General features: G+C 42.6%; 3 protein-coding genes and 1 pseudogene across 4 annotated transcripts in view; 2 read left to right on the top strand and 2 right to left on the bottom strand.

Moving 5' to 3' along the window:
* The first annotated feature begins 1,854 nt into the window (after positions 1 to 1,854).
* RELL1 (RELT like 1) lies at positions 1,855 to 60,758 on the top strand. The gene is made up of 7 exons (XM_029234835.1): positions 1,855 to 2,026; positions 30,193 to 30,414; positions 34,249 to 34,320; positions 41,597 to 41,654; positions 44,067 to 44,303; positions 47,552 to 47,690; positions 59,685 to 60,758. The coding sequence occupies exons 1-6, from the start codon at positions 1,939 to 1,941 to the stop codon at positions 47,685 to 47,687; spliced, it is 813 nt and encodes a 270-aa protein (XP_029090668.1). The 5' UTR covers positions 1,855 to 1,938; the 3' UTR covers positions 47,688 to 47,690; positions 59,685 to 60,758.
* Positions 60,759 to 62,882: 2,124 nt separating this feature from the next.
* Positions 62,883 to 65,143, top strand: LOC114902423 (annotated as a pseudogene).
* Positions 65,144 to 76,092: 10,949 nt separating this feature from the next.
* Positions 76,093 to 144,179, bottom strand: part of CUNH4orf19 (chromosome unknown C4orf19 homolog) — an 83,579-nt gene continuing 15,492 nt past the window's right edge. The window contains exons 2-5 of one of the 2 annotated variants that reach the window (XM_029234833.1): positions 106,664 to 106,732; positions 94,461 to 94,510; positions 78,872 to 78,925; positions 76,093 to 77,835 (exon numbers count right to left, since the gene is read on the bottom strand). In XM_029234833.1, the coding sequence (XP_029090666.1) occupies positions 76,902 to 77,835; positions 78,872 to 78,903 (966 nt within the window). In that variant the 5' untranslated portion in view covers positions 78,904 to 78,925; positions 94,461 to 94,510; positions 106,664 to 106,732 and the 3' untranslated portion in view covers positions 76,093 to 76,901. The remainder of the gene's footprint in view (positions 77,836 to 78,871; positions 78,926 to 94,460; positions 94,511 to 106,663; positions 106,733 to 144,179) is intronic. The other variant, XM_029234834.1, reaches the window with a different exon arrangement.
* On the bottom strand, positions 79,211 to 79,795 carry LOC114902424 (CDGSH iron-sulfur domain-containing protein 2 homolog; the record flags this gene model as incomplete). The annotated part of the gene is made up of 1 exon (XM_029234711.1): positions 79,211 to 79,795. A coding segment is annotated over one exon (585 nt), but the record flags the coding sequence as incomplete, so codon positions are not given.

Raw genomic sequence — 144,179 nt, forward strand, 5'->3', positions numbered from 1 at the left:
TGTCTTTTTTTTTTTTTTTTTTTTTTTTTTTTGCGGTACGCGGGCCTCTCACTGTTGTGGCCTCTCGCGTTGTGGAGCACAGGCTCCGGACGCACAGGCTCAGCGGCCATGGCTCACGGGCCCAGCCGCTCCGTGGCATGTGGGATCTTCCCGGACCGGGGCACGAACCCGTGTCCCCTGCATCGGCAGGCGGACTCTCAACCACTGCGCCACCAGCGAAGCTCGGCTCTGTCTTTTTAATAGTAAGTTCAATCTGTGAGAAAGAGTGAAACACTATTCATTTCTAAAATGATATTTACATTTTGAATAGATATCTTGGTCCAATCATTTGGCTACATTATAAGTTCCAAAACCAGGACTGGCTTTATAGGTGTGTGTTTAATTTCTAGGCCCAGGACTCTTTCATTTTTTTTTAGTTAGAATCCCACACGGACCTCTTTCCCCTGCAGCCACTCTGTATTTGTGTTGGTATAAAACTGCTTCACCTGCCAGACTGAGGATGTGCAGACAACTGTGCAAAGGAAACAGAGTGCCCTCCTTTGGCTTCAAAGGGCAGAGGCTCCATCCTTCGGCTCCAGCCGTCTGTAGTGGCCTGAGCTTCTGGGAATTCCCACATCAGTGCAAATGTGTGTAAGAGTCTAGTGGACTGTGTAGAGAACTCAGCGAGGAGATGAAAGAGTACTCCTTTGAAAATCTGAGGCTGACAGGCCAAGGAAAAGCCTGGTTCTGTGAAAACCTCCAATGCCCACTCCCTCCTCTTGCTGGTGTTCTTGAACATTTGTTCAAGGCCTGACCGCCTTATTTCAGAAGGAGTCTCTAAAGAGCAGTAAAGAGGGAACTATGCATAGAAAGACCCTGACTCCAATTGCTGCTCGTCATGATGATTCAACTTCAAAAACCACTTCTGATCTCCTACTTAGTGTATGCCGTCATTGAGCTAGGCGGGGAGGGCACAGTGGTGAGCAAACACAATGAAGAGCTAATCCCAATTTATCACGGTGGCCTGGCCATCGGGGGTTTACTCCCTAGCCTGTGAAATAAGGATACTACTTACCTCACAGAGCTGGCAGGACGGTACAAGGAGATAATAAGTGACCAGGCACTTGAAGAGTTACTTCGTAGAAGTATTTGCAAGGTGCAATGTGGGCACAGCATTTTTTTTAAATAGGCAATTTGTTCCTGGAGGTATGTAGAGGTTTTTTTCCCCCAATAGGAACAGCTTAAATGGAAGTGGAGATAGGAAGAAATTCAAATGATTTGGCTTTTCTCATTTTCAAACATTGGAACTTGACATCCCGCGCAGCGCCCCTCCCCGGACCAGTCACCTAGGGGAATGCCAGCTGAATAGATAACGCCAACAGAGGAAGAAGATCGTGCCCATTCCAATGCTGGCCATGTCCACCCGTCCAGAGCTTCCTGACCTGCTCTTTTTCCTCTTCCCACACCCGCCTAGTCCCAGCGCCCTGGAGGTCAAGCCCCGGCGACCCTGCCCCGACCCCGGGCTCCCGCACTATGTGGGCGGCTGCTGTACAGAGGGTCTGGGAAAGAGAACGAACGAGCGGACAGGAGGGGCCTCGCCCAGTGGGCGGGGTACGGGGCGGGGCCATGGCCTAATCCGGGAGGCGGGAGCTGCGGACGGGTTTGGAAAGGAAGCCGGGGCGAAGCGGAGAGGCTGGACCAGGCTGAGGTGGGCGGGTCCGGGGGCGGGGTCACTGGATGTGCCTCCTGCCAGTGTGGGCGGAGCCGGGGGCTAAACTGGGAGAGGCAGGGCCGAGAGGAGGTGGGTGGGGCCTGAGGGGAGGGTCCCTGGTGGGGCGGGGTGCACAGCGCGCGGGGGCTGAGCCCAGACAGTCTGTCAGCGCGCGGGCTCCAGAGCTGCTCTTCGTGCCGGAGCCCGGGACGGGGCGCCCCGGGGAAGGAGGGCGAAGGGCCGCGGCGATGGCTCCGCCGGGACTCCTGGAGTCCGCTGTCCTCGCCGCAGCTGTCTTCGTGGGAGGCGCCGTGAGTTCGCCGCTCGTGGCCCCGGGTGAGTGCCCTGTAGCAGCCGGGGCGCGCAGGAGGAGGCGAGGGATCGGGACTGTAGTCCCGCTGCTCCTCGAGCTGCCCTGGTGCTGGCACAGCCGTAGGATCCCGGCGCTGAACATCTGGCTGTCTCGGGGTGGCCCGGGCCGGGCGCGGCGCGTGGAGATGGCTCCCGTCCCTCCCAGCCTGCTCGGCTCCCGCCTTCCCTCCTCGGAGGACCTGTTCCCCCCCGGCCCCACCTCTGAGCTGTCTGGCGTGTAGGGACCCGGCCGGCTCTTGCCTTCCTCGGGAGCCCTTCCGCCCGGGCCCAGCAACCTGGAGCCCTGCGGACCCCTTTCCTGCCCTTGTCCTCAAAGGTGTCCTCAAAGGCCCCGCGAACGGAAGGAAGATCGTGACACCGGGCACCGGGTGCGCTGTCGCCGCCTTCCCCCCCCCTTTTTTTTTTTAAATCTTAAAACCTCGAGGAGTTACAATTTCTTTCCTTTCCAAGTTTTAATTTATTTTCGTGGTTGATGGATTCTTGTAACAGGTTGGGGATTTCTGGTTTCCTCCCACATATCCTGGATAAGTCAGGCTTGGAAAAACGGAAGGCGCGTTTGTAAACTTACCTTTTTGTTTTTCTTCTTTGAGTTGATTCCTGTCACCACAAAAGGAATCTTCTGTGGTCAGAGCAGGAAGCCACCAGCAGAGATGATAAAATGCTGTCCCCAGTGATGAACTTGGAGCAGTTTTTAATTGAAATCTAAGAGGAGGTGTAACTTTTACGGAAGTCCTTTCTCACACTCTTGCTTTTATAATTATAGACACAAGGGATTCCTTACCACCGAGCCCCCTCTTAACTGCTACCTTACAGCAGTAGTTAAAAAAAAAAAACGTATAGCTTCTTGTCCAGCTGGGGTTACTAGAGCCTGGAATCTTACGTCAGCAAGCTCTTCCAAGCTTGAGCAGCTCCTCTTCAGTCCAAATAATAAGCAATAACTGGAAGCCTTCCAACCATAACTATCTCCTCCATAAAAACACATATACTGCTCTTCACTCCTAAGAAGAATCCACTTGCTTACAGCTTTTAAACTGGCTTATCACTCTGGCCTTCACTTTTTCGTAGAAATCAGAATACATTAGGAAGGGAACATATGTCTCCTGAGTCTTTATTAGCAGATCTGTATTTCCTTCAGCCATCCACCCTGAGGAAATGGCCACTAGTGACATGTATTATTGGATGGGAGATTTTGGTTTTCACCCTGCATTTCATTGCTGAGACAGGTAGATGCATCACCGGGTTCCAATTGGACCCCAGGTTGTAGACAGTACTTAGAGGGCTAGAGTCAGTTGCTCCAGAATTTGAAGAGCTTGACCTGGGAGGGAAACTGTTAATAATTCAGCACATGATGCATGTAATCAGTCATAGCAGGAGAAATCATCTGTAGAGTGAGTTTGTGTTTTGATGGACCTTTGAGCAACACACAGCTTTCAGGACTGGAGTGTGATGACAAAACTCTTAATTACACAGTATAACACTTTAGAAGAATGAGGTATCTAAAAAGGAAAGGGTACAGAGTACAAATGTGCCAGTGTGACTTGAGACCTGTTTTGTGATGAAAAGATGCCCTGACCAGCCAACATCTGGTCCCCCGTGGAATCTAAGACGGTGTTAATGTTTGTAGGGAATGTTTTAGGGAAGTAGGGAGAAAGATGGGGAGTAGTGTTGAGTGCCTGCTATGTGTCAAGCTTTGAGTTGGGCACTTTATATTCATTTTTATACTTATTTCTCAATTCTGTGAAGTTATTTCCAGTGAGGCACCTGAGGCCCAGAGAGATTAAACAATTGGCCCAACATCACATAGCTAGTGTATCCGTCAGCATTCAGTCCAAGAAGCAGAATCACTAGGAGGGGAGTGTGTGTGTATGTGTGTCTATGTGTATCTTTATCTTTGATAACCCAGCCTGCTTGATTCCAAAGTTCATTCTCTTTGCACTATACTGCACTGCTCCCCAGAGAGAAAATAGAAAAGAAATCACCTTCAGCCGTCTTGTTGAGATTCTAAGATAGGGAGTTTAGGACATCATAATATTGTAAACATGGGGTTATCAGAAGATGGGAAGTAGAGAAAAGAAGGACAGTTAAGTGCACAGTGGGTAGTGGCAAAGTCTCTGACTTCCTGCCTAGTAGAAGAATCTCATTAAGCTTAAGAATCTCATTAAGCTTCTCATTAAGCAGCATTCGAAACTATATACCACCAGCACCAGAAGGGATGGTTTTCCACATCTTGGCTTATTTATGTCTTTTAACTTCTCTGGTTACTTAGGGCTTAGTTTCTCTGCAGACAGTGGGCATGGCCTTTGAGTAAGGAGTGGGCTGAAAAGGACCAGGGGCTGGTGAATGAGAGGTGCCCTCTCCTGGGGCTCTGTGGGCTTCCATCCAGCCTCCTGATTCCTCATTTAGATGCTAACGATAAGCTTTATTAAATTTTGGGTTCTCCTTTGGCCAGGTAGCTGCCTAGCTGTATATTTACATTAATCTTAGTCAGTGGACAGAATGTTTTGAGAAGGCACTCCTTGGAGCTTGGGCTTCCCTGCCCAAATTTCATTTAAAGAGAAAATGCAAAATTCCAGGCGTGCCTGTCCTTCCCTATCTCCCCATCCCCACCCCATCCCCGCCCCCAAATAAATCAAACTATTTGGGAGTTTCAGTAGTCGCATTTGAATGAGAGAGACCAAAGCCCCAGGTGATAGAGAAAAAAGTTTTCATTGTTACTTTTTAAAAAATTGTCTCTGATGTTCAAGTTTAATTACACATTGGGACAAAAGAGTTGTTATTTGACACCGAAAAAAACATGATTTAAATTGTCATTGGTTAAAACTATTATGTTGAGTTGTTTCTGAGAATTTTAGGGCAGTTACTTCGGAAATTCTAAAGATTTGGTGGGCTGCTGAAAGCAGGGAAAACAGAGTCTGGCTAAAATTGGAATCTGCAGTTAGTACACTGTGGGCCCTTTTCAGAGGAAGGAATGCAGTGTTTATTATACCTGTTTTGTGGCAGGCTCTGGTCTAAGTACTCAGATCATTTAATTCTTACAACATCCTGTCAGCTGTATAGTTTTATTCCTCCATGTATAGATGAGGAATTTGAATTCTGAGAAGTTAACTTGAAAAAGTCACTTACCTGTGTAAGTTGGATTTTGACGTGGACTCACATGTATTCAATTCTGAGGCCTATTATTGTTACCAAATCATTTTGTTTTTCTTTAGAGTGAGGAATTTCTTTTTACTGTAAGATATTTATAAAGAATCATTAATAGGGTAATGGCATGATAGAGTAGAAAGAGCACCAAGCTCTAAGTCAGAACCCTGGACGTGAAGTGCGCCTGCCTCTTTCTGGAGTGTGGCTCTCTCTGCCTCCATTTTCTTGCCTGGAAAATGGGTGTGTGCCAACCCCTATCTTTTTCTGCCTTACTGGCTGCTAGTGAGGAGCAAATGAGCTGGTGTCTCTGAAAGGTCTTGGCAAATGGCAGAGTGATATATATCTTCTATCCTGTGTATCTTTTTTCCTGTATTTCTTACCCAAAGTGCCCATTAGACTAGACTTATAATGTCAACCAAACAACTGTCTATAAATGTAGACCACACATGTTTTCATTCTGGAAGTGGTGATGGTTTTGCAGTCATAGGTTCATTGTAAGTATATAAAGTCTGGAGTGACACCTCAGATTCAAGAGTTTGCTGCCATTGACTGGGAGTTAAGAAGCCAAACCTTTTTTTCCCATTTCTCCTCAGCTAAAATACAGTGCTCCTGGTATTTCTGGATAATTCCCCAAAAGATCTAAAGTTTTGGGGGAAAGGGAGAGAATAACGCATGATCTCATTACTCCAAGACACTTGTCACTGTCAGCCTATTTCATTCTGGTCTTCTTTGTATGAATTTTCTACTTGGAGGGGATCATAATGCAAAGATACTTTTTTACCTGGCATTTTTTACCTAATGTTATACTTAAAGGTTTCTCCATTTCCCTACACACTCACAAAGTGGCTGCATAATATTCCATTACATGGTTCTCTGTCTTCTACCTCACTGTGCTTCCATTTTAGATTCTAGTTTTTGCTAATTTTTTTCCGCTCTGCGGCATGTGGGATCTTCCCTGACCGGGGCACGAACCCGTGTCCCCTGCATCGGCAGGTGGACTCTCAACCACTGCGCCACCAGGGAAGCCCCGCTAATTATTTTTAAATGAATTTTAAAAGTCATTGTTTAGTGAACATCTATGCAAAACTTTGTCTGGATATCGATGACTTCCATAGAAAATGGGTTCCTGAAAAGGCAATGTTGGGGTCAAAGGTATTCATGTTTGAGGCCATTGATGCCACCAACCTTAGTGACCTGAAGGTTGTTCCAGTTTACATTCTCACAGCACTGGTCAAAAGACTGACTTTTCATACCATTGGCATTTTCTCTGAAAAACATATTTGCTAAATTGTAAGGCAAAAATTTATACCTTGATTGTTTAAATGTGTATGTCTTTGATTACTAATAGGTTGACTATTTTCTTCTAGTATAATATTTGAGCCATTTGCACATGCCTGTAATCCTTTACGGACAATTCTGAAATCTGAAAAACTCCGAAAACCAGAAGATTTTTGAGGCTTTTTGCATACTTCGTTGGTGGGTGAAACCTAACCTGAACCAGTGTGAATATTGCTAAGTTTTGGCTGCAGTAATATTAATGAGTTTGATTTCTGAGTGTTACATAATGTGTGCTAAATGCATTGTTACCTTTCTAGAATTACAAAGTCTGAATTTCGAGGCACATCTGACCTCCAGGTTTTCAGATAAGGGATTATGGTCCTGCATTTCCTCTTTTGTGACTCATCTGCTCTTGTTTGCGGGCAGCCAAGTGTAAAACTGCTCAAAATAGTAAAATACCCTATGGAGAAAAAGAACTCCTCAAATGAGTGGCACTTCGTGAAAAGAAGCACTGCTTTGGTATTTTAGTGGGGAATCTAATAAAGCAAAGATACTTTGGCAAAGCTGAGGTTTCGTCTGTTCTAGGTGGGTTTAGTGATGGGTGCCCATTATAATGGAAACTCTGCTTTCCTCTGCCAGTTATTGACACAGCTTTCTTTGTAAGGGAGAAAAGAAACGGAATCCGCCCAAGGGACTTTTTGGGGAGGGAAGGTTGGTAGAGGGTGGTGGATACCCCAGGCAAACTGAATTCCCGTGCCCAGTCATCTCACCTTGAGGATCCTTGTGCCAAACTTGTTGAACTCAGGGATTTTTCTATCCCCCCTTTGCCGTGCCCCAAGTTTCCTGCCTTCTTGTCTTTGTTCATCTCAGGATCCCAAACAGCTTCCAGTTCTTCCCGACTCTCCCCTGCCCCCATTTTGTTTGCACACCCCTGGGTATAACTGCATTCCAACTACTAAGAAAGTGCCTATTGTACAGAGGGCAAAGAAATCTTTGAGCCACTTTCCTCATCTGTGTTGTGGAGAAAATATGGCAGAGTTGCCTCATTGGCATCGTTGTGACAATTACATGAGATAAAAATATAAGGATGCCTTGCACAGTGTTCGGCATGTAGTAAATGCTAAAAAAATTTATTATTATTACTTTGTCCTTAACCAAATACTACCTGTCATAGCTCTCAGATGGGACAAAGTTGCTGGCCACTCCAGAATTTTCCTTTCGGGCTCTCTGCCATTGCCTGAGGTGTCCCCTCATATGGCTCCCGAGCCCAGGCTGCTGAGGCTGCGGTGTCATGGGCACGAGGCTGAGGAAGCAAGTTGGGCAGCGCCAAGGTGCCAGGGGAGGAGTAGGGACCAGTGAGCCTGGCAGGGAGCTCTCTCGGGGTGCAGGGGATATGTGGGGCTGAGCCATTAGCTACCAAAATTAGGCAACAAATGAAAAAAGGAAAAAAAGAAAGAAACCGTTAATCTTTATAAGGGTAGGTAGAATGTGGCAGTTTCTTTGGGAAGAATTTTGAAAAATTCACCAACTGGTTTTTCTTTAGCCGGTGGATCTGTAGCTACAGTCACAAAGTTTTGACAGTTTTCCCCTAGGACTGGTGCAATCATCCCATTGACATCCTGTTTGATTATCCAGGGTTGAACTGGTCACCGTTCATCTTCTCATTGTTCACCGGGGAATGTTATGTTGAAGTAGAATATAATTAGAAATATATATAATATAAATAATAATATATAATATACGATATGTATAATATATGTGTAATAAGAAATATATCTAGTCTCTGTCCTCAGTTCGTGATGCAAAATTCCTCAGACCCTTGGGATTTCCTAAATGATAGGAGTGCCTTTTCTTTGTGAGGAGCCCCCTTTGAGCGAATGCTAATGAGGGGACTTAGGGTGGTACCCCTGATACCCTCAGGATGGGGCTGGTCAACTGAAGGAGGGTGGGAGTAGAGGGTTGAAACTTTCAGCCTCACCCAGCTACCTCTTCCCAGAGGGAAGGGGAGGAGGCAGGAGGAGGGCCACAGATTAAGTGCTTTAAAAATTTGAATAACAAGACTTGATGAGTTTCTGGGTTGGTGACCGTAAAGAGATGTGTGGAGAGTAGCGCACCCAGAGGGCACGGAAACCCCACCCCTTTCCCCATCCCTTACCCTGTGCACCTCTCCCCTCTGTCTGTTCCCGAGTTGTGTCCTTTTATAATCAACTGGTGATCTAGTAAGCAGAATGTTTCCCTGAGTTCTGTGAGCTACTCTAGCAAATTAATTGAACGCAAGGAGGGGATCATTGGAACCTTCAATCTATAGCCAGTTGATCAGAAGTACAGGTGACAACCTGGACTTAGCATTGGCGTCTGACGGATGGGGGGCTGGGGAGTGCGGTGGGGAGTCTTTGGGTCTGAGCCCTTAACTTGTGGGGTCGGATGCTCTCTCCAGGTAGTGTAGGAAATTGAGTTAGTTGCTTGGTGGTGTAGGGGAAACACATGCTGGAATGAGGAGGTAGAACCCTGTAGCATTAAGGCTGACGATCTCCTCAAAGCTTATTTAGCAGACAGATACTGAGTCAGACTAGCCAGGTCTTAAGGGGGTTCTTTACTCTGTCTAGGACGCTTCCCACTGTGTGAAAGCTGTCTCTCCACCTCAGTGGACCCCGCTTTGCTGCTTCTGGCAAGGTCTACACTTGCACTTGGTCCTCACGCTCCGGGGCCCGGTTTCTCAGCTCGCTGGATCTGGGGTGAGCAGGCCCTGAGGAGAATGACTTTGGCTAACTGACTCCTGTGAGTAATTGTGTTGTTCTTAGTCACGTAATGTTAGCGTCAGAGGGGACTCAGTGTTCCTCTTGTAATTCAGCCCTCCCTTTGCAGATGGGGAAGCTTCAGGTTCAGGAGCCGGCTGAATGAAGGAAGGAAGGAAGGAAAGAAGCCAGGGGTGGAATCCAGGTGTTTTGACTCAGCCCAAGGCGTTTTCTTTATACTAAAGTGAAGACTTACGCTTTCCAAAATCATCCCTAAGTCTTAGCTGTAAGTCTTCTCCCCCCTCTCCCCTCCCGAAATGGAAAGAGGCTGCTTTGTCTGTCATCCTCTATATTGCTCCGAAAGCCTGAGGCAGAGACTCTGGTCAAGGAGAAAAAAAGAATGACAGTAAAAAAGTAAGCAAGTACTGCCTTATCAGGTGAATATGCTGGAACATCAACACATTTGAAAGTGTTAGTGAAAATTTTCAGTGCAAAGGTTTTCAAAACTCAAATCCATTCGTGAAGTTCTTTTCAATGACAAACTGAATTCAGTTGTGTTGCTATACCAGTACTTTAAATGCACCTATTAGTTTTATGTATATATATATATCATATTCCCAATTTTATAATACTTTATACCTTTCCTTTATACCTTCGTTTCACAGGTTAATTCTTTAAATTATTTACTCATTCAGCAAATATTAGCCAAGTGCTTTACTGGGGTGCAAGACACTAGGATGAAGTGATGCGAACAGAATAGACACCGTCCGTGCCTTTACGGAGCCAGCGCAGGTTATCAGGGAGGATGATTAAACAAGCAATAATGATAAAATGTCATTACTACCTCGATAAGGAAAGTATGGCACAGGGTCAGAGTACCTGACCTGGGGCTGGGGGTGGGACGAGAGTTGAATACAGGTTGAGCAAGACTTTCTGAAGGAAATGAAGTTTGAATTTATAGTTGTAAAAGTGTCGGAATTAGTCAGGTGAAGGGGACACGTGGTTGTGGAACAGAGGAGGTGAGAACGAGCAAAGCCATAGCATTGGTCCCTAAACTTGAGCATGCATCAGAATTAACTAGAATGCTGGTCAAAACACAGATAGATCGCTCTCCCCCTCCTCCAGTGTCTGTAGGTCTGGGAAGGAACTGGAGAATTTGCATTTCTAACTGCTTCCCAAATGATGCTGTCTAAGTATCTTAACCTGGAAATCCATCCCCTCTTCATGGGCTAGTCGTCCTGTTTTCCTGCCCATCCTTGAAGCTGAGATATAGGATAACACTTCCAGGAAACCCTTCCTAGGCATTCTCAGTGATTTTATCTCCTGTGAATGTACATCTCGAGTCCATGAATATATGTTGGATCTATTGTATGTTATTTAACACAGAATCATAGGCAGTTGTTTCCACTGTGTTTTGTGTTAACTAGACAGCAAAGCACATAAGACACACTCAAATATTTGATTACTTGATCAGGTTTATTTCTTGCAACCTCTATGAGGAGCAGGTTGCTCTATTCTGTTTTGTAGAGATGAGGAAACAGATGTACAGAGGGATAACCAAGATGAAGAGAAGTGAAATGTCTCATTCAAGTCCTAGATGAGGGGAAGCCAAAGCTATATATATGTTCATTGTTCTCAAATGTTCTTTGTTGTTATATGAAATTGCATGTACTCCATGCTCAGCGCTACTGGTGGAAGGATGGCCTTATATTTATTTACTATTATTATTTTTTTACTTTTTCATTGTAGGTCCATCTACTGAAAGAGAAAACTAAGGCAGTTTATTATTTGAATGTAGATTTTGTTCTTAGTGGAAAATGAGTGATTATCCAAGGAATTCTTCAGGAATTGTCTATTTACTTTTAGAGTAAATATTTGAAGGGACTAATTCAATTTACATGTCATTAGATTTTGAAATGATTTTTATAAAGTTTTGGTATGAGGGAGATATTTTAAAAAATCTATTTCAGTTTCCTGAAAAGACACAGATTAAACAATTATGCCATTACCCTTCTTAAGTGGCCAGCTAAGTTTAGCTGAGTAGTCGGAGATTTATAAAGAACCTGTACATAAAATGTCACGTGATAGGTAAGGGTCACAAACAAACAACAAATTCTTTTCAATATCAGTAACATGACAATCCTTCCTCCCCCATGCATATACGAACATAATGCGGTTCTCTGAGATTCCTGTAATGGGTAGAAGTTGGAAGAATTCACTGGGTTTTCTGTCTCACAATATAACTCGGGAACACTAATTTTCAAATATTCCAATGGCTCTCCATAGCTGGAAGTCTCCAACACAATCATGTGAATTATTCACGTTATAAGAAACGGCAGCCCGGAATTTCCTGGCATTGGTGAAGTGGCAGATGGCTAATGAACAGGCATTCCTTCATTTTTCTTTGCATGTTTGTGCTATATAGTTGTATGGCCTGAATGCTTCTGAGGCTTCCTCAATTCTTTACAACCTCCTCCTCCACTATTAAAGCAAAACACAAAACAACCACCCACAGGAAAAAAAAAAGAGGCATGGGCTATCGCTTAAAGCCAGATGATAGGGCCAAGGAAGCTGGGTTTTGAAGGTAAAACTCATTTCCCATGCATGATTGCCAAGTCAGTGTCTTAATAGTCTTTGCAGGTAAAACATGTAGATATTCCATACAAACAGCATGCAATTCATTTAAAAATGAGGGCCTTCTTTGAGGTACTGTTAGGTGTTGTGTAGGTACATAAAATGAACAACAAATGTGGTTTCCGTTCTCTACTAACTTGTGATTGAGAAGGGAGAGGAGAGAAGCTATGAATACAAATTGTTATAGAATAAGGGAGGATGTATTTGGTATCATCAGAGACCTACAGACGAAGTGCCACGTGGGATCACAGAGGAGAGAGACTTTCCTTCTGATAGAAGGGATGGAAAAGCCTTGAGAGCCTAAAACTTGGCATTTTAAGCAGACCTTAAAGGGGAGTGTGGGGATGGCAGCCCAGCAAAAGGAACAGTTTGTGCAGAGGTGTGGAGATAGGTCAGGAGAGGTCAGTGCAGACCCGGTGAGACTGCAGAGGGCGGGTCGAGGCTAGGCTCTGGGGCTCCTGAAACTAGGTGCTTGACTGTGCAGGGAGTTGGGGGCTAAGGATGGGGTGCAGTGGAGGATAGGGGACCAGAAGGGCCCTCAGGCATTGCAGTGTGATGGAAGAGCTCCAGATGCTGAGCTGAGTAAGACCTGAGTACCAGACATGGCCCCAGTACTTTCAACAAGGCCATTGAGATTGCTGTGCTGTTTCCTCATCTGGAGAAAAGGGGGAGGGTTGGGGGTGGGCAGGGGGAGGGGGAGGGGAAGGAGAGGGAGAGAGAATGAATATACCTGTTCTTTATACATCTCAAAGTCGTTTGGAGGATCAAACGAATAATGTAGTCCTTTGTAAGTAATACAAATATGACCTATATAGTGTATAGGTTTAATATAATGCATATGATATATAGATAGAAACAAGTTTTCAAAGTTTGCTGGGAAATTAGAATCATGAAGTAAGTGCAGTGAATCGTCTTGGTGGTGTGAAGGCCAGAAAGTGCTCATGAATGGTAAAGGCTAGAGTAAGTCCTCTGAAATTGTATAAATCATCTTGCCTCTTGAATTCTTCATTGCTTAACATTTATTTTTAGAGGACTGTTGTGCATGTCCAGCTGTTGCGCTAGCTATTGTTGTTCAAGTTCTCATTGTTTTCTTCTCTCTCCGGGCGAGCCCAGGTCAGGAGGGCAGTGCTGGCCATCAGTGTTTAGGGTCGTGTCTTTAAATAAAACATGCAGATCAACACTGCGTTGATTTATAAAACCCTGCTTGGCTAAGGGCTCTATCTCTCTGTCACTTCTGGCAAGTCCGTTTTCTTAGTCCCTTGATTTCTTACAACGTGACCGAATAGATTTGGGGGAGGAAAAATAACTCACTTGAAAGCAATTTAGTGTACATTAGGTGCCTTCATATTATGGACATAGTGCTTACAGAGACAGAGGACTTGGTGTGTCTTAGTGCCTGGGAGCCGGTGGGATAGGAAGCGGGGAGTCTTCAGGGAAGGAAGGAGAATTCTTTTGCTTGAACCATATGATAAAGTAGTTGATATTTTCCATGTCATTCAGTGATGCACCTTGATATATAAATAAGACTATTGACTTTGAGTCAATGTGGTATAATAAAGGCTATATATATGTGTGTGTGTATATATATATATGTGTGTGTGTGAATATATATATGTGTGTGTGTATATATATATATTTGGTTTTTGTCCCATGTTCCTAGCACAAAACTCATAAACCCTTGGAATTTTCTGAGTGATAGGAGTGTCTTTTGTTATTCTTAATGAGGCCTTTAGACTATACCTGAGTTCACCCTAATGAATGACTCTTGGTGGGCACTTAGATAGCTTCAGGATGAGGGCAGGTTGTCAGAGGAAGCAACTTCATGATTATAGTGGGTTGGAACTTTTAGCTGTATCCCCTGAACTCAGGGAGGGGTGGGGTTTTGACAATTGTGTTAATTACCAACGGCCAGTGACTTAATTAATCATGCCTATGTAGTGAAATTTCTTAAAACTTCGATACAAACTCGAAACAAGGAGGCTAAAGGAGCTGCTGGGTTGGTGAACCCATGGATGTGCTGGGAGGGTGGTGGGTCTGGAGAGAGCATGGAAGCTCTGCGCTACCTCCCCTCCCCACCCCCAATTCTTTGCCCTACGCATCTCTTCCATTTGGCTGTTCCTGAGTTGTATCCTTTATAATAAAATGATAATAATAAGTATAGCGCTTTCCTGAGTTCTCTGAGCCATCATAGCAAAGTGTCGAACCTGAGGGAGATGATGGGAAGCCCTGACTTTGTAGTGGGTTAGCCTGGTTAGGTGGTTAGATGCCATTTGCAGCCCGTGTCTAACGTGGGGTTTGCACTAACTCCAGGCAATTGGTGTCAGAAATGAATTGCATTGCAGGACACCCAGTTGGTGATGGAGAATTAGTTGTTGGAAAATGAAGCAGTCAAGTCTTTCTTATTGTGAAATATCAATGCATAATATTAAAACATTGTGGCTGTAATATTCTCTGAAATTATGGTAGTTTACTATTTAAAGACTGAAAAGTCCTTTAAGAAAAAATTATAGTGGGAAAGAAAAAAAGTTATCAGGCCAGTGCCTTATTATTTATGTATTTACATTGTGTTTTATAGTGTAATAAAGTAGAAGTTACACCACTCTGTGGTTTCCATTGACCCGTCTCTCCTAAGGTGTAGACCAAAGATTTCATAGCCTTTTCTCTGCCTTCAGTCAGTGGAAATATCTAGTACGTAAGTATTATGGGTTGCAGTTATAGGTAGTCTCCTCACTAAAGGATTTTCAGTGCTTTGGTTTACCTCCACAGCATTAATATTACTATTAGGATAAACCACAGGAAATTACCAATGTTCTATTGTTTTTGACCTACAGTGACAACAGTTTCATATGGTTCAAACTTAATAGGAATTAAGTTCTTATTGACTTTCTATCTGCAGTTTAGAAAAAAAAACAACTGTCGTGACTGCCATCAAGACATTTAAGGGACTTCCCTGGTGGTCCAGTGGCTAAGACTCCGTGCTCCCAACGCAGGCAGCCCGAGGTTCGATCCCTGGTCAGGGAACTAGATCTCACATGCCACAACTAAGAGTTAGCATGCCAGCAACTAAGATATCCTGCATTCCATAAGGAAGATCCTGCACACGGTGACGAAGATCCCATGTGCCGCAACTAGGACCTGGCGCAGCCAAATAAATAAATATTAAAAAAAAAAAAGGCATTTGAGAAAATACTCAAAGGCAAAAAAGAAAAAAAATATATACTCCCAAGTTCCACCAACAAAAGATACAAAATACTAAAAAGAAAATAAAAATAACTTGTAATCTCACTACTCAGAGATAACAGGCAATAGAGCATAGAGTATGGGGCTCTGGAGCCAGGCTGCCTGGATTAAAATTTCACCTCTGCTATTTGCTAGCTGTGTGACCTGGTATAAGTTACTTGACCTCTCTGTGCCGTAGTTTTGTGTAAACATTTTGGTACTTTTTCTTTCAAAAAACTGAGATGGGACTTCCCTGGTGGCACGGTGGTTAAGAATCTGCCTGCCAATGCAGGGGACGCGGGTTCGAGCTCTGGTCTGGGAAGATCCCACATGCCGCAGAGCAACTAAGCCCATGCGCCACAACTTCTGAGCCTGCACTTTAGAGCCCATGAGCCACAACTACTGAGCCTGCGAGCCACAACTACTGAAGCCCTCGCACCTAGAGCTGCAAGCAAGAGAAGCCACTGCAATGAGAAGCCCAAGCACCGCAACGAAGAGTAGGCCCTGCTCGCCGCAACTAGAGAAAGCCCATGTGCAGCAACGAAGACCCAATGCAGCCAAATAAATAAATTAAAAAAAAATTTGTCTCAATAAAACTGAGATCATGTTAGCTCAAAATACTGCTTTGTGTTTATTTCTTCACTTAACATTTTTTATTAACAATTTCGATCATTTTGGCAAAGGGATATGGCAAATCCGATCCCTTCATACAAATAGTTTCTATTGTTTTAAAACAAAGGGAAGTTTAGGATTTTCAATAAGTAATCAGCAATTTCAACAGTGTGGAGTGTAGATCAGATGGCTTTTTGATTTTGTTTCTTATAATGGTAGCAGGATTTTTTCTTTTGAAATAGGTATTTAATGCCAAAAAAAAAAATAGATAAATTGACGTGGAGAGACTATAACTTAAATGCACCTTCTCTTCCCAATAGTTGACTCACTAGGGAAAACCATTCTCTCATTCTAGGTTTCTTATTGAAATAGATGAGTAACGATTACTCATAGATTATTCTACTCAAAACACTACCTCAACATAGAGATGAGCTATGGATAATCCCATTTTGTGGAACTTTACTGAATATCAAAACTGGTAACTCTCACAGGCAATTGAGCACAGAGTATGGGGCTCTGGAGTCAGGCTGCCCGGATTAAAATCTCACCTCTGCTACTTGGCTAGCTGTGTGACCTGGTATAAGTTACTTGACCTCTCTGTGCTGTAGTTTTCCTATCTGTAAGATGGGGTTGAAAACAATAGTGCCTACCTCATAGGGTTATTGTAAAGGTTGAACAAGTTCATACCTGTAAAGTGCTTGGAATAGTAATTATTACAAAGTATGCATCAGTACGTGACTAATATTAATAGTATTTTTCTAGGTGTCTTACCCTTGCTACTGGTTTTCAGAGTTCTTATTTGAGTTTCAGGCTACTGACGTTCATTTATTCCCCTAAATCAGGTTCTCTATATCTAGGGTTTTCCTAATTACTTCTGTTTAATCTTGCCTTTGTTTGCCTTTTCCGAAATGGTCTTTATTTTCTATCTTAGTTCCTGTTCCTTTGCTCTCCCTAACAGCCCCAGGGGAGAATTCCCGGCAGGCAGAGGACTTCATGACTTCCCCAGGACAGGACCGTGGCCCTCCACATATACCGTCTCTGCTCGCCAGTTTCCATATTCGCACGAGGCTGGCCACGTGCCTGTCTAGAAGGAACACTGCCTGACTTAACCTGTGACTAATTGGAAAACCCTGCATTTAGGACTTTTGTAGTTTTCTGTTTAATTGTTACCCCTTCCTGTTCCTGGAAGGAAGAGAAACTGGACTGATGTCAGCGTTGTGGGAGCTGCAGACTGGCCCCCGCAGTGCCGCCTTGGGCAGCTGCTCCCTCACCTCCAGGGTTTAAGGTATTTCTCTGTCCCCCACATTTAACTCTGTCCCTCCAGTTGGGCTCACGTGCTTCAGTGTCTATTCCTGTCTGTTGGCTTTGTATTCCCAGCTGAGCTGGAAGCTTTGTGAGGATAGCAGTGTTTACACTTATTACCACTGATAACGAGCATCACAGCAATGCTAGCTAATGTTTATTGAGCACTTACTCTGTGCTAGGACCTCGGCTAAACCCGAGTTCATATCATTACTGCTCAGAAACCATTCTATTATTATCTGTATTTTACTTATTTATTTATTTTTATTTATTTTTTGTTTATCTGTATTTTAGAGATGAGGAAACTGGGGCACTGGGAAGTTAATGGACTTGCCTGGGGTCTCACAGGCAGGAAGCAAGAAAAAGCTAGCTTCTGCTTTTTGCCTTCTTTCTTTCTAGGGAGCAGCTTTGGTTGAGAGCTTGAGCCCTGCCTGCAACAGACCTTGGTTCAAATCCTGGCCATTCCCCAGATGAGTGACCTTGACCTCAATACTTTGTTCTTTAATGTCTCCATTTCTAAGATGGGACCTATCTAAGAGTCCTGAAGATTAAAAAAAATAATAATAAAAAGATAACGGGAGTAAAGACGCCCAGCTCAGAAATAAGCACTCGGTAGAGGTTTGCTGCTCTTAGTGATTGGTGGTAGAGTGGTTGAACTCCCAGAGGCCCTGGATGTGGGATGGTGAACCCCCAACACACCCCTGGAGAATCAGTCACTAAATCCCTCTCTCCCTCTGTAGGGCCGGTCACCCAGCAGTTTTCCCTTTTGAAGCCCACCCGGCTCGGTACCACACCTAGTTTTCCCACGTGGGTAGTTTATGTTGTCTTCTGCATGGTAGAAATTACTTGGCTGTACTCCCACCCTGGCAGGCGCAGGTCGTAGCCAGAAACCGGGGACCTAGCTCCTGGTGGCCTGGTCCTCTGAGTCAGCGCCCTCTCTGTGGAGCTCCAGGGCAGTCACTGGTTCGTAAGGGAACCCCCTCCTCCCTGGGCCCCCCTCTTGCAGTTTCTGCCAGAAACAGACTATCTGGGCCTGTCCTCTCCCCATTTGGTGGTTTTGTCCTGGCACTTGCTGGTTAGCGTCCTCCCGTAGTTTAAATAATTTCTAACCTGGTCCCTGCTTGGCCTCTTGTGAGGAATGTTCAGGAACAGATCAGTTAGGGATTGCATCCCTGTGGAAAGAGGGCAGCGCCTTTGGTGAGGGTATGTCAGCTTCGCTCCTTGACGGACGCGGCAGTGTGGAATATGATGGAGTCCTGTGAAAATCCAGTGGAGGGCCAGTTCCCAAAGCTGGGCTTGGGAACATGCTGCCATTCGTGGCCTTCCTTTGAATCTTTGTTAACTGGAAACTTCTGTTGATTTTGATGAATACAGGGGTTTGCTGGTATATTCACATCTTTTGGAAAGGGCCTACCCAACAAGTGGGTAAAGCTATGGGGTGGATCACTCGTCCAGCTCTGAAAAGAACTTATTTATATAAGTTTTTAAAAACTGTCAGCATTTGGCAAATGAAGGTACAAGTGCATTGGACATTCTGTCCCACCAAATAGCATCTTAACAAAACTGCTGATCCAGTTGTAGTGAAAGTGGACACTTGATCAGTAATCGAGGAATCCTTCTGGAAGGATGGAATCTGCTTTCACAATTCACAGGTTGCATGTGGCAAAAGTTTAAGGTGCTCCTACCATGTTCCAGGAACTGTGACAGGGGTTCAGGGTACAATGATAGGACATTCTCCTTGCTACTTGGGGAAACAGGAGTGTTTGGCTTAAATCAGGCTTTTCCTGCAAGTTCTGTCACCCACATTGGGTTTCCTAACGTTGACCACAGTATGCCCGAGAGATGTGCTTGTAGTGAAGTGTGTGTGGGGGGGGCTGTCAGTGGCTCTTGAGTGTTGGTTCTTCTGCCTGGCTCATTTCTGTATCTCCCCAGTGAAGTCATGTTAGACCACTGATTTATTTGCAAAATGAGGATCTCATCCACCCTCTTGTCTACTTCCTTGGGATTAGACGTTTCAGATAAGACAATGACAGTGTCAAGTGTCATCTGAGTGGAAACTTTTATATCTTATATGATGTCTCTAGCTAATAATGTATGTGATTGAAGATTTTCTTTTTCCTTTTCCATTCTTTCTTTCCCTCCCTCCCTTCCTTCCTTCCTTCCTTCTTCCTTTCTGAAATATTTTTAGATGCCATGCAACTAACATTGTTAGCACGAATGATGTTTGTGACAACTATTGAATGGCTTCCAAGTATAATAGTTTGTGAGTCATAATGTGAAAACATACCTGTGAACAAGATGCTTTTCAATAGATAGAAAAAAGTCTTCCTTTCACTTTCATAATAGTTATGGAGTAAAATAGAGTTCTACGTTAGAGTGATCTTTTGCTTTTTGTAGTAGAAATTAATATTGGGAAATTTTATGCTGCTGAGAATATTTTTAAAAATGACGTCAATACAAATTTATCTTGCTGTGGCTGACTTTAACACTTTTTCATGAAGATGATTCTTACATTTAACAAGATGCATGCAGATTCCAATGTTTATCACACATGATAGGGTCATTGGTGAGAGGCACCTTTTTAGTGTTTAAGGGCATTCGAGGGGGTGGATGCAGACCTGGGCTCCAGCCCAACTCTGTGGTCAGCTGGTGATGGTTTAACCCACCTGTTTACTGTGAGGCATGTGTCACTTACTAGGTAAAACTGAAAACCAATCTCCACTCTTACAGACGCTGCTAAACAATGTGGATAAGTGTGCAGGGCTCTGGGGTCTCAAGGCTTGGCTTGAATCCTGTCCCACTATATGTTAGGACTTGTCGTTGAACCTCCATGGGCCTTATTTTCCTCATCTGCACATGGGGATAACGAGACAACCTACCTTAGGATGTGGAAATGAAATGGAATTGTGCATGAAGCGCTGCGAACACTCGATAAATGCTGCCCAACAGTTACCTTAATGTAGCAACTCATTCTTTATAACACACCACCTTTAGAAAAGAATCTGAAGTGATTATTAAATTTCTGAAGTCCATTGCTTTGCAGTCATATCAAGCAAATGTCTTTTAAAAAATTCTAATTTTTCTTGAGTTGATGTAATTTACAATTTGCAAGGCGAGGAAGGGTCTACAGTCAAAGTCTCACTCCACTCCTGTCCTCCAGCCACCCACCCACCCCATCTCCAGGAGACTGACAGTGCTACAGTAACTAAAGACAAAAAAATCCCCAAATGGACAACACTGAAAATAGCAAGAGAAAGAGGAGAGGCAGAGGAAGGGGTAGGAGAATAGGAAAAGAGGAGGCGGGGAGGTTCAGCTGGGGTCCAAACTGCTGAGCTCTCCCGGTCCCTGCAGCCCCTTGGGCATCGCCCTCGCTTATACCCCTCTCTGAGGACCCCGTGATGTGGGGTTCTTCTCCCTTTGGGACTCCTCAGCCTTTTCTGTCTTAGAGGCATGCTGGGTGACTTCCTGGCCTGTGTCCCAGTGCAGACGCTGGCAAGCTGACCTTGCCCCATGTGGGGTGAGCTCAGGTCAGATAAGCCTTCTGTGTCATCTGAATGCAAACCACTGTTTGAGGTATTCTGGAAGATTCAGGAAGAGTCCAGAAGTTGAGATCCTTGACTTCTCAAAGCACTGGTGTCCTAAACTGAATCCCTTCCCAAGGAGTAGCTGTGGGGCTGTAGCTCTTTTCTGTTTTTTTCAATCTTTTGGTGCTCTTGAAGAATTGGTAAATCCAAGACAGTTGTGGAGAAAGCTAGGGATTTTCTCTTACTCTGCAAAGTTAGTTTTCCCCTTCTAGTCTAAATGGAAACCTGAGATGGTAAATATGTATAGTTTCCATCATAATTTTTGTGTCTTTATTTCTTTATATTGACATCACCCCAGTTTCAGTTCTCTGTTCTGGTAGCTACCTGGGGTTCAGGAGTAATTCAGTTTTGTCCCACAACCTCCTGCCCGTCAAGAATGTTTGTTCTCTTTTTGTCCAGCCAAATTAAGTTTTTCTTTTGAAACCTAATATAAAGTCCTTTTTCTTCCTGGATCCACACTAATTACTTCCCTTCTCAACTCCTATGGTACTTATACAAAGGAACTGCAGCTTAGGGAAGGGTTGTGCTCCAGACATTCCTTTTTGAGTAATTGGGTTGTAAATTGAAATGCATTTTCCCATTAAAAATAATAATCAGGCTCCCATAAAGGGTATTTAAAAAATGATAAAATGGGACTTAGTGAACTTTTATTACAGAAGAGTTGAAAGAATAGTAAAGTGGACTGCTGTACACTAACCACTTGGTTTCAATATTTTGCCATATTCACTTGCTCACCCTATCTATCTATCTGCCCATCCACCCATCCACATACCTCTATCTACCTACTTTTTTTGCTGAATTATTTGAAATCAAGTTGCAGACAGTGTTACATTTCACCCTAAATCCCTCTGCCATCACCTTGTAGGATTAAGGACTTCCTTCAACATAACTGTAATACCATGATCATAGCTTAAAAAAATAAACAATAAATTTGTACTACTGTCTACGCCATTTTCCTGTTGACCTCAAAATATCCTTTATTACTGTTTTAAAATTTTTATTATTGTTTAGAATTTGGAATCAGGCTCCAATCAAGGTTTACTAACCGGATTTTGTCCTATTAGTTTCTAACAAAAGCTATTTGAAGCCACGTTTAGCCAAGTACTGGGGGAGGGAAGGAACTTTCTTGGGCATAGGTAGTATGTTGAAATCTTTGTGTACTCGCCCTCTTTTTTCCTCCCTGTTTTCCTCTCCCATGCTTAATGCCTGTCTCTGGATCCTGGGGTGCTCCTGCTGCCCTGAGCTCTCCATTTTGGCCAGATCCCCAGCCCCAGGGTACAGGGACCTCTTAGCCAAATGCATCTGTAAATCAGGGGTTCATAGTCGGACATTGCTGATTTATGCATGTTTTGCTGGGGAAGCTTTCTGGGCCTCCATCTGTTCCCCTAGTGGTTTTTGCTGTCCAGTATGAAGAGTTTTCCAGCATCAGGGGAGCATTTCAAGGAATCTGACAAGATAGAGGTAACTGAGTAGCTGTATACTTTGGGAGGGACTTTGTATCATGGGTGAGTAGACTCTGGGCAGGTGGGTCCTGTCTGGGTGTCCCTCCCTGCCTAGTCACAGCTGTGGAGTTGGGGAGGGTGGGACAATAGCGGCTGCTTATCTGGGAGTCATTTGGAAGTTGGCAGCTGCCTGAAGTTCCACTACAAAGCTTAGCACTTATTTATATACTGACTTCCATTGTTTTCCAGTTTCCATATAAGCTCGTTTGTTCTCTTCATACATTTTAAGTTTTTAAAATTTGGGCAAATGCTGTGTCTCAATCACTGGCGCTGGGGGAATATTTTAAAAGCTCTATGGTTTCCGTTATCCCCACAGCTAAAACCAGAAACAGTTTGGGGATGATTTTGTTTTGTGGAGTTTGCTTTGCATTCTCCCCTTTCGTTAGTGTTCATAATTGATTTAAAACGTGTTTAAACAATTAGCTTAATAAAGGGGGTTGTTTTTCAGGAGCTAGTAGATCTTAGCTCTGCCAGAGTAGGATTGAGAGGCTCTGTTCTGAAACAGTATCTGCCTGGGTTTTCCTCCAGGCTCTTACCAGTTTTCAACCATGTGACCCTGGGCAAGTGACATACCCTCCCTAACCTCCAGCTTCTCTCTCTAAAATAATATTACCCACCTCATAAGGTTGTGACTGTCAGAAACCCTTGGGGCCCATGGCCTAAACTCTAAATATGTAAGTCCCCCTTGAGAGATCTAATCAAATATATTAATGATTTTGCAGCAGACTCAGCGGAATAGGGGTTGTAAATAGCCTCACGTCAGATCAGAGCAGGTTTTGCTACCAATGAATTTGTCAGATTTGGTTTTGCTATGAAATGAGGTATAAAATTTTTGTTTCAGAGTTTTTTGGGTTTTGCCTTGTGGACACGGGAGGGTGGGCTTGCGTTTTCCTCTCCAGTAGCATCAACCCAGAGTGAATGTGGATAGGGCTGGAAAAGGTTGGGGAGTATGGAATTTTGAGAACCGGGAAGGACATTGGTTTTAGCACATAATATTTTTTTAAATGGTTAATAATTTTCTTTTCTTTTTTCAATATTTATTTATTTATTTGGTTGAGCTGGGTGTTAGTTGTGGCTCGAGGACTCTGTAGTTGCGGCATGCGAACTCTTAGTTGCAGCATGCATGAGGGATCTAGTTTCCTGACCAGGGATCAAACCCAAGCCCCCTGCATTGGGAGCACGGAATCTCTTCCACTGCGCCACCAGGGAAGTCCAGCACATAATTTTTCAGCTGAGCAAACCAAGGTGCAGAGGGGTGAAGGGACTTGTTTAGTATCACAGAGGTAGCTGGGGACAAAGCTGGAGGAATGAAAACCCCTTTAGAGAAATGCATATCTAGCTATCTTAGTCGGTAATCTAAATCAAAAATAGACTACTTTTGGGTACTGTGATTTGAATGTTTGCTGAAAAAAAATAGGGTGTGTATCTGTGTGTTTAAAAGCAAGGTTCCAGCCAAGCTTAGTGGGTTATCTACTTACCAGCCAAGTCCTTTTCCCATCACAGAGTTGTTGGGTCACTGCTGGGAAACCCTAGCTTCTGAGAATGTACACCCTTTCCTGATAGGAGAGGAAGAATTGCTATCAGAACCATCAAAATGCTCTTGGCCCTGGTTGGAACAAAGCTGCTTGGGAGAAGTCACAAGGGCCTCCTTATCTGGAGTCTCAGGTTATTACCGTCATCCCCATTATGTGTATTTTAGCAACCCTCGAGCTATGCCCACTGGGTTTGAGGAATGCCATTTCTGCGCCATTTCTTCTCAGCTCCTCTGACCATTGGGGTCAGTTGGAAATGTAAGTATTACTTGGAATCCAAGCTAGAAAACTGCTTTTGATTTTTTGGGTTGACTTCGAGCCATTCCTCATACCTCTTCCTCAGTTTCTTGCTGTCTTAATGTTTTTTATATAACATCTTCTTTTGTGACTTTTTCAATGGGATCTTGGCAAAACACAGTACATAGTGGGTCTTCAAAATACGGTGAATTAACCAAACCTGGCTGGGTCTAAGAAAAACGCTAAGGATTTTGATAACCGCTGGCTTTTGCTGGACCTGTTTTACTTGTAATGTGGAGGGGAATCACTCAGCTCTCAGTAAGAGCTGAGAACTCTCTGTTTCTATGGCTCTTGCTGTGTGCAGAGGATACTGGAGACGAGGTGATGGGCTTGTTTTGAAGAGGCTGAGGGACCCGAGGTTGTGGTCTGCGTAAGGTGGGCTGTGATTTGGGAGTTGGAAGGGAGGTCAGAGAGGGGGGACAGATAGAGTTTTGCAGTTGTTCATCGGGTAAGCTGCTCTGAGGTCTGGTGGTGGGCATTTTCAAAACATCCTCCTTCCTGCTGTGCTAATTGGAATCCATAGTTTTGCCATGTGGGGAGCCTTTAATCTAAGTTGTGAAGTATAAGAGCAAACCAACATTTAGCATTTTCACAGAAGAGTTGGTAAATGATGACCTCAGCTCAGGTAAGAGGAAGCAGCGTCCAAGCAGGCAGGATCCAGACTGCCTGGTTTGAATCCAGCCACTGACAGGTAGTAGCTCTGTGACCTTGGGAAGGCTCCTTGACCTTTCTGTGCTTCCTTTCCACATCCGTGATGTGGGGAGAATACCAGTAACTATGTCATAAGTTTGTTGTGAAGATTCAGTGCTTGGCTCACTGCTGGATTGCAAATGCTCCATAAATGTGGTGTTGCTTATTGTTAGTAGTTACAGAGGTATAACAAATTAGTCTGAGCCAGATTTCCATCACTTCTGGAACACTCCCACCTGAAACCATCCCCTTCCTGCCTCTGGTTCAGCCTACTTTCCATTCTGACCCTGATCCCTCGTGTCTGAGTCCCTTGGGTCTCCTATTCTCTTTCCTGCTCGGTGGCCCACCCTGCATGAGTTAACCCAGTTACAGGTTTGGGGTGCACATGTCAGCTGTGCCCCAAATGGCCTTGCAGTCCTTTCACTGGCCTCTCACATTCCTTCTGTTTCTCCACTAAGCCTCACTGTCTCCGTCAGCCCCTCTTCTGCCCTGGCCCCTCTAGTTCTCAAGAGATGCCATCTCTCATCTTCAGGCATCTGTTCGCTCACCTTCCCTCCATCCACGTAAAGAACAAACTCATGGACACCCTGCCTCAGGACGAAGTATCTTTTTTCCTATTCAAGTTTTTAATCCGTCTCCTTTTTGCTCCTTGGCTTCTGCATGTAAATAAACACTTTGGTTTCAGCCACTTTAAAAAAATTCAAAACTCCAAATAAAAATTTCTTCCCTTCATGCTGAAAGTGAACTCCCTTACCCGTAATGCCCATAGTGGGCTTCTAGAAAGAGCAAACTGAGCTGTTTCTGCTCTTCAACGCAGGGAATCTAGCCTCACCTTCTGGTCTATGAAAAACTGGTCCCTCCAAGGCCACAAAGATCTCCTGCCAACCGTTTTTTCCTTCCTATTTTATTTATTTTTTCACTTTATGTATGATGTATGTATGTATTTTAGGATTTTAAAGATTATTTTAGGATTTTAAGTTACTTCAAGAAACTATGGGGAAACAGAAAGGGAGCAAAGTGCAACAAGGGGAAAGTTAAAAAAATTTCAAGTTACTTCCTGATTCAGCAACTAAAGGCTTTCCGTGTGTTCTTTGAAACTTCTATGTGGCCCAGTTTGTCTGAGTTTTTCTCAATAATCTTTCTAAAGATTCTTCTTAGGGTGTTTCTCTCTTTATTTTTTTTTAATTGTGATAAGAACACTTAACATGAGAATTACCCTCTTAACAAATTTTTAAGTGCACAATACGGTATTGTTAACCGAGGGCACAATGCTGTACAGCAAATATCTGGAACTTATTCATCTTGCATAACTGAAACTTTATCTCCGTTGAATAGCAACTACCCCCCCCCCCCCGGCCCCCGCCAAAGCTGGCTCCTGGCAACCACCATTCTACTCTCTTTCTATGAACTTGACTACTTTAGATGCCTCATGTAATTGGAATCATGTCGTATTTGTCTTTCTGTGACTGGCTCATTTCACCTGGCATAATGTCTTCCAGGTCCATCTTTGTTGTCCTTTACGGCAGGATTTCCTCCTTTTTGAAAGCTGAATGGGATTCGATTATATGTATATGTCACATTTCTTTATCCTCTGAACCATCAGCGAACATTTATGTTGTTCCCAAGTCTTGGCTATTGTAAATAACGCTGCGGAGAACATGGGAGCGCAGCTATCTCTTCAAGATCCTGATTTCATTCCTTTTGGATAGATACCCAGAAATGGAATTCCTGCATCATTTGGTAGTTCTATTTTTAGTTTTTCTGAGGACGCTCTATACTGTTTTCCATGGTGGATGTACCATTTTATGTTTCCTTCCTATTTTAGCTCCTCCTTCTTGAAGCATCTGACCTAGCTGACTGCTGATTCCTCCTGGAAACTTCTTCTCTGTTCTAAGGTAGAACCCTGGCTTCTCTTCCTCAGGTCCTCATGGAGTAGATCCAGTTGCTCAATGGATATTTCCACCTGGATGTCTCCGTGCTTACCTTTACCACTACATGTTCAAAACTGAACATGTGCTATTGTCTTCTCCATGCAAGTATATGAGCTAGGGCCCCTGAAACAAAGTACCACAAACTGGGTGACTTAAAAAGGAGAGATTTATTGACTCACTGTTCTGTAGGCTAGAAGTCCAAGATCAGGGTCAGCAGGGTTTCTTCTCCTGAGGGCTGTGAGAAAGAATCTGTTCAGTGCTTCTCTTCTAGATTCTGGCGGTTTGCTGGCAATTTTTGATGTTCCTTGGCTTCTATAAAGCATCATCCTGACCTCTGCCTTTACCTTCACATGGTGTTTTTACTTTGTGCTTGTCTATCTCCAAATTTCCCTTTTTTTAAAGGACAGCAGCCATATGGGATTAGGGCCCACCCTAATGACTTCATTTTATACCTTTGTAAAGACCCTATGTCCTAATATAGTCACTTGGGGTTAGGACTTCAACATATGAATTGGGGGTGAGGCAAAATTCAACCCACAGCACCATGCAGACTTGATTTTTTTTCAGGTATTTCTCATCTCAATGAATGGCACCAATGTCCACCATGTTACTCAAGCAGAAACTTGGGAATCATCCTTATCAAATCACGTGCCTTTATATTAACCTAGCATCTAGAGCTTGTAGAACTTGGAGGCACAATTTTGGTCATCATAGTCATCATAGAAAGGTACAATCATTTTGATTCTGTTTTACAGATGAGGAAACTGAGCACCTAGCAGTTAAAAAACTTGCCCAAGGTGACATGCCTAGTAATTGGCCAAGCTGTTATTTATGCCAGGCAGTCTGACATTTTTTTTTTTTTTTGCTGTACGCGGGCCTCTCACTGTTGTGGCCTCTCCCGTTGCGGAGCACAGGCTCCGGACGCGCAGGCCCAGCAGCCATGGCTCACGGGCCTAGCTGCTCCGCGGCATGTGGGATCTTCCCGGACCGGGGCATGAACTCGTGTCCCCTGCATCGGCAGTTGGACTCTCAACCACTGCGCCATCAGGGAAGCCCTGACCTTTTTTTAACTACAGTGCATCTCTGTAATTCATGTTTCACTAATTTAGATTCATATCTTCTTCAGTTTTTTCCATGGTGCAATAATTATGAAATTAAATGACTGCTAATATGTTTGTAAATCACAAACTGTAAATACATAGTATTTGCAAGGGTTTGCTAGATGTCAAATTAATGATGAACACACATTCTCAACCACCTGATTCAGGAGGAGCTGTTTGGCTCCAATTTAGAGCCCCTCTGCTTTCATCTCTGTTTCTACTGCTTCCCAAAGAGAATTTATTATCACCTCCAGATTGAAACAGACCACAATTCTGAGTAAAACTCTTTCAGTCTTAGCATGTTGTCTGCTTTACCTATTCCTGTTGCATGGCATATGTGTTTTTAAAAAGGAATTAATAAATAACACACTTAGAATTATAAAAGGAGTTGAATATTCTGGTTTTTACTGAAAGTAAGTCTTGAGGTTAAACCCTAATTTAGATGATATATTTGCATATGTTTAGGGAAGTGTGTGTGTGTATGTGTCTTCTCTTATTTATTTATTCATTCATTTATTAATTATATTGATTCTTGGAAGAGAAATCAGAAAAAATATATAGATTATGCCAAATTCTAGAGGTTGCATGATAAAATAATGAATGCAACCTTTTACAAACCTGAGAAACCAGCAATTTCCTTTCATGTTCAAAGATAATGGATAGTTCCATGCGAAAGAGAGAGAGCCTTTTGTCCTGTGGCTTCTGTTTGATACTATTTGCTGCAGTAAAGAAATGTGGTCACTTTACACCTAGTCTCTGTCCCCATGTAATCATTACAACACAGGGGTATTTTCTGGTTTTTTTTTTTCATCAAAATACTCTTGAGAGAGTTTATAGTTAAATGCATCTAGCTTTCCGGTTTCTGGGTTTCTCAAGCAATATGTGTGAATCTCCATGATGTAGAAAAGCTTATTTTATTACTTCAGAATCTGAGTATCCCAAATAATGAGACTTCACTTCAGTGAAATCCCACATTTTTCTTTAGTGCACATCCTACCTGACCCACTCTTTTGTTTTTGTTTTTTAAAAAAATATTTATTTATTTATTTATTGGGTTGTGCTGGGTCTTAGTTGCGGCAGGCAGGCTCCTTAGTTGTGGCATGCATGTGGGATCTAGTTCCCTGACCAGGGATTGAACCTGGGTCCCCTGCATTGGGAGCGTGGAGTCTTACCCACTGTGCCACCAGGGAAGTCCCTTCTCCTTTGTCTGATAACTTCCTTCTCATTTTATGTGTGTGAACTGGTATTTTGTTGATTTTCCACACAGTCGGCTCTTTCTCTGTTATCTTAACTGGCCGTATCTTATGATTGTACGAGCCGGGCTCACTGTTTTTCCCTCTCACTCCTTCATAGATGTGACTCAGTTCCCCATATATGGGAACTTCTTGGGAGCCTACGTAGCATGCTCTTGGGCCCAGATATCCGGCTGCCTCTGGCTTAAGTCCGTGTGGCATTTTGACTTGTCCAAAAGCAAATGTCTCCTTCTGTCCCAAAGATGACCCCCTTCCCAGCTGCCCCATTTTTGAAGTCATAAAATAGGTCCCCACCATTACCGTTTCTTTTAACGCCCCATGCATACCTTCCTTGGCCTTTCTCCCAATCTCTCATGCCTGCCCAGGTGTTCACTTGTTTAGTGCCTCTTTCCGATACTACCCTACAAGCTTCAAGATGGCGTTGGTCATGCTGTGTTATTTTCCACTCTCTCTCCAGCTTCCAGCTGGTGCTTTTCACATAATGGTCATGCCATAAATGCTAATTTGGGTTAGTAAACAAACAAACAAATGCATGTGCTTCCATTTTTATGTTTGTATCCCTGGGCCAAAACTTGATGCCGTCGTGGATTTTTCTCTCTTTTTTCATACACTAGATCTGTCAGTTTACTAAATCTTTCTGGGACATACACTCCATGAGGACAGGGATCTTTGTTTTGCTCAGTGGTATGTCCCAGATGCCTGGAATGGTGCCTGGCATGTAGTTGAGCCAAGCTGAACATTTACTATGTTGTAGAAATGGTTCTGGATGTTTTACATGTATTAATTTATTTAATCTTCATAACAAGCCTAGAAGGGTGGGTAGCTACCATTAGTGTGCCTATTTTACAAGAAACCAAGGCATGGAGATTAAGTCATCATCCAGCGTCACACAGCTGCTAAGTGGTAGAGCCAGGATGTGACCACACGTCTCCTGAGTCTGTGCTCTTAACCACTAAGTAGTCTGCTGTGAAACCACCTAGTGATGGTGTGTTTGCTCTGTGTGGACCCTTCACTGAAACTCTGTACATTCACTCCACGCTGTGTAGGTACCCTTTTAGAGGAAGAAGCAGAGGCTGGTTTGGAGAGGATTAAAAAAAAATTACCCGGGGTGTGACCCAGGTGCTGAGTAGCAGGGACAGGATGGGAACTCAAGACTGTTTCAGCACAAGCCTGTGTGCCTGTCCTGCCAGACCTGTCAGTCTCTGCGTGGCCCGTGGTTTTGGAAGCAGACTGACATTTAACAGGAACATTTCCCAAGGTTGTCAGAGTTTTCTTGTCCCCAGTAGACGTCTGATGCAGCTGTGCATGTTTCTTCCTCAGACAATGATGGCAGCCGCCCGTTACACTCCAGAACTGAGACGACGCCCTCGCCCACGAACAATGGAAATGGACACCCAGAATACATTGCGTACGTGCTTGTCCCTGTGTTCTTCATCATGGGTCTCTTCGGCGTCCTCATCTGCCACCTGCTTAAGAAGAAAGGCTATCGTTGTACAACAGAAGCTGAGCAAGACGTGGAAGAAGAAAAGGTTGAAAAGATAGGTAAATCACCTGGATTCTTTTTATGGGAATGTGAGTGCAGACGATTTTTAAATCAGAAACCAGTAACGTGTATCTTCCATCTCTATAAGGCAAATGATCCATCTTTTTTTATATATTGACATTATGTAAATTTAAAGTGTACAACACGTCAATCGGATACATTTGTATATTGTAATATGATTGCCATTGTAGCGATATTTAGCACCTCTATCACAGTACGTAATTGTCATTTCTTTTTAGTGGCGGAAATCATTAAGTTCTAGTCTCTTAGCAGGTTTGATGATTATAATACAATATTGTTGCCTATATTCACTATACTGTGCATTCGATCTCTAAGGCTTATTTACTATTTGTTCTAAGTTTGTGCCCTTAAGCAACATCTGCCCTATTGTAACCGAAGGTGGTGTCTGGCTGCTCGCTGCTCAAAAGGCAGCGATTGGTGCTTAAAAAGGCCACGTTGGTGGTTTATTTTGGGTGCTGGCAACCGGGGGGGGGGCGGGGTGGAGGGGAGGGTGAATGGACTCCTGTCCAAAGGCTGACTACCCCCTGCCCCCGACAATCGGGGGGCAAAAGAGCTTTTATAGACAAAGGGAGGGAGCTACATGAAGAAACAGCACAGTCAGCTCTGACAGCCATCTTGAAATTGGTCATGTGGTGGTCTGACCAGTGTCATCTTGATTGTTTTTTTGTTTTGTTTTTTATAAATTTATTTATTTTATTCATGTATTTCTGGCTTCCTTGGGTCTTCGTTGCTGTGTGCGGGCTTTCTCTAGTTGCAGCAAGAGGGGGCTACTCTTCGTTGTGGTGCGCAGGCTTCTCATTGCGGTGGCTTCTCTTGTTGCGGAGTACGGGATCTAGAGCGCAGGCTCAGTAGCTGCTCAGCAGTTGTGGTGCACTGGCTTAGTTGCTCCGCGGCATGTGGGATTTTCCCGGACCGGGGCACGAACCCGTGTCCCCTGCATTGGCAGGCGGACTCTAAACCACTGCGCCACCAGGGAAGCCCTTGATTGTTTTAAGTGCAGTTAATCTTTCCAGGGTCAGTTTTTTCCCATTTCCTTGAGGCCAATTCTCAGAATTGTGGCAGCTTATGTCGTGGTTACAGCCTGGTCATCATGTAGTTAACTTCTTCCACCTGGTGGGGCTTTCAGTATCTACAAGACAGCTCGCAGGATACGGCTCAGAATATTATCTACAGCCCTTGAGAAGGAACTAGAGGTCCTTGCTTTAGCTTGACTTTGCTTAGTGACAATTATTGTCTTGTTCTGCTTGACTGCTTTTCTCTGCTTCTGCATTTTCTCACTTCTCTGATTAAACTTATTCTTTGGCTAAAGTTTTTCCACAGGCAAAAGGCAGGCAGAGGACGTGGGCGTATAGACCACAGGGCCCTGCTCCATTTCACTCTCTCCCCATCCCTTATGCCTTGGTAACCACTCTCTATTTTTACAACTTTGGCTTTTTTAGTTTCCACATACAAGTGATAACATACAGTACTTGTCTTTTTCTGTGTGTGATTTATTTCACTAAGCATAATGTGTTTAAAGTCCATCTGTGTTGTCAGAAACGGCAGGATGTCCTCCTTTCTCATGGCTGAATACTATTCCATTATATATATATCACACCTTCTTTACCCATTCATTCCTTGATGGGCAGTTAGGTTGTTTCCATATCTTGGCTATTGTGAATAATTCTGCAATAAACATGGGAGTGCATATAAATCTTCGAGGTCCTGTTTTCATTTCCTTTGGGAATGGAATGACTGGATCATAGGGCACTTCTATTTTTAATTTTTTGAGAAACCTCCATATTGTTTTCCACAATGGCTGCACCAGTTTACACTCCCACCAGCTGTGCAGAAGTGTTCCCTTTTCTCCGCATCCTCGCCAACACTTTTACAAAATGATCCATCTTAAAGGCAGATGGTGTGGTGTAGTGTCACTGTAGATTTCACAGGAAGCACACCTAGAGTTATAAACCTTGCTTTCATTTATTATATACCTACTAAATCATTTACTCTTATTTGCCTTGTGGCCTTGGGCAAGTTATATATGTTATATATGCTGCTATGTATAATTTAACTTAAATTTAATACTAATTTAATTAAAATTTTAATTTAAGTGAGAACAGTAATCTCCACCTTGTAAGATTATTGTGAAATTTATAGAGAATATATATTTGGTCTTTGTCACACATGGCCACTCAGTAAATATTAACCCTTACTATTATTGAATTAGATTCCAATAAGAATAATGGGAAAATTGAATACGTCTCACCATTTTTGTGCTGTTACTTTTGCTGCGGGAGTTCTATCTTAAATCTACGAGGTTAGAGTCTATGTTTATTAAGTAAGAGGTTGTGTGAACATTGCAGTGAAAATATGGCAAGAGCTGGTGCTTTCGTATTGACTTCAGACCGTCTCAGCTTTTCCTCTTAAAGTGGAGTTGCTGGATTGTGTTTGGAAAACGCTGAGAGATGAAATCCTGTTTTCTCCACAGATGTACTTTCCAACCACCCTTTAGGGCCTTGGGGAGTAGTAGGTAACTCTCCTTATCCCTTTCAGCCTGTCAAAGGACAGTTTTTGCAGAAAGGTGACAGTTGGAGTAGGTCAGCCTTCAAGCCGGCCCCAAGGGCAGAGTGCGGGAGCTTCTTCATTCCTTGCCAGCTTGCCGCCCTGTTGGTTTTTCCCACCCCCACTGACCTTTGAGCCAGAGAGAGAGCACGGTCGCAGGATGAGTCATGTTTGAGCTTATGAGCAAACCAAGGCTGAGTGTTTGTCAACAGAAGGTGGGGCCTCCCCCTCCTCCTTCCTAGATGCTCTGTAGGTCGGCTTAGCCATTAGCATGTGCACTGTGCAACCAAACATGCGTATTCACGAGAGGAAGCAGCTTGGATGGAGAAGACCATTTTCCAGATACACGGGTAGGACACCGCACACCTTGATTCATTCTTTGCGAGCTAGATCAACCCTCCCTCTTCCTTCCTGTGTTATGGAAGCAAATTATAAGGATCAGTTTCAGAGTGGAGATTTGATTCTTTTTTTTCAAGGACTATCCCATGTGCAGAGTCTCTCAAAGTAAACTGAGTCTGTAGGCAATTAACTGCGACCAACATTTAGATCATTTGGAAGTACATTTAAAAGAAGAGCCTTGTAAAAACACAGACGAATAATTACCCAATTTTTTTTTTTTTTTTTTTGCGGTACGCGGGCCTCTCACTGTTGTGGCCTCTCCCGTTGCGGAGCACAGGCTCCGGACGCGCAGGCTCAGCGGCCATGGCTCACGGGCCTAGGCGTTCCGCGGCACGTGGGATCTTCCCGGACCGGGGCACGAACCCGCGTCCCCTGCATCGGCAGGCGGACTCTCAACCACTACGCCACCAGGGAAGCCCAATAATTACCCAATTTAAGAAATGAATTAATTTTCTAAATTTATATAGTACATCTGCAATTAAAATAAATCCAAGAAGTTTTTCTTTTAACTGTCTTTTTTCTTTCCATTTCCCTTAAGGGTTTAACAAAACGATGAGAGAGAAATAATAGTTGTAAGGACTGATGTAGATACATGGAATTGTTGTCTTGGAAACTGAGTGTGTGTTTGGACTTGAGATCGATGGACAACTCTGATACTTTTTATGCCTCTTATGCCAGGGAAGTCACTGTGTGCTTTCAGTCAGGCAGCTTGGGGATGAAGGAAGAAAGCAGAGCTCTTAGCACCATGGGGATCAGCTGAACTTTCCTGACACTGTTCAGAGAGGTCTTGGGCTCTAAGCCTGCACGTCTCGTTGACCTGATGCAAGTGACCAATTGTAACCTGTCCTCCCCTCCCGTTTCTCTTTCAGAGTTGAACGACAGTGTAAATGAAAATAGTGACACCGTTGGGCAAATTGTCCACTACATCATGAAAAACGAAGGTATGGTTGTTTTAGTGTCCAGAACAATTCAGTATTCATATGTTTTATTAAAAACCTGCTTCAAAGAGTCATGATTTGTATGGATTGTCCTGTTTCTGAAGTTATTGACACCTTTTACCTAAGCTCACAAATACCTCAGCTTCCAGCATTATCTGACCAGGAGAGTTTCACAGAAGTGTTTTCTAAGAGTCAGTCATTGTAGAGTCAGCCCCGGAGGCTTACCTTTTATTCCTGCCCTCACCTCGATTTGGGGAAAGTCATATTACATCATGGAGCCTCACTTTCCTCCTCTAAAATAATATTTACCGCATAGCATTGTTGTGACATATTGCACATAAAGTGCTTGTATAATAAGCACTCAAATATTATCTATTCCTTTTTTTGTGCTTTTAAACATATTGTGGTAAAATACACATAACGTAAAATGTACCGTTATACCCATTTTAAAATGGACAATTCATTGGCCTTAAGTACGCTCACAATAATGTACAGCCATCACCACTATCTAGCTCCAGAACTTTTTCATCATCCCAAACTCTGTACCCACTAAGCAGTCACTCCCCATTCTCCATCCCCTTTCCCTCCATCCTCTGACAACCCCTCCTCTGCTTTCTGTCTCCATGGATTTGCCCATTCTTAAGAGTTAATACTTTTAAAAAGTCTAACCTTTATGGCTTTAAGCACTTTTTTCCCCTCTGGAATGTATTCTAAACCCCCATCTTCCTAATCTTCCCCATCTTCCTAAACTAATCAGGATTAGTTTAATCTTGATTAGATAAATCAGGGTCATTGTTTTGAAGGTGATTGTCTCCATAAGATTCCACACCCCGAGTGACTTTTGAGGTGTGTGGTACTCCTACCCACATACCTGTGAACTAAAAATGTCACCTGTCATGTCAGTAAACAAAGGATGTTGCAGCCATCAAGCCATCACATCTGCCCCAGCGGTGCACCCTGAGGAGACTCAGGGTGCACAGGATACTGGCCCCAGAGAGCTGAGGTGCATATCAAAGGAATGACTTCAGTGAACCCAGACTCTTGCATCTTCCCATACATAGAAAAGAACTACATTCCTTCACTCGAGATGTCTGGTTTTCTTTAGTTAATAGTCATCTTTTGATGTTCCGACTACCTGGTCTTTGTTGCAAAACCCCTGTATATCCTGGGGTTGCCTCTCCAGAGCACTCCCTCAGAGCTGTCTGAGACGCTGTGTCCCGGCCTTAGGTCCTCAGATTTGTCCACTGAATAAAACATAACCTCTCAACTTTTAGGTCGTGCATTATTTTCAGTCGACATATCCAGTATCCGCAGATCTCCATACTTTGAATTCTCATGAGAATTTAAAAGAAAATGTTTTCCTTGGGCTCTGTCTGTGCCCTGCTCAGTGCTGACACATGCAGCATGCACTGCTACACCTGAGCCATTTGTCCAAAAGGAGAAATACCTCCGTGCTGCTCAGTAAATACATGCTCTTCCATCCCCAGCCGCTCCCCGGGGATCCTCTGCCCCCATATCCTCACTATCAACTGGAGCACCTGCCTGGCCCGGGCTGCTGGTCAGTTTTTCTGACTAAGAGAAGCAGCAATTTCACATGGTTGAGCATAATTTTCATCGTTCTTTACAGAGTGGACTTTACGTATTTGGCATAGATCTAGGTGCATTATGTGCATAATCCAATCCTCAAAATATTCCTCTGGAGTTGATATTATTATACCCATTTTACAGATGAAGAAAGGAATACTCCAAGTGGTTGGTCACGTGGTTAAGGAGCAGCCTGGCCCTACCTGGGTCTCCTTCATCTATACAACATTGCCTCGACTCTCTTCTACTTTGTAGCTTTCAGTTTCTATGGGATGGAAAACCAGATAGCCAAACTTAATAATATGGTGTTTAAAATAACAAGACAGCAATCACTTGGATTTGATGTCTGTTTTCTAAAGACCTTCGTTCAGGGAACAGTATTTGGTGATGCTATCCTTGAGGACTCAGTGGTGCATATTTCTTTCACATAAAAAAAGTGGATTTTAATTTGCATAAGAAATACACAAATACGTTCTTGGCATAGAAGCTCCAGCCATGACAAAAGTTCACAGGGTAAGGTTGCTCCTGTACCTTGTGCTTTCGAAACTGCCTTCAGGGCTTTGGGGAGCTTGGAGGCATTTGGGACCTGGGCTTCTGAGAGCTGGAGCGGTTGCTGAGTTAGTGAGTGCTGCATGAGGGGGTTACTGACAGGTGAACTGGTTGAAATAAGTCAGCTGTGAAAACTTTGCCGGGGGCTGCAGTTCTCGTGTATAACTTCATAGTAGACACTGAGTGCTTGCTATGCGCCAGGCTCGTTCTAGGGTCTTTCTGGGAACCCTGTGATTCAGATACTTCGTTCCCAATTTACAGTTGAGAAACTGAGGCCCACAGCACTTAACTAGCTTGCCAATGTCACCCTGCTGCAAGTAGCAGACCTGAGATTTGAACTCTAGCATCTGATGTCAGAGTCTATACTTACCCACGTGCTGTCACTGCCTCTTTCCTGGTAGCAGGAAAGACGTATGATAAACTTCCTCCTTTCAAAGAGACAACGTATAGAGCTGGGGTGTTTTATAGAACTCTTAAACATTAACTCATTAAATTCTCCAAACTACCTTATGAGGTAGATCCTGTTATCACCCCATTTTGCAGATGAAGAAACAGAGGCCCAGAGGGTAAGAAAATTACCCAAGGTCACACAGCCAGCTTGTGGCAGGATGGTGCCAGCAGTGGGCCCCTTCTAATTACAGCAGACGAGAAGCCTTTGGGTCCTTGGAGCAAGCAGACTATATAATTTCCTCACCTTCCACACTCATAGACTATAGGGCTGTTCTTTTCTTTTTTAATTATGTCCTTTTCCTTTCAGAAAGTAGCCTTTTGGTTTCTGCTGCCTTGATTACCAGTAGGTATGTTGGAATAATACCAAGGCACTGATTTCATTCTTTCTCCTCTGCTCCCCAGTTCTTTCCCTTCTGTCTTTCTTATTCTTTACCCTCTTCCCTGTCAGGGCCTTCAGCTGTCTGCCTGTGATTTCTCCAGTGACCTGTGAGGAAGGCTGGGGGCTCTGATCCTTTATGTGGCCTTGGTTCTCCCTGGCCACCAGGAGACATCTGATCTCACTGGACACCCCTCTTCCAGCCGTGGCCCTCTCTAGCTTCCAGCCTGTGCCAAAACAGCAGCTGGGGGATTAGATACATACTTGGGTCTCTTACCAGTTGATAACCTAGCTTTTTTAGTTTGCCTCTGAGACGTAAATTCTCTATAGAACAAAATGTATTTTTCTTTTCTTTGTCATTAAAAGACCCTGAACTTAATATCAATTAAGACCTCCCTGTTGAGGTTAATTTAACTATTAAAAAAAATTATCAGCACACTATAACATAATTTTTCTTTAAACATTGAAGAAAAAAGGAATAAAATTGAGTACAAACCATTACCATTTTTCCATGTTTATTTATGTTTTCTTTGCCTATATTTACATATTTTAAAACATTTGCAGTCATGATATATGACTCGTCTTCTGCTTTGCATTTTTAATTTGGCTAATGGGATAATATTTCACCTGTACTCATGGTGACATTCTTGTTTATGGTTTAAACCTATCATGTCTTGAATGTTGCAAATCAAGTCTTGTTTAGATAAATATCTCTTGAAGGATGAATTTATTGGCTGGCCTGCAGACTGATTATTTTCCCCCTAATTCCTAATCCTTTCTAAATAGAGCTGAATTGAAGAGCGTTTGGGTCTTCAATTCAGTGGCCTCTGTATGGAAGTTTGGAAAGTACCTGCAACTCCACTGTATGGAAGTTTGGAAAGTACCTGCAACTCCTAGCTGAGCTTCTCTGCCAGGCCCTGACACTGTGTGAAAATAGCAACAATTCAGAGCATTGTGATTACTCTCCAAGCGCCCTGGTTATGGTTATTCACACTAGGCAGAGAGAGGGATCCCTTGGTGAAATTCTTACCTTGGGGCTCAATTTGTGTGGTGGCAAAAAGGATTCCTTCATAAACTACCATCATTACTGAGTAGATCTCTGAAACTTGCTATAATGGTTATGCAGCATCCTGTGAACTGTTAAACTACTCATCATTTAGATAGAGACTTGGACATTGAAGGAGTAGGTCGGGGTGAAAAGCACCCACCCCAGAGTCAGATAGACCAGGGTTTGAATCTAGGTCTGTTTCTAGCTCTGTTTCTAGCTGTGGGACTCTGGCCAGTCAGTTACAGTCTTTAGGCCTCAGTGTCTGTCTTTAAAATGGGGATGATAACTCTGCCCGCTCTTGGGGAGAATCAAACATGATGGGGTCTGTAAAGCTTTTAGCCAGTGACTGGTACATACCAGGATCTTGCCTTGAATGTAAGGGAAAACTTTGAAAAGAGTAATAGTGGGAGAGAAGACAAGGCATTTTTCTTGTCTGATTTTGACTGGTCTATGCATATTATCAGGCAGAAATTCAGGAAAGAAGAGAGGAAGCAGTTTCTGGAAATTACTGCCCACTGGAAAATTTCCCCTGTTCTTGACCGGCTTTGCTTGCCCTATGATTGACTCCTGCCATCCTTTGGATGCCCATGAAGGGAAGAATAGTTGGACAGAATGTTGACAACTGTAGGGGAAACCATCTTTTGCAGCGTTTTGGAGTTATGAGTAATCACAAGGAGGAGAAATATATTCATTAGAACTTAATTGGATTATTGCTCTTTTACAGCCAAATTAAAGCATGTGTTTATGTGCTCATGGTGGTGTTCTGTTAGAGTTTTCTCATCACAGGAAACCAAAAATGTTCCCAAGGGTTAGTTTACTGAGATTTACTCCCTGGTATAGATTGCAGGGTAGACTAGAGACAAGGACGTATGTGCGTGTGTATGTGTGTGTTGGTCTCACACACCCACCCTCAGTGGGTATGAATGATCAAAACTTGAGTCTACTCTTAAAGCATCACTCATAGCAAACAAAGGGGTTGTTTACTATTGTTTCTAAGAAATAAGGGCAAGATACAGGAATACATGAATACATGAGAAACAACACAAGCCCATAGAAACAAGTTTTAGTAATGATTTTAATACATTTTCATAATCTCTCTGGCAGCATTTCATCATCTGATGTTCCTAACAGAGGTCATCGTTTTGATTAATTTTCTCAGGTGACTATTTAAACCTCTGTGTCTGAAAAGCTCATTCTTATAAGTGAATGCTATTAGTGTTATCTTTGTTTTCATACCTTTTTTGTTGTTGTTATTTTTCCCTCTTTTCTGTTTATAGTTTTGAAGTTTAGTAAATGATGGCAGAATATAAATCTCCACTGGCAAATTATTGTGTATTCCCTAAACTCTTTATCTGAAAGAAAATTATTGTCCCGAATTCTTAGTATTAGTTAAAGGGAAAATGATGAGACTGTACTTAAATTTGTCTTACAGAGGGTAATGTGCCTTTTTTGTCACGTGGGAAAAGATACTGCTGATCCATTTCAGCACTTTTTTTGTAATGATAAGAGTCTTATTTAGATCAAAACTTGTGTTTGGATATGCATTTGTGCATCTTCACAGATAGTCAAGAAAGGCAAAGAAAATATTTCTTTTTGAAAAGGATGGTATGCTCCATCAATATGTCTTCAGAAACCCCATACATTTGCAAGGGTTGTGAAGGGGAGAAAATTAGATTGTAGGGGGCAAAACCCCCTTACTATTTTATATGTAAAACACAGATATGTGTATAGTACATAAATGTGTATATCTGCAGTATTATAGTTTCATGGAAGGGTGATTAGGAAAACAATGTCAAAAAAAGGCTTCTGGGTGGAGCAATAATGAAAAAAAGTTGAAACACTGGATACATCCTTAGCTATTAGCACTTAAAAGCAGCAGTGTTGAAAATAGGATTAATTCTCCTCCTCTCGGATGTCATCTGAGATGATAAATGTTGGTGTTAGCTCACATGATAAATAGTGATTTTTTAATTGTTTCATTGGCTCTGGGGAATTTGTTGTGGTTAGTCCTGAGGACAGTGCTTTAAAAATCAATGGGAATGGGTCAGGAGTCAGTCATAACATCTGGCCTTGCCAGGAAATACCCAAGAGAAACTTGACCTTTCACTTCAGTCTTTTATCCTTAAGACTTTTCACCCTACAAAAGATGAAAAGAACATGTGTGTCTGTGCATGGCGGTGGGGTAGGCACCCAAGAAGCTTAGATTCAATTTGCTTTAGTGGACAGCCTAGGCACCCCCTACAAATTTGGATTTTTTTAAAAAAAAGTTAACATTAGAAGTCTAATTTAACTGATGGGTGTGACCAACATTTGAAATTTAAAGCTATCTGGCTAGAGTTAAGGTTTTGTATGGTCTGAATGGCCCACCTAGAAAATTAATCCTTTCTCATCCCTGATTCTATGTGGGATAGACTTGATACTACATGGGTATCCAGAATTTAGGGCTAATTCGTTGAGCATGTATAAGTTATTAAAATACAGGTCTCTTGAGACATACATTTTATGACATATTTAGCAAAGTGAGTTAAATTCAGTTTCCTTTTGGTTTGAGAAGGGGAGAAAGATATGGCTTCTATGTTATATTGCTAATGACGTGTAGGAAACAAAGCTCTGTAGTAGGTCTACTTTCCTTTGCATAGATTCTCTGTCGCTCTCCCTAAATTCCTGCGTGGTGAAAAGTATCGGCAGATGGTGCCACATCTGGGTTTTTCTTGGGAAAGACCCTCCCTTCTCCAGGGCCCCAGGGCCTCATTTGTGAACTGAAGGAAATCAATTAGGTGTTTTCCAAACAGTTTTTCTGATATGATAATTCTATGATCACTCATATGATTGATTCCATTTTAATTCTTTTTTTAAATTAATTAATTAATTAGTTTTTTGCTGTGTTAGGTCTTCGTTGCTGCAAGCGGGCTTTCTCTAGTTGCGGTGAGCAGAGGCTATTCTTTGTTGTGGTGCGTGGGCTTCTCATTGCAGTGGCTTCTCTTGTTGTGGGGCACGGGCTCTAGGCATGCGAGGTTCAGTAGTTGTGGCACGCGGGCTTCAGTAGTTGTGGCTTGCGGGCTCTAGAGCGCAGGCTCAGTAGTTGTGGCGCACGGGATCTAGAGCGCAGGCTCAGTAGTTGTGGCTCACGGGCTTAGCTGCTCCGTGGCATGTGGGATCTTCCCGGACCAGGGCTCGAACCCATGTCCCCTGCATTGGCAGGCGGATTCTTAACCACTGCGCAACCAGGGAAGTCCCCCATTTTAATTCTTGACCTTCTTTTTCTTCCTTAGCAAATGCTGATGTTTTAAAGGCAATGGTAGCAGATAACAACCTGTGTGATCCTGAAAGGTGAGTGCTTTTCCCTTGATTTTATGGGGCTTTCGTTTTCAGTTATCTGCTAGAGCAGGTTTCTGTACTTTGGCACTATTGACATTTGGGCCAGGGAATTCTTTGCTGTGAGGAACTGTCCTGTGCATTGTAGGACATTTAACAGCATTCCTGGCCTCCACTTACTGGATGCCATTGTCCCTTTCTTCTGCTGTGTGACATCCCAGAACCAACGCCTCCACACATTGTCAATGTACCCTGGGGGCGAAGTCTCCCCTGGCTGAGAACAGCTGCGTTTACGAGAGGGAAGAGTAGCCCTGGAGCTGGGGACCTGGGTGAGTCTTACCTCCACCACTTCTGGATCCCCTCTTCTCGGGCAAGTTAACCGACCGCCCTGAGCTCAAGTTCCATCATCTATAAACTGGAGATAACCACTGTACCAACTTAATTGGAATATTATGAGGAATACCGAATACCTCGGGCATTGAAAGACCTCTATGAACAATGATGATTAAATGAAAAACCAGGCTGGTTTGGGGGCACCTGCTAAGTTCTGTTCTTGTATTACCAGTTTTAGGTTACGGTGGTTGAGTATCATAGTCCTTCCTGATTAATTACAGGTAACTGTATTTCTATGTAAGTTTTCATGCTTCATGGAGCATTTATTGAGTGCCTGCTGTGTGCTGGGCATGATGCTGGAGCCGGGCCTTCACAGATCCTTGCCATGGAGGACGAAGTCTAGTGGGGAGGGGAGACAAGAAGCAGGGGCTGCTTGTAGGCAGAGAAAGTCCAGGACAAAAGGCCCGGGAGAGTGAAAGTGTGGGATGCCTCTGGTAAGGTTCAGTCTGGGGTGGCCCGAGTTCATGCTATGGACAGAAGCAAGAAAGGCCAGGAAGGCAAGTTGGGTTTGAGTGACATGGCAAGGAGTTTGGACCTTTTCCTGCTTACTCTGTGGGTGGTACACCCAGCGCATCTTAGTTATTTCATACATGTTTGTCAAACTGGCCACGTTAGATCTGCCTTTTAGCGAGGTGACTTAGTGCCAGAAGGCCAGTGAAAGGAGCTCTGGTGGTGTAGTTTATAGAGACATGCGAGCTGTGGTTTCCGCCACACTCCAGCCCTGACCACAGACTCCTTGTGTTAGGACCATGTCACCTCATCGAATCTTTGCCTCAGTCATCTTAGGGCATCCTATAGTCCCTGTCATTGGGTTTTGTGTGCGGCGTGTACTAGATAAACGTTTGTTGAATGAATGTTGTTAAATTTTTTTGTCTACTTTTGAAGTGGGCAAGTGGGCTGGTTACCAGCAGCATAAAGGCTGGCTTATGCTGTCATGAGACTTCTATATGCCTTTTGGGCTCTCAGCCCAGTCTCAGGAGTCAGGCTCTGCTGTTATGTGCTGCCCTGCCCACCCCACCTACACCAGGTCAGAGGGCTGATTCCTGGTTGGGCTGGCCCTGTCCTGTCTTATTTCCTCCTTTCCTAGTGGACCAGAGCCTTGACACGTGCCTTTTGAAAGCAGCCAGCATCTGACCTATATATACTTCTGCTTTTTATATTTTGGATGGTGCGGCTGGGTTTCTTCCAGGTTATCAGAGTGATCTCCCCTGTTTCTGAAGCACTGTAGCATGATGGTTAAGATCATGGTTTCTAGATTTAGTCTTTCTAGATTTGGATCTCAGCTGTCGCTTACTAGCTGTGTGACCTTGGGTAAGTTACTTAACTGCTCTGAGGCTCAGTGTCCTAGTTTCTAAAATGAGGAAACTAATAATACCTACCTCAAGGTTTTGTAAAGATCAGTGGAATTAATATATATCAAGTGCGTAGACTGCTAAGTGTTAGCTATTTTTGTTATTACTATGATCAACATCTGTCTTGAGCATCACTTTTGATGTCTTGACCTAAAAGCGTCCTTCCTTTGACACAGTGGTCAGATTGGATCAAATATTCTATCTTAAGTCATCCGATAATTTGATTGGAATTTAAGTTTTTCTCTCCTCCAGGGCACATATATTCGGGGCATCTCTTAGCTTAGAGATCTAGGAGGAACTTGGGTATGTGTGAGAAATTAGTTTACTTGAAATTAGACTGCATGCAAAGGGAGATCAGCCATTTGGAAAGAGACCTAATACTTGAAAGACAAACAGTGCATCATCATTAGAAGCAGTGGTTTATTTCCGGCCAGTTAATTCCACACTGGAAGTGATAAATCACATTGTTACTGTTTAAAACGAACTGTCATCGTATAGTCATAAGAGCTGAGTACCTGCTGCCGGAGATCAGTTCACAAAGCCCATTTGTATAATTGGAAGAGGCATTTTTTTTCTTTTGATGTAAACCTGCTTCTTATATTGCAGGGGGAGAGAATGCCTTAGCTGGTATTTCTTTTAATAACCAGTTCGACCTTTTCCTTTTTTTTTTTTCCTACCTTAGCCTGGCGACCCCTAGCACTCCTGGGAGCCCGCCTGTGAGCCCCGGGCCCTTGTCGCCAGGTGGCACCCCAGGGAAGCACATCTGCGGCCACCATCTGCACACGGTGGGTGGTGCTGTCGAGCGGGACGTGTGTCATCGATGTAGGCACAAGCGATGGCACTTCATAAAACCCACCAACAAGGCCAAAGAGGGCCGCTCAAGGCGCCAAGGAGAAGTTACTGTCCTCTCTGTGGGCAGGTGAGTCCTGGGGGTGCTTTGGGTTTGTGTAACACAGTTGCTGCGCTGTGTGGATTTGCACACCCGTTAAATGTAGAGCGTGTTCTCCTGAGCCTGGCTCAGGTCCTATCTCTGGGCTTCTTTGATGTTTTCTGGTCTGAGTCCTGTATTTTTCCAACAGCAGAAGAATTCTAAGAGGTGGCTATTGCAAGATCAGGTGTGACTTGTATTAATTAAGGTAACAAATTAATTACTTGCTGTATTAGGGTTCTACAGAGAAGCAGACTCAATAAGATATATATATACACACAGACACACATGTAAGAGATTTATTATGGGAATTAACTCACACGATTATGGAGGCCAAGAAGACAGGAAAGCTGGTGGTAATTCAGTCCAAGTCCAAAGGCCTGAGAACCAGGGGAGCCGGTGGTATTAGTCCTGGTCCCAGTCTGAAGGCCTAGAAACCAGGAATGCTCATGTCTTATGGCAAAAGAAGAGGGTTGTGTCAGCTCAAGTAAAAAGAGCAAATTCAGTCTCCCTTTGCCTTTTAGTTCTGTTCAGGCCCTCAAGGGATTGGATGATGCCCATTCTCATTGGTGAGGGTGATCTTTACTCAATCTACCAATTCAAAGGCTAATCTCTTCTGCAAACGTCCTCACAGACACACCCAGAAATAATGTTTTACCAACTCTCTGGGCAGTCCTTAGCCTGGTCAAGTTGACTCATAAAATTAACCATCACACTTGCTCTAATAGATAAAGCCCAAATCTCAACTGTTAGAGAATGTAAATTTGTATTTCACTTGTGGAAATCGAAAGATCAGTGGGTGGCTCTTCAAGCAGTCACCCAGAGCCCTGGGTCCTTTCCATCTTGTGCCTCTGCTGGATTTGCTAGCAGGAGAAAGTACACAGAGCATTGTTCACAAGAGGTTTTTCAGGAGATGGGCCTGAAGTGGCACATTTCAGTCTTGCTCACATTCCTCTGTCTGGAACTCAATCACCTGGCCACACCTAATGACCAGGGAGGTAGGTAACATCGGCCAGGAAGAAGGGAAGAGATGGAGCCTGGTCCACAGCTCTCCAGCCTCTGCCGTGTAAGATCCACGTGGACCCCTGGGACTGCTCGCTTTTACTTCACCTCCTCCTTTCCCAGTCCTAAAGTTCCATTTACCTGTGACCCATACGTGATGTGGAGATCTTGCAGTTCAAGCGATAAACAATTTGACGATACTGTATGCAGAGCATTTTTGGTTGATTTTGAGCCTCCTGCAGGAACTGCAAGGCTAATGCTGCACGTGCAAAGGCAGTAGAGAGTAATGGTCGAGAGCATGCCTGCTGGCACCAGACTGGGGAAGCCCTGAGCAAAAGCTGACAGTGTTGCCTACATGATCCTTCTCTCCTTACTGACAAACTCTGGGAAGAGTAGCCTGGACTCACCGAATCACCCTCATTTGACTCCTGACACCACTACTTACAAACTGTTACTTCTCTCTGTGCCCCAGTTTTCCCCTCTATAAAATTGGGATGACAGTAGCACTCACCTTATCGGGTTGCTGTGAAGACTAAGTAAGGTGACTCAGGTATAGGTCTCAGACCAGTCTTTGGTGCTTATTATATACTCAAGATTTGTTGGCTATTATTATTACTGTTATTTGAATTCCATTGAGTTTCATCATGTGTTGCACAAGCAACAAGGAGAAGGCTCCTTGGCTCTTTGCCACTTATAACAAAACAGTGCAACTCATGACCACACTGTTTTATTCAGAGCAGAGTCATGGGAACTTATGAATGTGGAATGCGGTGAGAACCTGTAACTTGTTTGGACAAAGTGTATTTTGTTTGCTTTAAAAAAAAATCTGCTGAAACTTTCAACTCAGATTCAACATGGCTTTTTTAAACGCCCCCAATCCAACTCTCCGTCTTGGAGACAGAATAAATACTATGACTGCTGAGTGATTACAGGCTGCTTTTCAGCAAGTGTTGCTTAAAGAGAGTCTTAAAGTTTGACCGAATAGGTTTGTGGTGACAACTTTTTTCCTGATCCTCCGTTCACTCCTTCAGAGTCTCCTTCCTCCTTCTGGTGGGTGAGCTCATTTTGGACAAAGAAGGAGAATTTATTTTAGTTGGTTTTGAGGGAAATGAAGACCAAGACTAGAGAGAAACTGCTGTGAAAGATTTTAGGGTTTTGATGGTGATGGACGAGAAAAGCAGTCCAACTGAGTACATTTCTTTAACTTCTCTCTTAATTCTTAAGGAAAATCTCTTCCTTAACCCTTAATGAAAACCCAAATTTGCTTCAAAAACAGAAACAAAAAAACCCAGACAAAACTCATGCAGACACAAAAACTCTGCCACCCGACTGATGCTGATAAATGTGTGTCTGGGGCCCTGTTTATAGAGGTAGACCCTCTGCTGGGTGAAATTTGAGAAGACAGTTTCCTAGTGAACATCAGATTTGCAAACTGGTCGGGCTTTTGTCCAGCCTTCTGTTGTTAAAACAGCTGATGTTTAAGCCAAGGTCCTTGTTAGAAACCACAGCTCTGAGGCTGTTTCATATTTGAGTACCCGTGTTTCTTAGTGCATTTCCCATGCTCTGTAAACTGCAGCAGAGTCTGTGATGTGTTGAGTGAACATCAGCTGAAAGTTTGGCAGGACAGTTCCTCCTGTTGAATATGGTGGTTTTCTTTTCCTTTTTTTTTTTTTTTTTTTTTTTTTTTTGCGGTACGCGGGCCTCTCACTGTTGTGGCCTCTGACGCGCAGGCCCAGCGGCCATGGCTCACGGGCCCAGCCGCTCCGCGGCATGTGGGATCTTCCCGGACCCGGGCACGAACCCATGTCCCCTGCATCGGCAGGCGGACTCTCAACCACTGCGCCACCAGGGAAGCCCTTCTTTTCCTTTTAAAAAAGTTTTTATTGAAGTATAGTTGATTTACAATGTCGTGTTAAGTTCAGGTGTACAGCACAGTGATTCAGCTATATATGTATTAATATAATATGTATATATTAATATATTCTTTTTCAGATTCTTTTCCCTTATAGGTTGTTACAAAATATTGAGTATAGTTCCCTGTGCTATATAGTAGGTTCTTGTTGGTTATCTATTTTATATATAGTTGTGTGTGTATGTGAATATGGTGATTTTCATTGCTGTCCTAACTTTTGGCTGAGTTTGTTTGGGATCCTCCAGGTGGATGATTTTTACTTCATTCATGATTCTTGTTCAGTGGAAAAGCAAAACCCGTCACATCTCCTCTTTCCCCCGCTCAGGTTTAGAGTTACGAAAGTGGAACAAAAGTCAAATCAGAAGGAGCGGAGAAGTTTAATGTCAGTTAGTGGGACCGACAGCGTCAATGGGGAGGTGTCTATGACACCCCTGAAGAGAGAGCGAAGTGGCACAGAGTAGCAGGTAAGTTGAAGTTGTGGCGACATTGGGGGTGGGTGGTACATGGCAGGGAGAAGGTGCCCAGAGCCTCCCTGGAGTCTGTGGTAATACGGGAGTGACTTGGCAGGGAAATGAGAAGTACTTTCCTGGAGCTGGTAAGGCTGTAGGGGTCGGAACACCATTACTTGTCTGCCCAGAGCTTTTTGTGAAGAGCCCATCAACACAGGTGCCTCCAGGGACCTGGCCTGTATGATAATGAGTGGGGAGGATTACTTAGGGGGCAATGTGGAGTGGTGGGGACTGGAGCAAACTAGAAATCACATAACCCATCTGCTAGGGTTTGCATTACCACAAGGCAGGAAGCACTTAGTGTGGCTAGATCTTAGGCAAAAAAAGGTGGAAATCTAGACTTTTTTTTTTTTTTTTTTTTTTTTTGCGGTATGCGGGCCTCTCACTGTTGTGGCCTCTCCCGTTGTGGAGCACAGGCTCCGGATGCGCAGGCTCAGCGGCCATGGCTCACGGGCCGAGCTGCTCAACAGCATGTGGGATCTTCCCGGACCGGGGCATGAACCTGCGTCCCCTGCATCGGCAGGCGGACTCTCAACCACTGCGCCACCAGGGAAGCCCCCACAGGTGAAATCAACAGGTTTTTAAATGTTGGCGACTTGTTAAAAATCCTTTAAACGACCACGCAGGCCAAATGAAATATAATTTTGTCGCCATTTCTAGGTAAACCGTGATTTGAAAAAGGCTTGAGCAAGCAAAGCAATGCTTTTTTCCTTTGAGTTGGAAACCAGTTTTCTTTGATGTGTCACATTCTAAAATACCCCCAGTAGAAGTATTACTCTTTCCACCAAATATTTTGAAGCAATTTAAAAGCAAACGTGAATGCTTCTTAGCTTGGCAGTTTTAACTTTGGGAGATATTACTTAAAAAAAAAAAAAGCCTGTGATAATTTGATATTGGCTTAGCCTTCATCTTCTTTGCTCTCTGTTCTGGCTTGAGTCCCATTCATCCCTTTCATGTTACTTATTATATGTAAAAGGATGAGTGTGAGGACTCAGGAGTGACCAGCTCCAAAGTCTCCAATGGAATGGTCAGAGCCTGAATGTTAAGGCAGAAGAGGTTCCACTTCCAAAGGGAGGGGGAGGCGGGGTAAGGGGGAGGGGACTAGCCAGGTCCTAGAAGGTACAGGGAAATGGCAAGGTTGAACCTGAACCTCAGAATCAGGCTGCCTGGTTCAGGTCCCCATTCCCCACTCACTAGCCCTGGGACCTGGACAAGGTGCTTGGGCTTTTTTATGCCTCACTTTCCTCACTGGGAAATAAAAATGATGCTGCCTGCCTTGAGGGATGGCAATGAGATATCAGGGAAATAACATGGGAAGCCCAGGGCCTGGCAGATAGGAAATGCCCAGTCAGTGCTACTAATTATTTTAAGTGGCCAGTTTGGCGGAGAAGGGGCTTTTGAGTGAAGCTTCTGATAACCTGCCCGGGCTCAGAGGGGTTGAGGATGATCCAGAAGTCATCTGGGGGCTTCCCTAGTGGCGCAGTGGTTGAGAGTCTGCCTGCCGATGTAGGGGACGTGGGTTCGTGCCCCGGTCTGGGAAGATCCCACATGCCGCGGAGCGGCTGGGCCCGTGAGCCATGGCCGCTGAGCCTGCGCGTCCGGAGCCTGTGCTCCGCAACGGGAGGGGCCACAACAGTGAGAGGCCCGCGTACCACAAAAACAAAAAAACGAAACAAAAAAAAACAAAACGGAAGAGTTGTGCTCCTGAATTCTGTAAGATGTAGGGGCTCTGATAGATTTCCAGCACTGGTTCTTGCCATTTCGCCCTTGGGAAGATCTGGCCGCTTCTCCTGAGTTGAGGAACCCAACAGAGGCTTTCTTTAAAGAAGAGACATGGAGGAGAAAAGTCTGTCTTTGGCTTCTCAGCCAGTTACTGGTGCCTTGGGAAGGGAACCAAGAGGAATTTAGGAAAACGAAGAGGATGATGAAGATCATAAAAGCAGCTAACGTCAATTCAGTATTGTAGTCTTCTGGGTGTGGTACTGAGATGTATCTCACATGTCACCATTATAAACATCTCCTCATGGGATGGATACTATTACCCCAGCTTTATAGATGAGGAAACCAGTGCACGGAAAGGGTAAATTACATGTTATGGGTCACATAACTGGAAAGGGGAGCTGATTTGAACTGAGGTCTGTGACTGTAAGACCAGCTGCACTCTTCTGCCGTCCTGGGGTGCTCATGAAGGGGCAGCCCTAGATCCATGAATGAGGAACATCTCCACCAATGATCTGGAACCTGGTGGTCTAATATGGTAGCCACTAGTCACCTGTGGCTACTTAAATTTAAATTAATTAAAATTAAAAGTTTCATTCTGCAATTGCACTAGTCACATTTCAAGTGTTCAGTAGCCATAGATGACTAGGGTCTGCCAGATACTGTATCTGCACTGGACAGTACAGATACAGACATTTTCCATCATTGCAGAAAGTGTTACCAACAGAGTAGATGGTACCTTAGATGTCAGAATTGGAATCCTGAGTGACTTTGGTAAATTAGAGAAACATTCTGATTGAAGTCGCGAGGACTTGGCTTCTGGGACGAGAAGTATGTGGCTATTCAAGTCTAAGGTGAGGAAGGCCCAGCCAGTTTAGCTGCAAAGAAAGAGAAAGCATGAGTTGTAATGACAGTTCTGCATATGAGTCATCAACCTGGCAGTGTGTTGAGAGACAGAGCAGAGGTGGGTAAGAAGACACTGCTTGCCCTCGGGCAGGAAGCACAAGGTGATCCTGGGTTAGGCTCAGCCAGATTCCAGCCTTGCTAAAGTGCCGTGCCCGGAGGGAGGCACTCAAGGTCTGGGAAGGTTAAAAGAATTAGGATTGCTCAGGTAGTTTTCTTGGTCCAAATTCTGTCCGTATCTGGATTTGATCCAGTCATCTGAAAATCCTGACCACATCTAACTGGTTTACAACTTGATACTCTCTGCAAAGCACACAATCTTCTTACCGTGATTTTGTGAAAGAGCATTGGATTTGATTAGAAGACCTGGGCTCTCATCATAGCTTCGCCGCTTGGAAATTGTCCTTAACTGCCCTTACTCCAGGTTTCCTTGAATGTGAAATAGGATATTTAACCCATCGATTGAAGGTGAGTGCCAGGAGAGCACCTGGCATGTCATTGGCTCTCAGTGGTGCTGTGCCGTCCAAAGGTGCAACGAGCACATGAGTGACCTTAGAAAGAGGATGTGTTTTCCGAGCCTTCAACATAATTGTAATTAATTTTGGAATTAAAAAAAATAATTTTTATTATGGAAAATTTCAAACAGGCTCAAAAGTAGAGAGAATAATGTCACAAATGCCGATGAACTAATTTAATTATAATACGTACTGCGTATTGAGTATCTACTATGTACCGGGCATGCTTTAGAAGGCATATTCCATGTATTAACTGATTTAATCCTCACAACAGCAATAAGTAGGTGCCAGTTTAAGCAGAGAGAGTTGAGGCAACTTGTTTAGAGTTACCAGCAAGAATGTGGTAGAGTTTAGAGCCTAAGCCAGGCAGTCTGGCTCCTGGAGTCCCAGACTTCACCACTCAGCCGGGTCCAAGGAAAAACAGGTCCTGTGGTTAGAGCCTGCTGAGGTTGGGACCTGCTGAGTGACGATGTCTGATGAGCCCAACAGAGAATGGACTCTGAGAAAGGAGGGAAAGGACTATTCACTGACACTCAAAAATATGTATGTACTTATGAAAATTTTTCTTGCTTGGTTTCTTAATATTTCGCATCCTCCAAAAGAGTATGTTTGGGCGATTTAATGTGACTTGATTTTCCAACAAGAGAGATCCTGAAGTTTTTCCTTCTAGGCCCAGAAGATCTCTGGTTCTGAGCTGAATAGAAAGATCTGCACTGGGATGTAACTAATACAATAAGACAGGAGTGTTATATACCTTTTGTACTGTCTAATACAGGTTTTAGAGTTGTGTTTTTTTCCTGAAAAATATTTTTGTTTCAATTTGGATTTTTGGCCAAGCTATTTTACTGGAATGCCTTGTTTTAATATAGAACTGATTCAAATATTCAAATGCAAATGCATATCTACTCATTGGTTAGGTTTCCTTCTTTAAAAAAAAAAATTCAGTGGCTCATACCACCAACTAGACTTAGGATTTCTCTCTCTTTCTCCTTCTCTTTTGAAAAAACAAAATCTGCTGTTTGGCATTTCTTCCCCCCTTTATTATTTCCCCCCTGTTTCCTTTGCCTGAGTTCTTTTTTGTAGCTAGATCTGACTTGCACTCTGCCTGATTTATTTTGGCAATGCAGTTAAAATGGTTTCTTTTTTCCACAGAAAATGTGTTTTGATTTCTTCTTAGAAGAATAAGCTTTTGTTCTTCAAAGTTAAATAAATCAAATTGCTTTCAGCCTCCAAATGCCACTGCCTTGTCTTCATTATCATTGGGCTTTTGCTTTTTAAAAATGATGCCATCGTAAGCATTCTCTCACACATGTTTCTGAAGTATCTACCCCCGTTTCCAGTTTATGGTAGTATCTTATTGAAAACGTTGATTTGGTAAGTTTACAGAAAATATTTTTTTATCAAAACAGAAATTCATCATATTAGATATCTCTATTTTAAATCATTTTATTATTGAAGCTATTCTATTAATTCTTATTTCGGTCATTTAGTTTAGTGATTAAGAGCTGAGTTTTAAACTGCTTAGGTTTAATTTTAACTGTGCCACTAACTACCGGTTGTTTTCAGCAAGTTACTTAACCTCTCCAAGCCTCAGGTTCTTCATCTTTAAAGTGGTGTAGGGTGTAGTGGTGGATGTAAATGACATAACACATGTGTACAGTTCTTAAATCAGGCTTTGGCACAGAGTTAGTACTCAGTAACTCACTATTCACTATTCTCAATAATTTCCATCCCATTCTCAGGGGTCCTAGTTAGTTATTAGCCCATTCCTCAAGCATCACTTTTAGATACTGTAACTCCCTTTTTACTTCTTAAGAACATTAGAGCTTTGGAGTCTGATGACATCTCAGAAATAGATATTTGGCAAGTCCCTTAGGAATTTGGGCCATTTTCTTGTGTGTGTTAAGAGGACCTTAGAAATACCATGTCCCTCTTACTGGAAGTGGAATCAGAATTAGTAACAAGGCAATTGAAAAGTGTTGCAACTTAAGTTCTTTTTATTATACAGATCAGAGGAGGGGTTATATTAAGAGCTAGTGTGGACTGACTTTTCTTCACCTCACCGTGCTACTGCTGGGCTGGGGCTTTGCTCTGGGATAAAAGTCTCCTTTTCGCCAAGACTCATGGATCACACTCCCTCCCTCCTCAGGACCACTGCCGGGCACAAGGTCAGCTCTCCAGATCTTCGGGGCCTTTTCATTTCCTCCTCTAACAGTGAGGAAAGGCAAGCTTTTCTCCTTTTTGCTTTTGAACTCTGGTGACAGGCAGTGCAGTGATGGTCCGGTGGTGGCCTCCCCTGATGATGTGTTGCTTTATTCGCAGTCCTCTGCATGGCTCATTCTTTTGTTAACTCTCCATGGAAGGAGAGGATGGTGAGAAACTTTAGGTATCACGAGTTAATTTTTCTCCATAGCTTATATTTTTTTCAGGGCAAAACACACATATATATATATATTTAAGAAAAAGGATCACAAATTTGATGGAAGCCCCTTAATGTGATTCATTGGCCTTTATAAACAGAAGCTGCACCTCAAATAGGCATGGATGGGACCACCTGGCTTGATTTAGAAATGGCTGAATACATTTCTAAAGAGTAAAAGCAGTACTTTGATACTTGTGTTGTTCCTACATGGAAGACCAGTCCCTTTGAGTCCATCTTAAATATGGAAGTGGAGGGAAGTTAATGCCTGTCCTTGACCATTCACTGTCTGTGCAAAGCGTAGGCAGTAGAACCAGGCAGATGAGAAGAGCTGAGTGGGGGACAGAAATTTAAATGCAAACTGATGGATCATGGGTGATCATCTCATCTCATCTCTCCAGTTTACAGTGGAAGAGCCAGGCTCAGAAGGATGAAGTTTTCCTAGATCCCTGGGCTGGGGAGGGAGAGGGCTTGGGTGGGAAGAAATCCATACTTTGGGGCCGATATGCTCAGTGGCTTTGAAGTTCAAGGGAGCTTTGCTTCAACAAAGAAAAAAATCTGCATTCAGTTTAGCCCGGTAACTCACAGCAGTGATCATTTCAACATTATCAACCTTCCCCAGGCTTGGTCTCCTATGGGGACCACCTGATGTCTTTTGGCTGTTAGAGCTGTGCCTGGATCAGTCCAGGTTTGTGAGCTATTCTGTTTTCTAACAAGTCGACTAAGATTATAGACTTCGAGATCTCAGAGGAGCTGTGATGGTTAGTTCAGGTCAACTCAAGTACAATTAACGTCTTTTAAAAGTATTTGTTGAGCCCCTACTTTGTGCCAGGCCTTAGGGATGCAGCAGTGTGGAAAAGGGACAGACAAGGGCCATGCTTTCATGGAGCTTCTGTTCTAGTTTTTGTAGTAATTTTTCTCCCCATGCCCCCTTGGTCCCCTAGTTTTAGAGCAAGGAGGCCCTAGGACATTATGTATGTTGTTCAAGGTCATGCGGATGGTTTATTCCAGAGCCTGGACTTGGGCTTCCTGATAGTTCAGTCCCTTCACTGTCTCTGAGGTCCTGGATATTGCAAGTGTTTGAAATTGAATCATTTTTAAAATGGAAAAATAAGGCATGAACACGATACAATATTTAAGCACCATAAAAGGCTGCAGGATGAAAAAAAAATGTCTTCACCCTGTCTACGCCCCTTCTACCCACCACACACGTCATCTCTCAGTCCCCTTCCCAACAGGGGACCACGGTTGTCCGTGTCCTCTATATCCTTTCAGGATTATTCTATGCATATACCTACTTAAACAACATATATACGTGTCTACAGCCCCCTCCTTTGCCCTTCCATGAATGAGAGCTTAGATACTTGTCTGCACCTTGCTTTTTATTGAAATTGATGACTGAGAAGGTCTGTGGACTATTTTTCATGCTCCCACATTGCTTGAGCCATGAGGAGTGAAAATGCTGGACACGTTTAAAATGTTGTGTGTCCTGTTTGTTCTTTGTTGTTGGGAATAGCCCCGAAACATTTACAGACATAATCTGAGAGTTTTGGGTGGACCTAAAAACGTATTTTGCTGTCATCAACACTGATGTTCTAAGTTATTCTTCCACAGCCTCGTTCTGTGTACAGAAGAGACTGAAACATATTTGTGAGTATTCCCAGAATTTAGATAACATGAGGGCCCAGAGGGTTTTGTTTTGTTTTGTTTTGAATTGCCACCAAAGCTGTCTCCTCTCCTCAGTTATCTCCCTCCGCAGAGTCTGCTCCAGGGCACCTCCCTAGTGCTGACCAGAAGGTGACCCCTCAGGGAGCTTATCTGTCCTCCCCGGTGGCCCTGCCAGCCCTCTGACAAGGCTTAGGAAAGAGGGCTGCAACATCTGCATTTTTGCCACAGAAACTGCAGCACTGGAGGCTCACGGAGACTTCGGAGGACGAAAAGGCAGACCTAAGGGGCTCGAGGGAGGCAGAAAGCGAAATGCCTTTGGCGACATTTTGGCCCAGAATGAGATAGAAGAGGGAATTAACAGTTATAATCAGGATTTTAATTTTTCTTCATTTGTAACTCGAGACTTTGAATCTACTAACATTAAATAGCTAAGGAAATAGTAGTCCCTGTTTTCTGTAAGCTGTCTATTTTCTGCAAGGATGTACGATGCTATATTAGCTCCACAGTATAGATTCTGGAACCAGACTCCTTGTACCCAAGTCCTGGCCGGGCACTTTTTAGCTGTGTAATCTTGGGCAAGTTCCTTAGCCTCTGATGCCTCAACTTCTCCATCTGTAAAGTGGGTTTAAAATAGCACCTACCTCATAGGGATGTTGTTCTTTGGTGCTTAGCAAGTGCTAAATAGCCAAATACTTGATGTCATTATTATAATATTATGTCAGGTGAGACCTATTTAAACACTTAGCAAATAAAAGTGTGAAAAATTAATGGTTTTTGATATTTCTTAATTTTCCTGAGGCTCAGAGAGGCAGGTTAGACATAACCTATGAGATGCTGTAGTTTTGTTTGACATTCGGGTAGAGGCTTACTAAATGCAGGTAGCTGGACTCTTGCTCACAAGGCAATCAAGAGGCAACGTTTAACTTGTTTTGTTTTCCTTATTAGAAAGAGGTGGGACCATTCAGAGTCTTAAATTATTCTACCTGTAGCTAGCGTAGATGTTGAATCAGAGGTTTATTGAGACTAAGAGGGAACTGCTGAATTGCATTTAAATCCTTCCCAGGAGAACCCTTGTGTTTCCAGATACAGAATAACTTTTGATGTCAATTACATTTTACTTGGAATAAAGTGCTCTGATTCTCACCATCCCAAGGGTTGGTAAATCACAAACGTTCAGCTATTGTCACTTGGGAAGCCCATTATTGCTAAATATATGAACACATTTAAATTGTTGTGAAGCTATAACTCAGGAAAGAGCAACCTTCAGACTTCCCAGTAAGATCTAAATCTCATGTGAGAAAATTCAAAACTACAAGGAGTGCACAGTTTCCCATTGGCGTTATTCAGGAAAGAGCAGAGGACAGGCCGCAGAAGACCTCATGGCTCGGTGGATATCTCCGCGTGATTGGTGTGGCGGCGACTGTGGTTTCCAGGTGGGACTGCCTGGGCTGGAATCACTGCTTTCTTATTATTAATTGCGTGGCCTTGGGCAAGCTATTGAACCTGCAAGCCTCAGTGTCTACTTATGAAAATGAGAATCGTCATTGACTCATGGAGTCATTGAAAAGATTGAGTTACTGAATCTGGAGCGCTTAGCACTGCAGTGCCTGGTGCATAGACAGCACTCCGTAAATGTCAGCCACTATTGTTATTAATCAGATAGCCTTCCTTCCTTAATCCCCTGTCCTTTGAGGTCTTAGTGTTCGCTGTCCGTTAATCTGTTTAGGCTTCTAGTTTCTTAAGACATGGTTCTCATTTTTAAAGGGACCAGATCCTTTTTTCTAGAGAATCCTTTTTTAACAAGGCACATATGCATCCTAATAAAAGCTCTGTTGTGGCTCCTGTGGAACCTTAACACTGTAATGGAATTCTAGCTTTATCTAATTAGAATTGTGTAAAAAGCAATAAACTCTAGAGAAAAAGATGACCTTTTCTTTCCAGATAAATTTTTTCTGAGGTTCTTAATTTCTCTCTATCAGTCTTGTTATTATGGTGGATGTGGTCACACTTGGGATTTCTGAATCGTCTTTTCAATGTAAGGAAGTTTTGCTTCATTTCTCCCAGCTTGAGCACTCACTTGTGTAAGACAGTAATCACCAAATTTCCCCACCCTATCCCACTCAGAAAAGATAGATCAGTCTTGTTAAATATGGTGGGGTCCCCTGGTGATGCGACCTGAGAACAACAGGTGGGTGGAGTGTTTTCTCTCCCTCTGGTCCACGCTGCTAGCCTTCCCTAGCATTCATGCCAGCCTGCTCCTAGTTTCTGACTGCTGTGTGCCTGTAGAGGAGGCACCTTTTAATATTAATGTGTTGTGGTAAAGAAATACTATTTTAAAGTATGTGTTTATCAATACGGTCATATTCACAGCTGTAGAATGAAATGAGAAGAAATTTAACATTGTCAAATGCACCATGACACAGTCCCAGAAATAAGGCTGCAGTTGGAAATTTACAAGCTGTGCAAAATGTGGTATCTTCTTTCCTCTAGATTATCACTCAGATAAGACAGGTATTTATCTGGAAATTGAGAGCTGCTGTGCTGGTCAAAGCTTCCCTTTTGTTAAGTGTGTGTGAAGACAGAGAGCCCAGAACTGTGAATCAGTGCTGGGTAGTTTTCAATAGAGCCTGAAAAGGTTAACTTTCCTTTTTTCTGCCTTGTTTCTGGTATTAGTAATGAAGAATTTTAAGCAACATTTTGTATTTTTCACATTCTCTTTCAAAGATATTGTGTGCAGTGCAGTTTTAACCAGCTGCAGAAAGCCATTGTGGAAGAGAGCCACTGTGCTGGGATGCTGGTAATGGTCACGATAGCTAACTTTTAGGAGGGTACTGACTGCTTGGCCCTGTATTAAGCATTGTACATATATCATCTTATGTAAAACCCCCAACAGCCCTACGTGGGATGCTGCAGAGAGGCCAAGGTTCAACAGCTAGTCACAGGGGTCTGCGTCTGGGGACAGGCCACTGGCTCCAGACCCCTCCTTCGTAGCCCAGCCTTGGTCTTACATGCCCACTCCTTAAAGTTGGTCAAACCTGTGCAAAGAACTCTAAATGGGAAGTTCTACTATGTTGGGATGAAAACTCTTACTGTGATGAAACATTTCATTCTGACATCCCTTGCTCTTGACCTTCTTGTTTTCCTTGGTGCAAAACAGTCCAGGTCTAAGAGAGCCGCTGATAAAAAGAGGAGACATAAAAGTAGTTGAACACCTTTTTTCTAGATAATGGCCTAGTTTGAAGTTTTACTGGGAAAATTCTCTCCTATCTTTTAGCTTTTTTTTTTTTTTCCTCTTAGGACAATTTTTCTATTTTTCCATCTCTGGCTTTTCTACTTTTTTCCCTGCTAGTGTCTTCCACATTAATCGACTCTCAAATGACAGTATTCCCAGACTTGACTTTGTTCAGTTTTATTGTACAAATCTGTAGTTTAGCCATGCTCAGTTGTAGCAATGCAGAGCAGGGAATTACTTATTCATTTCTAATTAAGAACTTGGTTCTTGCTGTTTTAGAGGACAATGCTTTATTTCCTTTTCAGCTAAGGGGGTAAGGGTCCTTTCCCCAACCCATTTAGTTTGGGAGATCCCTCTCTGTCTCTCTCTCCTTCATGTATACACACACACACACACACACACACACACACACACACACACACTATGATTATTATAAATGACATAGTGACAGAAAAGGATAATATGGATAATATTAGGCTACATGTGAAGGATGAGCTATAAAATAAGTACAAAGTAATACTTCAGTGAAGACAACCTATTGACTTTTTGCTATTTCTTCATATTTCTGTAAGCTGGTTTCATCTCTGTTTTTGTTTAACATTTATAGGAAACACAATTTGGGGAGACAAGAGAATGTTTTGTTCCTTAACCTGGTGTAGGTTTGCCTGCATTGTATGTTTCAATATACACAGTCAAGTGTAGAATTTTAATCCTATCCTGCGTCTTCAAAACAGGAAAGTAAAGGGGTACATAACTGTCACGTAGATGAGGCCACTGTAAAAAAACAAAAAACAAACACAAAACTTTGAAAAATAAAAAATTATTTTGCAGGTTTATAGGGGGCTTCATTTGTAATGTAAACACAGATGTTGACATGGGCCAATTGTTAGAAGAACTTAAAAATATAATACAGAGCCTTCCAAGGTACAATGAAGACTGAAGATTGAGCATTTTATCATTGTGTTCTTACTTGCCCAGTGAAGTCCCAGCCAAGCTGCACCCTTTGCTCAATGGAGATGCAAAGTTAACTCAATTTGGTGTGGCCTGGGAAAGTCACATTACCTGACACATACAGGGTTCCTTGTGACTGACCACGTTCACCCTGTTGCTCATTACTTGACAGAATGTAGCTGAAGAGTTAAGGAACAGGTTCCTGAGAACAAGTGCTAAAGAACTCACAGGGAGAATGCCCACCAGTCACCCCAGAAACTTGTATTAAACCAGACTGATGCCGTCAGTCTACTGTGGTTCTCAAGTTCTGTTCTTTCTTGGTTTATAAAACCTCAATAAAGAGGTCCTTTGGAAATTTTCGTGCTTAAATTTCCTTAGACTGATTTCAAAGAAGAAATGTGTAGTGGGGGAAGGAATGCAGTGGGATGGGGTGGGACGGGGTGAGGGTGGATTACAATTCCTCTGTGTTCTTAAATATTTAGGCCAGATTAACATGTGATATGATGCTTGCCAAGCTTTACCTTTTTTGTTTTCTCTTGCAGGAGTGACTTTATTTGAAGAGTTCTAAGAGACTGAAAACTTATGACATATAAAGTTGCCTAGGGAATTATTTTTTTATCTTTTATACAATTTCTATGGTGGAGTCTGCAGGCATGTGGATGAAAGCTAAAAGGGAATACTGTTGCTATGCTGGACACAGAATTCAGTTTGCTTTGAAACAAGTTTTGGTTTAAAAATGTCTGATGAAACATTTATTATATTTCCAGGGAGGAAAAGAGCTCATGTTTTTGTCTTCCCAACCACCACCCCTCCCAGTCCCCCATCTGTGGCCTTGGTGTACACACTGCAATTTTTCCAGTATGATAACTATGTACAGTGGGATTATATGTGTGTAGTCTGAGCTAATGCTCAGGGTGTGTGTGTCTGTGTGTGCGTGTGTGTGTATGTACACACATGTCTGTGTGCCTGTGCTTCTGTTCCCCCAACCCTTAGATCTCATTTTGCTACTGGTTGTAAGACGATCCTCTTACAGTTTAACTGTTACAAAAGATAAAAGATGAATCTTTGGTGGTGAAGGCTCCTTGAAGATATAGTCTAACCCTGGGCAGTTGATCCCCCAAGAGATCATGGAGTCAGAGGGAACCAGATGCTAGACTTTGGATTCAGAGACGAGAAATCAGCACTGACCTGCTACCAGCATGCCGCTCCTAGGTCACTTATAAAATATTGAGAGTTTTGGTTGTTTTTTTGTTTGTTTGTTTTAACTCAAGCTAAGCAAATCTTATTTAGCCATTGAATAAAGGGGGAAATGGTTTAAAGTCACTAAAAAAAAAGTCTTGTTTTGACAACTCAAGGCTAAAACAAAACAAGACAATCTCCACTTCTGGTGCAAGATGGACCCACACCTTCCTCTGGTATGTTTTCCTTGGTGTTCTTCCTGTTCTCCATCTTGTAGCTAGTGTCTGTTATTTAAAGGATTCTTGAGGGTTACTTTCCCCTGTAGGTGTGGAATACCCCACTTAAAAAAAAAAAAAAGCTTTACAGTTTACAAAACACCTCAAAGAACCGAGAGGTGAAGGTAGTAGTACATTTATGGGAGGTCTGGGCCAAGAGGTTGGGGAGTCCAGGTACAGGGAAATCTTCAAGACCTGCCTCCATGTTGGTATGGTGCCTTGGCACTTCCTTTATTTCAGAAAGAAAGCACAATTCTCATTTGACTCCCAAAATATGATTCCCATGAAAATGTACTTTTTTTTTTTTTTTTTTTTGCGGTACGCAGGCCTCTCACTATTGCGGCCTCTTCCATTGCAGAGCACAGGCTCGGGATGCACAGGCTCAGCGGCCATGGCTCACGGGCCCAGCCGCTCCGTGGCATGTGGGATCTTCCCGGACCGGGGCACGAACCCGTGTCCCCTGCATCGGGCAGGCAGACTCTCAACCACTGTGCCACCAGGGAAGCCCGAAAATGTACTTTAAAGTATCCATTCTTTTTCTGGCACCAGACTAAAAATTTCTAACCTTTTAAATGAATGGTAGGTTCAATTTCATGTGAACTTTTGCTGACAACTAATTGAAAGCTGTACATGTGTACGTGCATACACGCAGTAGACCCGAGGAAGGCAATATGGAAATAAATTTCACGGTGGTCCAGAAAGTAGCAATATAAGAATTTTGGGGGTGTGTATTAGTGTAAATAATATGCGTGCAGTCTTAGACCAATAGTTTTAGTTTTATAAAGAGGAATCATTTTTTGTTTTAAAAATATTATGCCCCCCGGAATGGTGAGGGATAAAGTGTAAGATATTCTTCAGCTTTAATTATTTTATAATTTTATTCAGGTCAGATCGCTTTTTTTTTTAATAGCAATACAACAGGCAAGAGGATACTCAAGATATTTAAATTGTATTTATACCAAGAGTACGTTTTAACTATTTTCTAATACTTGAGCAGTTGTTGTCTGACTGGCTTCCAAATATGCCAAAAGTTAAGCATTCAATATTTTCAACATGTATGCTTTTTACAGGTTTATTGCAATCTTTAAGTGTCCCCAAAGCAACAGATGTTTACAGGCCTTTTGTGTTTTTCCTCCTTTAGAAGGCTTGGAGACCCACAACAAAGTTACTGTATAAAACACTAATGATGGACTAACTTCTGATGTAATAAATGAGTTGGCTACAACCTCAATGTAAAAATTTGTAAAGGAAATTTTTCACCGAGTGTCAAATGTATTTTTAACTGTCTGGTTTGTACTTCTATGACTTTTGTACTACCAAAGCAGAGTTAAAAATAAAAACGTTAAACACAGTGAGTTGTTTTTGAATGATCCAATTGTTGGTGCCTTGGGTACTGAAAGTACAGTTGTGGTTGGTATAATTTATCGAGCTTAATATCACAAGTGATCATTTGGCTGACTTTCCCCATTGGATTCCTCCTTCCCCCCATAGTAATGCCATCCTCACCCTCGACTAGTATTTTTAAAATTTGGAGATAACTTTGGATGTAAGGAACAGTTGCAAAAGCAGTACAAAGAGTTCTTGTATACTCTTCACCCCACATTCCCTTATGGTATCATCTTACATAACCACGGAACAATGATCAAAACTAAGAAATTAGGGCTTCCCTGGTGGCGAAGTGATTAAGAATCTGCCTGCCAATGCAGGGGATTCGAACCAGGGTTCGAGCCCTGGTCCAGGAAAATCCCACATGCCGCGGAGCAACTAAGCCTGTGTGCCACAACGACTGAGCCTGCGCGCCACAACTACTGAAGCCTGTGCGCCTAGAGCCCATGCTCCACAACGAAAGAAGCCACTGCTCGCCGCAACTAGAGACAGCCTGCACGCAGCAACAAAGACACAACACAACCAAAAATGAAAATAAATAAAATAAATAAATTTATTTTAAAAAAAACTAAGAAATTAACATCAGCATAATACTACGAATTAAGTCACAGCGTTATTCCGGTCTCACCAATTATCCCACTACCATCCTTGTTCTGTTCCAGATTTCCCACTGCATTTAGTTTCGGCCTCCTAAATCTCCTGTGACCTGTGATTTTCCCTCCGTCTTTTCTTATTTTTCATGATCTTGACATGTTAATAGCATGTACTGGTCAGTCATGTTGTAGAGTGCCCTTCAATCTCAGTGTGCCAGCTGTTTCTCCTGACTAGGCTGAGGGTTTGCATTATGCAAAGGACGCCCGTCCCATTGCTCCGTATCAGGGGCTGGTGGGGGAGGCCACGATGTCGGTGTGTATCGCTAGTGATGTCAACCTCCACCATTTAGTCAAGGTAGTGGCCACCAGCTTTCATTTTGGTAAAGTCACTATTTTTCCCTTTGTAATTAATAAGTATTTGAGGGGAGATATTTTGAGATTAGGCACATACCCTATTTCTGCTTCACCCTTTAATTTTACCACCTGTATTATTTTCTTTGGGCTCCTGTAAAAAACAAACTGGGTGGCCTAAGACGATAGAAATTTATTCTTTCACAGTTCAGGAGGCCACAAGTCTGAAATCAAGGTGTCTGCAGGGTTGGTTCCTTCTGAGTCCCAAGGGAGAACCTGTCCCATGCTCCCTCCTGCCTCCTGGTGGTTGCTGGCAGTCCTGGCGTTCCATGCTGTGTAGCTGCTTCCCTCCAATCGTCTGCCTCCGTCTTCACATGACCGTCTTCCCTGGGTGTGGGCCTCTGTCCTCTCGTCTTCTCATGGGGACACTAGTCATTGGATATAGGACCCACTGTAATCTAGGATGACTTCATCTTAACTTGATCACATTTGCAAAGACCCTAATTCCAAATACAATCACCTTCACAGGAACCTGGGGTTAGGACTTCAACATACTTTTTTAGGGGACACAGTTCAACCCACTACACCATCCATTGGTGGATCTTGCCTGCAGCTGTTTTTACTGTAGGAGGGGCTCTTTCAGGTTGGTGCCTGTGTCCTTTCGATATGGCTCCTTCTCTTTATTTCTTTCTCCCTTCCTCTTTATCCCTTTTGCCCTTTCTCACTTTCTAGAACCACGAGATGCTCCAGGCTCATCTTCTCATGTTGTTTTCCTTGTCTTAGCCTTGGAATCCACCACTAACTAATCAAGGAGCCCCGGTTCCTTTTATTGGAGAATGGTGTTTAGAAATAGAGATCAGAGCACTAGGTGTGCTCATTGATACTGGGGTGTTACTGCTTCTGGGCACACATATACATACACACACACACACTACTAACCCATTCATATACACACATCTTTATTTATGTAACTATATTTAGAACAAAAGCACGAGTCATGACTGCTGCCTCTGACCCCAGTTTAGCTCCACAGGGTTCCCTTTAACCTTCCCACTTTCCTTCTTTGTGACTTTTCTCCAACAGTAGAGAAACCTGGCTCTTACAATCTATAATATGTTTATACAATGTCTCAGCCCTAGCAGACATGTAAAGTAGTTTGAACACATACCCCTGTGAGAAATAGGTTTCCAACTAGAGCAGTGTGCTGCGTACTTATTCTTCTAGTTGTGAGCCTTAGAGAATCCAGCCAGAAGCCTGTTTGCCACATTTACTTAGGTCAGCGCCTTTGTTCCCCACACCTTGGGCGTGCTTGTGTGATTCAGTTTTAACAGAGTCATTTGTCACCATCTGCGTTCCATCTTTCCTTCATGTCCTGGTTAAATTTCTTAAAATTTATATGCAGCAGTGTCGTGGCGGCAGTCATGCGGCTCTGTCGGGTTCAGGGCGCCTGCCTCGCTGCATGGGTTGCCGGCTGCGAGGCACAGCGCCCCTCTGATCTTCCTGCACAGCTCAGGTGATTCTGGACAAGGATTGAGAACGTGGATCAAGCAAGTTTTAAATCAAGATTTAACATTCCAACACATAAAAGTTATCTAACAGCTCCTCCCAGGCCATATACTTCTTTGAAAGGAGGACTCTCCAATGTATGGTTTGACAGATTTAAAATATCTAATGACTACCCAGAGCACCTTGAATCAATTGATGTAATGTGTCAGGTGCTTACAGATTTGATTGACGGTGAAGTAAAAAGTGTTATCAAGAAGAACAGAATATCAGTAGGAGGATTTTCTATGGGAGGGTGTGTGGCGATGCATTTAGCATACAGAAATCATCAAGATGTGGCAGGAGTACTTGCTCTTTCTAGTTTTCTGAATAAGACATCTGCTGTTTACTAGCGTCTTCAGAAAAGTGATGGTGTTTCTCCTGAATTATTTCAGTGTCATGGTGCTGCAGATGAGTTAGTTCTTCATTCTTGGGGTGAAGAGACAAACTCAGTGTTAAAATCTCTAGGAGTGAGCACAAAGTTTCATAGTTTCCCAAGTGTTTACCATGAGTTAAGTGAAGCTGAGCTAGAAAAACTGAAGTCATGGATTCTTACAAAGCTACCAGACTGAATGAATCGATTGATTTGTTAATATATAAGTAATGTCTTTATGAAAAGTGATGTTTACTGCCAAATTCTAATTTGATAAACAATAATTAAAATAGTAAAAAAAAATTTATATACAGCAAACTTCACTCTTTGGGGTGCCTCATTGGATTCTGATTTTGAATTTTCCTGTATGTGTGTGTGTGTGTGTGTGTGTGCCTTGAAAACAAGATGATCAATAACAGCTTATGCTAAGGAAGTGGAAAAGCTGATTTTACAGTTTTCAGCTCTTGAAAACCAGGAAACCCAGAATATATGCACCAGGGAGGATGTTAGGAATTCCCCCAAATCTCATTTTATAGTAGAAAGGGGTCATTTGGGGTTACAGGTTTTGTTCTTAATCAATCAGCCTTTTTTTTTTTTTTTTTTTTTGCGGTACGCGGGCCTTTCACTGTTGTGGCCTCTCCCGTTGCGGAGCACAGGCTCCGCACACACAGGCTCAGCAGCCATGGCTCATGGGACCAGCCGCTCCGCGGCATGTGGGATCTTCCCGGACCGGGGCACGAACCTGTGTCCCCTGCATCGGCGGGCGGACTCTCAACCACTGCGCTACCAGGGAAGCCCTAGGGAAGCCCTAGGGAAGCCCTCAATCAGCCTTTTGATATCCTCTCTAAGATCCTCCCTAGGATTCAGCTCTCTCACCGGCAGGTCCAGGATGAACTTGCCAAGGGGACTGACGGTCCATGGCCTTGTATGCTCCTGCACTTCCTTTTCAAATCCAGATATCGAGCCTTCCTCCACCCTGATGATCTGATATAGTGGAAGTGTGGAGGAACACTTCCTTCCCTCCCACTAAGGACAGCAGGATGTTGGTGCTTTGGAAGTGGGGTCCCACCATTCAGGGCTTGGCTGTGGTCAAAGGAGACTCCGTTTTTCACCCGAGGTCCTTACCAGTTCTTAAATCCTCTGAACCCTTTTGTCTGCAGGGCAGGTTCTATCCAGGGCTTCCTTTGTTCATTCCTCATCCTCCCAGGACCATTCTTCAGGACTGTTCTCAGATCTTCCTGGAGATCCCTCATGGTAGCTCCAAACACCCGAAAGGGCACCTGGGACTCTGTCCCCGGCATTCTGTGGCCGCCCAGCTGGTGTCGCTGCCCACCCGCTTCAGCTGCTGCCCAGGCGGGCGGTTGTCCGCCTCGCACAGAGCTGGCACTTGCCCCCTCTGCCGGCCGAATGCGAGAAGTGCAGGAAGCTTAGCTCCTGGGCCATTTATTGGTGGTGGTGTGTCGTTCAGGGCGGGGCGCTCAGAAAGTACATAGGCATGATTTCACGATGAATGAATAAATAAACAAAAGTCTACCTTTAAAAATGAAAGATTATCATCAGCTATTTTATGGGAGTAAAAATTGAAGTTTGGATTTTTCCTAATTCATTTTCTGACCCTACTAGCTGGTCTCTATTGTCTTTCTCATAGGAAATCCCAGTTTCTCACCTGGGAACTTATTTCCCTGCACGTGTGGATGCTGGTAGAAATAATTGAGTTCTAATTTGGAGGAGACCCCATGCCCTGAATCCTGCCATGCAAGTGGTGTGGCTGTGAGAAGCAGTGCGGTCTCAGAGCAGTGGCCCCGGCCTTTGCTGTTGGCTCTGAGTTCTGGCTCTGACACTCACTGCCTGTGCAATGTTGGGGAAATTACTTTACCCTCTTTTCTTCTTTTTTTAAAAAAAATTTATTTATTTATTTGGCTGCACTGGGTCTTAGTTGAGGCTTTCAGGATCCTTGTTGCAGCATGCAGGATCTTTAGTTGCAGAATGCACACTCTTAGTTGCGGCATGTGGGGATCTAGTTCCCTGACCTGGGATCGAACCCCGGGCCGCCTGCATTGGGAGCGCGGAGTCTTAGGCCACTGGACCACCAGGGAAGTCCCTTACCTTACCTTCTGAGATGCAATTTCCTCAGCTGTAAAATGACCTATCTCTCAGGACATTTAAGGACTAGGAAAATGCAGGCAAAGTCATGGTGCCTGCCGTGGTCTCCATGGCAACCCTGATGGAGTGCACTGTCATCGTCAACAACCAAGCTTGGTAGCTTGGTAAAGGGTCTGTGTGTATCTGTCCCACCACAGCTGATCAAGGTGGCTTGTGAAGAGGCCAAGCACACACAGCTCTGTCCAAGTGTGGAGCTGAGCCAGGACACTTTTTGCTGAACCACAGTTAGAGTTCAGAAGCCTCGTGGAAGAACCACAGAGTAGAGGAGAGTCCAAATTTTGGGGAGGCAGAAGCACAGAGATAGAAAAAAGAGTTGAGGATGAAGAGGTAGTGTGAGCAGGGGGCAGCTGAAACTCCATCAGCCCAGCGCCTCTTCCTTCTGGGATGATGCCCCCTCCTTTGGAGAACTCTTCTCCTCCCTCTTAGAACCCAGCCAGGCGCCCCGCTGCCCTGACCGCAGCTGGATGTGACCGAGGCCGTGCCAAGGAAGCTGGTCTGAAGAAAGGAAGGGAACATGCAGAGGGAAGAGAGGCAGTCCTGGTTTGTTGTCAAGGCCTAGATTCATTTGACCCTGAGGCCCAGCTGCCCTTCCGAGCTTTATGAACATTCCAAGGACATCCCTCTTTTGTCTTACCGCCTTTGGGTTGAGTTTCTATCACTTCTGACAACAATCACAAAACCCCACAGTCGGTGCAATTATTCTCAGAAAAGTAGATACACAAGGAGTATCAGACATCCAGCCCTACAGCTGCGGCTGCCCAGCGCTGCCTCAGATCCATAGCCAGGGGCCCCGGCCCTGGTGTGGCATCTGCTCTGAAATGCTCTTGCAAACCCTCTCCGAACTTCGTTGCCTTAGGATAACCTCCATTCCACCATCTTTCCTCGATTTGCCATAGGGCTTGAGACTGTAGCTCCTGTCAGAGCACAACTTTGGCATTCAGATGACTCTGGCCATCTGTGACCTTAAGGTTTTCAGATCCCAATCTTCTAACTGAAGATAATAGACTAGACTGAAGATAATATGTGCCTTTTAGGGAGGCCGTCAGGATTATAAGAGCGTGGGCAGGTAGTGCATGTAGCATGGGGCCGGACACAGCCAGCGCTGACTCAGTGAGCTGCCTTGGAGTTGCCAAACTCAGCCCCTCTTTAGTGAAATAAATGATAGAGTGATGAGTATTTGGCCATTTGAGTGTGGGTTCTTGATGTTTTTGCCACATTAAAATTGCTTCACATTGAAGATGGATCCGGGGTGGGGATGGGGGCGATTGGAGAGTAGGAGGGATCAGGTAGAAGAGGCAACTTCTAAGATTCTGTCTGGGCCTGAGATTCTTCTGGAACCAGGTCAAATACCTTAAGTGAGAGGATGATCTCATTGCTCCAATGTTAAATGGAGCCGGATCTACAAGACAAGGGGTGTGTTCTTTCTCTGCATGTACAGGCTCTCATTTTATCTTATCACTCTTAGGATAAGACATGAATGTGGTATAGTCTTAAAAAGAACTTGACTTCTTTTTATTTGCAAGTCATTCTAACTGAGAAATTATAGAGAAAATGCTCTTGGAATCATAACATGAAACCTAAATTACAAAATTTCTGGGTTTGATTATAGATGAATATCTTAATGTTGGCCAAATAAAAAAAACACCTAACAAAACAATTCCTCTGAAATAACTAACCAACCCTACCAAACCCAAGATTTCTGTCTTGCATTAAAAATGCATTTTATTTAATAAAAATGTATTTGTGGCAAGGGAGGATTAAAGAAATAGGTTAGTTTTAATGCCTCAAATATTTCAAACATAGCATGACAAAATTGTGACTAGGCATAAATTACTGTGTATCCTCCAATGGTTAAATGATGAAAATAAATAATAATGATGAGAATACAAAAATAATAATAATAATGATGAGAATACAAAAATAATAATGATGAAAATACAAAATATTAAATTTGAAGTGTCCCCAAGATGCATGTTTACCTTGAGATGATTGTTAATAATGTAGGTAGAAAAGGACTTATCTAGCTTAGAAATAATTCAACATGATTAGAAGTGGTGCAGAAAGCTTTGGTGGTCATAGAAATCAAACTTTAGTTATTAAAAAAAAGTGTAAATGCTACTCATAAAAAAGTGGTCCAGTGTGAGATGACCTTCACTGGGTAATAGAATCACATCTAATGTTTATTATTTACCCGGTGCTGGGTATGTGCTAAGCACTTTATATTCTGTATCTCCTGTAAGTTGCATTACAGCTTGGGGGAGGCATAGCCACCACTTCCATTTTACAGGTGACAATACTGAGGAAAGGAATTTCAAGATACTTTGCACTGGCCGTTCATGTGATCACTGTAAAAACACAAATATCATTGGTCGTAGAAAATCTCAGAGATTTTACAGATAAGGCCTTGACTAACGTTTCACTTCTTTATTAAAATCTTCCTCAGAACCAGAAAAAGAAAAAAACAAAACAAAAACCAAAAACCTTTCTTTCCTAATTGACAATACATGTAAGTTTACTTTTCCAATATTGGATTTTTTTTTTTTTTCCTGTGGTACGCGGGCCTCTCACTGCTGCGGCCTCTCCCGTTGCGGAGCACAGGCTCCAGACGCGCAGGCTCAGCGGCCATGGCTCACGGGCCGAGCTGCTCCGCGGCATGTGGGATCTTCCCGGACCGGGGCACGAACCCGTGTCCGCTGCATCGGCAGGCGGACTCTCAACCACTGCGCCACCAGGGAAGCCCTGGATTGTTCTTAGCTCCACCACCTTGGTTTAAAGTTCCCCCAACTTTCAGATCTCAGAATTCACTTGATTGTTGTGATTGCTGCATTCCCTGCAATAATGGAGACCAAAGGCTATTTTTTCTTAGAAATTTCACATTTTGATTCAGCCCTTTTTTTCTGATGGCAACATGGCTGTCTCCACAGAGAGGCTGTATTACCTATTCCTTAAAAGGAAGCTTGTTGTTCAAACTGAGTTCAGTTGAGATTCTGCCACTGACTGTCTGTATGATGATGGATGAATTAGATAGCTTTTTGAGCCTCCATTTCCTCATCTGTGAAATAGGGATAATCATACCTACAACTTATAGGGTCATGGTGGACTTAAGGAAGATGATGCATATGCAGAACTGAAACTGTACTAAATGCTTAACAAACGGTAGTTTTAAAAAAAGTTAAGCTATATTTGCACCTATAAAAAAAAAACAACGGGGCTTCCCTGATGGCTCAGTGGTTGAGAGTCCGCCTGTGGATGAAGGGGACACGGGTTCGTGCCCCGGTCCAGGAAGATCCCACATGCCGCAAAGCGGCTGGGCCCGTGAACTATGGCCACTGAGCCTGCGCGTCCGGAGCCTGTGCTCCGCAACGGGAGAGGCCACAACAGTGAAAGGCCCGCATACCGCAAACAAACAAACAAAACGTAATTGCTGTCTCTCAGAAGTTATTACTGAATAAAATTTCTATATCAATAACTGTATTATTTGGCAAATTATTTTGAAAGTGTCTTCAGATATGTTTTTCTTGTTATAAAATTTTTCTCTATAAACTTAAAAAAATAATTTTAGTCCATTTCTTTTTAAAAAATTAATTAATTTTATTTATTTATTTCTGGCTGCATTGGGTCTTCGTTGCTGCGCGTGGGCTTTCTCTAGCTGTGGCGAGCAGGGGTTACTCTTCGTTGCGGTGTGCGGGCTTCTCATTGTGGTGGCTTCTCTTGTTGCAGAGAATGGGCTCTAGGTGTGTGGGCTTCAGTAGTTGTGGCTCACGGGCTCTAGAACGCAGGCTCAGTAGTTGTGGCACACGGGCTTAATTGCTCCTTGGCATGTGGGCTTTTCCCAGACCAGGGCTCGAACCCGTGTCCCCTGCATTGGCAGGTGGATTCTTAACCACTGAGCCACCAGGGAAATCCATCTTTATAAACTTTTAATTTAAACACTGTACAGTTCTTGGTTTGTCTCCTGGACAATGGCTGACATCATGAAAATCTTAGAGCCTATGATCATATGGCTTCATAAATGGGTAATTCAAAACTTTTGATTCTGTTCTAGGCATGAACATTTAAGACAGGGAGAGTACATTAGTTCATGAGAAGAGACCAGCAACTCTCCTTGGCCTGTAAAAATCTTCCCTTGTTTATATGAGAACCAGAGTTTATATGTACCAATCTTGATAGCTTTGGAGCTACTTTGGAGAATGAAAAAGGATGAGTAGAACCTGCAAATGAAATTATTTTTGTGGGGTTTTCTTCTAAGGTTGGTAATGGATGTCAAGAGAAAACTTTATGGCTTTGTTTTCAAAACAGCAAGAGCCCCACTAAACAAATATTCTAATCAGCCTGTCCTCCAACTGTCTCACTTATGTAAATTGGGAATGTGTAGATTTGATAAGGGAAATGAGTAAAATTCTTTGTCTACCTTCTGGTCTCTGGGTCATGTTTTACCCTTGTTTTGTATTAACTATTCCAAAACGCTTAAAAGCCGAAAATACAGAAGTCTCCTAAAAAATCAAGCTCAAAGGGTGAGATGAGGGTGAACAGTAGCGACGAGTGGCATTGGGGAGGTATTTTCACGTTTGCTTGTATTCTAAGTGTATGGCTCACATGCATATATATAGGCCATGTATCTTGTCGAAAATCTTAGTCTGGTTTTGTCTATTTAGAGTGCTTTTATAGATAGTTCATTTGAGCTTCTAAATCGGTGGTTTTCAAAGTAGGTTTCACATAACCCAGGGGTATGGGAAGAAAATATTAAAACCCAGACTGATATCTGTTATGTTAATACTGCTCTACAAAGTATATGACATAGTACAAGAGGACCGGTACATTTACTTGTAAACATACTTCTATTAGGGGTAGGAGTGTGACAATTTTTACTGATAACTGGTGCAAGATCGAAAAGGTGTGGCAAGTCCTGCTCTAGTCTCAGAGTTTCTCCAAGTGTGGCTGGAGAGACACCCACAACAACTATGCAGATGCTGGAGCCTCACCCAAGACCTGCTGAATCCAAGTCTCTAAGAGCTGAGACCCAGAAACCTGCTTTTATAAAACAACCACCCTGAAATTTGAGAATGTCTGCCTTCCACTTGGGATGTAGGAAGGATCCCCATTTTACAGTTGAGGAAACTCAGGCTCAGGAAAGTTAAGAAACTTAAACCCAAGGTCATACAATGAGCAAGAGGCACAGGCTGATTCCACCCCAGGTTGATTAGGGTTGAAGAGGGGCACGAGTGTGAGTGCCCGGCCCATGCTGTGTGGTCAGAATCTCCGAAGACCTGGAGGTCGCCACGCATGGCTGCAGGGGGTTAATCGCGGAGCCAACCCCCATGTATTTTTCTACCACGAGGCACCAAGAGAAAAGTGACATCTGAGTCTCATGTCACAAATACACACCCTTTCCTTCTTTCCCCTCCAGGATTTGAAAGATTGAGTTCAAGATGACTGAAAAATGTGGTGAGCCAAGTTTCCCACTGCTTGGCCCCAAACATTGGTTTTCTTAAGGTTGTTGTCTCAGTTTGGGAGTAAGCTCCTCAGGGTAACATGACCTCGTGATGGAGACCAAACCTCCACTGGCTACTCAATTCCACTCTGTGCCCATCTTTCCACAGACCACCAGGCAGCCTCCTTATTCAAACGGAGCAGGGCCGCCGGAGTGAAACGCGTGACTAATACATGTAATTTCTTCTCTCTCATATTCATCTAGACTGTGCTTCCACAGCCCTGCATTTATACCTTTATCACAACATATCCCAATCTCACAGTTAGCATTCGGAATTTTAATCCGCTGCATGATGTCTCCTCCACTACATGTGAAAAGCTTTTAGTCTTTCATTCAACAAACAATGTACTGAGTCTCACCTGTGCCGCACACCATCCTAGATCTAGGCAAAAGGTGCTTGTTTATTATAGTCACTTTAGTTGAAAAAAAAATTGCTAATGGTCAACTCCATATTTAATAGAGTTGCCTAGCATGTTGTTTCTTAGAGTGGCTAAGAGTGCTTAAAAAGTCAGCCTGTTATATGTCTACTATAACCTAATACATTGGAGGAACTTATAAATTTAGTACCTAAATAAATGAGCAACTTATTTCCGTAAGCTAACAGAGAAAGCGTTTACCATGAAAAATAAATGTCAGCTTGTCTCTGTTTAATTATCACCAGCTCTAAAATGGCAGGTTTTAAAAAGAATGAGGTTTACTCTAGAAGAAAAAATAAATAAACAGAAAGCAAGAATTTCCACATTTTCATCGAAAGACTCATTGTACAAATAGGAGTCCCCTTGATGAAGAATAAAGTCCAAGTTCAAGAGCAGAGGCCACATTCCTGTGACTGCACACAGAGGACAAAACTAAGGAAGTCAGATCTGCACTCATGTACTTGCATTTGGTGCTTCCTTCCGTCTTCCTAAGGCCTCCTGCTGGGAGATACTGATGAAGAGTTAAGATGAGAATGGGTGGGGGACAGGCGGGCAAGGTAGGCCTTGGGGATCAAGAGATACAGACTACTACGTATGAAATAAATAAGCTACAAGGAGGTAATGCACAACACAGGGAACACAGCCAATATCTTATAATAACTATAAATGGAGTATAACCTTTAAAAATCACTATGCTGTACAAATGAAACATATAATACTGTACATCAACTATACCTCAATTTAAAGAAAAAAAAAAAGAAAAGAGATAATCTTGCCCTTAGGGTCAGGGCAGAGGAAGACAGAAAGAGGAAAACGGTGACTGGCTAAAAGTTACTGAACATGGACAAATGGGTGTGTGCTAAGAACCTGAAATCCTCTTTAATCCCTTGCAGATCTGCTTTGACAGTTATAACAATATGCTACCATCTGCCTTGGAAACCAGGGAAAAACATCTAATTTCATATTTATACGATAGTTCAACTATCAGTAAAAAGTGAAATATAACTTCCTAGCTCAAGAAAACTACATGTACTATAGAAATAATCTTATATCAAAATCAAGATTTAACATGGTAAATATCCATGCAATGCAGTTTGCTAAGATCAAGGAGACTGTGATGTCCACTTCTTAATATATATCTATCTCTCTCTCTATATATATATCTATTTAATTGGAGTATCGTTGGTGTACGATATTGTGTTAGTTTATACGGTACAGCAAAATGAATCAGCTCTACATATGCATATATCTCCTCCTTTCTGGATTGTGATGTCCACTTCTAATCACAGCCAGTGCCTTACATTCAGAGTGCATCTATGCTGTCAGACTGTCCAGAATGTCTGAAAAGCATCACTAGCATCAGCACCACTTTTGATAAGGGGTGGGACCAGGCTGCAGAAAGAAGACATTGCACAGAGCAGGATTCTCAGCTGCTAGACGAGCTGCGGGGAAAAAGCTAAAATCTGGAGTTTCTTCTCAACCTAAAGATTCTGACATTTGCCCTGATGTCCTTTGGTGGAGCCTGGATATTGGGGCCAGGGCTGCTTTTAACAAAACACATGAAATTCTGTTAACCTTTTTGAAGCAGTTATTCACATATAAAGAATATAAAGAATCTTTATATTCTTTATATAAAGAATTTTCTAAATATATATAAAGAATCTTTAAAAGTTGAGAGTTTTTAATCATGGTGAACTCTCTGTAGCCGCCCTAAAATGTAAAATTAGGTAAACATGGAAATGCAGAAGTGTGTTTCTGTGCCAGGGAAAGAGACTTGTCTGCAGGAATACCTCACTTTCCCCTTTCCTTGTCCGATTTTTCTTCTTTCATCCTTCTGTTTTGGAGATACCCATGGGAAACTGGGAAGGCTGTAGCTGTCCAGTCCTCCTTGGACCAAAGTTTCAGACTCCTCCTGTGTCACACTAAATGTAAATATCTTTCAATCTCTTTCAAATCAGCTCTATCCCGGGCTTTTGTGTTTTGAGGACCTGGTGTGGCAGATTGTAAGCAGACCATCTCATAACTCAACGTCCATTTTCCCCTTCTCCGTAACTGAATCCTGAATTTAGTTGGGAAAGCCATGCTCATAGCTAGAAAGGTAAGTCTTCCTAGCCTTTCTGGCAGCTGGATATGACCAAGTAACCAGATGTTGACCAATGAGAAACAAGTGGGAAGGTTGAATTACACTTCTAGAAGGTCCCTTAATAGAGAGGGAGTGAGATCTTCTGACCCGTTATTCTTTTTCCTGCATGGAAAGCAAATGAGTGACTGGAGCCCCAGCAGCCATTGTGGACCACGCAGTAATCTTGAGACGGAAGCCAAATGATAGAAGGAACGTAAGTCGCTGATACCATGGCATCCTCTACCAGCCTGGACTGCTACCTCCAGACTTCTTTTACATAAAAGGTAAATAAATCTCTATTTTTATAAGACATTTATCACAGGCAGCTGGGCCTGATCCCAACAGGTACACTTAGGAAATTGTTGAAGGAACCACTTTGAAATATTAAGCATCTGGTATACTAAATAGGACAGTAAACCAACAATGCAATTAGCAATGCCAACAGTTTAGCCTTTAAAAGCTCTGAGTGACCTTGTATGTAGAGGTGGCTTGTCATCAAGCAAACCCAGGGAAATGTCTGCTTTTTAGGCTCAGAAATCATGTTTATGTTAAATAATTACCAAAATGGAGCGATGACATTATGACAATCTCTAGAAATACATATTATTATTCTCAATTAATGGGCAAATAGAAGGGATGCATTCCTTGCCCAAGGTCACATGCAAAGCTGGAAATCCAACCAAGGTCAGATTTCAGAGCCTGTGTTATGAAACACCATAATAAAGCATCCTCCATGTTGGTATTTTTCTAAATACTCTTGACCATCCTCTAAAGTCCCCATCAAGCCATGTCTAAATGGCTGTCCTTGTTTATAAATTAGAAGGCTGAAACCCAGCGAGGGCTATTCATCCCAAAGGTCAGATCTGCACAGGTAATCATGGTGTCAAGAGTTTGAACTACAGGGACAGAGAGTCAAAGCCATTCTTGGCAAACCAACCTAGTCTCCTCTTCATCTGTAATTTAATAGTCTAGCTGTTTACATTGAAAGAAACATCAAGGGTCACTAATGCTCAGTCTGGGAAAATTAGAAGCACTTTTGAGTTAAGACACACAGACACATATGTTGCTGTATTTTAATCACAATCAGACATTAACATGGCACAAAACACTCCATCTATCTCTTTGCTGTTCCAAATCTCATGAAAACCTGAATTTGACACAAGCAGTTTAAATAATTATTTTGACCAGACTCCCCAATCCCACAGGAGATTAAAAAGTAATAATGTAAAAAAATTAAGGTCAAGGTGTCCTGATATCACAGCTAATGACTAACCATGTGTTTACGGGCAGCTTGTGCTCCACCCTGAAAGCTGCTGAGCTTCACCCCCGGTCCAACAAGTGGTTAGTTATTAGTTCCCTGGGTGATTGTCCCTGAAGGTAAACCATACATTAGGCACTTTAAGTGGGGGTAGTTACCTTTCTCGGGTTGGGTATAACGTTTGGCTCTCAAAAGCAAGATAGAGAATTTAGAGTCAAACAGAATGTTCTGTGAATCTGTGCCCTTGGGATTAAGCGCTGGGACGTCAGTGCATCCTCAGGGACATCTGCACCAGATGTTCTGGGGGAGTCGTGCAGGGTGCCAAGCAGGCTGTTTTATGTCTGCATGCGCTGTGGACACGAGCACTGTGGCCCACTCTGACTTTTATTCTCGTGTCTCGAGTTTTAGCCCATCTAGACTGTGGTACTCTCCATGTTTAACAAGCGGTGTGGCCCAGGCGTTCACAGCCATCAGAACAGCTGCTGGGTGTCAACCACCGGTAAGGCTGCACCCATCTGCGCTGCGGTCATCAGCTCTGTGTCTAAGGAGCAAACCCAGCCCCATACGCCCAGCACAACGCTGGCTTCCTTGCCGGCGCAAAGCCGCTCCCCTACTCTGCCTCGTCCACATCTTCTCCCGCAGTAGCTGCCTCTAAAGCGGCCAGGGCTTCGGCCACCTCTGCGTCCTCATCCACCGTCTCCCCACTCGCATCTCCAGGGGAGCCCTGGGTCTCCTCCCACCCGTTTCTCGAATCGACCACAGGTACGTCCTGTGCAGGATCCTCTTCTTTAAGGTATACACTTAGAGCTTCAGTTGCCACGGCCTTGTTTAACGAATCCCGGCTTCTCTTCACCGAGAAGGGCATATTCAAACCACGCTCCCCCGCCCCGGGGGGAGCGCCCTGCCCGGGCTCCTCCTCTGTGTGGCTCTTGAAAAGGCAGTCCTTTTCTTCGCGATCAACGTGATCTGCGTCGTCGTCGGCTGAGCCCCACAGCTGAGGGTAATCGGGGGCGGGTATCTGGAGGACGTGATCTGGGATTTCCCAGGCGGGATGCCCTGCCGCGCCAGACGCGCTGGAGTCGCCGTTTCCCATGACACGGGTCTCTCCTGAAGCCAGCAGCACGCAGTCCGGTTGCCTGGCACTTCCTCCTCCAAGGAAGGGCCGAGTCGTGTAACCCTTGTTTGTGGCACTGGCCCAGGAGCCCCTGTCCCCCTGGGGGCACCCGGGATCGCCAGCGAGCTGCAGGGCAGCAGCGGGGCCGAGGCCATTGACGGCCCCGCCAGTCTTCTCAGCGCAGGGTCCCCCGGCCGTGTCCCCCGGGAGAAGCGGTCCTTGGGGCGGCCCGCAGGGCTCCTGCAGAGCAGCCGTTTGGTTCCTGCTCGTGGTCCTCTTGGAGCTCTCGCTCGGAGGGTCATCCTTGTGTACCAGCACTTCGCGGCTCTGTTTGCCTTTTAACTTAACGCCATCGTCTTCATCTAACTTGCAGCTGTTTACTTCGTTGACATAACCAGGGGAGGGCACTTGAACTGGATCCAAGAGATAGCTGGGGTGAGAAGAAGGGAGACCAGTTGGGTTAAGTATTAACTTCATTAATAACTAACTTTCATTATTAATATATCTACTACAGGCTCTGCTGTTTTCTACGATTCCTGTAAATTTCCATGATTACTCTTTTAAGTCTATATGTGTGCCTCATTAAATATATATAGTTGGTATAAAAATGTTCTACCAACTGGAAATAGATCTTAAGAAGGGATTCAAAAAAGGGCAGGAAGAAATTACAGAACAAAGTGGGTCATGAAATTGAAAAACAAACAAAAAATGTAAATAAATAAAACAAATATCCAACAACAGGAAAATAACTGGTTAAGAACTGATGGTTCAACCCCTCAATGGAATATTATGTAGTAATTAAAATATGAAGTCTGGACTAGCATGAAAGATACTTACAATAAATATTTTTTTGAATAGAGCCTAACATCAGATTATAATTATAGTGGAATAAAACTTATATATGTATGTAGGTGTGTGTGTGTGTATATACCTATATCTATCTATATATAGATCTATATATAGATAGATATAGATACGGAACAGAACTAACATAATAAAGATAGTTTTGTTAAGGAAGCAAAATCATCAGTTAATTTTTCCCCTTTATTTTATACAGAATTATATTCATGTTGCCCAAATTTTTATGAAATAGAATCTGGACAAAATTAAAAGCACCTATGTGACTGGGGTGTTTTCAGTGATGCCATTTCAGGCATCTTCAAAAACTCGAACTTTTCTTTGCATTGAAGCTCTCTGGAGAAATGTAAATTCAACCCAAACCAAATTCAGCCTCAGAGAAAGACAGCGTTCCCAACACACTCTGAGTATTGTGCAAAAAATATTTAAAAATCCAGGCCTCGTGTTCTTTTAAATGACATTAAAGTGGTTCCAAACTCTTAATTTCCTGGCAATGGTGGTCAGGCCCCAAGCTGGGTGAATGCATTGAACCCATGCAGGGTGTTTAAAGTGCCTGCATGGTAATCACAAATTCCTCCATTAGGATGGGACATTTTGTTCAATGTTACCTTTGTAGCATTTTACAGCACCTGCACCCCATCTGGATTATTTTTTGTTATCATCTGGAAAAAAAGGCATAAAAAGGAGAGAACAGAGTGAAGGACATTTTATTTTATTTTATTTTAAAAATAAAAAGTGTTCGTTTTATTGTAGGAAGATACATTAATTCTTTGAAATCAGAGTGAAAGGGCTGCACGATTTAATTCTATATAAATGACTCAATATACAAAGTGTCAAATATAAACAGTAGTGTAAAATAAATTAGCAGAAATAATTATTCAACCAGTAGCAATACTTAAGACTACCATTTGAAAGATCTTCTATAAACAAAGGATGGAAAAATACTGTTATAAGATTTTACAGCACAGAATTGAATTCCATCCTAATTCATTACTATTATACTTCTTCAGTATTAGTGGACCCACGTTATCTCCAGTCAATTTGTTGTGCTTATCGTGTGAACCATCACAGGCAGGAAACGTCTTAGAACGCCAACACCTACAATTAGCTGCTTTAGTAAGACACAAATCTTCAATGGTTATTTCATTCACCACTTTGGGATTTTCCTTTTGTATTTTAAGATTAATCAAGTTATCCTTCTGCTGCTTTTTCTTCGGGAGGAATGGACGAGCCGCAAGGTAGTGCAAGTACACCGAGGAAAGGCAATAACCAAAGCCATTCTGAAACTGTGAGCCAGGCGATCCCGGTAATGCTCTCGGGGACTGGGAGCTGCTTAAGATAACGCGGAGAGCTGCACCTTCAACATGCGGACCGCAGCCTCCAGCACCTTCCCGGCCAGCGGCGCCCGCTCCCTTCCCGGCCCCGCCGGCGGCCCCGCAGCTCTCCGCGGAGCTTCGGGCGCTTGCGCGGAGAGCGGAAGCAGCAGGCGGGCGCTCTCGGCCTGGACTGGGCCGGGGAGGCTGAATGACATTTTAATAGGAATTAAGTTTGCTTTTTCTTTCCTAGATACACTCAAAGTTAGTAGAGTTACAATTTTTGGCAAAAGGATAACGCGATTCAGGGAGGGCACTGGTTACCCGGAATACCTTCACGTATCTAAAATCACCGATTCAGAGTTCTCAAACATTTATTTACACTTGTCTCTTGTGCCAGACCCTTCCCCAGACCTGGGAGTTATGCCATCTCCACTTTCCAAATGAGGAAAAAACAGGTTGATGAATGTTAGGGAGAGAAAGGTGGGACTGAAAAGGACCTGTGCGTTTTCTCTTCCATTGCCTTCCGCAGGGGACATGGACTTAACCGGGGTGCAGCCCACGTGCAGCAGCAGATGGTTTAAGAGTGGAGAGGTTTCCGCGCCAGGGGATTAGCTACTCAGCATTAAAAGATGTCAGGATACTGCAGCTGATCTCTACGTTCCATGTTACAGACCTGAGTAGATTAGAGCTGGAGGGATCATCACAAGCTTTACTTGGACTAAACTGCTTCTGTTTTGCTTTTCCCACCACGAGTCCCATCCCGGCTACGATCCATGGACTCCACTCTCTGGCAGTTCAAGGACACGCCCCTTCGGGCTTGCTGGTGGCAGATGGACCCATATCTTTGCTTCTTTCATTTCCCACCTGCCCTCCGTCCCCTGGCCTCTCCCAAGTTGCATTTTTTCCTCATGATTGCCCTCTGAATAAAACCTTCTCTTCATGTAAAACTGACCACACTGTTCTGGTCTTTTCTGAAAATCCTAAAAATTAGTATGGAAGAAACTTTAAGTCATCTTCCATCTCTAACAGCTACAACCTTTAAGAAGACAAGCCAGTGACAGAATCTAAAGCCCTAGTCCCTTTGTCTCCATGAGATGCATATGCTAGGGAGAGAGAGGGATCGCTCATCGTCAGCTGTGTCACTGCTTCCTCTGTTCTCTCTCCTTCCTTTCAATCATGCATGAATTTCCCAGGATGCTACTTCATAAGCCTTTAACCACAGAGAAAATTACTGGTGTCTTTTAAGAAGTATAGACTAGTTGGCTGGTTAGAGGAAACTAGATTTACACCCCACCCACACACAAAGATATCCAACATCCACATTCTAATCTCTGGAACTTGTGACTGTTACCTCGTGTGATCAAGAAAGAAAGTCTTTGCAGATGTGATTACGGATTTGAGATGGGGAGATTGCCTGGATTATTTGGTTCAGGTCCCAGCTCTGCCGTGTAACTTTGGGCCTCAGCTATTTCATCTGTAAATGGGGATAATGACGCATCTACCACATAGCATTGTTGGAGATTATATGAGTTAATATTCATAATAAGCATATACTTATTACTCAGCTTTGTCTAGATACAGCATGTTTTAAAAAAAAGACGGAAGCTTTGCACCTAAGAAAGAAAGAATCTAGTTGTCATGACGTACATACACATACAAACAAGAGCATTAACAATACCAAGTAATACTTGTTTCCAGAATAAGGGCCAAATGGTATATTTCTATCAACTGTGGCACCAACTGAAAGACGCACACCCCAAGTGCAACAAGAATTCCACAGAGAGAGAAATCAGTGGTGGCTTAGCCAGCAATATGTGTACAACCTTTTCCTTTTTCAATGCACTCTCAATGAAATTACCCCATTTTCCAAGCCCAGGATTTTGTTTCCAGCCTCTGCTCCCCACTTATGTCCATTTGCTGCAAATAATTTATATATCAGCTGGATAACAGGTTCAAGAGCCCCCTGTGTGCTTCCTCCCCACCATCAGCCCCTCCCCTCCCCACTTGCGCCCTCAAAATCTGGCGTTTCCATGCTTGCAGTACCTTTGTTTATCTTGGAATCTGTTTTTAAAAAGTCAGGAGGATAGGAGGCAAGAAAAAAAGTCAAAGAAAAGAAAAAAAGGGCTTTGGAGTGTTTGAGAGAGGGGCAGACTACAGGTCTTAATAATGTAATTGAAGCAATCGTGAGATGTGAATTACTGAAAAATGTCAGGCAGGTGGGTTCCAGAGTCGTAGGTAGGGAAGGTTTTCTTCTGGAAAGAAGAAAGAACGAAAGAGGCTTGTCTTGAGCGACACCTGGCTTTCCCAGCGTCTCCGAGGCTGACCAAGGTCATCCTGACCCTGAGGCACCCTCACCAGGCTGGCTGGCTGTCCCCACCCTCTGCTGCTGGCGCTGTGGCCACACAAGCAACGTGCCCGGAAGTGAGATTACTGCCGAGATTTAAGAGCCCAACTCCAGAGCCTCTGCTTCCCTGTTTCTAGGAGAACCGACATGTCATCTGTGGCTTTCACCACCCACCCCTTTCCCTGGAAAACCACAGGATCTGTATTTTTCTTCAAAGCCATGTAGTTATAAAAGGTGTTTTGATGACTCTCCCCTTTCAGGTCAGGTTTACAGTCCCCCCCAACCCCCGCTGCCTCCCTTTAGGGTGCACCCCCTGGGGTTCCTACAGACCTGGTCCCGTACCCAGGGCCACGCTCTGTGCCTCTCTCTCCCCAGCCCAGTGGAGGCAGCCTCTTCCTGGTTAGAGGTCCTGCCCTCTCTCACCACCCTGTGTTTTCCTTCCCCAGCGACATTCCTTCTCTCAGTGAGATAGGCTCCAACGTCCAAGGTTGAGAGACCGCTGACGAAAAGGGTGGAGACTAATGCATTTACACCCAACCCCTGCCCGCCTGTGTCTACAGTGATTCTTGTTTCTATGATGATTCCTAACATCAAACCTGATCTGTTTCTCTTTTCATGTGTCCCTGCCACACCACATCTTGCTTTTAGCGAGGAGGTCTCCCATCTCCAGGTGCAAAAAGGAAATACTCCAGGTCCAGCGTGGCACACGGACATGGGGAAAAAAGTATATGCTTTTCTGAAGTAAAACCAAATTCAAAACGGGCAGTCTGTCTCTTTCTCTCCCCCCTCACTTTGACAACATCTGGCTTAAAGGTGAGAACTCAGTTGTCTGGGGCCCTTTATTATGGAGCAGAATCAGAATTTGCTCTCTCTTTGGAGTGGAAAAGAGCAACAGAGAAGCAAAAGGCAAAGCCTTCGCAACCATCGTCTGGTTTGCACAGGAGAAAAGCAAACACCGTTAGGATCGTGTGTCCACCCACTGCTGGCGCCTGCCTGCTCCTGGACTCCTGTGTTGGAGGTTGACGCTTGTCCTGTGTTCTGTGTTGAAATGACACAGTCCTGTGTTTGAAGACGGGCACGCTAAAGCCCCATCAGTTACTAGTCAAGTCCCCTTGCGAGAAAATCTGGTTTCACAAGGGAGTTAGTGATGAAGGTGGGGAGAAACGGGGAGACTGGGGGGGAGGCAGGAGTTTTGCAGCCAGACAGAGAAATTGACTGAGTATCCATCAGGAAGTCAAGGAATATAGAAAAAGGCTCAACCCAGCCGGAAAGGGCTACCTCTGATTGTGATGATCTTAAAGAATGACAGGGACAGGTCAAATGGACACAGGACCAGCTGGCAGGGGTTCTACTGGCCAAATACAGAACAACATGAACATGAGAATAAATATTAACATAAAGGATTACAATCCATTGAATAACACAAGGGTCTATGAATCCTTAGGATATAAATCTAAAACGGGGCTAAGCTCTGACTTACAAGTAGACAGTCAGCTAACAAACATACAAGGAATAATGGAACTAGAGAAATCACCATTTGACAACCATCACAGGAACAGCTGAGGTAAGCAAGGATCATCAACAGACGCTGAGACCAGCGGGTGAAAACTTGAGGAGAATGGGATATTTAGTCTCGAAGTAGCTCCCCACCACATGCTTAGGGGTGAAACAGTATCCTTACAGTGGAGAAACCTGGTTCACAGCACCTAAATCAAATAATCAAGGGTAACATCGTGAGTAACGAGACTAGTCAGCAGCCTCGGATGTGATGCACTGAGAACTTGGAGTCACTTCTGTGGCTTTTCTACCAAAAGAGTATAATCTGGATTGAAGCAGGAGGCAAGGTCAAACCCAAATTATGGGCTATTCTGCAAAACAACTGGTCTGTACTCTTTAAAGAAATGTAACTTTATGAAAAACAAAGACAGACTAAAGAACTATTCCAGATTAAAGGAGACGGACGAGACACGACAACCAAATGCAATCATGATCTTTTTTAAGAGGTCATTATTGACACAACTGGTGAAATGTGAATAAGGTCTGTAGATTAGGTAGTAGTATTAAACCAATGTAAATGTCCTGATCTTGATTATTGGTCTGGAGTTATATAAAAGCATGCCCTTGTTCTTAGGAAATTCAGAGTGAAGTATTTAAGAGTAGAAGGGCATGGCACCTGTAACTTATTAAAATGATTCAGGAAAAAGATTGTGTGTGTATGTGTAGAGAAAGAGAGAAAAATAAAGCAAATGCTAACATTTGGGGACTGTGACTTTATGAGGGTCCTTTGTACTTTTCTTGCAACTTTTTAGTAAGTCTGATATGATGTCAAAACCAAAAGTTAAAAGGAAAAAAAATGGGAAGTTTAAAAAAAAAAAGCACTAATCTTATGTCTGTTCTTCTTCTGCTTGTCTCTGGGCTAGGACCCATTACCTACAGGAAACCATTGTTATTAAGCTATTCCCTATAAAGAAGCACATGGAGAAAAGTCTTGGAAAGGAGCTCATCAAAAGCCCACGGGCCTTTCTGGATTTAGCTCTCATTCTGAGTATGTACAAAAGACCTTTCCTCAATATCCAGCCCCAGGCACTAGAACACTGAAGGCACTGGAACACTTCCTGTCCTTGGGCTGCCCCGTCTCAGAAGGGGACTTACAGTCCAGGGCATTGCTGTTCATCAGCTGTCGGCCTCCCTTACTGAACACAAGCCCCTCGCAGGCAATGCCTAATCCAGGGCAGCATCCAGCTTGCCTGGAGCACGTCACACCTGTTATTCAAATAAAGGAATGATTGGTGAGTGACAGGTGTGAATGAATGAATGGTGAGTATGAGCTTTTTTTTTTTTTTTTTTTGCGGTACACGGGCCTCTCACTGTCGTGGCCTCCCCCGTTGTGGAGCACAGGCTCTGGACTCGCAGGCTCAGCGGCCATGGCTCACGGGCCCAGCCGCTCCGCGGCATGTGGGATCTTCCCGGACCGGGGCACGAACCCATATCCCCTGCATCGGCAGGCGGACTCTCAACCACTGCGCCACCAGGGAAGCCTGAGTATGAGCTTTTATAAATTACTCCAGTAGAAGGTCTACCTTTTCCATGATCAAATCTCACTCCACCCAGTGGTCCAAAACCAAAAGCCAAGTGCATGACACGAACTGAGAGAGATGGGAGGAACCGTGGGTCCTCTTCCCAGCTTGGGAATTACAGTTATGTAATTCCAAGGGTCAAGGACAACCTGCTTCGAGGGCTCTAGTCAACGAATGAGCTTTCAGAGCAGCTGCTGGCAAGTGGTTTGAGTTGATAGAAGTTGGAGTGTTTGGAAGAGACATAATAAAATTAAACACTTAAATTTCAACTCTGTTTTGAAAAACCAACTTGCCAGTGTTTAGAAAACAGTCCAGGATTTCACCTTAATCTGGCCAGCAGGTAGAGTTGAAAAATATGTAGTGAGTCACTTATGGGTACTGACCTCTTAGACTCAAGAGGATTGGATAAAAATAACTACCACACACAGAAGAAACCACCAGGTGCTCTATAAAAGAAATTAAAGACTGCCTGCCCAACTCCATAGGCAGTATCGAATCTATAGTGGAAAAAGGAGAAGAAGATAATTCTTGACTACTACCCAATCTCTTTCCTCAGCAGAATCATATCCTCCTTTCCAGGAAGGCTTTGAAACCTCTCTGGGACAAAATTTTCTGGTGTGTTCCCTTTTCTCCTAAAGAGGTTGAACTTTAGTGATTTTGGAGAACTGGAAAGACTATAAGAAGACGGTTATTATCGTTCATTTGATGCACTCCCAACAGTCAATGTGCTACCATATATGTATCAGCATCACTTAGGACTGGGTTTGATGGAATATTTGTGCAGAGGTGTGTTCAAACCCCCGCCAAAGGGTTCCCTGGTCAAACAGGTTTGGAAACAGCAGAGATGAAAGATGAACACATTCATAGTTATGAAAAAGCACGATTTCACCTTGTTTAACTCAGTATTTTCCAAAATTATTTGACCACAGAGCCTTTTTTTTTCCCCATAAAAGATATTAACAACCAACAGAACTTGTGTTTTGTGGAACTTTGGGAAAAACAACTGTCATGACAGTCTAATTATCAGGAGGGGTTTTACGCCCCAAACTAATTATTGCCAGGTGGTGGCTGGTGTTTTGGTGAACTCAGCCAGGCAAAGTCTGTGCCAGGTGTGAGAAATCCACCTTCCAGCAGTGGCTTCATCATCAACCATGTGGATGTGGGAAAGCTGTGTAACCTCCTGCTTCCTCAGTTTCTTTATCTGCCCAACGAGTCCATGACATCAAAGCTCTCTTCCAAATCTAACAATTGAAATGGTGAATCAGCGAAGGAAGGTTCCTCCCCTCGACCCTCTCTCTGACTTGGCTCACACACCGTTATCATTGAACACCGAGACAAGGCAGGCACCAATATCACCGTTTTGCAGGTGGGGAGCTCTGCTCAGTGGTGTGTGAACTACCCCATCCCAATACTGATGGGCTGCGTTTGGGTCCCAAGTCCACAGTCACCCCAACCCATGATCCTGACTGAATGCACAGAGCTTCTCCTCCTGTTTCCTTCCTTCAGGCCCCAAGTTCTCATCTCATTCCCTTAGGTCTGCAGCTCTTTGAAAATGTCTCCTTGGTTTCTTTGCTATAGGGTCCTGCTGACCCCTGGAGGCTTGAGATGGGGAGAGCGTGTGTAACAGCAACTTCCCTGGGAGGGGCGAGGACTCAGGTCAGGGGGACTCTGAGGGAGGAGGAGGTACACCTGCTGGACCTCCTTCACTGGGGTGTGCTGGGGAAGTGTGTGTGTGTGTGTGTGTGTGTGTGTGTGTGTGTGGCAGGGCTGGGGTATGTGCATGAGGCGGGATGTATAAGCATCTGAGAAGATTTATCACACCAGCAAGTCAGCACAGCGGTTAAATGAATAATTTAGGGCCAGAGTTGTGGGTTCCAATTCTACCTCCACCATTTATTAGCTTTGTGACCTCTAGGCAAATTTCTTAGCCTCTGTGACCTTTAGCTGTCTAATCTGCAAAATGGGAATGATAACAGTTCCTGCTTATCAGGATTGTTTTGAAATTTAAATGAGATAAAAGTGTGTATGGCATTTACTGTAATGTTTGGCATCCTGCCGTACTTATTAATGATTACAAGTAGTTAACATTTGAGTGTTTAATATGCATCAAGTACTGTTTTAAGAAATTTCATTTCTCAAATGAAATTTAAGATTGAATGAATTGAATTGAATGAATCTTAGATTATTACTTTACAATAATCTTTTAAGGTGGAAACCAGTAATTATTATTATTATTATTATTTTGGCCGAACTGCATGGCCTGTGGGATCTTAGTTCCCTGACCAGGGATTGAACCCGGGACACGGCAGTGAAAGCGCTGAGTCCCAACCACTGGACCACTAGGGAATTCCCTATTAGTTTTTTAATTGAAGAGTAGTTGATTTGCAATATTACATTAGCTTCAGGTGTACAGTATAGTGATTCAATATTTTATAGATTGTACTCCATTTAAAGTTATCACAAAATAATGGTTATATTTCCCTGTGCTGTACAATAGATCCTCATTGCTTATCTATTTTATACATAGTAGTTTTAATCCCATACCATTGTCTTGCCCCTCCCCCCTTCCTTCTCCCCACTGGTAACCACTAGTTTGTTTTCTGTATCTGTGAGTCTGCTTCTGTTTTGCTATATTCGTTTGTTTTATTTTTTAGATTCCACATATATATGATATCATATATATCACATTTGTCATATGATATGTCATATGATATCATATTTATATATCAGTATTTGTCTTTCTCTGACTTCTTTCACTAAGCATCATACTCTCTACATCCATCCATGTTGTTGTAAATGAGTAAATGTAAATTTCATTCTTTTTATGGCTGAATAATATTCCATTATATATATCACACCTTCTTTATCCATTCTTCTGTTGATGGACACTTAGGTTGTTTCCATATCTTGGCTATTGTAAACAGTGCCGCTGTGAACATTGGGATGCATAGATCTTTTCGAATTAGTGTTTTATTTTCTTTTTTGGATATACACCCTGGAGTGGAATTGCTGGGTCATATGGTAGCTCTATTTTTAATTTTTTGAGGATCTTCCATACTGTTTTCCATAGTGGCTGCACCAATTTACATTCCCACCAACACTGCACAAAGGTTGGGAGCCAGTATTTTATAGATAAGTAAATGGACATAAAAGTTGAAAGTGGTACAGTGTGGCTATTATTAATGCTGTTTTTATTGTTTTCATTATTATGAATACTTCCTGATTATATATTAATTATATAATATTTATATATTTCATATTATATTAATATAACACCTCTTGTAGGTTTTGTTGTTTTCTGAGTCCACTGCTTTACACAATAAGCAGCAGCTTGTGATCCATTAGCTTTTGCAAAAGGGAACTGGATCCTCTTGATTTGGGCTCTGATAGAATTTCAGAGGTGTGGTTTCATCTATTGGCCACCAGATGGCAGTATATAGTGGTTATTTAATTTAATTTCAAGGGAAGGACTTGGTATGGGAAAGGCCTCAAACACAGAATTAAAGGCACCAATAGTGTAGGTGCTTTGCCATGGGGTGAAGTTAGGGAGTAGGTGATGTGGTAAATATTCAGACAATTATTGTGTTAAGTCCTGGTGGCCATGGCACCACCTTATGGCAGGGCTTCCTCCAGCTCTGGCTGGGCATGGGATTTATTCTGTAGTCTGGCCAGACCATGGCGGGGTCAAAAAACTCTGGCAATTCTATAGACGCCTCTTTTCACACAAATGGGATCTGTCTTTCTGGACAATAATTCTGTGGAAGAGGCTTTAGGAGGAAGGAGCTGTGGAGGGGTTCAGTTTCTCCCGTGTTAGCTCTGATGCTGCTGGTCCTGCCTGTTTCACTGCTCCTTCCCTATGGCCATTCTTGTGCTGCCCCAGGTCCCGTGGGCTGCCCAAGGTGTGAGCTGGTCTTGGGGCCCCATCTTCTGGATGAGGGTAAGTGGCCATGAATTAGGAGGTAAAGATAAGCTATAAAATAAATATGGCCCAATTTGAAAGTTTTTGTGGAGAAGCTCATTATTTTTGATTTAAAATAAATTCAGAATATTGTGTTTGAAAAGGCAAAATTTGCATGAATTATTAGAATTAAACAGAAGGCTTTTTATTTTTTTTTTTAAGAGAGGAAAATGAATGTAAAGAAGGGAAAAAAACCTGATATAAGCACGTGACAGTAGCTATAACAGAAGAAGATAGGGAATAAGACAGAAATTCTGTGAGGGTTGTTGAATAGAGTTATCATTCATCTTTTTGTTGTTGTTTACTTTAAAAAACTATTGATAGCAATTATGCCTGCATAGTTTATTTAAATTTTGTGGGTTTTTTACACTTATCTGCAGTAATATTTGTGTAAAAAGTCAAGTATCCATTTATACTTAGTGCTGATACTAAGCTCTCTATTCTGGGTCATTGATCTACTTTTGCCAAAACCACTGTTCTTATTACCCTAGGTTTGCAATAACAGAGAAAGTTCTTCTATCTTGTTTTCTTAAAAGATGTTTTTGGATATTTTTAGCTCTTTGCAATTTCATATAAATTTATTTTTTTAATTTAATTTTATTTATTTTTTTATACAGCAGGTTCTTATTAGTCCTCCATTTTATACACATCAGTGTATACATGTCAATCCCAGTCTCCCAGTTCATCCCACCCCCACCTCCTGCTGCTTTCTCCCCTTGGTGTCCATACGTTTTTTCTCTATTTCTGTGTCTCAATTTCTGCTCTGCAGAAAATTTCAAATTCTGTTGGTAGCTTATGGTCAGCCCTCTAGACCAGTTCCTTCTTCCTGTACTCTTGGTGGGAACAGTTCTAGGGAAAGTTTGAGAAGCTATGCCCCTATTCTCTGGACTGTAAACTCCTGGGAGTAGGCTCCTGTCTGGATCAGATGAGATGCAGCTCATTATTGAATAAAGACTAGGGTGTATGGGTGACAGGGGCGGGGATCCTGGTGAGCACTTTGAGAGGCAGAGGGCACGGGGTCCATAAGACATCCTCCTGGGTCTGTGCAGGCAATAACTCTCATTTCTAACAAGCTCCCAGGGTGCTAATGCTGCCCTCTGGGGACCACACTTCGAGAGTTCCTGCTTTACGGCTTTATGGAAATGAAGGCAGGCAGGCCTCTTTGTTTTGCTATGTTGCTGGTTGGTCTAGGTGAGCTCTACTTAAAGGGGAAGGACTAACCCCCTAAGAACGCTTGTGGCTTGGGAAGTTCCTGGCAACAGTGAGGTGACTACAATTACCACTGGCCCCTTTTGGTGGCTGATGATATGGCCCAAACCAAGTTGGCCAAAACTAATACCTGCAGTCATTACTGCCAATTGCACTCCCAACTGGTGCAGTTTACAATCCTGTTAAGTTTCTAAAAATTCTGTTTTTCAGAATTTGCTTTTTAACAGTTTTTAATTTATGTTATTTTATCCTTCTCTATGGGCGTTATAACAGGAAAAAGTTAAAATAAACCACGTGTCCAATAATAGGGGATCAATCTGGACAACCTAAATGTTTACTAACTGAGGAATAGATGAAACAAACCCAAGACATTGGGCTGGTCCGCTGCCTGTCTGCTCTTGGACTGGTCCCTGCCCCTTGCCCACTCAGTTTCTCAAGGCACTGTAATGCTGACGAACCCTTGCCCTCTGGATCGGGGTAGTCCCACCAGTGGAAGGTGCTGGGGGACTAGAGGGGGAGGATGGGGGATGTCAAGGTATGTTTCCCTTTCTCTCTACTTAGGACAGTATGCTGTTCATCCTGGTAGTGGCCAGATCTCCTCCACAGCAATAGATACCCAAGAGCCCTACCCTCCATGGTGCCAGATAGAACCATGGTGCCTCACCATGGCTCCAGCCATTACCCCAGCATCTGGTTCTATGTCTCATCCTGGGGTGGTAATGTCTCTCTGCCTCGACCATCTCTGTGTTGCCTCACCATCTCATTTGGTTTCCCAGCTCTTCCAATACCCACATAGCCCACTGATTATAACGTCCCTCTGTCTGAAAGGAAGAGTTCCCATTCCTGGCTGGACCTTGCCTAATACAAATAATATCCTGGTCAAAGGCTTTCTAGCTAAGTTATTAAGTAATATACAATAACAGTATTGGACTCTGCAAAAATTGGTATTATCTATTGTATAGATTGCTGCTTGTTGCATACCTGACATGGGAGGGGGTGTCCACAGTGGCTGGGGAAGGGACTTTAGCCCCTCCATCAACTCCATCAAGTTCTCTTCCCTTTCCCACCCAAAATCAGTTTGTTTGCTGTGTAATGTAACTTCCAGACAAGTCTCCTATCTTCCCTTCCAAGCTCTTAAACTCTTCCTATATATATTCTAAAACTGCCACTGGAGAAAGTATAGGGGACACGTGGACCTTCGCATTTAGTAATCTCGTGAAAGTACTCAACATCATTCACGCGTGTGGGTGACGGCGGTTAATATATGTTTCGATGTTCCTCATGTCTACTAAAATACGAAGGGTATCTCCTATTATTCACATGGGCACCTGGCCGTATTAACCCATTCCCCATTATCAATGTAGTGGCAGGAAGTTTATTTTTAATATGCCCCTAAATCCTTCAGTGAGTCTCTAATTCAACAGTTTAAGACAGAGTTGGTAATCCAGATATCACCATGTGCTTAACAATTGCTTTTGAAGTATGCCTTGAGGAAGTCATGCAGATTATCACAGACAGCTCTGAAGTGAACGAGACATTATAGAGAGTTCAACTAATCACGTACGCAATCTCACTTAAAATGACAATTTATCATCAATGATACGGGCTTAGGTATTTACCCTGAATTCGACTACTTGGGTAGAATCTTGTTCACTGATGAACCAATATACCATATCACTGAACACCAAACCAAACCAGATCATTATCGGGGATAAATGACCACAGCACCAAGATTCAGACCCAACTGAAGATGGGGGCAGGCCATGACCTTCTGGGTGTTTTTTAGTTTCAGGGAGTATGAACAAGTACACTTTGGAGAATCTTCAGATGGTACAAACAGAGTGTATTTGAGAAGATGATGTAAAAAATTTGAAGTGAAGATGACGTGTTTTCACTTAACACATGCAGTTCTATGTCTTTTTCATGTGGGATTCAGTGGCCCCCTTCCTTCATACTCTTGACCACCATAGTAACCGTATCATCTGACAAAACTCATATCAACTCAGCCTGGGGCTGATCTTGACTCTGGCTGATTGGAAGCTCAGCATCACCAATCTTTAGAAGGGAATCTGCTTAAAAGCATCCGAGACACTCTTGCATTAGTGCATGATTGATTTCATTTTTACGGCCACGTTAACAGAAGGACTGGTCAAAGTACACGTATAAAATCATATATGGGTTCAGAAGAAGAGGAGGAAGAATTTTAAGACCCAGGACACAGAAGACAGTCTATTGTAATTAAGGGAGTGGGCTCTGGAATCAAAATCTGGACTGGCCTGTTCTAAGCTGGATGACCTTGAGTAAAGCTGCTTAACTTCTCTGAATCTCAGCTTTGCCAACCATTAGACAGGGGAAACAGTAACATCTAATTGTGCAGGGTTCCTATGAGAATCACATGGCTTACACACGTGATGGGCTTGGCAAAGTAGGACTGGCAAGTAGTAGGTTCTTAGTAAATGTGGGCTGCTCTCATCTTCACGGCCATTGTCCATGAGAATATTATGTAACCACTGGCTTAATGACTTTTAGACACTGTGAATAGAAATGGGTGATGTTCTGACCAAATTCTCCCTGAAACCGCATGGGAATTAGGCGTCTCCAACACACAGTATGTCTCCAACACTGACAAGCAGCCTTATCTGGGAGGTGGGAGAAGTCTGGAAGAAACCTGAAGCATTTAGAAAAAGTTAGGTTCTGGAAATGATGAGGAAGTTGCAGAGGAGGCGACGTGGAGAGACGTTTATATAATACAGTCTTGTAAAGCTATAAATAATGATAGCTTTAAAAGCAAGCACAGCTCAGGGCTGGATGCTTGCAGTGAAGTAGTTCTGGGTAATTCCCAGTATCCTAGATGCCCAAACCTCAGCGAACCTTAGAGAACATCCTACCACCCAACCACCTTATTTTATAAATGTGCTTCTGGACTCAAGGCTGAAAGCATGGACTGGTCAGAGGACAAGAAAAAACAGATTGTCCCATGTTTGCAGAAAACCCTATATGTGCAGAATTGGGTCACCAATGTTTCTTTGAAGTACAGTAAAAATAGTTTTTGCACTTGAAAAGACTGAGCATGGTTCTGAGGTCTCAAATATCCCTGAGCACTTAACAGAGGACAAGACACTCTGCTAGTAACTAGGACATGAAGAGGGAGAGATCTCTGCAGTCTGTTAAAGGGCTCACCACCCATCATTCATGCACCAAATGTTTCCTGAGCACCTATTATGTACAGGTACTGAACTCGATTCCAGGGAGCTGAAAAGAGTTCACAGTCTAGCAAGGAAGGCAGACATACAAATACATGACTAATAGAGTATTAAAAGTATGAGATTAAACTATGTCATGTAACATGTTACATAAGGCAAGGAGCACCTGAGTAATCTTGGGAAAAGACTGGAGAAGACTTGTGGCCACAGGTGAGCAGATAATGGGGCTGGTGGGGTTCCGGACCACATTCCAGGGGACGCTACCACTTACACTCTCTTTCTTAGTAAGCCCACTCTTTTCTCTACGTGTGCACTACCCTTGCCTTGTCCTAAAACATTATCACTTTTTTCTTACCTGAATTTACTGCAAAATCCTCTTGTCTCCTGCATCCACCTGTGTCTTCTAAAATAATACATTTGCCACATGGAAGTCACATGATCTAAGACATAAATCTGAATCTTATCATTTCCCCGGGCCTAAAACTTTTCAAAGGTGTCTAAGAGCCTCAGGATATTTAATAACATAGAATAATGAAGATGATGATAAAAACAGCAAACTTACACAGAGCTTCCTATGTACCAGGTGTTAATCCACATGCTTTATGTGTACAATTGGTCCTCATTATTTGTGGATTCCATAGTTGTGAATTTATCTACTGGCTAAAATTTAATTGTAAGTCCCAGATGAATAATTGCTGTGTTTTGGGGGTCATTTTTGGGCATGTGCAGAATGGTGAAAAATTGGAGTGGCCTGAGGTGCACGTTTCTAGCTGAGCTCAAACAAGGTAACATTCAGCCTTCTTGAGTCAGCCCCATATTGTAAACCTTTCAGTGTGAAGACTTGTATGGGTCATACCATTTGTCCCATTTTAGAACTGTATCCCCTAAACAACAAAAGTAAAAAGGAAATAACAGAATTCTACTCAAACCTGAATGAGTCAGAAAGAATAGACTTTGGGGATTGCTCTGTCTACTGGCTTTAATGTTTCAGGTAATAAGAACTGTAGTGGAAGACCGAATAATATAAAATGTAATGGAAAGTGGAAAGAATAGACTTTCTTCCCAAAGCACAAAAAAAAGAACAGCTTACCTGTTGTGGAGATTGTCCATTAGGTTTCTCTAGAAGTTTAACTTCTCTTCCTGCAACCAAAAAAAAAAAAAAGAAAGTTGAAAACTGAGGTCTACAAGTTGCCTCCTTTTCACAGCCAAGTTGCATCTTGAAAGCCACAGCAGAAAGCATTTCCTGAGAGGCCCAGGCAGTGATGTGCGGGAACAGAGTTCCTGGCCTAGAACATTTAGCCCAGGCAGCCAAGGGCTTTGAAATTTGCCAGCCCGAGTTTGCAGCCCAGCTTCTGATACTCAATTAATGATCAATTAACAATTTACCCAAATGTCAGTGTTGCATCTATAACATATTATAGTGAGATGTAAATGGCACAACAGGAAAGCTGCTTATCACATGCTAGGCATGTTGGAATTGTTCAATGACCAGAAGCTATTGTTAGTTGTTGCTGTTGATAAACATTACATGACAATACACCTCTTCTCTGATGGGTAAAGTTTCAACTAAGCAGAAAAATAATTCAAGGAATTTACTTCTTGGAGACATATCAAACAATCAAAGTTTCAATGAATATATGCATAATATTTCAATAAAATTATTAGAATAATTCACTATACATAGACAAAACTTTTCAGAGAAATGCTCTTAGCCCACTCCCAAGTAAACTACCTTTTGGGATAATGAATTCTGCCTTAAATGTATCATATAACATTAGAATGGTTATATCCTTTTGGAAATTCAATTTCATTTTCTGTCAGCAATGTCTTTTCCCTCAGTATTACTTCTTACTGTTTCATAATCCCTTAAAATCTAATACATTGCTCAAATGTCACATGAATGTTATTCTTAATTTTTACCAAGTACTTATAATTCAACTCAAATATTATTTGAAAAGGAAGACACAAGAAAGACAAAATCCAGGCCTTCAGAGAGCTAGCCATCTGTTGGGAAGGGCAAGGAGACAAGAAAAGGTTAGGTTACAAATCACTAAAATATTAGGCAGGGTGCACATAAGGCCACCAAAGGAACACAAGAGCTGAGGGGGTTCAGGATTGGGAGGTTGTGTAACTGGGCTGACAGCACCTGAACTATGCATTCATAGAAAGATGGGAAGAACTGTGGCAGATAGAAAAATGATGATGGTGAAGTGTGGAGGGAGGGCCTTCTAGGCAGAGGGAATGTGACAAAGAGAAGTCAGGAAAGGATGGGGTATTATTTAGTCACCAGATAATTCAACCCCTACTGTGTGTCAGGCACCACTAAACTGCAGTGAATGGGACACCATGCTGTGTGCCCTACAGAATGACAGCCCTCTGTGCGGGAGAGTGAATACTCTGGATTGGCTTGTGTTTAAAGAACTTGGAACTTGCCACGCGGTTGCTAGACAGATATTACAACTTTCCTACAAGTGTTTTGTAGGAAACCAACGGCATGTGGCAATTCAGAGTTGCAGGTGAGAACCTCCTTAGAGTGAAGGATGGATCTTTGAAGAGGGAGCATTTAAACTGGGACCCAAAGAATGAGATGGAACCAGGCATGCAAAGAATAGCTCTCAACAAGTCACTCCACTTTAAGAAGCCTTAACTGGCTCTGCATTGCCTACCAATCTTTAATGGCCCCAGCTAAGCATCCAAGACCTGCCAAATATGGTACCAACTGGCCTTCCTAGATTATCCCTGAAACTCCTCTAGCCACTACTATTTCCAGCCAACCTGGATTTTTCACTGTTTTCTAAACATGTCTAAACTTTTTCTTATTTCTATACCTTTGCACATATTGTTCCCCCCAGTTGGCATGCCTCCATGCCCATTGGTATTTTGCAGAATTCTACTGATCCTTCAAAACTCCGTGAAGATTTAAAAAAAATCCCACCTAAAGGTAATTACTCTATTCTTTTAACTTCCACAGAATCTTTAACTGTTTGGATGGCTCTGATTACTTTCTGCCTTGGATTACAGTGTAGGTACACCTCGTTTTATTATTATTATTATTATTATTTTTTTGCGGTACGCGGGCCTCTCACTGTTGTGCCCTCTCCCGTTGCGGAGCACAGGCTCCGGACGCGCAGGCTCAGCGGCCATGGCTCACGGGCCTAGCCGCTCCGCGGCATGTGGGATCTTCCCTGACTGGGGCACGAACCCGTGTCCCCTGCATCAGCAGGTGGACTCTCAACCACTGCGCCACCAGAGAAGCCCTCGTTTTATTATTATTATTTATTTATTTTTGGCTGCATTGGGTCTTAGTTGTGGCACACAGGATCTTCCGCTGCAGTGCGTGGGCTCTTCATTGCACTGCATGGGCTTCTCTTTAGTTGTGGTGTGCGGGTTTTCTCTCTCTAGTTGTGACACACGGGCTCCAGGATGCGTGGGCTCTGTAGTTGTGGTGCGCGGGTTCCAGAGTGCGTGGGCTCTGTAGCGTGTGGCATGCAGGCTCTCTAGTTGAGGCGCGCAAGCTCAGCAGTTGTGGTGTGCGGGCTTAGCTGCCCTGCGGCATGTGGGATCTTAGTTTCCTGACCAGGGATCGAACCTGTATTGTAAGGCGGATTCTTTACCACTGGACCACCAGGGAAGTCCCGGTACACCTCGTTTTATTGTGCTTCGTAACTATTGCATGGTTTTCTATTTTGTTTTGTTTTTACAAGTTGAAGGTTTGTGGCAACCCTGCGTTGAGCAAGTCTATCGGCACCATTTTTCCAACAGCATTTGCTCACTTTGTGTCTTTGTGTCACATTTTGGTAATTCTCACATTATTTCAAATGTTGTCATTATATTTGTTACAGTGATCTGTGATCTTTTTTTTTTTTTTTTTTTGCGGTACGCGGGCCTCTCACTGCTGTGGCCTCTCCCGTTGCAGAGCACAGGCTCCGGTCGCGCAGGCCCAGCGGCCATGGCTCACGGGCCCAGCCGCTCCGCGGCACGTGGGATCCTCCCAGACAGGGGCACAAACCCGCGTCCCCTGCATCGGCAGGTGGACTCTCAACCACTGCGCCACCAGGGAAGCCCCTGTGATCAGTGATCTTTGATGTTACTATTGTAACTGTTTTGCAGTGCCACAAACCGCAGCCATGTGAGACAGCGAACTTAATTGATAAATGTTTGTGTGCTCTGTTTCACCAACCAGCTGTTCCCCATTCTCCCCTTTTCAGGCCTCCCCATTCCCTGAGACACAGAAATATTGAAATTAGGCCAGTTAATAACCTTGCAGTGGTCCCTAAGTGTTCAAGTGAAGGGAAGAGTCACACGTCTCTCACTTTAAATCAAAAGCTAGAAATGATCAAGCTTAGTGAGGCAGGCATGCCAGAAGCTCAGACAGGCTGAAAGCTAGGCTTCCTGCACCAGTTAGCCAAGTTGTAAATGCAAAGGAAAAGTTCTTGAAGGAAATTAAAAATGCTACTCCAGTGAACACATGAATGATAAGAAAGTGAAACAGGCTTATTGCTGATATGGAGAAAGTTGTAGTGGTCTGAGTAGAAGATCAAATCAGCCACCACAGTCCCTTAAGCCAAAGCCTAACCCAAGGCAAGGCTCTAATTCTCTTCAATTCTGTGAAGGCTGAGAGAGGTGAGGAAGCTGCAGAAGAAAAGTTTGAAGCTGGCAGAGGCTGGTTTGTGAGGTTTAGGAAAGAAGCCATCTCCATAACGTAAAAGTGCAAGGAGAAGCAGCAAGTGCTGATGTAGGAGCTGCAGCAAGTTATCCAGAAGATCTAGCCAAGACACTTAATGAAAGTGGCTACACTAAACACCAGATTTTTAACACAGATGAAACAGCCTTACATTGGAAGAAGATGCCGTTTGAGACTTTCATAGCTAGAGAGCAGTCAATGCTTGGCTCCAAAACTTCAAAGGACAGGCTGCCCCCCTTATTAGGGGCTAATGCAGCTGGTGACTTTAAGGTGAAGCCAATGCTCATTTACCATTCCCAAAATCCTGGGGCCCTCGAAAGTTACGCTCAATTTACTCCGCCTGTGCTCTATACATGGAACAACAAAGCCTGGGCGACAGCACATCTGTTCACAATATGGTTTGCTGACTATCTTAAGCCCACTGTTGAGACCTACTGCTCTGAAAAAAGATTCCTTTCAAAACATTATTGCTCATGGACAATGCGCCTGCTCACCCAAGAGCTCTGATGGAGATGTACAACGAGATTAATGTTGTTTTCATGTCTTCTAACACAACATCCACTCTGCAGCCCATGGATCAAAAAGTAATTTTGACTTTCTAGTCTTATTATTTAAGAAATATGACTTGAAAGGCTGCCATAACTACCATAGACAGTGATTGCTCTGATGGATCTGGGCACAGTCAATTGAAAAGTCTGGGAAGGATTCACCATTCTAGATGCCATTAAGAACATTTGTGATCCACGGGAAGATGTCAAGATATCAACATACAAAAGAGTGTGGAAATAGCTGATCCCAACCCTCGTGGATGACTTTGAGGGGTTCAAGACTTCAGCGGAGGAGAGGGTGCAGAGAAAAGGGAACCCTCTTACACTGTTGGTGGGAACATAAATTGGTGCAGCCATCATGGAGAACAGTATGGAGGTTCCTTAAAAAAACAGAAATAGAGTTACCATGTGATCAGCAATCCCACTCTTGAGCTTATATCTGGAGAATACTCTAACTCGAAAAGATACATGCACCCCAATGCTCATTGCAGCACTGTTTACAATAGCTACGACATGGAAGCAACCTAAATGTCCATCGAAAGAGGAATGGATAAAGAAGATGTGGTACATACAGTGGAATACTATTCAACCATAAAAAATGAAATAATGCCATTTGCAGCAACATGGATGGACCTAGAGATTATCATACTAAGTGAAGTAAGCCAGACAAAGACAAAGATCATATGATATCACTTATATGTGGAATCTAAAAAATATGATACAAATGAACTTATTTACAAAACAGAAAATGACTCACAGACATAGAAAACAAACCAAAGGAGAAAGGGAGGGGAGGGATAGATTTGGAATTTGGGATTCCAAATTCCAGACTACTATATATAAAATAGATAAACAACAGGGACCTACTGTATAGCACAGGGAACTATATTCAGTATGTTGTAATAACCTATGATGGAAAAGAATCTAAAAAAGTATATATATATATATATATATATATATATATATACACATACACACACACGTGTAACTGAATGTACACCTGAAACACTGTAAATCAACTATACTTCAATAAAAAAATTAATGAGAGAACAACAATAAAACGTTCTTGGAAATTAAAACAAGACAGCAAACATGAATATTTCAGTGGAGAGTCTAGAAGAGAAACATAAGGAAATCTCATATAAATTCGCAAAGGAGATAAAGACATGAAGAATTAAATAGAACTGACATAAAAGTAAAGCTCCTACAGGCTTCAAGAAAGAAAAAAACTGATCATATACAAAGAGCTGGGGATCAGAATGGTTTTAGACTTCTTAAACACACACACACACACACACACACACACACACACACACACATTTTTCTGAACTTGGCCAAACCACCAATGAAGTGAGAGGGTACTATAAAGACATTTTCAGATAAGAAAGGTCTCAAAAATTTTACCATTCTTATACCTTCCCCTCCTGGGAAGGAGGCTATTAGAAGATGTAACAAACAAATGAGGTAGTAAACCAAGAGCGGAAGGCAAGGAATACAGGAGATAGGGCATTAAACACAGGAGAGAGACAAAAGTAACCCCCAGGACGATGGTGACGGGAGACCCCAGAATGCCAGCAACGTGCACAGCCTGGAGGACAGCTCATTCTGACTGGAGAAGATGAGAAGGCTCTGGGCAGTTTTCTTTTAAGAGATGGAATTGATAGAATCACTGAAGTGTCCCAAAGAGAAAAATATATACAATAGGGAAAGACTTTGGGGTCAAATCAGTGGTAAGGATGTAGAATACTGAACAGATGAAAAGAACGAGCCATGTGTTACCTCCAGAGAAAAAGATGTTCAGGAAAGGAAATATAATTATAATTCCCTACCTGGCTTAGCTGTGAACTGCATTTACATAGTTATAATACTAGTTATTCATCTAACTAAAACTGGAGGGGGGCGTTCAGTAGGGAGTGGGGACATTTCTTACGTGTGGTGGGGCAAGGGGTGGAAGCTGAACCATCTTTTACCACACTGGAAGATATAATGTCTGAAACACTAAAAAAAAAAAAAAATCAAGAAATGGTGATAGGAACATTCATTTAGAGAAACTGAGGCAAATAACCAAAATAATCAGTGAAAGAAGTGAGTTCCTTTGAGGAAAGAAAGATGTGTTCACGAGTAAGCAGTCTGGGCTTTATCTGAAGATTTGGGAACCAATTTAGTCCTAAGAGCAAAGTCATGAGAAAGGGTAAACCAGATGATAGCAAGCAATAACAATGATGCTTTTGAAAAAAGCTGACTCCCATCCATTTATTTAACTTACATTAATTATTTAATGCCTAGTACCGTGGGCCAGGTCATGTGCTAAAAAGAGATGATTTAGCAGGATGAACTGCTTACAGCCTGGTGGGGTGGGCAAAACAAAAACAAATAATTGCGATCCAGTGACATAATAGAGCTTAGAGGCAAAGCATCATGACAATGTGGGGACCAGCAATCAACCTGCCAGAATATTCTAGAGCCACACAGCCCAATATGGTAACTACTAGCCATAGGTGGCTATTTAAATTACTAAAAATTAAGTACATTAAAAGTTCAGTTCCTGTTTACACCAGCCAGCCACATTCCAAGTGCTTGAAAGCCACATGCGGCTAGTGGCTATCGTATCAGACAGGGTAGACACAGAACGTTTTTCTCATCACAGAAAATTCTGTTAGATGGTACTGGTCTACAGGTTCTTAAATGGTGATTTTTATAGTGTTTTCAAGTACATCAAACCCCTGAAGGGATCACATTCCATGGGTCTATTAGTAAGTAGAGCCTTGCTGAGTTTGATATTTAACTAGTTATCTGTACACGGAGTGGAATTTTTACTCCAAGTTTAGTTTTCAATTGGAGCCACTGGTGGAACTAGAAACGGGTCTTTCTTACATGTCCTGATACTGTTTGATCACAGATGTTGGGGGCAAGTGCTGCTGGTGACTAATAGTCTTTGAGCCTTTGGGAAAGCACTTTTGTGTCGTGAAAAGAGGGGAGAGTTCTGGAGAACTCAGAAACTCCTGAGTTTGAATTTTAGCTCCACTACTTATAGCTGTGTGGCCTCAAGCAAATCTCTCAACCTCTCTGGGCCTTTGTTTTTTCAGATGCCAGATTTGTAGATAATGCATGAATCAGGATAAGCCGGTGGCAGAAGCACAAAAATGGCAGCTGCTATTCTTCTCGTCATTCTTAATCTACAGGTGAAGAGGGGCCCTCAATGAAGACGAGGGCTGACTCTCCGCACCTCTCATTTCTTCTCATCACTGCCCTGATTTCTGGCTTTTGCGGAAGGATCTATCATTGACCAGGAACTTTAGTACCTATGAGAGGAAGAGGAATTTAAGTTCAAAGAAGGGCAAAAGGAAGAAGGGGGAAGGGTACTGGCATTTACCCAAAGCCCAGGACATGCCAGTGTCCACCCGCAGGTACTACGTGTCATTCTATAAACCCTCCCAAGGTCAAGGGGAAGTTGAAGGGCATGAGAAGGTGGCTGGAGGGGAAGAGGCTTGTGGGTGGTGGAAAAGGAAGCATGGTCACACATAAACCCACAGGAGTTAGGTAGAGGAGGGCTGCGAATGCCATGCTCAGGGCCCGGCTTGATGAGATTCGCAGTTCACAATAGTAACTGGCAGCAACACGTGGGACTCACAGTGGGCCGAGAGTAGAGGTGGCCGAGGGGAACTGAGCCAGCCTGTGACTTACCCACAGACAGGTTTTCATTCAGAACTTACACCATACAGTTCATCTCTGTTGCCTTCTTTAACTTCCATGAGAAGAAAAACAAAGTTTCTCCCCAAGTGGAGTTAAATTCTAAACATGATAAGCCTGAGTTGGCACCAACGCTCGTTGCCAGAATTAACTTTTCCTTGTAATTTGTAAATGCATTCAGGCTTGTTTTCGGGTTTCCTTTTATGGGCTTCCCCCCACCCCCACCTCTCAAGCAGGGCCAATATGTGAATAGAAAGAAAAGATCTCCAGCTGGGCTCCTTTCTCCGAACTAGCTTTGCAAGCTTTGCAGCATCTTCCTTGGATACGATTCAGCTGGGGGCCTTCCCTGTATTCCAAGACGAATTCCTGCATCCTCACACAGGGGCCCTTTGTTGTCTGAGGTTATAAGAAGCTAACCACTACTTTGCACAAGGAAATATCTTTTCCCAGTGCGAAGTAATGATCAAAGAGGAATGCCATTTAAACCAAGGGAAAACAAAACCGTGATTGATATCTAGAATCTCTACGGAAAAAAAGAACGACCCTAGTTACTTCAGTAAAGCGCGGTGATCTGCAGTATAAAGTGTAAAATTCACTCATCTATTGATGGATTTTAAAGTTTAGTCCTTGGTACAAAGTCTAAGTACTTTTTTTAAGTATAAAAACATTTTTTTTCTTTTGTAGCTGCTCTGCTCATACATGTTTCCAATCTTTTCCAAATGCTTAAAGAACTTTTCTCATTAAAAAAAGATGTTTGTATGTGTACACATTTATATGTAAAATACATATATATAAAATAGATGTGATTATACACAAACATGCACAAATACATACAAAGTTTGGGAAAAGGGAAGAAAAAAGCCAGCTGTAATCATAGCAATCTAACCTGCGTTAGATGCTCAGTATTTTTCCCAGGATTTGATTTAGTTTATGTCCATCTGCATACCTGTTTTTTTTAACATCTTTATTGGAGTATAATTGCTTTACAATGGTGTGTTAGTTTCTGCTTTATAACAAAGTGAATCAGTTATACACATACATATGTTCCCATATCTCCTCCCTCTTGCGTCTCCTTCCCTCCTGCCCTCCCTATCCCACCCCTCTAGGTGGTCACAAAGCACCAAGCTGATCTCCCTGTGCTATGCAGCTGCTTCCCACTAGCTATCTATTTTACGTTTGGTAGTAGACATAAGTCCATGCCACTCTCTCACTTTGTCCCAGCTTACCCTTCCCCCTCCCTGTGTCCTCAAGTCCATTCTCTAGTACGTCTGTGTCTTTATTCCCGTCTTGCCCCTAGGTTCTTCATGACCTTTTTTTTTTTTTTTTTTAGATTCCATATATATGTGTTAGCATACGGTATTTGCTTTATCTCTTTCTGACTTACTTCACTCTGTATGACAGACTCTAGGTCCATCCACCTCACTACAAATAACTCGATTTCGTTTCTTTTTATGGTTGAGTAATGTTCCATTGTGTATATGTGCCACATCTTCTTTATCCATTCACCTGTTGATGGACACTTAGGTTGCTTCCATGTCCTGGCTACTGTAAATAGAGCTGCAATGAACATTTTGGTACATGAATCTTTTTGAATTATTGTTTTCTCTGGGTATATGCCCAGTAGTGGGATTGCTGGGTCGTATGGTAGTTCTATTTTTAGTTTTTTAAGGAACCTCCATACTGTTCTCCCTAATGGCTGTATCAATTTACATTCCCACCAACAGTGCAAGAGGGTTCCCTTTTCTCCACACCCTCTCCAGCATTTATTGTTTCTAGATTTTTTGATGATGCCCATTCTGACTGGTGTGAGATGATATCTCACTGTAGTTTTGATTTGCATTTCTCTAATGATTAATGATGTTGAGCATTCTTTCATGTGTTTGTTGGCAATCTGTATGTCTTCTTTGGAGAAATGTCTATTTAGGTCTTCTGCCCATTTTTGGATTGGGTTGTTTGCTTTTTTGATATTGATTTGCATAAGCTGCTTGTAAATTTTGGAGATTAATCCTTTGTCAGTTGCTTCATTTGCAAATATTTTCTCCCATTCTGAGGGTTGTCTTTTGGTCTTATGGTTTCCTTTGCTGTGCAAAAGCTTTTAAGTTTCATGAGGTCCCATTTGTTTATTTTTATTTCCATTTCTCTAGGAGGTGGGTCAAAAGGATCTTGCTGTGATTTATGTCATAGAGTGTTCTGCCTATGTTTTCCTCTAAGAGTTTTACAGTGTCTGGCCTTTCATTTAGGTCTTTAATGCATTTTGAGTTTATTTTTGTGTATGGTGTTAGGGAGTGTTCTAATTTCATTCTTTTACATGTAGCTGTCCAGTTTTCTCAGCACCACTTATTGAAGAGGCTGTCTTTTCTCCACTGTATATTCTTGCCTCCTTTATCGAAGATAAGGTGACCATATGTGTGTGGGTTTTTCTCTCGGCTTTCTATCCTGTTCCATTGATCTATATTTCTGTTTTTGTGTCAGTACCATACTGTTTTGACTACTGTAGCTTTGTAGTATAGTCTGAAGTTAGGGAGCCTGATTCCTCCAGCTCTGTTTTTCTTTCTCAAGATTGCTTTGGCTATTCGGGCTCTTTTGTGTTTCCATACAAATTGTGAAATTTTTGTTCTAGTTCTGTGAAAAATGCCATTGGTAGTTTGATAGGGATTGCATTGAATCTGTAGATTGCTTTGGGTAGTATAGTCATTTTCACAGTGTTGACTCTTCCAATCCAAGAACTGCATACCTGTTTTACACAATATATAAACAACTTCACGTCCTGCTTTTTTCCCCTTTAACATTATGTTTCAAGCCTTTTCCATGACAATCCATAATGTTCATAATGATTGTTTTATTTTTTAAATTTTTTTAAAAGTTTTTTTTGATGTGGGCCATTTTAAAAGTCTTTATTGAATTTTTTACAATATCGCTTCTGTTTTATGTTTTTTTGGTTTTTTGGCCACAAGGCATGTGGGATCTTAGCTCCCTGACCAGGGATTGAACCTGCACCCCCTACATTGGAAGGCGAAGTCTCAGCCACTGGGTTGCCAGGGAAGTCCCCACAATGATATTTTTAAATGGCTGCAAATTATTCCAATTAATTATTATATAATTAATAATGGAAGATTTATTATGCCAGCTAATTAACCATTTTTCTCTATCGCTTAACATTTTTGGAACTTTCCATTTTCAGTAAAGTTACCCTCCTTGCAGTTTCCAAGTTCAGTGTCTACGGTGCTGACTATAAACTTTACATAACTGTAACGTGTGACATGATTTTGATTTTCTTGCCTTTCCATTTCCTAATTTTCTTCTGATACAAATTAAAGATGATCTATAGGACCCAGTCATTAGAGACAGCCAGGAGGCTGTTTCTCCATCATAAACCAGGAAATGCTGGATCTGCAAGGCATCACCACTCTTCAAATTCAGAGCTCTATATGGGTAAAAGACCAAGGAAAACCTGCCCAGCAAATTACCTATACAGGCAGAAATCCTCTCTTCCCAAACACTTAAAGACCCTGAACAATAGATGCCAGGGAATCAGACGCAAATTTTTAACTTCTATTAAGTTAATCTTTTTTTCTCTCTCTTTGCGGCACAAGCTCTTCCCAGGCAGAGGCTTAAGGTACGTCCCTCTTAACAGCAGGGACCCCAGGAGAAACGGCTCACAGTCATCCTGTAAACATGTAGGTGCTCCAATGCCCTTTGGATATTACCTTTTCTACTTATAAAGTCCTATTCTCAGTTTTCTCACATAAGTGGCCTAAGAAGTGTGTCGTCTCAGAGCTGCATACTGTCTCTCACACCTTCATTTACCAAGGGCAGGTGAGGAGATGAAATGGAGGCAGAGCCTGTGGGCCAAGTCACTGCAGCTGTGGGGCTGTCAGTTCACTTGTGAACGGGAGCTCAGGGAAGCTGTGGGCATAGAACTCTTCACTGGGCCCAGGAGGGCAGTGTAGTTACACTCAATAGATGTTCAAAACCCAAACTTGGGCTCTGGATCTGATGTGTGAGTGAGAGAGTGTGTGTGTGTGTGTTGGGGGGTGGTGGGGGTGGGGGTGGGGGTGGTAGTGATGGTATCTGACACTTGAATATCCAGTATGTGTTTGGTACTTGACACTCATTATTTCATTTTCTTCCCAGCAACTCTGTGACATAAGCATTACTAGCTCCATCTTATGAATATGGAGGCTGGTTTATTAAGCTTAACTAATTCATACAAGGTTACACAACTAGTAAATGGTGGAGCCAGGATTCAAAGTTCAAGCTTTTTTATTCACACCATAAAGTCTTCAATATGACAGGATTCATGTCATCAAGCCTATCGTCATGGGGGCAGGTAGGAAATGTGGGAATATGGGACACAGGAGGTCAACTAACCTGGGCTTCCCATTCATGAAGGGCCTCAATGTAGACTCCTGACGAGTATCTCCAAATATACGCCCAGAGCTACACGGAGAGGATTGAAAGAAAACAATGTTCATCACACAGCTTTGAACTTCAGCCCCACGTTTCCATAGTAAATCACGAGCAGTTCCCTATGAACTAATACTTTACCTTGAGAATAGGAAAATTTTATCACCTTTATGCATGTGTGCAATATTGCAAATCTGTACAGATAAGCATTTAAAATATTCTTCAATTTTCATAATCCTGCTTTGTCATTATTTTACTTCTTTAATATATCAGTAGCCTTGGAAACAACAACAACAAAGTAATCCAGGCCTCTTTCAACCTCTGAGTGACCTTGAGCTGACATTATGGTTGTTCTAAAAAACCCAGGTTGTATATTAACTGTAAGCGTAATGCAAAAAAGAAAAGTTAGGGACAGGTTTCTGTGCAATTACTTCAAGAGAAATTTTCAGGGGCAGGGAGTCAACTCTCATGTACCTGTTGTAGAGACTCCACTATTTGTGATTCCTTAAATATATGCATCTTAAGAACCTAAGAGCTGTTATCCCATGGATTACATACATGGTATTGGCACAGGTAAGCAATCAATCGCTAGCAGATTTTATTAGGATGCTACTGGTCCTCCAGCTCCTGGGCCTCTCTTTTCTTGTGTAGGCAGGCAAGGGCCCTGCTGCCAAGAGGCCATCACTCTCTGTCCCAAGCGGGCCAGCCACGCCACGACTGACTGAGACTACATGTATTAAAGGAGGGACTTGAACATGTCAATGAAGCTGTCCCTCGCTAAATTTCTCCCATTCTGCAGTGAGATTTGTGCAGTGTTTTGACACCCTGGCTAAGCTATTAGTCTTAGTAGAGAGAGACAATGAGAACAAATAAATGGCTATTAAACTGCTGTGAATAAAGATTAAAGTTAGAGGGCTTCCCTGGTGGCACAGTGGTTGAGAGTCCGCCTGCTAATGCAGGAGACATGGGTTCGTGCCCCGGTCCGGGAGGATCCCACATGCCGCGGAGCGGCTGGGCCCGTGAGCCATGGCCGCTGGGCCTGCGCATCCGGAGCCTGTGCTCCGCGACGGGAGAGGCCACAGCAGTGAGAAGCCTGTGTACCGCAAAAAAAAAAAAAAAAAAAATTAAAGTTAGAGTCACAGCATTTTGGGGTGGGAAGGCCCTGAGAAAATATTACTCTAGCCCACATGTGTTACAGATTGGGAACTGCAGCCCTGAGAGGCTGTGACTGCCAGTATTACTTTTTAAAATTTATTTTAAATATATATATATTTATTTATTTATTTGGCTGTGTCAGGTCTTAGTTGTGGCACGTGGGATCTTCGTTGCGGCATGAGGGGCCTTTCGTTGTGGTGCACGGGCTCTCTAGTTGTGGCTTGCAGGCTCCAGAGCACATGGCCTCAGTAGTTGAGGCATGCAGGCTTAGTTGTCCTGCGGCACGTGGGATCTTAGTTTGTTCCTCCTGTAGATCCCGAATCAGGGATCGAACCAGCGTCCCTTGAATTGGAAAGCGGATTCTTAACCACTGGACCACCAGGGAAGTCTGCTGCCAGTATTATTTTTGCTACATCATGCTGCTCTCCTTGTAGAGATCTAGAGCAGGGGTCAGGCCACCTGTTTTTGCTAAGTAAAGTTTTACTGGAATACAGCTATGCCCATTCATTTATGAGTTGTCTACGGCTGCTTTCGAGCTACACAGCAGTGTTGAGTAGTTGCTACAGATGTCGTATGACCCACAAAGCCTAAAATATTTACTCTCTGGCCCTCTACAGAAAAAGTGCTGACTCTGGCTCTACAGGATGAACAAAGTAGATGAGGAGGAACCAAGCCATGCCAGAACCATGTGAGTGAACTTGGCAGTGGGTCTTTGGAGGCCTGCCAATGGGCACCTGAGTGAGCTTGGAAGCAGGTTCTCTAGCTCATATGCAGCCAGGAGATGAACACGGCCCTGGCCAACAGCTTGACTATAACCCCACGAGAGACCTTGAACCAGCAGTGCCCTGTTAAACTGTGCCTGGGTTCCTGTGAGATAACAAATGTTTGCTGTTTTAAGCTGCTAATGCAGGGGGTGGGGAGGGGGTACTTTGTTACACAGCAATAGATAACTAATACCATTGTGTCTCATTAGCTGGGCTCACCTTTTCAAGGTGAGTGAAATTCTCCCTCCTGGGTCAAAGTGCCATTACGATCTGCTCTGTGGAGCCTTTTGGACCCCTGGTCCCCATCTCCAAATGGAACCATCTATGCCAACCAACTGCTTACTTAGAGTCTATCCCTTGGCCTTGTGGTCTGTTATGTAGATGTCTGTCTCTCTGGCTGGTGCTGCGTCTCATTCAATTTTGTTACCACAGAATCTGATTTAGTACCTGTTATTCAAAATGGAATTATAATATTTACTGAGTGCTTACTATGCATCAAGAACTTTATGTGCATTATCTCATTTAATCCTCACAACCACCTTAGGAGGTAGATACTATTTTTAAGCCCATTTATTAGGGGAGAAAGCAAAGGTTAAAGAGGTTAAGCAATCTGCCTTTTATCCTCTAGTGAGCTAGTGGGAGCACCAATATTTGAGGTCTGACTGACCCTGAAGCTGCCACATTCTGTTGACTGGGACCCAAAGTCCCAGGATATGTGGCTCCAGGCTTGGCACCGCCACATTTTTTTTTTTTTTTTTTTTTTGCGGTACGCGGGCCTCTCACTGCTGTGGCCTCTCCCGTTGCGGAGCACAGGCTCCGGACGCGCAGGCTCAGCTGCCATGGCTCACGGGCCCAGCCGCTCCGCGTCATGTGGGATCTTCCCGGACCAGGGCACGAGCCCATGTCGCCTGCATCGGCAGGCAGACTCTCAACCACTGCGCCGCCAGGGAAGCCGAGCACTGCCACATTTAACTGTGGACCCAGAAAAGTCACTCACGCAGAGGCCCCCAGTATCCTTCATAAAGTGGCTATGATGATGATGATGTCCCTTTCCTATCAGAGTTACTGTGAGAAAAAGCACATGTGCTGAAATACTGATCTTTAGTTCACGGCAAATGTGGAATCAAAATGAAGTGATTTTCTGATCTTTGACCAGGCACCCATGGCAGACCTAAAAGAAGATCAGGAAAACAGGCAGAGTTGGACAGAAGTGGGAGGGCACTTCAGGGAAGACCCAGAGGGAGGGGAAAAGGGACACTGGAATCTGCTTCCGACACCCCTTCCCACCTCCTGTTCCTCCCTCTCCTGCTCTTGGCATCACTGTGGCCCCCGTGCCCCATCTGCAAAAATCCCCCAAACAGTGGTGGGTTGGATAATGAGGAGAAATCCTCAGTTCTTTCACACTTTGGGAGTTTTTACTGGGACTGCCCTGAGCTCTCTCCTCCCTGGAAGTAAATCACCAGCAGTAGTTCCCTATGAACTAGTGGTCCTGGTTCTGAGCTCCCACAGTACCTGCCATACCTCGCATACAAGGGACTCTGAATTTTTCACAGTTGCCTCCTTAGTGTGTAGCAGAGTGCTTGACATACATTCGACTGATTTTAGATGAATAACGGAAAGAATTTTCACCCACTTCTAAGCCTGTTCTGTGCTAGAATGTAAATCCCATAAGGAAACTGCCTGGTGCTCAATCCAGCACCAGGCATGTAGTGGGAGCTCAATAAGTATTTGTTAACCAGCTGGCCCTAAACGTTTGGCCTCATGTTACTAGATCCAGGGCAGTATGGTTTGATTAAAGGGAGCTGAATTCAAGGAATGGCTTCGAGGTTCAGAAGACACCCCAACTGTGGCCACACTAGAATGGATTCCCAGGAGCTTCCTGGACATGGGTTCTTGTGACTTAAGTTCCTAGACTTCATGATGCTATAACATCAGTGTGTGCACTCAATCTCCAGGAAAAGCATTATCTATCTATTCTGCTCAGACTGCAGCCAAATGACCTTGTATTTAAATTGTATGTTTCTTGGAGCAGTGATCTTCAAAAGTTAAAAAAAAAAAAAAAAGAGAGGTACTTCTGCATGGACTACCTATTTCATCTTGCTTCCTTAAATGCCACTGATACACACACACACAAATACCAGAAACCAACACTGCTTCTCTTCCAACTAACAACAAAATCCCAAGAGATCAAAAACTTCCTCAAGGTTTCCTTTCAGTATCAGTCCTGATAAGTTAGGTAAAATGGACATCCCAAGAAAATAAAGAACCTGACATATTCTTAACATCAAAACCAGAAAAAAATGCTGCCTAATAATCACCCAGAAAACGTGCACTGTAAATATTTCCCACCGTTACTTGGCAATCCACGTACTTTTCTAAGGGAACCAAGAACTCTGCAGACATCATCTGTCTCCATCAAGATGCCTGTACAAACCTGAGTCAGATATATCTTGCCCAGTTATTATTTTTATCTCTGCCACTTAAGCATTCCTAATCGTCTGTAAGCAATTTTCCAGAAAATATTGGAAGTGTCCCTAGCTATTGTTTTTTTCCTTCCTTGTTTTCCATTAATAAATATTAGATGTCCATGAGATTAAGGTAGGAAGGATGGCAGTTTTCAAAATTTTGCATATTAAAGTTTGCTCAAAGAAAATGAAAAAATTTGGTCAAAGGAAATTTGCTTATTTGTAAGCTAAAATCAACAGCCAGCCCCACTTCCCACAGTGTGGAGTGCAACATGGAAAACCCAGTTTGTGGAAACAGTCCAAGACCAATTAAAGTAGATTTAAGTAACTGAGCATATAAAAATATGCATAACAATCCACAGATTTCTAGAGTATTTCTAGAGAGTGGTACAGGGTAGAAGGAAAACAAAACCAGAAATTGATAAGCTCTTAACCTACTTTTAATTCACTCAACTAAGTAAATATGAGACTGGCTTAAATTCCCAAATTTTCAATCCTTAATGTTTTCTTAGCCTGATACAGTAACACATAAAGTGTATTAACTTACTGTCTTTGGGGGAAAAAATACTGTTGCTTAAACCAGAGATAGCTGGAAAAGGATCCTACAATCTTCATTAGCAATAAAAGGTACATAGATGCATGGAAACAAAATCCATGGGGAGACATTTATCTGTAACCTGCTTTGGGGTAGTCTGAAGATTTCTTGACAGTATTCCCTCTCGCCAGTGGACTAATGCAGAAAATTTAACACCAGAAGAAGTTGGCATGCTTTTTAGCTTCTCTTTTTTCACAATGGGATAAAAAAACTGTATTCCTATTTCAACTATGTTCAAAATTGTGCCAGTGCTTTGGGGGAATGCAAGAATTTTGCTCTGCGGTTCTAGCAGGTGCAAAATTTGTAGACCAATTATACCCCACAGACAGTGGTGCACTGGCGATGTTTAACAACTGGTTCTACAGAAAAAAAAAAAAGTTTATTATAAATAAAGCATGTGTAGCACACAGTTTATAAGTAATAATAAAAACCCCAGGGCTTCCCTGGTGGCGCAGTGGATGAGAGACCGCCTGCCGATGCAGGGGACACGGGTTCGTGCCCCGGTCCGGAAAGATCCCACATGCCGCGGAGCAGCTGGGCCCGAGAGCCATGGCTGCTGAGCCTGCGTGTCCGGAGCCTGTGCTCTGCAACGGGAGAGGCCACAACAGTGAGAGGCCTGCGTACCGCAAAAAAACAAAAAAACCCCAATAGTTTCTTTTTATAACGAATTCCATAGGGACAACTTATTTTCACAGAATGCTTTAACTGAGTTTTGCCAGACTCTTGCCAGTAAGCATAGATCTGATTTGAATGTTAGTTGATATTTTCATTTGAGTTAATAAGTTAGACAAAAGTGAAAAAAGGAATACAGTTCTTGGAATTTCACTTGGTCTTTGCTGAATCAGACAACAGCTTTTAAATACTGGAAGAAAACTTCCTCCAGGAATTTTTTGGGTTATCCTCATGTAAAAGCTACAGACTCAGCAAACTTTTACATTTAACTTGCATTAACATTTTCTCCATCATAGTCATAAGTGTCGTCAAGCAACCACATATTAAATCAAGCCCGGCTTTATAGCATTCGCCACTTTCCATGGTGTAAATGCTTCTGTCATGGCTGATTTCAAGCTAGCAATGTTAGGTCCCTGAACACAAAGCTGGAGAGATGTACGGTTTTCCACCATTACAGAGTGTTTCTACCACACAGATATGATAGATGTAAATACCCTCAAGAACACAGAAAACAGTAAAATAATTAGGAAGTGATGAGTTTTGACTATTTATTAACTTTGTTTTTACTTTAATTATACTTTAATAGAATTCAACTTTTCGTATCACCTCACAACATTTCTGAAATTCCAAAATTCCTCAGCCAGTCCTGGTGGCTCCAGCACAAGGTTTCAGGGTTCTGGCCTGAAGGGCAAACGCATTTCTCAGACAATTTTCCCTCAGGTACACACCACTAACCTCCAATTAGCAGTGACCCCAGGCCCAACTTCCCCTGCTGAGAGTTAATCAGTCTCCAGGGGTGGGATGTTGGGCATTAGGCTCTCAGTAGAGTATTAACACTTAGGGAGGGAGGAAATGACTTCAGCACAGTCACATGACTCAGAGACATTACTCAGTTTCCTCACCTGTAGAATGGGGATGATGCTGTTTCTAGTGCGATTATAAGGATTAGAGATAAGACATACAAAGGTCCTAAATTAATGCCTTGACTATAACTATTGTTAAGATAGTGGCGGGATCACTGTAAAAGGCTGCTTTCCTGGACACACGTGGATCCGTCAGGAAGCTGCTTCCTCTCTAATAGAGAAGCACTTTTCAAATGTGAGTGAAAGACGAGCGAGCCAGGTCACAGTCAGATATCTTGAGTGTATGAAAGATTATTACCTGGCTCCCCAAATCACTATTTCATCTCTGCTCAGGAAATACAAAGAAAAACACACACACACTCACACAAGTGAAGGGAAACTTGTAATTGGAGAGTTTTAGCACAGACCCAAAGGGTAACTTGTAACAGTAAATATTTTCTCTTGATGTTATTTTATGTTATTTTTATGTTATTTTCCTATCCCAGAGGAAACACACAAATGCTTGTAGAATTGAAATGAATCATCTCTTTCTCTCTATTCTCCTGTTTTAGTTTCTTTGGGCTGAACAAATTTCGGAATTGTAAATGTGGTGCCTGTAATTACTCCAACTTAAATCCGGATGCCTTGAATCATCAGAGAGGCTGAAGTCCTCTGGCCTTTCCCTTCCTTTCCTTCCTTTTCTAGTACCCAGGGTCCTTCCTCACCCTCTTCTGGAACCCACTGTGCTCATTCACTCTTCTTGGGCTCTCCATGGGGGATTACTGCTTTGGCCTCTCTCAATATCACCTCCGTCATTTGCCTTAGATACACTCCAGAAGAGGGTATCTATTTAACCTTCATTTCATTAAAAATATTCCTCTCTTCACTAAGCAGTAAAAGATGAGAAGTCATCACAGAATGGTTTTAGGTGTGGTAGCCAGCTTCCCAGCTGGGACCCCATGATCCTCACCTCCTGGCACCACATCCTATTGCAGTCCTCTTCCCACACTGAATCAAGGCTGCATGTTCAATAAAACACGGCAGAAATGATGATGTGTGACTGTCAGCGTTAGGTTAGAGAAGGCATAATTGCTTCTGTAACGGTCTCTCAAGTGGTTCAGTCTGAAGGAAGCCAGCTGCCCTGCTGTAGGGACACTGACGCAGTGGAGAGGCCCCGTGGGGAGGAACCCACCTGACCCACCTTGGAGGTACATCCTCCAGTGCCAGTGGCTGAAGCCACAGCCAGACACCTGACTGTACCCTTAGGAAAGACCCCAAGCCAGAAAGGCACACCTCTCAAATTCACGGCCCTCTCTTTTGCCCTCACCGCAGGATACATTTCCAGGCTTCTGCTGAGGTGGAGGGGATGCTGCCGCCCAGATGCTTGCAGTAGCAAAAGGAGGTAGGGTACCAGCTGCTTGTTAAACCAAGTTCAGCCACTGCTGCCATTCTGGTCTCAGCCTCCTCTCAGCCTGAGGCGCTGCTGCTGCTACTCCTGGAGCCCTGGCAGGACCCTGCCCTGAACACTGGTGGGGCTCATCTGTCCCACTTCCAGTTTCTGGGTCAGCTTTCTCAGGTCCACTGAGTTCGTGGCCACTCATCAACCTGTCTTCTAGCAGCAGTATGTGCCTCGGGTCTCTGAAACAGGGGATGTCCAGGCAATATTCAGGGTGGGGACCATATAAAGATAGGAGGATGGGGTAAATAGGCACGAAGCATCCCAGGATTCCTCCAGTCTACGTCTCACCCTCAATCTCCTAAACAAACACTGGCAGCCAGGCCCTTACCCTCTGGGCAAGAGTTTGCAGGTATTTTCTTAGGGGATCTGGCCAACACATGATGAAAGCCCTAAAGACGCTGACAGTAGAAGTTCCCTAACAGCTGGCTCAGCCAGCTCATTACAACAAAAGTCATCATCAGGAAGTGCAACCTTCCCCCCACCCTCACATTCTTGTTCGGAACTTCAGTTTTTAGTTCTTTACTCTTATATCTGAGAACACTAATGATTATCAAATACCTGAAGAAAACCAAAAAAACAATGCGGAGAGATCAGGAATGTGGAGTAAAAAGAAAATTTCAAAAATTATTAAAAAACTCATAGAGATGAGAGAAATACATTGTCTCATGAAGCAAGAAAATGATACTGTTAAAAAAAAAGAGCATTCAGAGAACAAAAAAATACCTCTTAGGAATTAAAAACATGACAGCATAAATAAAAACTTCAATTGAAGGAATCTAAGTTAAAATTAAGAAATTGGAGTGAAAAGACAAAGAAATACATAACAGGAGAGGAAGAATAAGAAAAGCAGATAAATAATCCAGGAATGCCAGGAGACCTAGAAAGTAAAACAAAACACCCACAGAAGAAGAAACATCAACAAAATAATTCGAGAAAATTCCCCAAAACTGGAGGGTAGATTTTCTAGATTTAAAAGGCTCACTGAGTGTTCAGTGCAGTGGATTAAAAAAAAAAACAACACAACTGGCACTGAGGAATATCATTGTGAAATTTCTCAATATATTCAACCAACTTTCAGAGAAGAAAATACAGTTTTATATATGTATAAAGGACTGGGAATTGGAATGGTGGTTGGTATTAGAATACTTTTCAACAGCCATACTGTGAATAAGGAAACAATGGAGCAATATCTTCAAAATTCTGAAGAAAAAATATTTGCTTGAAAATAATTTCCAACATAGAACTCTCTATGCAATCATGCTATCAGTCAAGTGAGGTATTGAAAGAATACAGACATTTTAGACAGGCAAGTTCTTACATAACTTTAAACCTCCATATGCTTTTTCTTAGGGAGCTACTGTAGGATGTGGTCCATGAAAATGAAGGAATAAAACAAGCAAGAAAAAAAAAAAAAGACATGAGGTCTAGGAAATAGCTCTGACACAGGAGAGAAGTAAAGGGACTCTGTGGATGGTAATGCAGAAGACCTCAGATAACCAGGCAGAGGGGGCAACCAGTCCAGATGAGCAGGTCAGCGGTTTCTGAGAGAGACTTCTTCAGACGCATGAAACTGACATAATTGACATAACACCTGATATGAAACTGATAGAATCACGAAGCACCTTCAGAGAATATCTAGACAACTGGCAAATATTTCAGTACTGGATGAATGTTAAGTACATAAAACACACACACACACACACACACACACACACACACACACACACACAGGCAAAAATAAATAAACAAGTAAAAAGAAAATTATTAACTCCAGGAATAAGTTGTGCTGATAGGAAAAAAATAGTTTAGTATAGGCCCCATTTCTGAATAGCACATATAGTCATAATAATGTAAATTTTGAATACTTTTCTAATCAAAACTGAGATATAATTATACTGTGAGGATGCCAATTGCACATGGTATAGACCAGGAGAATAAAGAGCTAAGTCCTCATGTTCAAAGGTGAAAGTTAATGCGCGGTGCCTCAAACTGAAAAAGCAGGAGGTGGCAACACTTGCTTGCCATTAGGCATATGGAGGCAGAAAAGTGGTCTTTCTGGGGAGGGAAATAAGGAGCAGGGGTCTGGGACCTGTTCTTTCTTGTATGAAACCTTGTAGAACAAGCAGGTTTTAAAAATTGTACCCTGCTATACATAACTTTGATGAAAATTAAAAAAAATAATTTAAAATGTAACAGCATAGGGGCTTCCCTGGTGGCGCAGTGGTTGAGAGTCCGCCTGCCGATGCAGGGGACACGGGTTCATGCCCCGGTCCGGGAGGATCCCACGTGCCGCGGAGCAGCTGGTCCCGTGAGCCATGGCCGCTAAGCCTGTGCGTCCGGAGCCTGTGCTCCACAACGGGAGAGGCCACAACAGTGAGAGGCCTGCGTACCGCAAAAAAAAAAAAAAAAAAATGTAACAGTATATAGAGAGCTAACATGTGACTGCTTTTTCAAAATAAAATCTATGCGATTTTGGTAAATATTTTGGGTGTTTACTTTCCTTTTTAATAAATTGAGAGGCTTGGACTACATAACTGCTATGGTCCCTTGACCTCTACACGTGTATGTTTTTTGTATCTCTTTGTACGTGTCTGGACTTGTGAACATAAACATACAGAGATCTGATAATCAATAGTGGAACTCCCTTGATTATTTGATCATTAAAAATTCATATGTATTATCCACATATCTGCAAAGATACAATCCGATACTACCAAATGAAGGAGAACAAGGCGGCTCAACCATCTACCGATTTGTAGAAAAACACCTGAGGCTGCATTTCTTTCTTCCTCTGTCCATGTGAGAGGAGACACAGGAAGAGACTAAAGTTCCCTGCTGGTTAGACCCTGGCCTGTGACGCACGCACTGTGACGAGGACCTCAAAGTTAATATTTATCCATCTCAGGGAGTTAAACTTGGCTTGAGAACTTGGGGGGTGGGGAGAAAAAGGAAAGTGCTACATACTCTGGTGGAGATTTGTGCTCAAGTCAATGTTAATCTTGGTAGCATAGCCAGGTCACTCACATCCTCTCTAGCATGTGCCAAGGAAGAACATGGCGAGTCCTTCAACAAAACCAACACTAAAATGGGGAGGGCCGGGTATGGAACTTTGAATTAAAGAGAAATACGAGGATTGTGAAGGTGATTTCTTCTTAGCTTGGTGACTGGTAAATCACTTAATCTCTCTATGCCCTGAATTCTTCGTCCATAAATACATATTCCATGTAGCTGTTAGAAGTATACGTGTTGACACCCATAGAACACTGAAAACAGTGCCTTGATATATTTTCTCCAAAAATAGATGCAAAGAACGTAACTGATTTATAGGGGTCTTGGGTTCATGGCTGGCATGCACTTGCATGGGCTCTCTCTTTCTCTCTTTAACCTGGTCTTTATTTATGTAACCTGGTCTTCAGGATGATGGAAGCTCTAAAAGGATAGACTTTCCCATGACAGATTTGGTCAAGTCAATCTCAAAAAGTCAAGGAACGTACTGCTCACTGACCATAGTAATCTTGTTTGGCAAAATCTCAGGTTACATTCATTTTCACTAACATTTAGTATCTCACGCTGAAGCTTTCCTTTGGTTGCCAGATGTATTTGGCACTCTGGAGGGGATGGACAAACTCTGTGCTAGTGCTGAGTCAAGGAGTCCAAGGACTGGTTTAAGGACACGCCCTCATTCTTTTTTGTTATCCCAGGTCCTCAACAATGTCTGGCATACAGAGAAGAAGCTCGTTTGTTGAATTTAAAATGAAAAAAAAAATACATTGATATGCTTCTCAAAGTCAAAAGTTATGTAACATACCTTATATTCACCCACAATTCTCTCATCTAAGAATGCAATCTTATTTTTCGCATTCATTTTTCTGTTTATACTAAAACTTTTATAGGTTAAACCACTATATTAAACGGAATGTTAGTGTATCATATTATAGTATGTGTAATTTACATTTAAAGAAATTAATAAAGAAGACTGTCATCCTATGGAAGTAGTACTGTTTAGTTGTGAGCTATTTTTACCTAAAAAACCCCAAAGAATATGAATTCCTTATCAGATTTATGGTTTGCAAATATTTTCTCCCATTTCATAGGTTGCCTTTCTTTCTGTCATTTCTTTTGCTATGCAGCTTTTATTTATTATTTAAAGATTTTTAAAATATTAATTAATTTTATTTTTGGCTGTGTTGGGTCTTAGTTGCGGCACGCAGGATCTTCATTGCAGCATGCGAGATCTTTCGTTGTGGCACGTGGGTTTCTCTCTAGTTGTGGCGTGCAGGCTCAGTAGCTGTGGCTTAGTTGACCTGCAGCATGTGGGATCTTAGTTCCCCGACCAGGGATCAAATCCATGTCCCCTGCATTGGAAGGTGGATTCTTAACTACTGGACCACCAGGGAAGTCCCCCATGCAGGTTTTTAGCTTGAGGTAGTCCCATTTGTCTATTTTTGCTTTTGTTTTTTGTGCTTTTGGTGTAAGATCCCAGAAATCATCGTCAAGATCAATGTCATGAAGGTTTTCTGTTATGTTTTCTTTTCGGAGTTTTATAGTTTCAGGTCTTAGGGTTACATCTTTAGTCATTTATGAGTTGATTTTTGTGTATGGTTTAAGATAAGGGTCCAATTTCGTTCTTTTTCATGTGGATATCCAGTTTTCCCAACTGTCTTTTCCTCATTGTGTACTCTTGGCACCCTTGTCAAAGATCAGTTGAACTCATGATGTAGACTATAGGTCTGTATGCCCTAATGAATAGGATTAGTGCCTTTATAAAAGAGACCACAGAAAGCTCTCTTGCCCCTTATGCCACATGAAGTTATGGCAAGAAAACAGCTCTCTATGAACCAGGAAGTGAGATCTCACCAAATACTCAATCCCAACACCTTGATCTTGTATTTCCCAGCCTCCAGAACTGTGAGAAATAAATTACTGTTGTTTATAAGCCACCCATTCTATGGTATTCTGTTATAGCAGCCTGGATGGACTAAGACACCATATATTTATAAACTTATTTCTGGACTTTTTATTCTGTTCCATTAGTCTATATGTCTGTTTTTATGCTAGTACCATACTGTTTTAGTTACTGTAGGTTTGTAATACATTTTGAAATCAGAAAGTGTGATACCTCAAGCTTTTTCTGTCTCAAGTTTGCTTTGGCTATTCTGGGTCTTCTGTGGTTCTGAATGAATTTTAGGATTGTTTTTTCTTTTTCTATAAAAAAATGCCATTGAGATTTTGACAGACAATGCACTCAATCTGTAGATCATATTGGGTAGTATGGACACTTTAACAATATTAAGTCTTCCAATCCATGAACATGAGCTGTCTTTCTGTTTATTTGTCTTCTTTATTTCTTTCAACAATGTTTTGTAGTTTTCAGTGCACAGGTCTTTCACCTTCTTGGTTAAACTTATTCCTATAAAAATAAAGTATTTTATTTTTTTTGCTGCCACTTTAACTCAGATTTCTTAATTTCCTTTTTGGATAGTTTGTTGTTAGCACATAGAAATGCAACTGATTTTTAAAAGTTGATCCTATATCCTGTGACTTCACTGAATTCCATAATAGTTATAATTTGTGTGTGTGTGTGTAATCTTTAGGCTTTTCTACATGTAAGATCCTGTGGATTTTTATAATCATTTCATAAATGGTGGTAGGACAACAGGTTATTAGGGAAAAGTTAGATCCTGAATTAAATGAGAATAAAAATATTTGGAGGGAAATACAAGTGAATATTTATCTAATTTAAGAATAAGGAAGGGCTCTTCAGTTACTACAGGTCTGGAAGAAACACAAGTAAAAGATTAATAGATTACATAAAAAGTAAATATTTTTCACCTTAAGAGGTGAAAAACTGCAAAGATCAAATGGAACAACATTTATGACACAGATGATAAAGGGTTACTATCTTTAACTTTAAAAGGGTTCATAATTCAACAGGATATTTATTAAAGACATCAATAAAAAAATAACAAAGGACATGGCCAACCAATTAAGAAATGAATAAATACTAAAGCCAATGAACATGAGAAATTATTCAACTACAGAAATAAATAAATGCAAATAACTGTATAACACTTTTGTCAAGTAAGTTGAACTTTTTGTTTAATGATAACAACCAGTGTTAAAAAGTCTTTAAAATATCAGTAATTTTTGCTCCAAAAATTCTAGTCCTTGGAGCCTAAACAAAGAATGTAATCAGAGAATCAGAAAGGTATGAGTAAAGATCTTTTTATTTATTTATTTATTTTTTGCTGTGTTGGGTCTTCATTGCTGTTCATGGGCTCTCTCTAGTTGCGGTGAGTGGGGGCCACTTCTCGTTGCAGTGTGTGGGCTTCTCACTGCGGTGGCTTCTCCTGTTGCGGAGCACAGGCTCTAGGCATGTGGGCTTCAGTAGTTGTGGCGCACAGGCCTAGCTGCTCCACGGCATGTGGGATCCTCCCGGACCGGGGCTCAAACCCGTATCCCCTGCATCGGCAGGCGGACTCTCAACCACTGTGCCACCAGGGAAGCCCTTGTTGTCGTTTTTGTTTTTAGTGTTATTGGGCCTGCTACTCAAGCCTTTCCAGGGATACTGTAAGCATTCGATTCCCTGTATTAAATTTCCTTTTGCTTGACATAGCTAACGTAATTTCTGTTTCCTGCAAGTGAACTCTGATTGAGAGGGACATCTACTCTTGTATTAGGAGGGAAGGAAGGACGGATATACATGTAGATAAAGTTGTGTGTGTGTACGTATGTGATGGCAATCTCCTCAAATGCAGGAGTTTTTTAAGCTGAGGTGTGCAGAGCCTCAAGGAGCTCCTAAATAGGGTTCACGGCATCTGTGAACTTAAATGAGTAAAAGTCATATCTCCTTCTTACCTAACCTCTAACTTACATTTAGTATTTTCTTCAATTCTGAATGTAGGCATCAAACCACAGCATCATTGGCAGTTCCTGTGACTTCGTCTCTAATAGAAAGTAGATATAATATTCATATTATATTAGAGCTGTTGTAGATCTCAAAACATTGTTTATGCTCATAACTATGGTATTTATTAGACTACTGTTAGATCCTGTTCTGTAATACATTTATAAAGAAACACACACTGACGTTCTTCCAAAGATGACATAATGGGCACATGAAAAGATGCTCAAGATCACTAATTATTAGAGAAATACAAGTCAAAACAGCTATGAGATATCACCTTACACCTGTCAGAATGGCTATCATCAAAAAATCTACAAATAACAAATGTTGGAGAAGATGTGGAGAAAAGGGAACCCTCGTACACTGTTGGTGGGAATGTAACTTGGTACAGCCACTATGGAGAACAGTATAGAGGTTCCTCAAAAAACTAAAAACAGAACTACCATATGCTCCAGCAATTCCACTCCTGGGTATGTATCCAAAAAAACCCAAAAAACAAAAACCAAAAAGCAAAAAGAAAATACTAATTCGAAAAGATACATGGCACCCCAATGTTCATAGCAGCATTATTTACAATAGTCAAGACATGGAAGCAACCCAAGTGTCCATCAATAGATGAACACACACACACACACACACACACACATATACACACAATGGAATATTAGCCATAAAAAGAATGAAATTCTGTCATTTGTTGCAATCTGGATGGACCTAGCAAATATTACACCTAGTAGAATAAGTCAGAGTTAGCAAATCCTATATGATACCACTTATATGTGGAATCTAAAAAATAACGTAAATGACTATATATGCAAAACAGAAACAGACTCACAGATACAGAAAATAAACTAGTGGTTACCAAAGGCTAGTGGGAAGGGGGGAGGGGCAAAATAGGGGTATGGGATTAAGAGATACAAATTACTGTGTATAAAATAGATAAGCAAAAAGGATGTATTGTATAGCACAGGGAATTATAGCCATTATCTTGTAATAACTTTTAATGGAGTATAATCTGTAAAAATACTAAATTATTATGCTGTACACCTGAAACAAATATTGTAAATCAACTCCACTTCAACTTAAAATATGGAATATAAAAAAGAAACACATTACATCACAATTTTTAAAAATTGATAACTCTATTTCCTTTGTAGTCCTATGTATTTTATTTTATGCATTTAAAAATATCATCCTGAAAAGGGGTCCATAGGCTTCAACAGACTGGTAAAGCAGTCCATAGCATAAAACATGTTAAGAAGCCTGTTCTAATGTCTTCTATTTTGCCCGTAAAGTGGGGTTTCTAAACTTTGGCACTAGCGATATTTTAGGATGGATAATTCTTTCTTTCGGGGGACTGTTTTTGCACTGTAGGATGCTCCAGAGCCTTGACTATGCTAGTAGCACCCTTCCTGACCACACATTGTTACCTGCGGGGCAAAAGTGACCCTGGTTGAGAATCACTAAAGTAGTGCTAAGCGTGAGGAAGGTGACTAGGTCTGAGATCTGACTGGAGAGGGCTCAAAATGGATGCAACAGAGGACGGCAGAGAGAAATGACTAAAGAAAACATGCAATTGAGTGATGTTGAGGGACCAGCTGAAATGATCTACAGTCATCCCTCAGTATCCCTGGGGGATACAGGATGCCCATGGATACTACTGATAAAATCCGAGGACATTCAAGTCCCTTATATAAAATGGCAGAGTATTTGTATAAAACCTACACATACCCTCCCATATACTTTAAATTATCTCTAGCTTATTTATAATAACTAATACAACATAAATGTTATGTAAATAATTGTAAATACAAGGTAAATGCTATGTAAGTAGTTGCTGGTGTGTGGCAAATTCAAGTTTTGCTTTTTGGAACTCTCTGGAATTTATTTTCTTCAAATATTTTTGATCTGCAGCTGGTTGAATCCACAGATGCAGAACCTGCAAATATAGAGGGCTGAATGTGTAGAGTAGCCCACGGATAAGAGGTTTTTCAAGTTTTTTTTTTTTTTTTTTTTTAGTTTATTTATTTTTGGCTGCGCTGGGTCTTCGTTGCTGCGCGTGGGCTTTCTCTAGTTGCAGCGAGTGGGGGCTACTCTTCGTTGTGGTGCGCAGGCTTCTCATTGCAGTGGCTTCTCTCGTTGCGGGGCACAGGCTTTAGGCTCGCGGGCTTCAGTAGTTGTGGTGCGCGGGCTCAGTAGTTGTGGCGCACGGGCTTTGTTGCTCTGCAGCACGTGGGATCTTCCTGGACCAGGGCTCGAAACCGGGTCCCCTGCATTGGCAGGCAGATTCTTAACCACTGCGCCACCAGGGAAGCCCCTCAAGTTGTTTTCTTCTACTCACCATACATGATGAATATTCAAATGATGGACAGTCTACCATCAACAGCATTTGTGATATAGGTGCTGACTTACAAATGAGATAGGCTGGAGTTATCTACAACGTCCGAAGTACTGTTTCTTCCCCTGATCCAAATGCTAACATGTCTTAACATGCTGGTTGAAGAAAACACTTTATTCAAGAAGGAAAACGAGAACGTTTAGAACTTAAAATAACTGTTATTGCCCCTCGTTCTGCTATTGTCCAGAATAGCAGCGACAGGAAGCAGGGTGGGTATATTCTGGACTTGAATGGATTTGGAGGTTGCTGCTCCCAGAAAATCTGAGCACAGGTGGCATGGCTGTGAAGGATATGAAGCAACCCTATGATCCAGCAATTTGCCTCCTGGGGTTTTTACCCAGGAGCAATGAAAATATATATCCACATAAAAACTTGTCCAAGAGTGTTGACAGCAGCTTTATTCAGAGTAGTCCCAAACTGGAAATAACACAAATGTCCATCAACAGTATAATGCCCTGCGGTGTGGTCATACAAAGAAATACTACTGAGCAAGAAAAAATAATGAACTGCTGACATGAGCAACAACACATACAGAACTCAGGAACATGCTGAGGAAAAGCAGCCTTACACAAAAGAGAACATACATTCTTACAGACTGTATGAGTCATTTATATAAGTTTTAAATAGGCTAAATTAAGCCATGGTGATTAAAAAAATCAGAATAGTGACTGACTCCATTGGAGTGGAAACAAGAATTGATTGGGAAGGGGCATGGAAATTTTCCTGGGTGATGATGCTCTCTATTTCTTTTCTTTTTTTTTTTTTTTTTGCGGTACGCGGGCCTCTCACTGTTGTGGCCTCTCCCGTTGCTGAGCACAGGCTCCAGACGCACAGGCTCAGCGGCCATGGCTCACGGGCCCAGCCACTCCGCGGCATGTGGGATCTTCCCGAACCGGGGCACGAACCCATGTCCCCTGCATCAGCAGGCGGACTCTCAGCCACTGCGCCACCAGGGAAGCCCTCTCTATATTTCTTGATGAGGAGTTGCGTGATACAGTTGTATGCAGTTGCCAAAACCCACCAAATTGTACACTTGGATTTATGCATTTCACTGAATGTAAATTACACCAGAGGAAGGGGAGAAGGAAGGGCAGGGGGAAAGGTGAAGGAGAAGAAGAGGAAGCGAATGGCAAATAAAAACTGAACTCACAGTCAACCAAACACATGCTGAAATGTTTGAAATGAAATGACGTCTGTAACATACTCTGAGATGTAGTCAAAAAAAAGAGGGATTGGTGGTTAGCCAGGTGGTTAGATACGTGATAGAGAAAAGACACCTAACATTAATTGTAGATTCTAGACGGTGAGATGTGCAATTCTTTAAGCTTTTCCGTAGCTTGAAAATTTTCATACTAAAGAACATGAGTGTATGGCAATGTATCTCTTTTTGCCTTTTTGAAGTATTTCATTAACCTTTGGGCCAAAAAAGCTACTTGAGAACCATCAAAGCATTTCATATGGTTCTTGCTCTATTTTAATAAATGGAACCTAAAATGTCACACTTATTCTCCATTCCGTGAATAACAACAATCACTCACACTATGTGCCACCACCACCTCTGGATCGCAGGAGCTGTCCAGGCACCACTGGGCTAATTACCTTACACACGTCAGCCTCCCATAGAGAACTCAATGGTTTTCTTTACTGTCTAACAGAAAGTTCTAGAACACATCTTCAGAACTTCCAGGCAGCCGGGAACTAGAACAGATGTCCAAGAGGAAGACTATGTCTGTGATGGTGGGTATTTTGAGCAGAATGTATTATTCAAATATGTTATGAAGGTGTGGGACTGTGTGTGTGTGTGTGTGTGTGTGTGTGTGTGTGTGTGTGTGTGTACGTGTACTGAGCCGGAAGTGAGAGAAGGAAAATATATTTTAGAAAGAAGGTACACATTATAAGTCATAAAAAGGAATAGTAACTTTATTCCAAATTCTGTAGAGAGAGAAAATTTTTCCTTTTCTTTTTTTTCTTAAGCTCGTATCCACTGCCATATGATACTGTCACCTGACAAAGGGGTGTGACAAAGGCTGCCCGGATCTGTCACCTCCAGCTCTTTTCTAGCTTCCCTTTCTCAATAAACCTTTGACAAAGGTCAGTTGTTTGAAAGGCTGGGTTTTTCCTTGTTTGGTCAAAGCGTTTCTTGCTCAGCAGAAAGATTAAATGTCTCTGAGTGTCAATAAATAAGTGGTTTCAGTGAAGCTTTTGGGAATCTATTTCCCTGAAGGCTGCTTGGTGGCGTGCCTGGGATTGCTTTGGTTTTGTGTGAAGCTAGCAGGTAAACAATGTAATTACCAGGCTGCCTAGTCCCTGCGGCTCCTGACACCTGCAGAGCCACGCATTGAAGAATAGGGCAGGGATAAAGTATCTTCACCTAAAACCAGGAGTCAGGCTTTGAACTTCAACTCAAACTGACAAAATGCCAAGGTGCTAAAGTGGCAGAAGGTGGATTTGAACTAAAGGGATCTCAGGAGCCCTGGTGCAGCTGTGCAGGCACTAGGAAGGTAGTGAATTAGGTAAATATCTACTAGGAGAAAAGAAGACAATAAGCCAGACTTGAACAAAGACATCAGTTTCTGATTAACTTTACCCTGGATGGAGGCCATAATTCAAACCTGATTCATGAAACAGTGTCTAACAGTTCTGGCTGTGTACAGGGGGAATGTATCAGAACTGGATTAGCTACAGTAACCCCACACCGAACAAGTTCAGGGAAATCTGTTTGGTTCATTTTATTTGCGTGGACACCTCTCTGTTGTCGTTAGGGAGAGAAGGGTGGTTTTCTGTATAGCCAGATCAAACCACCTCTTCCTGAGAAGCAGCTGACTGACGTGCAAACCAAGCGTCTTCTGCCTGTCCCATTGGAATAATATAGTAGACGTGTTTCATGTGTTTCACAATGACACACTTAGTGGTACCCAGGCTCCAAAAAGTAGCAGACAGACTTTGAAACTTAATAGGATTCAGGAGGAAAAAAAAAAATCTTGGCTCCTTCCTTAACATAAATTGTATATAATCAGCAAACCAGTAGGCAGTTTTCATTGGTTTGTGACTCATTTGGGACTTAATTCCGATGAAGATGATGTGGTGACATTTAAAGGCTTGGCCGAAATTAGAAACAGGAAAACTGAAGGTGACTTTGGTGGAAAATACAGAATATAAAATAGTGTGCAAAATGATAAGACATCCACTCTTTAGGTGGGTTTTATGCATTGCTGACTCAACACATCCATACTGTTTTGGCCATCTGACTACTCTGCCAGTCTGATGGTGTGGGATGAGGGACAGCCTTACTTTCACACGCACAGAGTGGGTTTTGTTTTTTAAGACAGAATGATCTATCAACATAGTCTTCTAGGCCATTCTCCCAGGACAAGAAACAGAGGAAAGTTGAATGACTTGCTTTCTGAGCACAGAATGAAGTAAGAATCTGAACTTTAGTCCCAACGCATCTCACACACTGCTCCCCACACGCTACACATTTAAGAGACCTGGCTACATGGATGCCGGGCTACAGACTGGCTGGTACAGTGGGATGGAGCAGACCAATGTTCACCTGGCTTAAGTGCTCTGCTGGTTCAAGGCGAAATGCTGGTCTCATGGGGTTAGAAGAAAAATCCAGAAGCATTCCTCTCCTCCACTAACATCTTCATCTTTGATAACTTGGGCATGGGGTTGATCAGAGGGAAACTGTTTGTTGCATTTTTCTTATCCTTTATTGGTACTTTATAGGATTACTAATAAGAAATCTGAGTAAGTAACAAAAATCTTGCCCCAGCACATATTGGGACTTCTCTATGGAGAGTGCCGATGACAGATGACCCTTCATGACACAGGACCACCCGACCTTGAATGTGGTGTAGGCCGTGGATGCTCAGTGGTGGCACCAGCGCTAGCAGAAAAGTTTATGCTTCTGGGGTTGTTAAGGGCTGAAGTGTATCCCTAACCCATAGCGCCTCAGAATGGGACTGTATTTAGAGAGAGGACCTTTAAAGAGGTAATTAAGGTAAAATGAAGTCATTAGGGTGAGGCCTAACCCAATCCGACTAGAGTCTTTACTAGAAGGGGAGATTAGGACACACAGACAACACAGACTGTGGGAGGACCATGTTGAAGAGGCAGCAAGGAGAGAGGCCTCAGGAGAAACCAAACCTGCTGACACCTTGACCTTGGACTTCCAGCCTCCAGAACTGTGAGAAGTTAAATGTCTGCTACTTAAGCCACCCAGTCTGTGCTATTTTGTTATGGCAGCCCTAGTGGTCTAATACAGGGGTTTACAAAGAAAACGTGAAGAATATTTGGAATTGTTCAAAGTACAGGAGCCTATCTAGGCTAACTCAGAGTTGTCCAGAGTGTGTTCCTAGGAAGTTAGTAACTGTTACTGGGAAAAAGAAAGGGGGATTCTGGGCTCAAGTGAATTTGGGAAATGCTGGATTAGACAGTCAGCCAGGTTTCTTTGCTGCAGAACTTCTCGGAGCCTTTAATGTGCTGAGGTGCATATTATGAGTTTGATTCACACGATCTGTGTGCCATCCTTGACACCTCTCTTTGCCTCACTTTTCATTTCCAATCCATGGCCAATTTATCTTTTAAATATTTCTTGAACGAGTTCACTTCTATCTGGACCTTCATGAAACCTGGGTTGCACCAACATCGCCTGACAATTCCATTTTCTAAATATTTCTTGAATTCGTTCACTCCTCTCTACTGAACTGCGATTGAAACCTGGACCAAATGACCTACGTCTCTGGCTTAGTCCACTGCAAGACCTTTCTGACACGTCTGTCCACACCCACTGGGTGCTCTCCAGGCAGTTGTCCACAACGCAGCCACAGGAGTCTTTCCCAAGAACAGGCTGGATTATGCCAGCTCCCTGACTCTAAAGACATTTCAGTAGCTTCCCACTGTTCTTAAAATGGGAAGACAAAATTCCTACCCACTTCTACAAGCTTATACTGAACCATCATCCTCCCTGGCCTCCATCCACCCTCCCAGGTTTTCTTCTGGTCCCACACTGTTCTGCCTCTACCCACTACAGGACCTTTGCTCATGCTGTCTCTTCTTCCTGGTTAATACCCCCGACCTTCCTCAGGGAAGCTTTCTTTTACTTCCATTCTTGGGTCGAAACCCTGTACCACTGATTCACATTGCACTTGTCACTACTGAAAATTTACCTGCATGTGATTATTTGGTTAATACCTGAATCTTCCTCTTCTACATTGAAAACTCTGAGTTTGTAGAACACCTTTTTGTGAAATACCCAGTTAATTTATTGATGAAGGCCCGGGGAGGACACCTCTGAAACACACCGTGAAGAATTTTTATGAAGAAAGATAATGAGCAGGGTTCAAGGAGAAAGGTTTTGGGTCCTTAGAAACAGGCAGTTGTTTGTTGCAGCTTAGCTAAACAACCCATGTGAAAAGTTGAATGTGGAAAAAAATATGATATTGGGTCTAAGTTCTGGAGGTATATGTGGGTGTTTAACTTAAAAAAAAAAACCAACTTTTAATTTTGAAAAATTTCAAACCTACAGAAGACTTGGAAGACTAGTACAACAAACTGCCACATACTTTTTTTTTTTTTTTTTTTTTGCTGTACGCGGGCCTCTCACTGCTGTGGCCTCTCCCGTTGCGGAGCACAGGCTCCGGACGCGCAGGCTCAGCGACCATGGCTCACGGGCCCAGCCGCTCCGCGGCACGTGGGATCTTCCCAGATGGGAGCACGAACCCATGTCCCTCGCATCGGCAGGCGGACTCTCAACCACTGCGCCACCAGGGAAGCCCCGCCACATACTTTTAAGCAACCTGTTAAATGATGTGATTTTGCTCCAGAAAAGCTGCTCTTTTCTGCTTTACTGCAGTCAGTGTAATTCTGACAGTGCCTTCAGAAAGACATGACTACGTAATCTGATCACAAATGCTCATATTTCAGGAAGGCCAGACATGCCTGCTGGCAAATAATTAATCACGAAATGATCTTAAATAAGGTACTGCAGGAGACAAAATGACATTTATGGGACATACTTTTAAAAAATTTACAGCCACTTGAGAAAACAAAACACTTTCAAATGAAAGAACAACCAGCAATAAAAATAACAGATAAGTGTTGGAGGGGGAGGCAGATAGCACTGAGAGCGTGAAAAGGATGAGATTGTTTCTAGTTACGTTTCTTCACAGAAATGGATTCCCTATGGGAAGCAGCACATCTTGTCATCAATTAATTTCCTTGTACTAAAATACCAACTTGGAAAACTCACTTTATAAGGCAAATTGTAAATAAGTATGTCTTTCGTGAGCACACACACAGTGTGAAAGGTCTGGTTCCTTATTTAAGCAATATTTACAATTGTTTTAGTTCTTTACTAGAAGGACAATCCAAAGCTCAGGGAAGTGCCTGTTCCTTTAAGGGTCAACCAAGTTGGTGGACTTTAGCCAAATAATTAACCCTTTTTTTTTTTTTTTTTTTCCCCTGACAAAGAATAGGCTACTATATTCACCTGACGTATTTAGTATTTAGTTAGTCTCTCGCTAAGACCTGCTGCCTTGGGGAGGGGGTGACTCCCAGTGAACTGGCCCCTAGGCCTAGAGATCCAGGGATTTCCCTCTTAACCCATTATTTCCAGAGATCACATGTAGGTCTAGAGAAATCAGAACCAGGCAAATGATGAATAAGATCACAACCTGCTACAAACGTGTTGGGCAGGGGAAGACCACCAATAGCGGGACAAAGTGAGCGGGGGTGTGTTTTTAAATTAATACAAGCTGTTAACTGCATTTGGGCACCATCTAACCTATACTAGACTAGAAACTTGCCTTTAGAAAGATGAGCTTTTCAGGTCCAAGTGATAATTTTTCAGAAGATTCCATCAAAATGGAGTTCACATATGGCCTTGGTGTGAGAACTTGGTTCCCTAAAACCTGAATTCTAGACCAGATTTTCCAACCTGGAAAGGAATCAGGAAGGGGTACTGCTCTCAGAGTCACAGCATTACCTGTGTTCTTTAATTTATGCTTTGAACTCCTACTTATCTGAGTTTTCCCCCAATGTGTTTATGTTAATTTTACAATCAGGAAGAAACCAAGGAAACTATTAAAGATCAGAGCTGGAGCTTCTCATTTGTACACATGGGAAAACTGCTGCTGTGGTTAAGGAAGAGGCTCAAAAAGCTTCCGGCAAGTCAAAGGCCATGGATATGGGGACACACCTCCGATGGCGTAATTAACAAATGTCTACTGATCTCTTGTCTAAAAACTTTCAGCTTCAAAGGTTAAGTAATTAGAAGTCCGTTACTTTACTATTTTTTAACAGTTTTGAGATATAATTCACATACCTTACCATTCACCCACGTAAAGTGTACAGTTCAATGGTTTCTTAGTATATTCATGGAATTATACACAATTTTAACATATTTTTATCACCCCCAAAAAAGAAATCCTGCACCTTTTAGGAAAGAACCCCTGATCCCCCAACCTACTCAGCACTAGGCAATCACCAATATACTTTCTGTGTATTTGTCTATTCCGGGCCTGTCATATAAATGGAATCATGAAATATGTGGACTTTTGTGTCTGGCTTCGTTCACTTAGCACGGTATTTTCAAGGTTTATCCATGTTGTAGTATATATCAGTACTTGATTCCTTTCTATGGCCATGCAACAGCCAATGCCGTAGGGATGTATCACATTTTATTTGTCTGCTTATCAGTCAGTGGACACTTTCTGGCTATCATGAATCACGCTGCTATGAACATTCATACACGCATTTTTGTGTGGACACGTGTTTTCGGTTTTCTTGGGTATATACCTGGAAGTGTATTGCTGGGTAATATAGTAGTTCTGTGTTTAAGAAAACCTTTTAAGAAACTGCCAGACTGTTTTCCAAAGTGGGTTCACCATTTTACATTCCCACTGGTAGCGTATGACGGTTCCAGTTTCTCTACATGCTTGCCAATACTTGATATTGCCCATCTTTTTTTTTTTTTTTGCGATACGCGGGCCTCTCCCGTTGCAGAGCACAGGCTCCGGATGCGCAGGCTCAGTGGCCATGGCCCACGGGCCCAGTCGCTCCGCGGCATGTGGGATCTTCCCGGACCGGGGCACGAACCCGTGTCCCCTGCATCGGCAGGTGGACCCTCAACCACTGCGCCACCAGGGAAGCCCTTGCCCATCCTTTTGATTACAGCCATTCTCGTGGGTACCTGTCATGAAGCGGTACACTTCATTGTTTTTAATGTGTTTTCAAGAATTGTTTTCTGATTACGGAAGTCATGCAAGTTAACATAGAAAATTTCTTGACATGTATTCACTGATTTGATTCCTAGCTTGTAGGCCAACAACAATCCCATCTATGTATCAGCGCAATTATTATCCCTAGTTTACAAAGAAAGAGAGGCTCACAGAGCTTAAGAAGCTCTAGAGTGGGATTTGAAACCAGGTGTGTCTAAAAGATTATGCTTTTCACCCTGGCTTTATCCTGTTTCAGTGGCTACTATGTGCATATATAAACCCGCGGGGACCCAATGGGATATGGAAGTAACTAAACTTTATGAATTCAAAGCATCTAGTGATGATGAGTAAGATGCTGAAGGGACGTGGCTTTTGCATTATAGCAACAGGTGACACATTATCTGTTGAGATATTAAGGAACAGAGAAGTGACTTCTGTGACCAGAGAGCAATTTAAAGGAAGACCTGAAACTAAGCAGTCCCAAGTCACTTTGGGTAAATTACTGTCTTTATCACTCCCCCACCCCCGCCCCAGATAAAGGACAACATTAATCGTCCTAGGGTTATGGTGATAAATAGCACTGAAACATGTGCTAAATGTATTCACCTTTCGGTCTGTGCACTTAAGAGACTGAGGCCAGGTGCTCTTGAGTCACTGCATTCCCTGAATGAGGCCAGAGAGGTGATTCAGTTTTGCGATTCTTTTTCACCTTACATAAGGTAGTTCCTTTTTTCTTTTCTAACTCCTTGTAATTGAGGAAAAATGATTTTGCAGATTGGCCACAATCACAAGCAGTTCCGGAAATTAAAATTCCTCAGGCTCTAGTTAAACATTATTGGTAAAAAGTTCCTGCTCACTACAACCCCTTTCTAGAAATGTATTCCATGGCACGTCATATATAATGATTATATCTTTAGCTAGGCTCCTTCCAATTTTCAAGTTTATATATGTGACTCAATTAAATAGAAGAGCTCAGGGAATCGACTTTCTAAATAACTACTTCATGAACATTGCTAAAGGTGGTATATTTTTACACATAATTTCCTATAACGAAGCTAGACAGAAGTTCCTCTAACTCCAAGAATCTTAACCAAAAAAAGCACACTAGTTTTGGACGGGACAGAGTTAATTAGGGAATGAGAAATAGAGACTAGAATGCTCATTAGTTTCAAAATGTTTATTTTGAGCAAAGGATCCTTATTATCCCAATCTTTAAGGTGCACTAGGCAGCCTGTATTAAAGTGGCTTATTCTCCAGGGGGTGAGGGGTGAAGTCATGGGTGGGGTGGATGTGGATGAGATAGCAGCGCCAGTTTTAACACTCTTATTAATCTTGAACTAGGGTTGAAGTGTGCAGTGGCAAAAAAGAGCACTGTTTCTATGAACTGTATAAAGGAGAGGGAAGGAGGAAACGTGAGAAGGATGACATCTCAATTTTATTTCTTAAAAGGCACTCTTGTGGCTGCATTTCCTCCTAAACCCAGTGTTTTGTGTCCAACTAGACTGCAACACATCCTTCTTGGTCTGGCAGTACACGGAAGGACCAAGAAGGAGTTTACCTAAAGCAGCAAAAGGTCAGGCAGTAAAGCTGGGAGAACTGCTTCTGCTGATGTATCTTCCATAAGTGACGGGATTGATCTTTGAAATCATTATGCTTGGGTATTTTGATCTGTCTAAAAAGGTAAAGTGAGTTCTTTCATAAGGAAGTGAAAAAAATGGACTAAATGATTATAAGCTAATTTCTGAGTTGCTAAGTATCACTTGATCATCATCAGTAATGCCACTGCATAAAAATCAGTTTGAGAAAATCTAGCCTAATGTGAAAGCAGTGACTCTTGAGGTTGAGATGGCTGCCACCGAGGAGGCAGTCTGCTGGCTAAGAGGGTGTGTCCCAGAGTCACAGGAAGCTTGACTGAGTCCCAGCTCTGTCACTTACTAGCTCTGTCATCTTGAACAGCTTGCCTAACCTCTCTGAGCCCACCCCTTTAAGTTAGATGAGGTATATAAACCACTTGGAGTGCCTGGCACATAGTAGGTGCTCAATAAATGTTAGCTATTCCTGCTCTCCTGAGGCCTTCCCCATCCACTTGTCCTAAAACATGTATTCATGCCACCCCATATTTTATTTAGCCTTCGTATTCACAGATGGACTTTTTGAGCACCTACTGTTGTCGGGTAGTGGGCACTGAGGAGTCAAAGATGCCTGAGCCATGGTCCAGTTCTTGATCTTGAGGGGAAGGGAAACCAGATGATGTGTCATCAGCCAAAACAGTAACACAGGAGGGAGGGCAAATCAGTGTGGGTGGGTGTGGGTGTGGGGCGGTGATGAACTCAGGCTAGTAAGATGGGTTAAGTTTAAAGGGGCCTGGGGATGTGCCAGTAGATCTGCCCTGCAGGCAGCTGTCTTCAATGGATCTGTAGCTGTATGGGGAGAGCAGGGCTGGAGAGATGCATGTGGTGTCATGTGCGTATGGGTACTCTTTGGGGTGCACACACTCTGACACTGCCAGAGGCTGGTCTGGCTCCATGGGGTGCGGAGGGAGCCCAGGGAACACTAATGCTTGGGAATGGGAGATGGCAACAGGGCTTTCTGGGTGTCCCCTTAAGGCCCCAAAAGACATTATGTGAGGCTACTTAGATTTTTAAAAAATTAATGTGTAAGTCATTAAAATAACAAATCCGAAAATTTAATTTTCTCTTGAGTTGGGATCAACTATAAATCTTATATTCTATTTAAAATTCTATATAGTTTGTCAACCCTTTTAAGAGTGATGTAATATACTGGATTTTCTTCTTTAAGTTATTTCAGTTTTCTGACCAGTAAACAAACCCTCCCCTAGTACTTAAGTCATTTTATAAAACTAATAAATGTACAAATAACGTAAATCTTTGGTTCTCTTAAAAGTTTCAGTTGAGTATAAAACAGCAAAATTATCTTAAAAGTTTCAACTTACAGATCCAAGGTCTAAATCAATCACTCAATGACATATTTTAAATTGGAATCACAAGGCTATTCATGTTAATTAACATATTATCTTAAACATTGTGAATACTATATGTATTTAAAATGTTAAAGGAGACCTTCAAGATGGCAGAGGAGTAAGATGTGGAGATCACCTTCCCCCTTACAAACACATCAGAAATACACCTACATGTAGAACAGCTCCTTACAGAACACCTACTGAAGGCTGGCAGAAGACCTCAGACTTCCCAAAAGGCAAGAAACTGCCCACGTACCTGGGTAGGGCAAAAGAAAAAAGGAAAAACAGAGACAAAAGAATAGGGGCAGGACCTGCACCAGTGGGAGGGAGCCGTGAAGGAGGAAATGTTTCCACACATTAGGAGGCCCCTTCACTGGAGAAGACGTGGGGGTGGTGGGGGGGAAGCTTCAGAGTCACGGAGGACAGCACAGCAATAGGGGTGCAGAGGGCAAAGTGGAGAGATTCCCGCACAGAGGATCAGTGCCAACCAGCAGTCACCAGCCTGAGCCGTTTGTCTGCTCACCTGCTGGGACGGGTGGGTGCTGGGAGCTGAGGCTCGGGCTCCGGAGGTCAGATCCCAGGGAGAGGTTAGTGTGCCACAGCTAGCTGGGAGGGAGTCTGGGAAAAACTCTGGAACTGCCTAACAGGCAAGAGACCATTGTTTCAGGTGCGCGAGGAGAGGGGATTCAGAACACTGCCTAAACGAGCTCCAGAGACCTGCGCGAGCCGCGGCTATCAGCGCAGACACCAGAGACGGGCATGACACGCTAAGGCTACTGCTGCAGCCACCCAGAAGCCTATGTGCAAGCACAGGTCACTATCCACACCCCTCTTCCGGGGAGCCTGTACAGCCCGCACTGCCAGGGTCCCGTTATCCAGGGACAACTTCCCCTGGAGAACACACGGCTCGCCTCAGGCTGGTGCAACGTCATTCTCGTCTCTGCCGCCGCAGGCTCGCCTCGCATTCCGTACCCCTCCCTCCCCCCGGCCTGAGTGAGCCAGAGCCCTGAATCAGCTGCTACTTTAACGCCATCCTGTCTGGGCGGCAACAGGCACCCTCAGGAACCCCAGGAGCTGTGCGAACCAAGAAGAGAAAGGGAACTCTCTCCCAGCAGCCTCAGGAGCAGCAGATTAAATCTCCACAATCAACTTGATGTACCTGCATCTGTGGAACACCTGAATAGACAATGAATCATCCCAAAATTGAGGCGGTGGACTTTGGGAGCAACTGCAGACTTGGGGTTTGCTTTCGGCATCTAATTTGTTTCTGGTTTTATGTTTATCTTAGTTGAGTATTTAGAGTTTATTATCATTGGCAGATTTGTTTATTGATTTGGTTGCTCTCTTCCTTTTTTTTAATATATAGATATATATTTTTTTCCTTTTTCTCTTTTTGTGAGCATGTATGTGTATGCTTCTTTGTGTGATTTTGTCTGTACAGCATTGCATTTGCCATTTGTCCTAGGGTTCTGTCTGTCCATTTTGCTGTTGTTGTTTTGTTTTGTTTTTAGTACAGTTTGTAGCACTTGTTATCACTGGTGGTTTGTTTTTTGGTTTGGTTGCTCTCTTCTTTCTTTTTCTTTTATTACTTACAAAATTTTTTAAATTTTCAATAATTAAGAAAAATTTTTTTATTTTAATAACTTTATTTTATTTCCTTCCTTCCCTCCCTCCCTCCCTCCCATCTTTTTTTCTCCATTTTTTTCTGAGCCATTTGGCTGACAGGGTCTTGGGTCTCCGGCTGGGTGTCAGGTCTGTGCCTCTGAGGTGGAAGAGCCGAGTTCAGGACATTGGTCCACCAGAGACCTCCTGGCTCCATGTAATAGCAAATGGCAAGAGCTCTCCCAGAGATCTCCATCTCAACGCTAAGACCCAGCTCCACTCAACGACCAGCAAGCTACAGTGCTGAACACCCTATGCCAAACCACTAGTAAGACAGGAACACAACCTCACCCATTAGCAGAGAGGCTGCCTAAAATCAAAATAAGTTCACAGACACCCCAAAACACACCACCGGACGTGGTCCTGCCCACCAGAAAGACAAGATCCAGCCTCATCCACCAGAACACAGGCACCAGTCCCCTCCACCAGGAAGCCTACACAACCCACTGAACCAACCTTAGCCACTGGGGGCAGACACCACAAACAACGGGAACTATGAACCTGCAGCCTGCAAAAAGGAGATGACAAACACAGTAAGTTAAGCAAAATGAGAAGACAGAGAAACACACAGCAGATGAAGGACCAAGGTAAGAACCCACCAGACCAAACAAATGAAGAGGAAATAGGCAGTCTGCTTGAAAAAGAATTCAGAGTAATGATACTAAACATGATCCTAAATCTTGGAAATAGAATGGAGAAAATCAAGAAACATTTCACAAGGACTTAGAAGAACTAAAGAGCAAACAAACAATGATGAACATCACAATAATGAACTAAAAAAATTCTCTAGAAGGAATCAATAGCAGAATAATTGAGGGAGAAGAACGGATAAGTGACCTGGAAGATACAACAGTGGAAATAACTACCACAGAGCAAAGAAAAAAGAATGAAAAGAATTGAGGAGAGTCTCAGAGACCTCTGGGACAACATTAAATGTGCCAATATTCGAATTATAGGGGTCCGAGAAGAAGAAGAGAAAAAGAAAGGGACTGAGAAAATATTTGAAGAGATTATAGTCATAAACTTCCCTAATATGGGAAAGGAAATAATCAAGTCCATGGAAGCAGAGAGAGTCCCATAGAGGAAAAATCCAAGGAGAAACACACCAAGACACATACTAATCAAACTATCAAAAAGTAAATACAAAGAAAAAATATTAAAAGCAGCAAGGGAAAAGCAACAAATAACATACAAGGGAATCCCCATAAGGATAACAGCTGATCTTTCAGCAGAAACTCTGCAAGCCAGAAGGGAGTGGCAGGACATATTTAAAGTGATGAAAGGGAAAAACCTACAGCCAAGATTACTCTACCCAGCAAGGATCTCATTCAGATTCGACAGAGAAATTAAAACCTTTACAGACAAGCAAAAGCTAAGAGAATTCAGCACCACCACATCAGCTTTACAAAAAATGCTAAAGGAACTTCTCTAGGTAGGAAACACAAGACAAAAAGACCTACAAAAAGGTCTGTTGTAGGTCTTTTTTCTGTTTCAAAATGGAAAAGACCTACAAAAACAAACCCTAAACAATTAAGAAAATGGTAATAGGAACATACATATCGATAATTACCTTAAATGTAAATGGATTAAATGCTCTAACCAAAAGACATAGGCTGGCTGAATGGATACAAAAACAAGACCCATCTATATCTGTCTGCAAGAGACCCACTTCACACTTAGGGACACATACAGACTGAAAGTGAGGGGATGGAAAAAGATATTCCATGCAAATGGAAATCAAAAGAAAGCTGGAGTAGCAATTCTCATATCAGACAAAATAGACTTTAAAATAACGACTATTACAAGAGACAAAGAAGGACACTACATAATGATCAAGGGATCAATCCAAGAAGAAGATATAACAATTGTAAATATTTATGCACCCAACATAGGAGAACCTCAATACATAAGGTGAATGCTAACAGCCATAAAAGGGAAATCGACAGTAACATTATCATAGTAGGGGACTTTAACACCCCAGTTTCACCAATGGACAGATCACGCAAAATGAAAATAAATAAGGAAACACAAGCTTTAAATGATACATTAAACAAGATGGATATTTATAGGACATTCCATCCCAAAACAACAGAATACATTTTCTTCTCAAGTGCTCATGGAACATTCTCCAGGATAGATCATACCTTGGGTCACAAATCAAGCCCTGGTAAATTTAAGAAAACTAAAATCATATCAAGTATCTTTTCTAACCACAATGCTATGAGACTAGGTATCAATTACAGGAAAAAATCTGTAAAAAATACAAACACAATGGAGGCTAAAGAACACATTACTAAATAACCAAGAGATCTCTGAAGAAATCAAAGAGGAAATAAAAAAAATATCTAGAAACAAATGACAATGAAAACACAATGACCCAAAACCTATAGGGTGCAGCAAAAGCAGTTCTAAGAGGGAAGTTTACAGCAATACAATCCTACCTCAGGAAACAAGAAAAATCTCAAATAAACAACCTAACCTTACACCTAAAGCAATTAGAAAAAGAAGAACAAAAAAACCCAAAGTTAGCAGAAGGAAAGGAATCATAAAAATGGAATCAGAAATAAATGAAAAAGAAATCAAGGACACAAGAGCAAAGATCAATAAAATGAAAAGCTGGTTCTTTGAGAAGATAAACAAGATTGATAAACCAGTAGCCAGACACATCAAGAAAAAAAGGGAAAAGACTCAAATCAATAGAATTAGAAATGAAAACGGAGAAGTAACAACTGACACTGCAGAAATACAGAGGATCATGAGAGATTAGTCAAGCAACTATATGCCAGTAAAATGGACAACCTGCAAGAAATGGACAAATACTTAGAAAAGCACAACCTTTTGAGACAGAACCAGGAAGAAAAAGAAAATATAAATAGACCAATCACAAGCACTGAAATTGAAACTGTGATTAAAAATCTTCCAACGAACAAAAGCCCAGGACCAGATGGCTTCACAGACAAATTCTATCAAACATTTAGAGAAGAGCTAACACCTATCCTTCTCAAACTCTTCCAGAATATAGCAGAGGGAAGAACACTCCCAAACTCATTCTAGGAGGCCACCGTCACCCTGATACCACAACCAGACAAAGATGTCACCAAGAAAGAAAGCTACAGGCCAGTGTCACTGATGAACATAGATGCAAAAATCCTCAACAAAATACTAGCAAACAGAATCCAACAACACGTTAAACCATGATCAAGTGGGGTTTATCCCAGGAATGCAAGGATTCTTCAATATATGCAAATCAATCAACGTGATACACCATACTAACAAATTGAAGGAGAAAACCCATATGATCATCTCAATAGATGCAGAAAACGCTTTTGACAAAATTCAACACCAATTTATGATAAAAATCCTCCAGAAAGGAGGCATAGAGGGAACTTACCTCACCATAATAAAGGCCATATATGAGAAACCCACAACCAACATCGTTCTCAATGGTGAAAAACTGAAACCATTTCCACTAAGATCAGGAAAAAGACAAGGTTGCCCACTCTCACCACTATTATTCAACATAGTTTTGGAAGTTTTAGCCCCAACAATCAGAGAAGAAAAAGAAATAAAAGGAACCCAAATCAGAAAAGAAGAAGTAATACTGTCACTGTTTGCAGATGACATGATACTATATATAGAGAATCCTAAAGATGCTACCAGTAAATTGCTAGAGCTAATCAATGACTTTGGTAAAGTAGCAGGATACAAAATCAATGAACAGAAATCTCTTGCATTCCTATACACTAACAACAAAAAATCTGAAAGAGAAATTAAGGAAACACTCCCATTTACCACTGCAACATAATGAATAAAACACCTAGGAATAAAGCTACCTAAGGAGACAAAAACCTGTATGTAGAAAACTATAAGACACTAATGAAAGAAATTAAAGATGATACAAACAGATGGAGAGATATACTATGTTCTTGGATTGGAAGAATCAACATTATGAAAATGACTATACTACCCAAAGCAATCTACAAATTCAATGCAATCCCTATCAAACTACCACTGGCATTTTTCACAGAACTAGAACAAAAAATTTCACAATTTGTATGGAAACACAAAATACCCCGAATAGTCAAAGCAATCCTGAGAAAGCAAAACGGAGCTGGTGGAATCAGGTTTCCTGACTTCAGACTAGACTGCAAAGCTACAGTAATCAAGACAGTATGGTACTGGCACAAAAACAGAAATATAGATCAATGGAACAGGATAGAAAGCCCAGAGATAAACCCACACACATATGGTCACCCTATTTTTGATAAAGGAGGCAAGAGTATACAATGGAGAAAAGACAGCCTCTTCAATAAATGGTGCTGAGAAAACTGGACAGCTACATGTAAAAGAATGAAATTAGAACACTCCCTAACACCATAAACAAAAATAAACTCAAAATGCATTAAAGACCTAAATGTAAGGCCAGACACTATAAAACTCTTAGAGGAAAACATAGGCAGAACACTCTATGACATAAGTCACAGCAAGATCCTTTTGACCCACCTCCTAGAGAAATGGAAATAAAAACAAAAATAAATGAATGGGACCTCATGAAACTTGAAAGCTTTAGCACAGCAAAGGGAACCATGAACAAGATGAAAAGACAGCCCTCAGAATGGGAGAAAATATTTGCAAATGAAGCAACTGACAAAGGATTAATCTCCAAAATTTACAAGCAGATCATACAGCTCAATATCAAAAAAACAAACAACCCAATCCAAAAATGGGCAGAAGACCTAAATAGACATTTCTTCAAAGAAGATATACAGATTGCCAACAAACACATGAAAGGATGCTCAACATCACTAATCATTAGAGAAATGCAAATCAAAACTACAATGAGGTATCACCTCACACCAGTCAGAATGGCCATCATCAAAAAATCTAGAAACAATAAATGCTGGAGAGGGTGTGGAGAAAAGGGAACCCTATTCCACTGTTGGTGGAAATGTAAATTGATACAGCCACTGTGGAGAACAGTATGGACATTCCTTAAAACACTAAAAATAGAACTACCATACGACCCAGCAATCCCACTACTGGTCATATACCCAGAGAAAACAATAATTCAAAAAGAGTCATGTACCACAATGTTCATTGCAGCTCTATTTACAATCACCAGGACATGGAAGCAACCTAAGTGTCCGTCGACAGATGAATGGATAAAGAAGATGTGGCACATATATACAATGGAATATTACTAAGCCATAAAAAGAAATGAAACTGAGTTATTTGTAGTGAGGTGGATGGATCTAGAGTCTGTCATACAGAGTGAAGTAAGTCTGAAAGAGAAAAACAAATACCGTATGCTAACACATATATATGGAATCTAAAAAAAAAAAAAAGGGTTCTGAAGAACCTAGGGGCAGGACAGGAATGAAGACTCAGACGTAGAGAATGGACTTCAGGACACGGGGAGGGGGAAGGGTAAGCTGGGACGAAGTGAGAGTGGCATGGACTTATATACACTACCAAATGTAAAACAGATAGCTAGTGGGAAACAGTCGCATAGCACAGGGAGGTCAGCTCGGTGTTTTGTGACCACCTGGAGGGGTGGGATAGGGAGTGAGGGAGGGAGGGAGGGAGACGCAAGAGGGAGGAGATATGGGGATATGTGTATGTTTACAGCTGATTCACTTTGTTATAAAGCAGAAACTAACACACCATTGTAAAGCAATTGTACTCCAATAAAGATGTTAAAAAAGTAATAAAATAAAATATTAAAGGCAGACTTTCCCACAATCTTATCTAAAAATATAAATACTTTGGGTTTTATTTAGTCCATCACATTTGTACTTGATTCTAAACCTTCCCAGGGTTAAAACATTGTTTTGTAAGGAAATAATTTCTTTTAATATGGAACCCAAACCTGACAATGGGTACCATCTTCTCATTTCTCTCCCCAAGATTCCAATTACTAGTCACCTAATTCTCAAGACCTCTTTGATTCTTCCATCTCCCACACAGGCTGCCTTGCCAACCCACCCAAATCAGTGAATCTAGTCACTGTTTAATCCTATTCTGAATTCTCTGTACACCCTTCCCTGATGACAGTCATCGCTTACAGGTGTACAGAGGACCTGCAAATGGATTCTGCATCAACACCCCCCTTCAGACTTGGTAACAGGTGGCAGGTGAATAGGGAAAGGTCACAGAAATAGATGAAGAACCAGCGGGGGGAGAAATGTAATAGTATAACAGAAGTCAAAGAAAAGAGAGAATTCCCATAAGGAAGGCATCATCAATACCAGTAGTTTGAAATGCAGCAGGGAAGTTTATAAAGTAAGGGGATGAAGTAGGACCATTAGATTTGATGGTCATACATTTAAATTTAAGATGCAAATTCCATCAGCGAAATTGTCATGTCATGATGTGCATAGACGACAAAGACAGACATATGAAGAGTGAGCTAGAAGTGAGAAATGGGAATTGCAGTTAAAGGCAGCAACAACCCAGAATTCTTTAAGACCTTTTAACTTAACTTAGTATTTTAATAAGGGAAACACACACACAGAGAGAGAGAGAGAGAGAGAGAGAGTGAAAGGGAGGGAGGGAGGAAGGGACAGAGGGATGGAGGGATAGCTAAAAAGTGGAAGAATAAGGCTCAAAGGAACAGACATTTGTTCTGTATTTTAATTAAAAAAGAAAAGATTTGAGTATGTTTACTGAGGAGAGAGTTGACTCCTTTTTGTGGGGGAGGGTTGGAGCGCTAAAGAGTTTGAAGATTTGGGAGGGAGACAGGATTAACTGGTGAGGCAGTGTGCCAGGGTACTGGTCTAAAAGGAAAGGAGGCCCCATTAAAATGCTGACCTTGAACAGGAAAAGGAACACCTTATCCTCTGAGAATGGAGGGAATGAGGAAAGGATTGATACAGAGGGAGATATGTGTGGGTGTAGGCAGGGCAGGAAGTAGAGGTAGTCCAGCTGAACTGCCTGAATCTGGTCCACCCGGCCAACCTGAGCCAGCCTGGCAAGGACTCAGCACACAGTTCCCGGGAACAGAAGGAATCTGGGCTGGGATGATGACAGCTCCAGAAATGGCCCAAACAGAGCCATCAGAGGCGTTCCCAATAAGGCAGCAATTCACATGGATCACAGGTTACAGAAGGAATCTAGAGGTTTCTACTGAACTCTGACTTCTCAGGTAAAGCAGATGAGATCAGAGATTAAGACATGCTCAAGAGCAGTTACTGGTGGCTCTCAGACTACAAACTGGGTTTCTTGGCTTATGCCTCCCTCCGCCTTTATAAAAATATACACAGCCAGTTTTCTCCACCTCTTTCCCTGGCTAACTTTCCCTCATTCTTCTGCTTTGCACACATCACTTTCTCTGAAAACCTTCCCTGGACTCTCCCCCTT

This window comes from Monodon monoceros, unplaced genomic scaffold (genome assembly GCF_005190385.1).
Source record: "Monodon monoceros isolate NGI ecotype Baffin Bay Population unplaced genomic scaffold, NGI_Narwhal_1 Super_Scaffold_20, whole genome shotgun sequence".
NCBI lineage: Eukaryota > Metazoa > Chordata > Mammalia > Artiodactyla > Monodontidae > Monodon > Monodon monoceros.

What these genes read in the sequence shown, in the direction of transcription:
- RELL1 (XM_029234835.1), top strand. Translation starts at nt 1,939, where the DNA reads ATGGCTCCGCCGGGACTCCTGGAGTCCGCTGTCCTCGCCGCAGCTGTC. An exon ending in CTACATCATGAAAAACGAAG is followed by an intron (nt 34,321 to 41,596) that starts GTATGGTTGTTT and finishes TTTCTTCCTTAG; the next exon opens with CAAATGCTGATGTTTTAAAG. An exon ending in ACTGTCCTCTCTGTGGGCAG is followed by an intron (nt 44,304 to 47,551) that starts GTGAGTCCTGGG and finishes TCCCCCGCTCAG; the next exon opens with GTTTAGAGTTACGAAAGTGG.